Genomic DNA, 144,179 nt, shown 5'->3' on the forward strand with positions numbered 1-144,179 from the left:
TAACTTTTGGTTTTCTGTTTTTCCACAGTTCATAAGGTGTTTTCTTTATGATGGGTCTTAATAAAACTCTATTTAATATATGGCAAGAAGTATTAATGGCTTCTCCCCAAAAGTACTTAGGGAGGTTACTTTCACATAACATAGTTCTAGCCATTTCCTCTAGAGTCCTATTTTTTCTTTCCACAACTCCATTTTGTTGTGGTGTCCTAGGTGCAGAAAAATTATGGGTTATCCCCTTTTTACTACAAAATTCCTCAAATGACTGATTTTCGAATTCAGTTCCATGGTCACTTCTAATGGCTATGACTGAAGACTCTCTAGCATTTGTTACTTCCTTATGGAACTTCTTAAAAACAGAAAATGCTTGATCCTTATGTGCTAGGAACATGACCCATGTGTACCTAGAGTAATCATCTACAATAACTAGACCATATTTATTTCCACCTAGGCTTGTTGTTCTAGTTGGTCCGAATAGGTCCATGTGTAATAATTCTAGAGGCCTAGAGGTAGAGACACATTTTATGGATTTAAATGAGTTCCTAGATTGTTTGCCAAATTGACATGCTTCACATATTTTGTTCTTTTCAAATTTTAATTTTGGCAAACCTATCACGGAATCTCTTTTAACTAGTTTAGTTATTGTGTCCATGCTTGCATGACCTAACTTACGGTGCCATAACCAACTAGCATCATTATCTTTAGTTTCATTAACAACTAAACATTGGTTATGTTTTGCAAGATCTTCTAGGTCAACAACATATACATTTCCACGTCTAATCCCTTTAAAAACTAAACTATTGTCATTAGGGTTTGTTATAATGCATAGTGATGGTTTAAACATAACATCATATCCTTTATCACATAATTGACTAATGCTTAACAAGTTATGCTTAAGACCATCAACATATCTAACATTATCTATAAAAGTTGAAGGGGTGATTTGAACTTTACCAATACCAATGATGTGAGCTTGGTTGTTGTCTCCAAAAGTCACAGCACCTCCCTTCTTAGCTTCAAGGGTGAAAAATTGATCCTTATCACCCGTCATGTGCCTTGAGCAGCCACTATCCAAATACCAGCAGTTTTTGTTGACCTTGGCTGCAAGACACTCCTACACAAGCAAATCATGTCAACTTAGGTACCCAAGTTTTCTTGGGTCCTTCATGGTTAGTCAAGTTGGTTCCTTTTAGAACCCATACCCTTTTAATTTTCCTTCTTGATTTACCTTTCCTAAAATTACACACATTTGCTTTATGACTTATAGTTCCACAACAAAAGCAGGTTATTTTCTTAGTTTTAGTTTCCCCAGCTTTAACAAAGAAGTTACTAAGAAGTTTTTGTTTATTTCTTGGTTTATATCCTAAACCCGCTTTATTAAATACTGCTCGTTGACTATTGAGTATCATATTTAACTTTTCAGAACTATATGTAAATTTTCAACTAAGGATTTGTATTTGTTAAGTTCTTTAGTTAGTGTTTGATTTTCTGTTTTTAGATCATTTAGTTTGTTTGTTAGATCCTTGTTTAAGATTTGTTTATGGTTTTTAAATTCTAAAAATTCCTTAGTTAGTTTTTCATTATCTTTAGTTAAGGTATTAGTCTTTTGAGTTAAAAGTTGGTTGCTTGTCTTAAGTTCTATATTTTCTTTGGTGATTAAATCCTTATCCTTAACTAATTTATCGTATTTATGTAGGTATGATTGATTAGTTATTTTTAGTTCTTTATTCTTAAGATTTATTGCCTTATATTCTATCATTAATTCATTAAAAGCATCATAAAGTTCATCAAATGTAAAATCAAGCTGTGTTTCGGAAGTTACCTCATTTTCATTGGCCATGAAGCAGAAATTGGCCTTCTCTTCTTGTTCTTCATCCGATGATGAAGATGATGTGTCGGAGTCCGATAGGGTGGTGACAAGGGCTTTCTTCTTCTTGTACTTGCTGCCCTTCTTTAGTAAGGGACACTCAGCTCTGATGTGTCCCGGCTTTTTGCACTCATAGCACCCAATCCCCTCATTTTCCCTTTTCTTACCTTTGTCCTTGCGGTAGGAATTTGAGGGGCCTCTCCTTTGATGATAAGCCTTCTTGTGGTTGATGAATTTTTTGAACTTGCGCACAAGAAGTGCCTCACCATCATCTTCCTCATGTTCTTCTCCTTCACTGCTGCTACTGCAAGATAATTCCTTGTTAGATGAAGTAGATTTTAGAGCTATTACCTTTTTCTTGTGGGAGGACTCTTCCTCGTTGTGTTGCTTCATGGTTAGCTCGTGCGTCATTAAGGATCCAAGAAGCTCCTCGAGTGGTAATTTGTTCAAGTCCTTGGCTTCTTGGATTGCCGTCACTTTAGCTTCCCACGACCTTGGTAGACACCGAAGGATTTTCCTGACAAGCTCACTGTTAGTATTGTTCTTGCCAAGGCTTTTTAGGCCATTGACAATGTCAGTAAACCTAGTGAACATGCTAGTGATTGTCTCATTAGAATCCATTTTAAATAGTTCATACTTATGAACCAATATATTAATTTTGGATTCTTTAACTTGATTTGTGCCCTCATGGGTCACTTCAAGTCTATCCCAGATCTCTTTTGCAGAGTTGCAAGTAGAGACCCTATTGAATTCATTTCTGTCTAAGGCACAGTAAAACACATTCATAGCTTTAGAATTTAGTTGTGCCTTTCTCATGTCATGTTCATCCCAATCCTTTTCTAATTTGGGTACCGTGATACCCTCTACATATGTGGATGGGATGTATGGGCCATTTACTACAATGGTCCACATCTCATAGTCTTGGGCTTGGATGAATATTCTCATCCTAGCCTTCCAGTATGAGTAGTCGGATCCATTAAAGAAAGGGGGTCTTTGGGTGGACTGACCCTCAATGTGGGAAGATCCAAATGGGGTTATCATTTTGATCTTTTAACTCTTGAGTGGAAGAGTTTAGGCTCTGATACCACTTGTTGCCCAGATAGACAACCCAAGAGGGGGGGTGAATTGGGTTTTAAAATAATTTGGGTATTTAAAACGATGTGGATAAGTAATTAAAACTAGTGTAAGTTATTTAATTAATTACTATGTGCTGTGAGTGATATGAAAGGAAGAAGAATAGAGACACGCAATCACAAACACCAAGTTTTATAGTGGTTCGGAGCTAACCCTTGCTCCTACGTCCACTCCCCAAGTCTCACTTGGGAATTCACTATAACCCCCTTGGATTACAGCCGGTTGTTTTCCAAGCTCACAACCAAACTTGTTGTTTTACGAGCTCACAACGAACTCGGTCGGTTTTTCCAGGCTCACCAACTAGAACCACCCCGATTGTTTTCTCGGGATCACAATCGAACCCTTACACACGTTGGTTTTACACTCGGCTCACCAACCAACCTCAAACCCCTTGATTCAGTCCCCCGATTGAACCAAGCAAATACAATGTGTAAATAAAAAGAAGAAACAGAAAAATACAGCTTCTCAAAAGCAGATAAAAGACAATATGAACAATAAATGAAGTTAAGAAGCCTCAAACGCTTTTAGGTTGGAGAAGAGGAATGGCTTCTTAAACTTCTGGTCTCCTCTTGAGTGAGTAGTCGACTTGAATGCAGGAGGAGAAGGCTTTAATTGCTGGGAAGATGTAGGTGGATGCAGTAAATGCAGATCTTCCTCTTTTTCGTTGAAGAACACGTTGCAGAGCTTGAATGCTTGATTTGTTGGAGTGGAATAGTTCTTCTCTGCCTTGCTACAGTCTTCTGTGGTTATTTAAACCAACCCCCATGGAAACTAGCCGTTAGAGAGCTTTTTCTGCCCGTTCTGCACACTCTGCGCACCCTGACAATGTGTCCGTTGGTGGGTTAGAGTCGACTCGCGCGATCAGGAGTCGACTCGGCGGTAGCGGGAGTCGACTCAAGCTTTTCCGGAGTCGACTCGGCAACTGTTCCAAATTTGAATTAAAGTTGCCTTCACGACTGGGAGTCGACTCGTCTTGACCTGGAGTCGACTCGCCAACTTCTGGAGCTGACTTGGCAATTTCGGAGTCGGCTCATCCACTGAAGTCCGTGGATCCAATTTTGAATTTGATCCACTCGAGTCGACTCGACTGTCCTGGGAGTCGACTTGAATCTCAGAGCCCGAACTCCCGATCCTCTGTCTTTTGGCTCGTCCAGTCTTGGAGTCGACTCGAGCTTCCTCGGAGTCGACTCGGCTCTCAGTTTCCGAAACTTGGTCTTCTGCCTTTTTGATGTGAAGCTGTCTTGGAGTCGACTCGAGCTGTCTGGGAGTCGACTCGAATCTCAGAGGCAGTAACTTGGTCTTCTGTCTGTTGATGGTCGCGGAGTCTTGGAGTCGACTCGCGTATTGCGGGAGTCGACTCAAATCTCAGAGTCAATAAAATGCTCTCTGACTTTTTCTTTGTGTACCGCTGAGAGTCGACTCTTGCTTTCTTTGGAGTCGACCTGCCAACCATCGGAGTCGACTCGCGTTCCACTGGAGTCGACTCGAATCTCAGACCCGAAAACTGCTCTCTGACTTTTTCTTTGTGTTCCTCTTGGAGTCGACTCTTACTACCCTGGAGTCGACTCGGTGAACATCGGAGTCGACTCGCGCACTTTGGGAGTCGACTCGTTGACAGGTTCTGAGTTGAAGCTTTCTGTTCTTCTGTCTGTTCTCAGTCGGAGTCGACTCGTACTGATCTGGAGTCGACTCGAGCTCGTGCCAGTGAACTTGATACGCTTGGAGTCGACTCGTGATACTCTGGAGTCGACTCGAGTCTCAGACTTTGGTTCAGGCTGATTTCTTAACTTATCCAAAATACTATGAACCAAGTCTAGAGACACGTAGACAGGATTTTCACTGAAACACTTAATTGAATTCATTAGTAAACAAGAATTATACTCAAATGCTTTGAGCTCATCAAAATCAAATGGGGTTTTAATCAATCACTCCACACATAGTAATGTAATAATACTATATATTCGTAATCTAGTAATATAATGATAATACAAAGATATACAAATATCATAATTACTATTACAATAATATGAAAATATTTATTATAATATAGTTACTATCAGTATTAATTATTTCAGTAAAATAATATTAATATTGATATGAATTAACATATTTTCATATTATATTATATAATCAATATAATTATAACATACTATATATTATTGTATTGTTATATTTATATTATTATAATTATATAACACAATAATATAATATAATAATGTCAATGGAGGTACTCTTATCATGTTAATTACAATATTGTCTTTAAATTTTCTTTGCATGGTGGATTCTATGCACCTCTGGTGGATTTTATAGCAAATTTTGGTGGATTCTGGGATCGATGATGACACATTTGGTACATTATGGCGAGTCAACTGTCCTGTGGATTTTAGGTAATGGAGAGCGCCTTTGATATATAGCAAGGTAAGTAACTAATTATCCTTAATCTTTTAATGCTTTGTTTTATTTTTTTCCCTTTGGTTTTATAAAATTTATTGACCTCTGTACTCCTAAAATTAGCTTAATTCCTGCTTAGCTAGTACAATCTTTTTCTCTTTGTTGTTCATGCCGGGCAGTCAAGCCTATTGCAACTCTTCTAGTATCAGAGCACAAGTGTTTTTTTCCTTCAAACCTTGATTGTTTTGTGATGCAACTAAGTCCTTTTCCAAATTTTAGTTGCTTTCAAATTCTTATTTTCCTTCAAATATTAATTACATTCAAACTCTTAATTGCTTTTGAACTTCAACTTGTTTGAAAGTGCTTGCTTAAGTTTTCAAATTAGATTAGGATTGTACTGCTTGGAGTTGAACTCAGGTCCCGTCAATTGATCTAGTTCACCAATTGATCTAAGGTCCCAAAGGGTTGATCGGTTTTCACCTTCTAATGGAGATCTATTCTTGTCAAGATCACCTAGTTAAAAGCTAACTTAAATACTAAACTGATCAATGTTGGTTCTCTTTGGTGCAAAAGTAGAACTGCTCTCCCAAGTGTAGGAGAATCGCACAAGTAGTATACTCGGAAGTCCGAGGTCGAATCCTCAGGGAGCGGTCTATGAATTATTATTAGCGTAATTTTAGATGTAATTTTTTGTTGATTTTCAGAAATTAAAAGCAGAGAATAATAGGTAATTAAACAAAGTTCAAGAATATAGAGAAGGCTAGGGATCCGGAATTCTCCTTGACAATATTACTTTCAATAAATAAACTCGGCAATTCTTGATTAAGGATTAATATGATAGAGTAGTTCTAATCATGGAGTATACAATCTGAGAACATGAATTTAACATCCAAGTATTTATCGTGCCGGTTACGTCTACGACAAATCAAGCATTGAAACAATCCATGCATCAATATATATAAACCATACAAGATCTATCTAATAAATAAATATGCAAGAATCCAAAACATACCAATGGATATAAAACAATTAGAATAAAGGTTTAGAATGTACTTGATGAAAGCAACATGACAAGGGTTCATCCATCACCCTTTTGCTAAAGAAATTAGCTTTCCATTACAAAAATCACCTCTCCTTTTGTTTTTTTTTCTTTTCTTTTTGGAAATAGGGCATACCCTGTTTCTCTTTTTCCTTTTTTTTCTTTGAATGGCTGCTTCCCTGTTTTCTTCTTCTTCCCACGAATCAGCCTCTATTTTCTGATCAGAGGCCTCCTCATATAGATCCCCAGAGCCCATGGGGGACGAAAGAAGAGAAACAGGGGCTCACATGGATATGATTCACATTCTTATTAAAGAATTAAAACCATTGGATTTCTTTGTAATAATACCATCTTTGTTGGATAAAATCTTATTATATTAAATGTGACATTTGTGCAACATGGAAAGTGTGGTTGTGTTCTTTCCAATTTTAAGAATAATTCAACCGATATGCTTATTTTTATTGCGGCAAAGATTGGGGAGAGAAGAAAGATAGAATTTGATTTTCAATATGTTTATACTAATGATTATACTTATAACTGATACCTCATGTAGACTATAAGGTACTCACTAGTTGATCCTTTTAATCCTAATCTTTCAAGTAGATTTCATGAATGATAGAAGATAAAAGTAGTAAAGCAAAATCCATTTAATAGTTGGTAACACTCCAATTCAAATATGCTGCATTTATTTCAACCTTGATAAGTTTTTTTCTTTTTCAAATTTGGCTCAACATTAATTTTGAGTCTTTAATCAATTAATGTTCAGTTGCGTAACATTTAAAAGAAGCATGAAGCATATGTTTGAGTTAATCTTGAGCTTAACTTGAGCCATTCAAATTGATAGCCCTGGCCACAATCTCCCTCCGCTTTAAAAGCACCATTCCATCTATTGCATGATGTTTCTCACCACCTCTTCGCTTCTTTTTGGCTCCTCAAGCTTTAAGTGGGATGTCTTCTACTTCCTACTTGTGCATGCATTCAAGGAGAACAACAAAGAAGTAACAGAGAGCCACTAGAAAGTTGATCAATAAGCAATAAATGAACAAAAAAAAAAGAAAGGGGTGCACAACTCTAGGTAAGAGGAAGATCCTTAAATTTTCACTTTAAAAAAATGGTATAATACCTCAATCCCACAGCAAGATCCCATTTGGATAAAGTTTGATCATATGAGATGTGAACAAACCCCAATCGAACCTTAAAAGTGTTATAGTCCTATGTTGACTGATAAAAGAGTGCCATATGGATTAATTAGCTTGGGTTGGTTCTCCTTCCAACAGCTTGAACTTTTGGACTATGAGTCTAAATAGTATCAAAGCCGGATCCATTATGCGTCACAATCTTTATTAGTTATGTGGTTTCTTTACTAAGGGATACTAGGGTCAAAAAAGATCAGAAGCATGGACAGGCCTTTCTCTCTAGAGTAGAAGCTAACCACGGTAAGAATTGTGATTGAATGGAAAAGGTTATCATAGTTGCTTATTAACTAATAAAAAGATGCTACATATGGCATATTTAGCTTGGAAGAGATTAATTTATTGATCCGGTCCGTGACAAAAGGCGGCCCTAAAATTTGGGCCTGTCGAACAGACCGAAAGGAGGATCCGAAACCCATCGTTCTTGAAACCCCTCCACGGCTCGCTCCCCTCTTTTTTGTAGCCTTCGAAAGACCAAATCCACGGAGAACTCATATTAAGCGCGAGAAGGAAGAAGCCGCAGCGAACAGAGAAGAAGAGGGAGGAGGGAGCGATGTTCTTCCACATAACGCTGGAGCGGAACATGCAGCTCCACCCCCGCCACTTCGGCCCCCACCTCCGCGAGAAGCTCGTCGCCAAGCTCATGAAGGACGTCGAGGGCACCTGCAGGTCTTTCTCCTCCTCCTCTTCCTCTCTCTCTCTCTCTCTCTCTCTCTCTCGCAACCCTAACCCTAACCCTAAGGTCCCTAACCCTAACACTAACCCTAAACCTAACCGTAAGCGTAAGAGTGTCCTGTGCCACAGCGGCCGGCATGGCTTCGTGGTGGCGATCACCAACGTGGAGGACATCGGGAAAGGCCTCATCCGGGAGGGCACCGGCTTCGTCACCTTCCCTGTCAAGTACCAGTGCGTCGCCTTCCGCCCCTTCAAGGGAGAGATCCTCGAAGCCGTCGTCACCATGGTCAATAAGGTCGAGCCCCTTCCCTCAGAACTATATTTTATATTTTTCTTTTTCAGAAATTAAATATTTTTTTTGTTTGTTTGATCTTTTGGAGTGGGTTTTGCTTGCGTCCTTGCAGATGGGATTCTTCGCGGAGGCTGGGCCGGTGCAGATCTTCGTTTCGAATCATGTGAGTAAAAGTCTTGGCAATTTAATTGAATGCAAGATAGAAAGGGAATTGGACTGTATGAATATTGACATTATAAAGAAATTATGGTGTCCCATGAATCAAAATTATGCATGTGTTTGTTTGTCTCATGGCGCTTGTTGTTCGGATTATCTTTCTCTCCTTTTCTCATATTTTGTTATCTCTTTTAGTTGATCCCGGATGATATGGAGTTCCAGTCTGGGGACATGCCAAACTACACGACATCTGATGGATCGGTACGCTCTGTTCTTGGTTCTATATGGTTCGTCTGATTTCACATTTGCAAGTGAAATTAGATGTATATTTGTGCTTTCACTATGTTGATGGAATTTGTGATATTTATGTTTATAGTTGCAAAAGAAGATGTCTAATGTGTGTTCACTGTTGAAAGTTAATACTGGCTATCTTTCTCCTCCATCCATCAGATATGTTGTCTAGGTGATGGTTTTGGGGCAACCTGACCTTTGAAGTAATTTACAATTGATGAAGTATGATTTGGGGGATATATGAGTAAGGCATACATACGTATGTCCAAATAAACTAGCTCGGCATGGAATTTTGGTATTTACCAATTTCTTCGAAGGATATGAGTGGTTAATTGTTTATAGAAAGTGAAGTTTAAACCTTGGTTATATATAGTTGAGCATTACCATGAGCTTTATTCTACTTATCATATGAATGATCAGTTTGGGAACGTAGGCGAAATTCTTCATAAGACTCGTCAGCCACAAAGCTGCAAATTTTCTTCCCAAATGCAGAGGATTCTTGCAGGAATATCCTGCAGACATCGGGCCAGTTGGCCCACCCAACTGCATCTCCTAAGGGCCCACCAAAGTTTCGGCCTAAATCCTAGCTTGTAGGCCTGTTGGTCTACTGGAAGAAAAAGAAAACCACGAGGTCTTTTTTCGTTCCCACAAGATCAGAGTTGATATATGCATGCTCAAATGGGATGCCCAATTCATGAATTCAGCAGGAAATTGAGCCCAATTCTACTGAATTACCCAAATAGGCCCTGAAAGGTGGGGGAAACCCTCTAATTTCCACATGAGAGAAGCTCATGCCCCCTGTACACCTTATTGAAGTATCATCCTATACAAGTATCCTACAAATGACCACCATTCTTATAACATCATTGAAAAGAACCACCATGTATCGCTCTTTCATGGTTTTCTCCAGAAAATGTTTATCAACCCCCTTTGTCAGATGCTCATGGACTCCATATACTAATGTATTCTATAAGTACAGGTATCATGGGATGCATTGGCAAAGAAGCATATCCATATCTTTTCATTTCCTTCAAAATTTCAATTCATCTGAGTATTCCATAAAGGCTGAAATTCATTTTCAACAAGAGTACCCCATTTTCCGAATATGTATGATTGAATGATGTATCACTCATTTTACATGAAATGAGACAATTCTTTTTTATGTCATCTGGATGCTTGGGTCCATTCAAAAAATGATGAACGAACTTTTTTTCCTGGATCACAAGGTGTTGGTTCCTTGGACTCCTTGAGATTGATGTCTGAAAATTCAGAGTGAGTTTTATGTAAAAGAACAAAGATGATGAAGTTTTGAAAATGATGCATAACTGAACAAAATGATTCTTTTGTAGTAAAATCAATTTTAAACATACTTAATTTAAATAAGATATTTTCTATATGAATCAGATTTCAAGGGTTTTCTTGTCTTGGTTCTAACCAAGTTAGTACGAGTACCCAAAATGGGTTGGAAAAGCATCTGTTAGAACTTGTTCTAATATTCTAACTGAAAAAGGGAATATTTAGTATTGTTATTATTGTTGTTATTGTTATTATATTTTGTTGCGACACAAGAAAGGGCACATGTCAGACCGATCAGCCTTGTGCTTCCGGTGCTTAAATAAGTGGTGTGGGAAGTATCTGTATGTCTCTCTCCATCTGTATGCCTCTACTTCTCTCTCTCTCTCTCTCTCTCTCTCTCTCTCTCTCTCAAGGCTGTGCATTAGTTTCTTCTTAAAGTGGGTTTTCATGTGATGTTCCCTGAGCTTTTTAACATTGAAATGAAAAATGTTCCTCATTGGAATACACCTCTTCTCTTCTGCTTCCTCTGTTCTTTTTATTTAGTGATTTCTTGTGTTAATATTTGCTGCAAATGCATTACTTTTTGCTTTCTTGTATGGTTTTCTGCATGAATACCACCTAAGTTCTTCGTCTAATCTGTCCTGTACCAATTTCTTTGTAACAAAATATTAACCTAGATCTAATGATTTCTGCACCTGAATGATAAGTCTTATCCTGCAGGAATGTTTGAAGAGCACGAAGTTCTTTTTACATAATTTGATCTTTCCAAACCATGTGTAGATCCTAGTTGATGTGAACTTTGCGTTAGATCCCTTAAATTGTTCCATTCCTTTATTTCCAGCAAACCATGAGATTCATCAAGAGCAACAATTCTGTACAGCTTTCATGTCGACTCTAGTAGTGTACCTTGTTGGCAGAGGGGTGTATTGTGCTGTATCGATCTATACATGTAAGGTACTGGGATGAGGTCTGGTATTGGGATTTCAAACCCCTCTTAGGCAGGGTAAAAATGTTTGGGTCTTCAATTTTTATTTTGTTCTTACGGATGTGCTTCCCTCGCATTTTGCACTGAGCCACTGACAAATTCCATGGTTTGCCATCTATATAGTTAATGCAAAGTGAAGATATCATGCCTTCTCTAGGCAGTCATGAAAAGCTCAATCTTCATCCCCTGATAAGAGTCAGCTACTTTCAGTCAAAACTGTTTCTTGTGCTGTGATTTATGTCTCTGCAGAGGAACCTGTATTCATTTTTAGATGAAAATTGATCTTAAGCCAAATCCATGACTCCTAAAAGGCTTGCAGAGCAGAAACTAAGAGAGAACAGCCATATGATCTGAAAGATGTAAAGACATCTAGAAATTCTGTATTTTCTGAATTGAGTGTCTATACTCGTATTTAGTCGCTTCATATATTTCTTCTCTATCTCCTTTTAGCATCACCTGTTCTTGTCCTTTTAGATTGTATCATAAATTATTATTTTTTCACTAGAAATCCTTCATATGGTCAATTTTCCAATTTCTTCCTTTATTTATGCATAAACAAAACAATATTAGTTTTAGATCTATATATTCCTGGACCGAAAGCAGAAGCTTTTGCTTGCTGGAACTTCCAGAAGGCACACATGTTTTTGGCATAGAGATTTTCTTTCGAAGGGCCCTAGAAATCCTAGCTGATTAGACCTTTGCATTCGAGCTAATTCATCAAGTCTAGGAAACTGCCCGGTTATTTCTTGCTAATGTAGTTTCAGACTCATTTATCATCAACATACATGGACAGGTGAAGCATTAAAACATTTCAATAGATTTTTTGGATTCTTATTCAGCCAATGATTCAAATCGCAAGGATTGGTGCTGTATCAGCGGCTGGTTGGTCCATCATGATCCTCAATATGGGGCCAGTATACCTTGATACAATATAGCAAAAAAATGTGTTCCAAGCAGTAAGGTTGTCTTGATATGGCATGATGAGTGACACGGTGCAGTATGATGTGTACTAGGGACCCCTATATCCTAGATGGTGTCAACAGTCTTTTGATCCATGAATCTACCTGGTGTCAATTGCATTTACCTCTTTTGTCATCCTTTTGAAGTCCATATAGCACTTCCATGTCAAACCAGTGCCTTGTTGATTAAGCCAGCTGCCTTCTGCTCGGAAAAGAAAAAATTCCAGATTGCACTTAATCTCGCTAAACCTACCCATGTACTAATTTGGTTTCCAAATCAACCATTTATCGTTCATGGTTGACTGAAGGACCCTTGTGCCGGTAAAGACACTCTTGTTTCTTCTTAAACTAGTGATGAAGATGCCCCGAGTTACTTTTTGGCCACAGCGTTCATATTATGAAAGTTTTCAATGTTTCTGTTTACAATCATATTATGATGATTAGGAGAATTGAATCTGTGAGTTTGATGTTGTAGGCATTCTTCATCCTTGATTAGGAGAATTGCATTCTTTGTTTCAATTTGAGACTAGTGTGGTCTGACATCCTTGAAGGAAAAAAAAGCAGCAGATTTACTTACTTTGATTTGAGTTTAATTGGTGACTGATTATTCATAAGATAAGCATCATGTTTTTGTTCAAAACCAGATTTGGTTGAGCAGAGGAAAACACATACAAAGGGTTGAACACAACTTGGAGTGTCGCATCAGCTTTAAATTTTGAAATTCCTTGAAGAAGAAGAGCGAAGTCCACATTTCAGTCACATCAGATTGACATATGGCTGTGGGCCTGGGGCTGCCCCAATATATAAAGCCATTGGGAGATATCCTAAGTTAACTGTACTTCAAAATGACCATGGTTCAGTGGGTAAATTCATAGGTGGGGGTTAGGTGCCAATGGCCTGGCTATGAGCCCTGTCTGCATTATTATTCAATACCACTGGTGGGGGACAAAAGCCCCTTCCAATTGTCTAAATGGGGAAAAGAAAGAAAAACAAACTCTACTTCGTGCTAGTTGAGTTGCATAGTAAGGTAGCTCATCAGGGATTCTTAGTGCTTTTCACCATCCGTGTATCTTTTGAAAAAGGTCAAACTAGGTGAAACAGGTCAAACTCCTAGTCTGATTATGTTATCGAACTTCTATCCTGCTTTTGAGAACCACAGGAACGAGGCAGCTAAAACATGAAGATGTGGGGCCCAAAATTAGTCTCAACATTACTATAGGAAATATGGATTGATTTTCTATAATAATTACAGCATGCCTCTGGAAGGGTGTTGGCATGAAATGAAAATTGATTCATAGACCATTTATACCACCCGTAAAGACTTACAAGAACAGGCGTAAAAAGAAACTAAAACAATCCCATAATCCAAAAGCTGAGGATGGAGTCTAATATTCTAAAGCTGAAATACAAATATATTGTAAAGTCATCTACTCTTCCTTTTCTACTTCGTTTTTTTTTCTGCATAATCAGCCAACTTACCACATTCATCACATGTTGAGTGATTGCATTTCCATTAATAATTTTTTTTTTCATGAACAACGTATCTTAGTCCTTGCTCATTGCCAGATTAGACTTTCGATGCTTTATAGTCCGATACCTGATTCTGTCTCCATGCAAACACACTTCCGAAGTTAAAAACTGTCATAAGAGTTTTCTTTTAATGCTAGAAAGTATGCCATTGTGAGTGTGACACTCAAAACTTTTGAATTTGTCACTACCAAATGAATTGCTAAGGTTCTGCTTTCATTTTGCCAATTTTTTGCTTTTATTTTTATAGAAGTTCTTCATGTCTTTTTAATCTTGTTAGCCATGGGCGCCTTCAGTCTTGCAATATCCAATTGAGATCTTGGTATTTTTTATTATATACCATTGATTCACAGCGTTTGCTGAAAAATAATAAATGGACATAATTTTTTTTGCACATTTGAAATCCAGAAACAAGATTTGCTTCACATAAATAAGATTTCACCTATGGCATAGTTGGTTAGCAACATAGCGTGAAGCCTCATGATCAAATCAAGGCTTAATCACAAAATGAAAGTTGCCAAATTGTCCTGGTATTTCCTTTAGGTTTCTCCAAAACATCACTTCTACAAATATTTCTAATGCATGTTTTGCTATATCATAAAATTTGATAAAATAATGAGCCCCACTTCTTAAGTTTCTATAAGTTGAATGGCTTTCTGGGTCTTCTCTTGGGGAAAGAGAAGATCCATGCAAATTGAAACTTGTCTGAAATTTTTATATCTGACTATACCAATTTTTGATGTTTTGTAGGTCAAAATTCAAAAAGACAGTGAGGTGCGGCTGAAGATTATTGGGACACGGGTTGATGCAACAGAAATTGTATGTTTTCTCTGCCTCTTATTTTGCGCTGCAAAGTTTAACTGCTGAATAATGAGACTTGTTTGCAAGTAAATTTCTTTTAAGGGCATCATGAAATTAACTTATGTTTTACTGGCTGTCACCTTATTTTCTATCCTTAGTTTATTTTGTTACTTTATAATGCTTTGTTTTATTTGCTGATGCAACTACTTAGGGTGTGCTTGGTTCACTGTAAGTGGCTGAAAGTGAGAAGTTGGATCATAGAAGTGATTTTCAAATGTGTGATTCAGTGGATGCTAATTTATGCACCGAAGTACTGAAGTGACTTGGGCTGGGGTAGTCTGAAGTCACTTTCGGGTACCTTATATCCTTGGCTTCTGACCACCGATAGTGGACCAAACATGCCTTTGTCGAATTCTCTGTTACTCTTTTGAATTCACGTTTGGTGTATACATGTGTTATCCTTCATGTTATCCAGTTTGATCATTTTAAACATCAGGTTTTATGTGGACTTGCCTTCTTTATAAATACACAAATATCTTTTGTTGATTTTTCTAGAATTCAAGTGATAAGCAACATATAATGCGATTATTTACAGGCATCAACTTTTTGTACTACTCTTAATCCTTGATTTATAATTTTTTTTTTCTTCTTGACTTTCCAGTTCTGCATCGGTACCATAAAGGATGATTTCTTGGGTGTGATCAATGATCCAGGTGCAGCTTCTTAGTAACATCATTGAGAGAAACACGGTGCCAAGAAGATGGTGGGTGCATGAAAACTTTTGCCTTCAAGTGCAGTGAAAATTTGAAATTCCTGGCACTACTAAGATATTTGTGGTGGTGCATTTATATTAAAATCGATCTGTCCTGTGGCATTTAGCCAAATCGAGCCAGTTTGCCCTTAGTTTGCTTATGGTCCTGAAAAATGAAAAAAATAGAAAAATGATTAGTTATTTGTTACTGAATACAATCCTTGTTTTCATTGGCCTGCTCTCACCTGTTTTTGTTTGCCAGAAAAGTTGAATGATATCTTTTAAGTTGAGACCTTGGTCTTTCACCAGAGGAACTGACTGCGTTTTACTTAGGCTGCCGATATTTTCCAGGGCAAAGTCTTTTTTCGTTTGCGGGGGTAAGCAAAGGGCTCCAAGGAGACTTCGCTAGCATGGGGTTGAACAACATAATGCTGTCTAGAAGGGAAATTGGACCACCAAAATCTACTACCAACCATCTCAGCTCTCTCTTTTGGCAGCCAATCCTTGGCCTGTTTTTGGGGATGTTCTAAGTTTTACTAGAACAGGTTTGCAAGAAAAATTAAAAATGAATTGAGTATTACAAAAATAGCTATCTGGTTATCTTCCATAACGCTTGTTTTTTCAAATCTAACAAGTCAAAACCTGAGAATTGTACCAAAAAAAAAACCCTGAGAATGGGTTTTACAAAAAGCAAGAATTTTCCTATTTTTTTAATAAAATCTATGTTACAAAGAATTATGTTTTATAATTATCTTTTGTACGGGTAGTCAAACGTTCCTTTAAAAAAGTGTGGGCGACTTTAAAAATTATTTGACATTGTTTGGTTACCACCGATTCCAATCATATGTAATGAGAATTATGGTTGCAATTGGAATTATGGCAATGGAACTGCAATTAGAAAAGTTGCTTTGGTTGTATAATAGACTAAAGCAAATGCATTTATAGCTGTTTGGTGGTATTACATTGAAGGGGATGTGATGATCTTGCAAATAACTTGGTCAGGTTATCCTCTTGGAAATAGTGAATTATGAATTCTTAAATTACATTTGACTAATAAATGATAAGTTATTATTTTTTTAGTATTACATAATATAAAATAATTAATTCATTATTTAAATATAGTTATTACATACTATTTATTATTCATTAATATATATATTTATAGTAATTATATATTGTTATTATTATTATATTATAATAATCATGATCATTATAATAACAAATATCAGTATCATTATATTATATTGTAGTTATATATAATAGTATTTCTTAGATTATTATATTATATTATAATTTTATACAATATAATTCATGATATTGTAATGCAATATGCTCTAGTTATAATATTATTTATAAAGCATAGTACATGTCATAGCATTAAAATATAGTTAAATATTTGAATTAATATGATATATTATTGGTTTTTTGATATTTACGAAAGAGTTTATGTTAAATCTTTGATAAAAGATTTCTGATTTAAGAATCAATTATAGGTGATCCAAATGGAAGATGCATATCGGTGAAGATTATACAATTAATTATTATGGTACATAAATTAAAAATCCAGTTCATTGGATATGATCAAGATATTTTTAAATATGGGTAGGTCTGGATGATAAAATTATAGTAAAACATTGTATCATGCTATTAGAAAAGCTTATTGTTGCATTCATTCGACATTTAAATTAGAGATCATCAGAATACATGAATTTCGGATTTGATTTTCAGTTTAGATGGTTAATTATTGAATCATGTGGTAAATATTATATAATAATAATATTCTTATAAAAACTATTATAGCATTATAATGTTAACTATTATTTAATGTTGTAATCATAATTATGATATTAGTTTTGTTGTTAAAAATATATCGTATATCAATGTAATGATCATTATATGAGATATAATCATATATAATTAATATGTATTCATAATATATATTATATAAAATTAGATCATACTTATTATGTCAATACAAGAATATTAAAGTTGCAATGCAGGTTGACTAGTTGAGAGGGTTAGAGAAGACAATATGGGTAGGATAGGAATTGCAACTTAAGTTATGGTAAAAAATGACTGCAATTCCAATTACTGCAATTAGGTTTTCAACCTGTCCAGAAAATGAAAAAAAAAGATGACTCTAATATAAGCTCCATCAGTTGTTGATTGCCCTGGAAGTTTTATTTAATGGCATTCTAATCGTAAAGTTCATTGATAGCTAACTGCCTCCTGCATGGAGGAGTATTTAGGATTGCAGACAAGCCAAAACCGGTCGAGTGGACCTTTGAGCTGCTTAGGCCTGGCTTGTCATGTGAAAGGGTATTGGAGGTTGAACTTAAATAGCTTGATTAAGCTTGCTCTTTTCCTTATCGAGCAAGCCTATTAGTGAGCGAGGGTCAACTTTATTTTTATATCCCAATCCTTAAACTTGATTGTTGTATGAGACTAGGTTTAAATAAGAGGGCTTGAGCATGGCATGTTTCTTGATGGAATCAGCTCAATTGAGCCAGTTATTAACTCTAGTTGTTCATAGGCAGCATGGTTCATCTATGGCCCCCAAAATGAGTGAAAAGCACTGATTTGAACATGAACCATGCACTCAGACCCTCTTGTGATGGTTCTAACAAATTTATGCAACGCTCATATAGTTTTGATTCATGTTGTGTGCAATCATATGCACCCACATCTAAATATTGATTAGATAACAAGAAACAACTTATAGTTTACCTTTTAAAGGTTATAAACTTATAATGCATAGGGTTGAAAACGTATCGGATACGAATCAGATATTGGTATATCCACACTTATATCTATATTTTTCAACAAAATACGGATATAGATATGAGTATTAGATGGATATAGAAGTTAATATTTATATTTGTTCTGAAAGATACGAATAATACATATATATTGGGCCAGGGTGGGATGGGTTTGGGGGCTTATAAACCACTGCCCCATTGATTAACGGGTCAACAATTTGTGATCCAATCTCTTTAAGATGTGGGACAAGATTGAGTGGGCCATGGGTAGGCCTGGATATGCATGCTTCCCTAGATGTCAGTGGGCTTTCTAGACGTAAATCCTGATCCAACACATCCCTGACTTGCTTTGTACCCAAGCCCGAGGTCTCAAAACCATGAATGGGATTTTATTATTCTAAACCAAGTATGCTCAAACCATTCGGTCATATATGCATCTTGCAAGCCAAAATCAGACCCAACCTTTTGCTATCCAAATGAAACCTCTTAAAATCCACGTACAGTACCCTCTAGGAATGGGCACGGACACACCAAGAGAATGGATTGGATTCTGGTAGCACCAAATTGTGGATCACACACACAGAGAGAGAGAGAGAGAGAGAGAGAGAGAGAGAGAGAGAGGCAAGGTGAAAGGACAGCAGATCTCGGGAACCAAGTCATCCATTGTGAAGGAAAACATGTGAATCCAGGTGCTCGTGAAAGCTAAAAATGTTTGTGAGGTGGATCTTAAAATCTTTTTAAAGTTGTCATCTCAAGTACATACATACACCCATGCTCTCTCTCTCTCTCTCTCTCTCTGCATTACAAGTATCACATGCGGAAGGAATTAGTTAATTAGCTACATGGCCAAGGTAGAATAGCCTTGTTCCTTAAAAATACCCCTTGCTCACGTGCACGTAAGTTGGTCGATGAGAAGGCAGGCATTCGCATGCATGCACGAGAGTCTATCAGCCCGCTCCGGGTTAATGTAACAGTTTGTTGGTTGTCCAATGAGCAACCAACTTAGTTTTGCTCATTCGAGTCAGGTCAGGACCCAAAGGGTCGGTTAAGTGTCAGCTCGATACACTGTGGCTCGGCATGATTCGTGTGTATGGTCTGGCAAAATTCAAGCATGGTCGGTCCATCTAAGATTAACTAGCCTTCAGGTTCATGCAATTCAAAATAAGGATAGGATTAGAGTAGGTCATGGGCATGCATCAAATTTAAGGTAGGGAAGCCAGGTTGTTTCTTCTTCTTCTTCTTCTTCTTCTACATCTTTTTTTCTTTTTTCATTTAGCAAATCGAACGTTTCCTTCGAGAAAGGTGCTAATTGAAGTAACAGCAGTAGTAGATAATTTATCTTATTAGATAGGTGTATAGCTCAACAAATAAGCTAGGGTCATGAAGTAAATGTACTCATTAACAATTAATGGGTCCGGTTAAATAACTAACATAAAAGTTCCAGGAGCCAGACAAAATATCTAAATTTTTCAAGCTTATGTTATAAGAGAGCTGAACTTAATAGCCTAATTTAATGTTAAGTTTGTATAACAACAGATGTATCTAAATTTTACTAATCAAAAATATAAACTAGAGAAAAATAATAAGTTGTTTGGTCTTATCTTCTACTTGGTTATAACTTGGTAGAACTAATATCGGAGACCACTTTCAAGGAGGGCACTAGCCAAACTAACAAAAGGCGAGCAACCCTTATAGTAAATGTCCTACTCACAATCATTCTCCCTATTGTTTAGGCAATAATAAACCAAGTTTATTAACACTTTAATAATGAAGAAAGATCGATTTGTCATTTTCCTCTTTGCCATCGTAATTGGTATTTGACTTCATTACAAAAAAACAAAAAGGAGAAAATCAAGTTAGAAATTGCCTCTCATTTCCCTTATTTCACTTCAATCTGGTCATAGATTATTGAAAAAAGGGAGGGTGATGGTGTAGGGCTTCTTGTTATTTGTGACTTGGAACTTGCAGAAATCCTTATTTGCTAACAAACAAGATGTAGGTGTTTGTTCAAAATTAGATAAACCAAATACTGGCTCACTTGGTCATCATCATCCAACAAGTTGCTTATACTAACTTATCAACAACAAACTCTGTTTTCTCAAAATGGAGAAACAATTAAGAACAAATGTTAAGATAGGAATAAGATTATTTTCTTGGGATAAGTTTCATGATAATTCTTTGTTTTCTATGAGACGTACGCTCTTTCTTAATTAGAAAATTTTCGCATTATAGCACAAATAAAATTTTTCTTTGGCTAAATGCCTCTTTCATTTATAGTTGATAATTTTCAAAACCGATGCCTAAAATATTCAGATGATATTTACCTAGTGAAATAAAAATTTTAAAGATATATTCTCCCATTATTTTATAAAACTAATGATTAGATCATTTCATTAAAACATTTAGTCAATTTTCTTAAGAAAATTAGTTTTGTTGATTAATAGTATGCCTCTTTTTTCTTGAGTAGATCATATAGGATCTTGTATTGAACGTAACACATGCAATTAATGTGGCTCAGCATTTTCCTCTTAAACAGTTTTTAATCTTTCCACTCAACAGGTTTTAATCTGACCTAACCTAAAGGCCTATAAATATATTATCACACCCAGTAGTAGTAGTCCAACATGCATACAAGATAGGCTCTTCTTTAATTCAGGGTTGAACTTTATTCAAGAGGATCACTATTTCCTGAGCCCTCTAAAGAGCAAGTCCTTAAGATTGAGATGCCGACCAATTATCCCAAGAATTTTTCTTATACTTTTTATCTTTTCTAATTAGAAGAGGAATCTGACCGAAATTTAGAACCACAACCTTACCATTATAAATATAGATTTCGTGCATGAGTTTATCATTAACTAATGAAACCAAAAAAGGTTGAAAATCTTACTTCAAAAATTAATTTATCTTTATTATTTTCTACGAGAGATCTGAGAGAAGTGCTTCTTTTAATCTCCGATCAATTAGAACTGAAGAGATTCAATCTTATCATTTGATGCCTCCTATGTGTCTGTCATGTCCCATGTACAAGTCTGTGCAATCTTGCTACATGGACAGTGTGATTGTGAGACTAAACATCTAAAGTGGGTGAAAAATAATCCGAACTCTGCATGGGCATATGTATATATATATAGTCAAATGCATCATGCAAATTGATGTAACTAGAATGAAATGTGCTTATTATGCAAGTGTTTTGAAGTGTAAGAAGATCAATTACTTGTCTAAATCCAAAGTAAATGTATGTATGTATGTATGTATAAGTGTTGCCCTCCAAAGTAAAGTTTCTGCATAGAGATGCCTAACGGTCACATGCCTTCAAAGAAGAAGACCATCTCAAACCGTGACAACATTTAAACCAAACCCCTCACTCCTACTTCATCATATCCCGCGCCCTCCCTACTCCTCCCTCCTCACTCCCCTCCGCTTCTCCGTTCCACTCCACTCGCTGCGGCCCTCCTCCTCTTCTCCTTCCGAAGCCCGCGATGGACAACGCGAGAAAATTCCCCCCTCTGAGGCCATGGAAGAAAGGCCCCGCCAGAGGGAAGGGCGGCCCCCAGAACGCCTCCTGCGACTACCGGGGAGTGCGGCAGAGGACGTGGGGCAAGTGGGTGGCCGAGATCAGGGAGCCCAAGAAGCGTACCAGGCTCTGGCTTGGCTCCTTCGCCACCGCCGAGGAGGCCGCCATGGCCTACGACGAGGCCGCCCGCCGCCTCTACGGCCCAGACGCCTACCTCAACCTCCCCCACCTCCGTTCCAGCAACATCAGCTCCTCCACGACCATCGGCAAGCCCCCGCACCGCTTCAAATGGTTCCCTTCCAAGAACTTCACCTCCATGATCCCCTCCTGCGGCCTCCTTAACCTCAACGCTCAGCACAACGTCCATGTCATCCACCAAAAGCTTCAAGAGTTCCAGAACTCGAGACCTTCGTCCTCTTCTTCCTTGTCTTCCTCCTCCTCCTCCTCCTGTCCTGGTTCTTTTCGGAGTTTGGAACCGGCACCGCCGGTGGCCGCGATGGAGAAAACACACTTGGAGAGCTTCGACATGGCAGTGGAAGGAGCGAGTTCCATGCCGATGGAGATGGCACCAATCCCTGGGGACGAGAAGCCACAGATTGATCTGAAGGAGTTCCTTCAGCAACTGGGTGTGATCAAAGAAGAGGAGAGTAAACCGGAGGCCGATGAGGGTGCCGAAAGCTCGGTAATGGCGGAGCCAACTCAAGGTGGCAGTGGGGTGGCTTCAGAGATGGTTGGTTTCGGCGAGGGTGACTTCAACTGGGACACTCTGGTGGAGATGAGGGCTTTGGAGGATCACTCGGTGGTTGGGGATGGTGGGCTGCAGGTCGACGATTTGCATGAAGAGCTGAGCTTGCCAATCTCTCTATGGGATCTCTGAAACACTCGTCAACTTTGGTGATGATAAAGCTTGAGCTAGACTTGGTAGAAGCTACTTGGTTGCATGTTAGCCTGCTTCTATGTTTTCTTTCACTCCTTTAGTTAGATTCGTGGGACTAATAAGGAAACTTGTTTGGCATTTAGGAGGATAATGGTTGATCTTGTGTTAGATTTTTAGAAGGTAATATGTGTTTTTGCTTAAGCTCAAAAAAAAAAAAGAAGAAAAAGTTTTCATATATTCTCCTACTGGAGTGGTGATGGCTGAATTTCTATGGCAACACTAGTCTCGTCCAATCCCCCGTCTAATTTGAGTTTGGATCATGTTTGGGTGGAATCCGACCCGACCTAATTAGCAAATGAGGTGGTCCAGGTCTAAAAACATGACTCAATATTTTATACGAGATAGGAGTTTCACCACTTCAGTACAATAATGATGAATTATTTAAGTTTTTTTCTTTTCCTTTTTTTTGTTTGTTTATATAATGGAGGTTCAACGATATCTTCATTATACTTGGTGCTAGTATATGCATATGGTATTATTGATACAGCACATCAACAGCAATATTACTGGAAGTGATGAAACTGTATTTGGAAAAGTTGAACCAAGCGACAAAAATTTATAAACCCGATCACAGTGATTGCTTTAGTCATTGTTGGTTATGATTACGATCAGAGTTAGGCTCTTTTTAGAGTGGTGCTAATGTGGTTTCTGAAACAATTGCAGCGAAAATGATCGAATGTTTTCATTTGGCAACTACTATATCATGAGCTAATATGACAAGTTTTTTTTATTCAGGAGACATGCAATCTATTAAGGAACTACTACATATATGTGATATTATTGAAATCTGGCATTAGAATCAAAAAGAGATACTTTCTTGAATGTGAACCAAAAAGGGATATTTATTTTCAATTAGAACACTTTTGACTCCCTTGACTCTGTATATTGTGCTTTAGAGTTTTACCGCAAGGGCCAAATTCCTTTACTTGATGAACTCAATACATGTTCTCATAGAGTTCGAGTCTCGCCTATTTTATGGACATGTTGAGACAGAAAAGTTAGGGTGGGATTTTACATAACATCAACTAGTTATCGCAAATAAATCTACCTTCTTTTCCCACTTCAAACCGGAACAAGGACGAAGTTTCTGATTTTGCATAAGCAATACAAATCGAGTTACCAAGTAAAACTCACATGGTGAATGGCTTCAATTAAGCAGTGTAATAACAAGTACCTGGGGGATGGGGAGATAGGAAGTAGAGCCAGGAGATGAACCCTGTTTAATAGGCTGATTTGACGCTTAACATTGTTCACACCCAGGGATGCTATTGGGTTGGGTTGGGTTGTGTTGAGTTTTAGTAAAGCCGGATCCTGACCTGTTTGAGTTCTGGATCTAAATTTTGTTCGATACCTGGTCTATGAAAGTTTTGGGTTGGATTTTCAGGTTGGGTTTGGGGACCTTTGGGCATGTTAAGACCATCGCCTACCTGTGCATCAATCCAAGCATGAATGGGCGATGAGAAAAACCCCATCCTTTACATTTTCCTTTTAAAAAAAATCTGCAATGTTAAAAAATGTACATAATACAAATTTACGGTGTAGGAGACGATTCCACAAAAAAAAGGTTAATATTTACATAATTTATGTATATGTACATAATAACATTTTTCACTAGTCAAACAGCAAAAGGAACTTTCTAACATGTCAATTTTCATAGTGTCTAGAAATAATAGACACAACACCTCTTTACATGTTGAATTTAATGGTCACCAGTCTAACTTGGCGAGGCAAGAAATCAGTCGATTAGTCCAAAGCGCACAGATACTTCAGCTATATCAAAGCCATGATATGAATATTTATTTGCAGTTCTGCAACAAATCTGCTCTTGCAAATCTTTGCATCTTCAATTTGAACCAAATTGCTTATTCCACTCCTCAAGCTCTTCCCACTTGCTCTTCTGTAAGCTTGGTCTGATGACATCCATTGCCCTCCGAAAATCATCATATCTTAATGGCCGTACCTGAAAAAGGGGGTTCAAATTCTACCCTTTCTGGATATAATATGAGTGCAATATTAACAATATAAGTATTTAACAATTTTCCTTTCTAAAGAGCATTTAAATGGGATTATCATGCGCCGGACTTCCTCCAAAATTGCAAAGCTAATATGAGGAAAAAGAGTCATGAAATTACTCCTTTGATGCAATACAAGACATTCAAACACTGTTTTCTTTTCTTCAAAATGGAAGTGCACCATGGCATGACTCCTACAAACCATTAAGAAGACAAGTACAGCAGCAAATAAGCACTGGCCACTAGTGAATGCACATGATGCTTTGATTCTAGTTTATGAATTCTTCAGATCAGATTTTGACACTAGATTTTGACTCTCCAACAGAGAGAAAGCAAGCAAGTGCATTACAAGTCTCAATCTAAGTTACCTGATTCATTGGTTTGCTTGGCTCACGTTCGGATTCATAATTCGAAATTTGCTACCTATCAATGAATTTGATTCGCTGAAAGTACGATTATAAAATATATTGCTATTAGAAAGTCCATTAGTTTTGATTAGATATGGTGGTTGGTAAAATTATATGTTGGTAAATCCAGATGAGAATATATATATATATACCATGAACATAGATTAAAGTTTATTGATATATGTCAAGGCTTTTAATTTTGAGGCTTTAACGTTATATATCAATCAGTTCTATATATGACTTGCATGGTTAAGCTTTTAAATCATCGAGTTCTTTTAAGAGTCCAATTTTTACTCTTCCCACAATCTATAAGAATTTAACTGAACCAACCATTCCTCCTTTCCAACAACATGGGTAGCTGGACTTCTGAACCCGAAGATTTGAGATTCCATGGACTGCAAACTAGAGAGCGCTCCTTAAGTATATGGTTTATGATGAATCATGTTACAAATCAGTACTTTTCATGCTGGTTTGCAATACATATGTGTCACAGCCAAATAGGAAACTCTGGTCTTAGTTATCAGTTTTAACTACCACAAAGGAGGAGAGCAAAACTGGAACTGAAAAGAGAGTGATCCCCCGACAGTTATATAGAGTCGAATAAATGCTGAGAGACATAGTAGAAAAGAAAAACTGGAAGTGCAAAGAGAGAATGATCCCCTAACAGTTGTAGAGTCAAAGGAATGCAGAGGGAGATGTTACAGATATTGATTGCCACCTGGTTCGCATTTATTTTAAGAATGTTTTGCGGACCAAGTTCTCTGATTGGCATCATTGCAGCTTCTTCACACAAGGCTTGCAAATCACTTCCCGAATAACCTAAGCATACAAACAATTACATATGCAAGCATTAGATCAATGCTGTAAACTTCATACAGATATAGTATAGTAACATCAAAGATTTCTACCTTCAGTCTCCTTGACAAGTCTCTCCAGATCACCACCTGTGTAACAACAATTCAGTTATGATGAATCTTGTGCAACACTGCTTAAAGAAGTTTCTTAACAGAGGTCTCAAGTAAGAATTTGAATCAAGTATACAAACCCATACTTGAATTCGAAACTAACGCAACAATGTTCCATAGAATTCAAGATATATTTTACTGGCATATTTAGTAATTATAATCATAAGCTTGTGAACGGGCAGGAACTATATGTTACCACAAAAACACAGGTGGGAAATATCCATTTATTTGATGTCAGCTTTCCGAATGTTGCCCAGTGCCCACCACTTATGTACATCCATGATCATATCCATAGACTTAGTTGGATATCTAACCATTGCACTTCAGGCTTATGGTCACCTGTCTTTTCAGATCACAACCAAGCTCATTTTCTAGGAAAGCATAAATACAATTACTTGAGCAACAAAGGAAAATGGAGAAAAAAGGTTTCTGCATTGTTCCAATTTCCAGTTGTCAGTTCATGTTTCAAAATTCTGGTTCCAGTGAGGAGTCAACAGAACAAATGCATTTCCCAAATCCATTGAGCGCTACTCTACTACATCCAGTAAATGCAAGTCCATCTGTCGTTCTGCCTACTCAAAAGACATATTAATGATGCAACACTTGGAATGAATTTCTAGATGGACAATCTATAGCATCTTGTTAAACATGTCATAAATGCCTAAGATAAGCTCTTTTCCAAAAAGACGTGCTATGATTATAAAGTTAACAACCATTCTTTATTCATACCATGGTCACAAGAATCTGGATTAAGCTACTAACTGGTAAATAGCTTGAATACAAATTTGGAAAGGCTTGATCGTTATGGTCATAGTTTCTTGACCATCAAAGAACAATAACATAAGAAGCTAATCTTTGAAACAATTGCTGTAGGAAAATGAATTTTATTCTGATGGCAATGACATTTAATATAAAAGATGCAAATCAAAAACAAGTGCACTTACTGGGCAATGAAAATGCTTGACCTTTTAGCTGATTTTTCAGGAGGAGCCTCCTAATATTTTCATCCGGTAGGGGGATATAAATTCTTTTCACCTGGTTCAATGTTTCATGAAATGTAAAATATAATAAACAACATTTACTAACAAATTGATGCCAGATCTACTGATGTCTGAGAAAAGAAACAAGAGCAGTGTTCTTTCAGTTAATAAATCCCTAGACTGATGCGGTGCTTCCTATTACTCTATTTTGAAGTAACATCATACAGGAAGCAAGGCAAAAGAAAATTCGACATCTGTTGAGTAATTTGCTTGAGTGATATTTCTGAGTCAGTAAGTCAATCTGGAGGAACAATTTTATTGATAGAAAAAAAAAACAAAAAAAAATTGTATATACAATTGGATAGAGCACAAACAAAAGGCAAACCTTAATGTACCAGATCAAAGAAACAAAAGAACCCTTTAGATTTAAATACATAAGAATGTAAGATTTAGACATGCAGAATTGTTCCAAACTAAAGTTCTAAGCAGTAAAGAGATTCACAAAATTAAAGAATATCTGGTCATTACAGCAGGCAAACTCAAATCTCTTATGATTATTGCAAATTTCGGTACCCACAAATATCCTTAACATTAAATAAATTTAAGCTTTTGTTTATTGTTAGAGATAATAAAGTAGCCTTCTATACTCTATTGCATACATTTCTAGTATGGTTTTTTTTAATAAAGATTACACGATTTTGTGCATGATATTGCCGAGAATAATTCGTGAAAAGATAAAATAATCTGTAAAATTGAATTATGCTGGTTCTTCATGTACATCCGACCCGATATAGTGTCTTGCTCACCCGTCACTACTTTACTTTTTAGCTATTTATATATATTACATCCTCTTCTGAGAGCTGGTACTTCTTTTAACTGAACACTTAATTCTTAAGTTTGACAGTACTGAATCCAGGTTGATGACCTTCAAAAATTGCAAAAGCAGCAAAGCCCTATTTTAGGTGACTTAATGTAGAAGACCCCCACCATTGGACTTAAATTGCTGCAACTGACTGAATACTATTATACTTTGACTAGCGAAAGCTTATAAACTATGGTCAGCTGAACCGATACCAGGTCCCATACCAGGTCCCATACCGGTCGGTGGGTGGGTTGGTACAATACTGATTTGGTACCGTACTGATATATGGTACGCTTGGGCGTGCCGGTAAAGCCCAATTTTTTTAAAAGTTTTTCAAATTTGATTATTTGGTAATCATTTTTTTTCAACTTTTTCAATGATTTTAAGTATAATTTGATTTTTTTTCATATTTTTTGATATTTTTATGATCCTGGTATAACCTAAATGATACATTTTGTTGTTTTAAAGTGATATAAAATATAAAATAATTAGTCAGATGCTGCATGCTACAAGAAGCAACATAAAATATTCTAAAATTAATTAGTGAGATGAAAAATATAAAATAATACAATTAATTACAAATATTTAAAGTACAATATATATACCGATATCTAAAATCTCTAGCGATGCCCCTCATAGAAATCCGGATTATTAGCATAGTCAGGAGGCACATCAGCCCACTCCTCTAACTAAGCGGCGTTGTAGTCTTGTATGTTCATCCCATATGAAATACATTCTGTATTATAAGCACTCTCGGATCTCTTATTGAAGCTTTAGCTTTGATAGATATTCTCTGATTGAGATAATACGGCTATGAAGGAGCCAATCAGAATATGCCGACGGCAAAATCCAATATGTGAGATGCTCCGTTCTGCATAGGATAGTAACCACCGAAAGACGATGCCTCAGATGCATCAAATCCATATCCGTATCCGTATATGTTATAGAATACTTGTAGCTGCAGGTAATAGAATCCAGTACACGACTTAAAATATGATACATCTATGGATTCTACTCTACGTGCGAGGTCATCTGCAGTTATATCGCATCCTCCTGAATGACCTCGAGGAGCCCGTCTCTTATATACAATCGTATTCTCGTAGGCTCTACCAGATCATGCACCGTCATGTGTAGCATATGTAAACTGAAACTCACCGGTGAATTGAAAGCCACCAGCTATGGCTGTATCTCATAAACAATCGTTTTATGTTCTCCACTTCCTTCCTAGCCAGCAGATCCATAACTACCAGAACTGTCATTTAAATATTTTAAATAAATTTTAAATTAAAAAATAATATTTAAATACCATAAATTCAAAAAAATATATTTTTACCTCAAATTTTTTTTTTGAAATATATATTATGTACTAATAAATTTTCATAATTTTTATATATATTAATTATATATCTTTAATTATTTTGTAAATTAAAAAATATTTTTTAAATATAAATATTTTAAAAAAATAATTGAGGCTCAGATCCATATAGAACCCTACAATGGATGCTACATAAATTTTTTTAGGCCTATGGGCATGCATTAAAGGCTATTTATATCTCAATTCTTTTTCATATTCAGGCTTAGCCCACTATGTGCATGATCACATCAAAACTTGAATAAATGGACACAAAATTTATCTGAAGAGTAGCTTGCATGCCCCTAAATATGCTTCTGATTTTACCTTTTTTTTGAATCTTATTTTTTATTTTTTAATCTAGAAATATATTTTAAAATTTAAAATAATATATAATCTGAAAATTATAAATTTTTATGTCATCGTACAGATCATCCATTGATCTACAACATATCATAAAATTAAGCCAAAATAAAAAAAATTGGCATGATCTCCTCTTATTTTGCAAATTTTAACGTATTTTTTTGCGTCCAAAAAAAAAAGAGAAAATGAGATAGAGAAAAGGTAGCATACTCCTTCAATTGTGCTGAATCAGCATATTTTTCGCTGTAGAAAAAAGGGATTATTCAGATAGGTTGGGAATGTCGGAGAAATTTCTCGGGCCTTCCCAACCTATTTTTAAAACAAAAGAAAGCGGGGGGGGGGGGGGGGGGGGGCAGTTCGGAACCGGTCCGACTCGGTGCGAACCGGACGATTCGCATTGGTTCCGTCCCATTCCGGCTGGTTCCTATCAGCTCGGGATAGGTTCCAGCCGATTCGGAGCTGGTTCCAAAAAAAAAAGGTGAAGTGACTCGATTCCTCATTGGGTCAACTCAGGATGGGCCGAACCGGGCGGTTCAGTGAACCTTGTTATAAACTATTATCAAACTGTAAGGACATGGCCCCGAACTAGTATCAAGTTCCAAAAATACCAGACTATGAAGTTAGTTTTCACTAGGAAACTAACTTCATATCAACGTTATTTTTATATTGCTTGTTAGATTTCAACTCTTTATACTAATAAGAAATGGTAATTTTCTAAGTCTTATTGTAACTTCAGGCTTTTCAATTTCTAAACTTCAAATAAAAATGGAACAATACAAATTAACTTTCTGAAGAATCTAGTGCATATTGTGTATAAAAATCAGCCCTTGGGTGGATACAAACTTCTATATACTAGAAGTATTGGTTTTGGAGGTTTCATGCTATTACTCAAATCACTTGGGGCATGGTTGGTGTCGCGTCTACTTTAAAAGTTCTTATGGAAGAGAAAGCTAGAAGCGAGGTTTCTTAGCTTTTCCTAAAAGCACTTTTTTGCTTTTTCTTCTTGTAGAAGAACTTCTCAGATGAAAAAATCAAGAACTTTCTTTGGAAAGTACCTTTTTACTCTACAAGTTACGACAGTACTTTTCTTAAGCAACACCAAGCACATCCTTGATATAGTGCCTCAAAACAGAATATCGTACTCATGCAAAATATGATACTCACCAATCTTCGTAGAACAGCATCATCCAATTCTTGTGGCTTATTAGTTGCACCTGTATCAACATTTAATATGAAATAACATTTTACCAGTGGCAACACCAAACAAAAAAACTTATATCAAGTGCAAAAAGGTATTATCTCGACAAACTAAAGAGCAGCTCAAGAAAAAGAACCAGACTTACATAAGCACCAAATTTTCATAAGACATAATAATTATGGTGTTACACATTATGTATGCATGTACCTCTTTGGGGTTCTGCTATCAAAAGAATAAGTTGCTTTCTGAAAACATCAAAGTTTTGTAAATTTAAATGCTTAGGTATTACAGTTAGCACAATGACATTCTGATGAGATGCATCAGCAGGCTTAGAATAATTATCAATTATGCTTAGGTTATTTTAAATATTACAAAGGCTAGCAGTAATATGACATTTGACCACTCATGGAGAGAAATCTCCGTCATTAGCAAGGCATCATGCCTTAAAAGACCAAAACGTGGTGAAATTTACTTCAAAGAATTTTAAAAATACAACAATAAACTTTTATTATATATTAATTTGCTAAACTTATTATGCTTTTGACCTAAGACCCTCACCATTAATATATATCAAAGTAGGAGTTAGACAAAATACTGAAACGGAGGGGTTTTTTAAATAAGAAAGTGGGGAAACATTGAAATTTATTATTACCCTGCTTGGAGAGAATGTTGTGTATATGAAAGTAGGGATATGTGGTGGTTTAATTTTATGCCACACGCAGCGGAAATTGTATATGAGAAAGTAGGACATTCTGCAGGTTATTATACCTTCTGCAACAAATGACACATGGCAGCAAAATGTTTAAGTGTCATTGTTTACTTTATGGCACATGGCCAAGGAATTTCAACCACATGGCATTGGAGAATTTTGGCTCACATAGAGAGATGACTTTGACATGTATGAAATTTAGTTTCCTTATGGATTGTTCCCTATACTTGTAAATTGCAATTAAACCCCCTCCTCCCCCGCCCTCTCTAAGTGTGTTTACATGTTTATAGTATTCTAAACAGATTGACAGGCTTGAGTCAATGTTGAACCCCACATATAATGGAACCCATTCACAAAAACCAAAATATGTAATGAAACATATTTTATGGTTTCCTAAAAGGAGCAAAGTATATTATCAAACCCATCAATGATTACTGAACCAACCCAAACAGGACGGTTTGGGTCATATTGAACCAAACCGATGACAAGTATGAATGATTTAGTGGGTTGGTTGGTTCGGTTATAAAACCCTCCCCCACCCCCCTAGTTCACTTATTAAACCACACTGGTTTTGCTTATTAAACCCTTCCTTCCCTAACCCGCTCATGATGGCTTGAGTCTCCGCCCCCTCTCGTTCACGAGTCAGCGATGGTTCAAGAGAGCGCCCCCCACCCCGCATTCGAGAGTTTCAATGGTGTTAGATGCTGCTTGTTCTCTCTCGGCCGCCGCCAGTAAGTTCCTCCCTCCCTCCCTCCCTCTCTCTCTATCACTCTGCTAAGATTAGGATTATGGTTTCCCTCAGCATTAATATATATCAAAGTAGGAGTTAGACAAAATACTGAAACGGAGGGGTTTTTTAAATAAGAAAGTGGGGAAACATTGAAATTTATTATTACCCTGCTTGGAGAGAATGTTGTGTATATGAAAGTAGGGATATGTGGTGGTTTAATTTTATGCCACACGCAGCGGAAATTGTATATGAGAAAGTAGGACATTCTGCAGGTTATTATACCTTCTGCAACAAATGACACATGGCAGCAAAATGTTTAAGTGTCATTGTTTACTTTATGGCACATGGCCAAGGAATTTCAACCACATGGCATTGGAGAATTTTGGCTCACATAGAGAGATGACTTTGACATGTATGAAATTTAGTTTCCTTATGGATTGTTCCCTATACTTGTAAATTGCAATTAAACCCCCTCCTCCCCCGCCCTCTCTAAGTGTGTTTACATGTTTATAGTATTCTAAACAGATTGACAGGCTTGAGTCAATGTTGAACCCCACATATAATGGAACCCATTCACAAAAACCAAAATATGTAATGAAACATATTTTATGGTTTCCTAAAAGGAGCAAAGTATATTATCAAACCCATCAATGATTACTGAACCAACCCAAACAGGACGGTTTGGGTCATATTGAACCAAACCGATGACAAGTATGAATGATTTAGTGGGTTGGTTGGTTCGGTTATAAAACCCTCCCCCACCCCCCTAGTTCACTTATTAAACCACACTGGTTTTGCTTATTAAACCCTTCCTTCCCTAACCCGCTCATGATGGCTTGAGTCTCCGCCCCCTCTCGTTCACGAGTCAGCGATGGTTCAAGAGAGCGCCCCCCACCCCGCATTCGAGAGTTTCAATGGTGTTAGATGCTGCTTGTTCTCTCTCGGCCGCCGCCAGTAAGTTCCTCCCTCCCTCCCTCCCTCTCTCTCTATCACTCTGCTAAGATTAGGATTATGGTTTCCCTCAGCCCTCTCCCATCCTCCCTCCCTCTCCCTCTCCTCTCTCTCGCGTGCGCTTTGCATAGCATTAGGGTTAGGATTTAGCCCTGCACCCTCCCCCTTCCTCCCTCTCCCTCCCTCTCTCTCCCTCTCTCTTTCCTCCTCTCTACTTTTCTCCCTCTCCTCCTTCCCTCTCTCTATTTTCGGTACATTCTGGAATGGCACGGTATGCATTCATACCATATCGAACTAGTTGCTGGCCGGTACAACCTCCCATACTAGTTCGGCGAACCTTAAATCCCACACTGTCTCCCCAATAATGTGTCTTCTAGTTAATGCATCAAACTTGAACTTCCTTTAGCCTCTATCAATAACAAGTCCAAGTAGTTTAGGGATTGGTTTTAGCGCTTGATCTATATTCTTTGCAAACACAACTAGCTTCTAGAAAGATTAATTGTAGAATTCCTAAACAACACCAACTATCCATAAAATGTGTTATTTAGGTAAACTAGGATTACTTAACCATAAAATATTATCAATAGTGCACTGATGGAAATCTTACCTCAGCCAAATTTAGAGGTGCGTAGTTCAAGGGGGTAGGATCCCGAAAGGATAGGGAAGCAATGAGGGTCTAAACAGCCAGGGATTGGGCAAAAGATAAGTGCTAGGGCATGGAAAAGGGTGTGATGTAGGATATCCAAGGGAAGGGGATCTAGAAAAGTTTACGATATGATTGAAAAACATAAAGTGCTGGAATTTCAATTGCACATTTGACTTTTAAATAAATTTGAAATATAAAAGTTGAATTTTACTATGAAATTGATGATGGATGTGGAAACCAACCTAGAGATTATAAAACTAGGGTTTAACTAGCGGGTAAAAATCTAAATAAGGAAAAAATATTTAAACAGCTATGCAATGATAGATCAGAACGGTGAGGTTTATAGCTAGACTATAGGATGTTTAGGTATTAAAAGAAACAGTTAGTAATCAATACAAGGAAGAAAAGAACAGGAAAAATTGATGCAAAAGAAAGAAAAAGTAAAGCGAAACACAGATATTACTAAAAGAAAGAAAGGAAATACAAAGAACAAAACCGTACTTGCACTAGGACCTAGGAATCACACCTAGCGTGCGAAGGCCTCCCACCTCCTTTGTGGAATCACACCAAAAGAGTAACGAAAACCAAAGACTCTATTATGTCATTCATAATCTGCATAGTCTGGTTACATCAAACCCCAATAGTCCCCTTTTATAACATGTAGAAGCCCTAATTCAACTCTATTTTAAAATCCCAAAACCGTCCCTAATAAAGCATGGTTACTGTAGCAAGAACAGTGTCGTAAACACTATTGCGCAACAGCAATTAGGTTCCTAGATAAGAATTGAGAGTGACTTGAGACCTTTTCGTCTCAGTCCTAGAATCCAAAATAACCCTAAAATCGAAAACATCCAAAAAGTAAAAGAAAAATACAGAAAATTATAACTAAATTAAATTTAATAAGAACTCTAAGCTGCAGCCCCATGATGCGACATGGCACAGACGTGGACCTCCATCAGGATGGGTTGATATAGGAAGAAGATATATGTACACGTATATATGCTTGTATTATTATGCATGTATATTTATGTAGAATAAATTAAGAAAGCTATTCTGACTCCAGAAGTGAAGAAACAAACCACCTTTATTTAAGAGGATAAACATCAGTATTAGAGCATTTAGGAAGCTTACCAATAACAATTACTAAATCATTTTGATTTGACATCACCCCATCAAACTGGACTAGGAATTCTGACTTCAATCTTCTACTCGCATCATTCTCATTAGCTAACCTTGTCGACATGATGCTATCGATCTGCCAAACAACAACAAATTGGTTTCAGCATAAGTAACAATTGCACAAATACCATCCAACTAAATAAATTGAATCACTCAATTTAAACATGACATGGTTATGAATAATACTGAATATACTTACCATGGTAAGTTTTGAAGCGAAAAAATAAAATCCAGGTCTTCTTATAATTAAAGTTATAGCCTACTCTAGAGTGATTGAAGGACTATTTTCTATCTTCCACTATAGGTGAAACTTTCTGTTCTTTTACAGTAAATCTAATACTCTAAATGAGAGAGAAGTGATATAAATTGAATATTTCCCGACCAATTATCCACAAAGTCATCTTTGATGTGTTCTAGACATTCAACATCTTAACTACGAGCACAAAAATTGCCCTTTCATTTTTTAAAGATCATATGATCCAGGATCCAAATCTTATGATTTGGAACAAAATGATCTATCTAATTGGGGTGACAGAGTATCATAAATTCGAGATGCATGCCATAGATCAAATAATCCCTGGATCATAAAATGTCACTTGATCATGCTACTCACATATTAAATCATATGGAAACTCCAACATTTTTAGATTCATTTAACTTTTTGAGATTTAGAATGACTTATTATCACTAATAACTGGTAGCATATACAATTAATAACTCCCATGGTTTTTAACTTCTAACAATAAAGAGTAAAGAGATTAAAAATGTAGTGATTAATTGTGTGACTATATGTGGCTAAGAATATGACATTAGAGTTGGGCATTATCAGCAATAAGCCCATGAGAATGCCCAGCAGTTGCACCTCTCCACATGGAACGAGGTTTTAGGTTTGAATCTTGAAAGTGTTGTTTCTCAAGGTGTTCCCACAATTATTCTCAAAAAACTAAAAGAAGAAAAGAAGGAGCATGAGCTTGAGGGCAAGTGTTGAATAATTCAGCTTTAAGGGTTTAATTAATGTGTTTAAGTGGAGCTATTGTTTTGGATCCATTTCTTGAGCCAGAACCAATAGGAAGAATCTAGTTTTTCAAACTAACCAAGTTTCTTTAATGATTTTCCATATCTTTATTGCTATAAATCAGACTTCAACGACTCACCCTTTAATATCATTTACAAAGTTTTTGCCACTTTTTAGTCATCCAAAACTTGGTGGTGAAAATGCACCCTTGTTAAGCGTAGTTTCTTCAATGACTGTAGTAATAAGCTCATTCCATAAATTTTAAATCTAATTTCACCTCTTTTAAGTCTCAAGTTGCATCAAGATCATATCAACCTCACCCCCAATGAAGCCAATTCAATCAACACAGATACATGCAACATGCACAAACAACACAGGCATGCACACATAGGCATGCATGTGTGTGTTCATAAGAGAATTGAGATAGAACCTCACCTATAGAGAAGCAGTTTCAATCCTATCACCATGATTAATATAATGCACTATCCCAATGGAAAATCAATATTAACATGATTCACATCACCTAATGCCTAAAAACAAAGAATCAGATGTTTTTGAGATTTCATATGTACTGAGTGGTCACAAAGTGAACAGTTTAAAGTACTTTAAACAGCAAGATAAAGTATTTGGATAATTGGATTTGACTTGCTACTTGAAGCATCCCATTGATCTAAAGTTCAGTTAATATGTATTTAAGACATAAACTATGATCTATTGTGTGAATTTTTCTATATATGTGCACCACCGCCCATTATGTCAACCAAGCGTAACCGCTACTATCTGTTTTATAATCATTCAATGCATAGGTAACAAACTCCCAAGCACATGATTTTTGGTTTTCAAGCATTTTAGGTGATGCAAATAATCTCTAACTATGTGGATTTTCTATTGAGATGGCATATTATGTAAATTACAATAATAGGATTAAGGCTTTAATCCTCGTACTGTAAATCTATCTTGACTTTTTGTATATGTATACATCTAATCATCATTCTTGCAGTCTTTGTAATACAATGGATTTGCTTCTTACTTCTTCCTGAAGTCAGCTTACCACTAATCATCACGAGTTTTCAGCACATGCTTTGGATGTGGGTTACTCAAAAAAAAACTTCAAGAAAATAAGCATTGTCATCAGTTGTTATGCATTTTAACCAATCTGAATAGCCATTCAAGCAATGCTACAACGATGTAGAGTGAATTTAGTTTGACAAGATATAACCATAAAATCAAGAGATAATATAAACAAAAATCTTAAGAAATGGAGACTACAATAATGATCTCAAAGGCCCTTAATAATATAAGACATACAAATGACATGCTTTAATAATGGTTATGATTTGATTTATTCACTATTTACAGAATAACTATTGTCTGCTAAAACTCGCTACGCACTAGCCAGGGATTGGTGCAATACATGGGGGATAGGCAGGTGTCACATAGCGTTCAGGTGCAGTTTGATCATCCTTCAAGTGCTGCATCAACAGCTAGTTAAAAACAGTGACCTTTGGGATTTTCTTTTCTATCAGTACATGGGAAAATAATCTCAAACATAATATTACTACTATTTTTATTGTCAAATTACATTGTTTCTTTGCTATCATAATCTATAATTTCTTTATATAATGACTAGTGCACCATAATCTTCCTCCTCTTTCTCTCCTCCTTCTGCCTCCTGTTATCCAAATTCTACTGGCATCCATCCACCTTTCAACCTCTAGCCTACCCGCCATTGATACTTTGTTTCCTTATGAACGGCAACATTTAGCTTGATCGGGTCACTGATACCATTGCCACCAACCTTCATGATGGCCTCAACATCTCACATTTCAGCTTTTGCAGCTTTTGTCACAGTCAGCCCCTCCAATGATGAGCACATCCTCTGCTCCACCTCCACCCTCCATAACTGTCAGCCGCACCATCTTAACACAATGCTGGAATTTCACACACACACAAACCCATAAAAAAGAAAAAAGAAAAAAAGAAACAATGCTGGAATCTACAGGAGAGGGACAGAGAGAGGAGGGTGGATCAAGAGGAAGAGAAGTTGAGCAAAAAGGACATTACAGAAAGGGTAGATAAAGTAGTTAAGAAGACACCATCCAGACTCTGTAAGCTAGAGCAATTAAGGAGCAAAGTCGAACAGTGGAAAATACTGAATGGGCAAAGGTCCAAATCAGGAAGAGCTAGGAGAAATCTTCACACACCTTCCAATAAGTAACCACTCCCTCTTTGTATTCCTCCATGGCCCCCAATCATCTTTTTGTTTTTAAAGACTGATTAGTTGCAATTGGATTTAACATTCGCAGGGTAAAATTGGTAATTGAGAAAGATAGCAAGAAGCGCTGCCTAATTTGTGAGCAGTGGTAGATGGACCGCATAATGACATAATTATTATAAGGATTTGCATTTACCTCTCAACATTAACTTACATAGGTCAGTGCTCCTCCCCATTTCTTAGTGGATGAACCTTTAAGTACCTTTTGAAACTTAACGTGTCACCATCAACTTTCTTTACATATTTCTTATTATCCATGGATTATCTAGCAACTATTCTATATACCCTTGTAACATAATCTACCATGGATCCTTAAGTCATTTTTGGCATAATTTAGAAGTTCCAATATTTATCCTTCAGTTGTTTCTCTAAGGAATGCTACTGCTTCTTCCAATTTAATAAAATTCCCAAAAATATTACCACTTTAGTATTAGTCATCTTGTAGTATCATCATTTCTCGAGATCTTCACAATAAGCACTCATAGAAACTAGCTGCCATGCTACATTGTGTCAAAAAGTCCCTAATATTTAGAATAATACTAATCTCTCTTCTTGTTAACAATTACAACACATCTATTGCCTATTTATTCAATTTTTCAAAATTATTTTATGCTTGTTTCCTTGCAAGTGTATTTCCTATTACTAGGTCATGTAAGCAAATGCTCAAGTACTTTTGCACTCATTGCATTGCCACTAGCTACATAGTTATCAAACTTAGCTTATATCACCATATAACTTCAAAATAGTAATTCTCTTCATGTTAGAAATTCCAATACATCTGCTACAAATTTAGTTCACTTTCAAAATCAACACATGCGTGTTTCCCTATATGTGTACTTGCTATTGCCAGATCATGTTAGTATATGTAGTACTATGACTGCACTCTTCTTAAGAGTGGCAATGGTAAATGTAGGCATTGACCAGGCCAAGACTCAACTCAGTATCAAGGACCTATACCTAACTTGAGCCCAAGCTAGCCCAGCCTCAACTCTAGAGTCTTCTCCCTAAGCCCAACCCACTCATCGAAATCTAGGCTTGAACTAAACTAACCAAATTCAATCAACCAAAGCCAAGGGTTCATCCCCTTCCATAATCATGGTTTAGAGATAGAGAGGGGGAAGAGGAGATTGACGGTGAGTGCCAGCGGCAATAATCATAAGGAATGTTGATAAGGTTATGGCATAAGCAACCAAATTAGAGAGGAAGAGAGGTTAGGAGTTGTGGTGGATGCGAGAGAGGTAAAGCAACAAATACTGGGGTCGAGAAGACTTTCATCCAAAGATGAGAAAGAACAGGCCTGGAATTCAAGACCAGATTTTGTGAGAGAAGAGGGGGATTTGAGAAAAGATAGTTTATATATATATATGAATATGCACGCATCAACATCTGCGGAACCATCCCGAATCGCCCGAGCATCCCGATCTATACTGGCGGTGGACCAGAACGGTTCCGGCAAGAAACCGAGATGTGTCGCCGGAGGAGGAGGAGGAGAAGGAGAAGGAAAGAGAAGAAAAGAGAGAGCGAGTGGGAGAGGGAGGAAGGCCGGTGGAGGGTCGGCGAAGGCCGGCAAACGGAAGGAGGCAAAGGTCACGGTCGAATTCCTATTTCGTTCGAAACAGAGTTTCGATTGCTAAAATTTTTTGCGATATTTAAGTGAAGTCGGCAAGCGAGAGGGAGGAAGGCCGGTGGAGGGTCGGCGGAGGCCAGCAAACGGAGGAGGCGGAGGTCACGGCCGAATTTCTGTTTCGTTCGAAACAGAGTTTCGACCGCTAAAAATTTCGCGATTAAGTGAAGTCGGCAAATAGTTTGCCGACTTCACTTAAATATTGCGAAATTTTTTAGCGGCCAGAACCTTATTTCGAATGAAATAGTTTGCCGACTTCACTTAAATATTGCGAAATTTTTTAGCGGCCAGAACCTTATTTCGAATGAAACAGAAATTCGGCCGTGGCCTCCGCCTCCTTCCCCATTTGCCAGGCTCCGCCACCCTCCGCCGGCCTCTGTCTCTCCCCCTCCCTCTCCCCCTTCTCTCTCTCTCTTTTTCTCTCTCCCGTTCCCCTCTCCCTGCCTCCTTTGCTATGTCGATACAGGCTCGGCACAACACAGTGCAATCCTGTACCGACTCATGCTGCCAGGCAACAGGTACGATGCCCGGTACCGGCACAACAGACCCTGACATGCATCTATATATATGTATTAATAAATAAAAAAATTAATGATATACAATATCAAGGTTTATTCATTTGACTTTTGGTAAGGCTGAGCCAGGAAGATTTAGCTTAACCTGTGCTTAGCCCAAAATTCAATCAAAATTGAAGTCTTACCGGCCCGACCCAATAAGGCCAGAAAATCCTGCCATGCCTGCCGAAAATTAGACCAGGAAGGTCAAGCCAAATCTGCCTAAGTCTAGACAATGCGTTGGATCAGGTAAGGTAATCTCAATCAAATAAGAAAAGGCTGAGCTAATTCCAGCGAGCTAACCCAAACAGAAATGATTGATGTATGGCAAACCCAAAAGGTCCAAAACCAATACTCTAAAATTTAAATAGATTATTAGAAGTAAAACCTAGAAAAAAGAAAAGAAAAAAAAGGCTCACATGTCACATCCATTTCCTGAAACCTTTACATCTCTTCAAAAACCTTAAGCTTCTTAGATTCAACTTTGCAGCCTCCTCAATGTGTGAAGTGCTAGCCGTGGACCTGGTGACAGCAAAGGAAATCAAGAGACAAAGCTCCTGCTAAGGCCCATGCTGCCAAAAACACCGCTTGCTCAAGCTTCTAGGCTCGATCCTAAACCTTGCACCCAAAGTTCCCTAGAGGACCTTGTTTTGGAGATTGGAGATCATAAACCTAAACCCAGCTTAACTGTATTTAGGTCCATTCTGGGTACACAGAAACTGACACTCGAGAAAAATTTGCTTAATGAAATTTGGGCAGTTCAGAGGGAACAGATGATAATTTGCAAGCCCTAGTTTGTATCATGTACCATTATCTCCATCTAATATCATTTATACAACAATCAAGATGCCAACAAATCTCCAACTCTCTAAAGATTTTAATTAGATCGGTCCATATACCCCCAAAATTGTCGTCTTTCTTTCCTTCAGCCCTACCTGTGGTTCATATGCACCAAAAGCATTAGATATCACCTCCCTAATATCAAGCTAGTAGCCTAATTTTCAACCTATTTAAAAGCACAAGGATATTAGTCATGCCATTGTCAAAGGATGCACATTTTTTTGCTTTTCCAGATTTAAGAATGTTAGATATTGCAAAACAAATGTATGACAAACCCAGTCCATATTTGTCATACCACAAGCATATAAATTCAAGTCAAAATAATCATTACATAAGTCTATCAGCAAAAGATTAAAAACAAATATTTTCTAAGAATGCCTATAACATATAGGAGCTAAGAAGAAAAAACCCTAATAAATGACTATAGAAGATGGAGGTTGTAAGGAAAGACCTGGAGAAACTTGGAATAACATCAGAGGTGGACCTAAATAGGAATAATTGGCAAATGAGAATCCACAAAGCTGACCTCAAATAGTTGGAAAAATCTAGATGATTATGATTATAAAATAGACTATAAAAACAACAAAGAGTTTGTGCACACATCGTCCCTAAAATTTTAATCGAATAGAAAAGGAAATGAAAAAGGAAGAGCAAAGAGTGACTGACTTCATCCATGAAGATTACAGATGGTTGTCTAGCAACAGCAACCATAAAAAGAGTCCGAACGAGCTTTTCTGCCTCTCCCACCTATTGCATCAAAAGTAAAGAATGATTTATATATATCACAACTGAAAGCAGCAAGAAATGAACCACCATCCAGCAATATAAGTAGCTCTATCGTAAGAATTACCCATTTCGATGTTAAAGATGAGGCAGAAATATTAAAAAAGGTTGCCTCTGATTCTGATGCAACAGCTTTGGCAAGCATTGTTTTCCCATTACCAGGAGGTCCAAAAAGGAGCAAGCCTGAGTGAAATGACAAATTTTAAATCCAAATATTAGGATCATACAACATTGCAATTTTGAAATAAAGACAAATGCTTTTAGAAAATATACCTCTAGCTGGCTTCCTAAGGCCGGTAAATAAGTCTCTTCTCTTAGTTGGTAGGATTACCATTTCCATAAGAGCTTGCTTTGCCTTTTCAAGGCCAGCTGCACACAAGATAAGACAGGTATCATATGCTGAACAGCTTTGCATAAAAATGAATATGATCTTGTAAGTTCTTACCCACATCATCCCACTTAACAGCAGGACTTCTGTCTACTATGACCGTGTTTATCATTTCAACTAGCCGGGCATCATAGCCACTCAAAGCATCTTGAGCAGATTTTGCACCCCCATTACCATTTTTCTGATTCCCTGTTGTTAGAGTATTCTTTAAACTGGGCAAGTTCTGTGGTACAGGTTTCTTTGCACCAGTTGTTGTTGATGAGACTGTTCTCACTAGAGTATGGCTTGGGGAAGCCTACACAGAAATAAATGCACATGCAGTATGGGGGGAAATCAACCAAATTGCTACTGATCAAGTAATAGCTACTAGAAACAAAGGCACCCAAAATAAGACTAGTCTGTCAGCCTATCAGTGAAGCCAACAAATTCATCTGAATGTAACCTAAATATTTACTTAGTTTACTTTCGTACGAAGCATATCAACAAGTTATAACAATGGAACTGCCGAAGCTGTAGTAAATTGGGTGATGAAGCAGCTAAATTTGGAAGCAATTTCTGGATGTTTATTTTGACAACGTAAATTAACATTTAACAATCTGAATAGCATTAGAGCTGCCCCATTAAAAGGGTGTTAGGTTAAAAACTACTATTATGGCTTCAAGTGCCAACCATGCTGGCTGGCACTACCATGCTAGGCCAACATCACGACCATCCATGCTTGGTGGCACATACCACCAAGGTCAGCAGAACCGGTATCGGGCACTGTACCGGTTCTCCGGTGGCACGAGTTGGTACAAGCCGTATCAGGCCTGTATGAACGGAGGAGAGGGCACGCAAATCGTGGGAGAGAGGAAAAGAAAGAGAGAGGACAGAGAGAAAGAAAGGGGGTGGGAGGCTAGCGGAGGGTGGTGGACACTGGCGGAGGCCGCGGGAGGTGAAATTTTAGTACTTAAAAATCGCAAAATTTTTAAGGCCGTGTCCGAACCCCTGTTTCTTTCGAAAAAGGAGAACCGGCTGCGGCATCGCCTCCCGCGGCCTCCACCAGCCTCCGTCGGCCCTCCGCCGGCATCCCACCCTCTTCCTCCCTCCCCGTTCGCTCTCTCTCTTTTTTTCTCCTTCTCTGGCTCAGGCAAGGAATTTCATTTCTATTGCCAGAATTGTACCAGTAAGCCGCTGGTACAGCTCAGAACGGTCGGAACCGTCCGATTCGGGACGGTTCCGCCGACCCTACATACCATGTATCAAATCCACTTTCTAATAAATTAAGCACAGAATGGCATATGTGCCGGCATTGCACTTGTCATGCTGGTAGGTGATGCATAGGCACAAAAACCAATAAGCAAATCCTTGATGACCACAAACAATGATAATTGCTAAACGACCATAAGTTTCTGAACCAACTTCAAAATGCAACAACACAAATGGATGCAGCTAGGGAGATGATGCAGACTCACAAAATTAATAAATGAAGAATGTATGCAATGTCAGAAACCCAAAAGCTCATAATTCATAAAAAGATATGCTAGACATACATCTGAAACATATGGCAAAAGTTGGAAACCATTTCCTATCAACCCTTGAAATTATGTTTTGTCTCCAAACCAACTATACAAGTTATGACTAAGCAAGCATGGTTGATCAATTTTGAGGAGTGTTTTCAGTATAACAAACATCATAGAAGAAAGAAGGCAAAAAAAAAAAGCTCAAATAATAGCAGGGCTGCTAGAAAAGCTTACCCATAAAGAAGTTTCTATATATTGCTTCAAATTAAAGGTAAGGATCAATATATCACCATCAACCATGATGCAATCAACATGATGCACTATAATACCAAAAACAGTGCTATTAGAGGAGAACTTGTGATAGTTCTTGGTGAACTGCACCACAAGGATAGATGACGGGAATGCTTCAAGCATGAACAAATAGGTTGACATGCATATGGTGTGAAGAGAGTGATTGACAATTTATTTTTCTGATCTAAATATGATGTCTGCACCTACTCAGTCATGTGACATGTTGTATAAAACATTTACCTGGCAGAAAAGAAATTATTCTTTGCAAGGAAAAACATGGGGATGTTTTGAAAAAGATCGTATGAGGCAAAAAAGTTATCCTCCTCAAAAAAGATTACCAAAGACGAAAAAAAGAAAAAAAAAACCATACATTCAATCAATGTAAGGAACTTGTGACCACAAACTCTAGTAATAAAATTCCTTATTGTCATTTTTGAACCAAGAAAAAGTTCATGCACTAGTCAATGATATACTTCAGTAAGCAATTTGTCAGTGTATAGCACCTTCTGAAGTCATCAAAGTGAGTCTGAATTCTTTTAACCTCCTTATAGTTGAATAAAATCAGATTACATGGGGATAGACTATGCAATTATCCAGCGCTAACATTTAGACAAGTGAATATATGCTAACAGACAAGCAAGGGAGAGCCTTTCAAGCAACATCTACAAAATCAGTACCGGAAGTTAAATTAGTATTACTGGTTCAGTGCGATACATTGATATGCCACTGTATACTTCCCACACCAAGACATGGTCAAAAAAAATTTTTCCACTCCCAGCGATGGTATCGTCCAATCAATACCAAGTAGTACTAGGCAATTCTGCTCAGTTTGGACCCTCATAGTCTAGTTTGGCTCATATGCTAAACTAAAACCTTGGTGTTGTACCAATACCTTGTCGACATGGTACATTACGGTAGTTACAAGGCAATATGGGTTGGTATGCTCTCAAGATACAAATCATTTACTTAGGAGCTTGCTTGGGAATTGTCGCTCAAATTTGAAGAATGTGCAAAGCCCTAGTTGGCTTATGCAAAGATTTTAAAACTAGCATGAACTAGGAACCTATAAAGGGTAACATTCATGTTGGTGAGTCTATAAATACTAGGTTTAGGTCCCCCTCTTTGCAAAATTGCAAAGCTCCAAATAGATTTCCATCAATTGTACAATTGGATATAATGTAAGGGCCGGATAGTGACAGGAGGAATCGAGGTCTGCAAGTATGACCGAATTTCACAATCTTACCTCAAGCATCTTTTTGACAATCATGGCAACATGATCAACGTGTGGTGTAAGAGACATAGTTTGTTAATGATTATGGATGGGGATGAAGAAAATTATATTCCGATTGCAAGATTATGAACTGAATTAAGTAAAGTTTATTTAGTCGTTTCCCAATAAACTAAAATTTAATCTTTGTGATTGTCAAACCCTTATTCATTTGAATCCATGATTGTATGGAATAATGGGGTTTTCTCTTGATAGGGAATGAAGCAATGTTTCCATCAAATATTATTCTTCTATCACCAAAAACTGATTGCTAAATTAGTATTTCCATTAATATCGACACAAAAGGGGCCATACCCCCAGCCAATAGGTCTAAACCAGAAGCACCACTCCAACCCCCAATCTTGATCAAGATAGGAGGAAGATGATTATAGGAAATAAGAAGGTCAGGTTCCGGATTTGACAAGCCTAGACGAGACTTATAGTTGAAGAGAAAGAAGGAGCACACGGACAAGAGAGATAGGAGTGGAAGAACTACTCTACGAGATTGTTATTAATAAAATGCAAAGTAACCGTAGGTTGCCCAATACAGCAGGCCCTTACCAAAAAGATAAATCACTTTGGAAAAGAGATTAATTATCTACACAAAACAGGAATTAGTCGCCCACTACAGGTGCCTTGAACTCTTTCAACCACCCAAGTAGAAATATATCCTCATAAGCGAGCTCCTGCCAGAAGATCTTACCAAACCAATTGGATCCTCAGGCATACAAACAGACCCCGAGAGACTCAATTATACCTACAAAGCATGGTTCCTCTTGTTGGCAATCAATCATTCTTTTATTTCTGATTATGGATTCGATGGGGAGTTCGTTAGGATTTTGTAATTGTGAGAATATGGAAAATCTAACCTGATGTTCATAGACTCCTTTTGAATCCTATCCATGATGGTGTGCTTCTTTATGCTAGTCTTAAAAAAATGTACAAAACCAACAAAACTTATGGGTGTTAGTGAGACCATCTTCCTCATGTTCCTAGTCTTAATTTACCATATGACTGGGCAGTAAAACCCAGGTTTTATAGAACATGGGATGTTGCTAGACGGCATCATCAAATTGTTAATTACTCTCCAGTAGCAAGAAATCATCCAGTGAACTAACAATGTCGGTAATTTTATATTAGATTCAATATGCAAAGACAAAGAGACCCAAAATGACAAAATTAGATTAGTTTAAAAATTTTGTTACGCCGGCAAAGAATTTGGAATCAGATATGCAGAAGAAATGAAACGCAGCTCTGTAAATTGCTTGTTTAATTGATTAAAAAATTACCTAGAGCACACCTTAGAGATAATTCATCCTAAGTCTTTTTAAGTAATACCAAAAGCTGCATAGTGCATATAATGAAACAATCAACAATTGGGATATCTTATATAAAAATTTGAAAGATGGTTAAAGGAAAAAAAAATATAGATGCAATACACTTACAGTTCAATTAAATTAATCCATACCTTCTTTGTTGCCATGCCTGTCAACCACAAGAATGAAGCACACAGTTCAGGTCCTTTTTCTTCTTTTTTTTAAGAAAAAGGAAAATACAGTTACAGCACAGCAATCAAACCATATCTAAATGTTATGATAACTTTCCTAAAAAAAAGGGACAGAAAAATATACCTGTTCTCTGACCCAGAACCTGTAGTCTCTCCGCAACTTTTTCCTGCCATTTTGAGATCTTTTGCTGATAAGCCTTCACCTGATCATTCTCACTGCCAAGAAAGCCAATAAGGAACATTTGCCCCACGATTGCGCATAGTCTGCAACAAATAATAGATAAATTGCTGCAAGAAAATCACCTGGATGGGAGAGCGGCAGGGACTCTCGCAGCCTTCGCTTCGAGCATCACCCGATGCGCATTCCTATAGTGGGCGATGGCATCCTCCGCAAGACCCCACTCCTCGGCCCGCACTGCCTTGTCTATCTCCTCCTTCGCCAGCTCAAAGTAGCCCTTCAGCTTCAGCACGACCCTCTCGTTGACGACCGACGGCCCCGCGGCCGAGCCTTCCATTGTCCGATCAAAGGCAGCGGCCGGAGACGGAGAGGGATCAGAAGAATCGGAGGGGCGCACGCCGGAGAAGAACTTGGAGAAGGTATCAAAAAGGCCCTTGAGATAGCTCATTCCTGGGAGGAATTGGAGGAGAAAAAGGGAGAGATAGAGGGGGGTTAAATAGAGGCAAAGAGGAGGGTTTCTTGAAGGGAGGGTGGATTCTTTATTATAGATCGATCACCTGTGAAGAATTGGAGAGCGAGGAGATGTTATCGAAGAAATCATATTATGTATTCTACCGAATTAGAAGATTGAGAATGACGAAAAGAAGTTTGGGAATTTTAGGATTCCAAAAGAATGGAATTGCTTCTGAAACGAAAGAAGATCGTTTTCCAGCGGTTAATCGAGCAAGGAAATAAACAAGGACTCGCAGACGCGAAAGGCGCAGACAACAGGAGGAGTGCTGTTGGCGAAGGGACGGGTGGATTAGCTGGGCGACCTCGCCTACGCTACGCCGCAGCTAAATTTCGTGACCAATGTTTTTTTTTTTTTTAGCTCAACTAGCCCTTTTTTTGCCGGAGTATATTCAATATGAACAGATAAATTTTACCCATATCCTCTCCATTTATTAGGAAGCTCCACCAACATCGCAGTCTCTTTTATGTATGAATATGTCACATCAGCATCATCCAAGCACCGGTAGATCAGATGACGACTCCACCAAGCAAACCAAGCGGAGGGTATTCAGTCTTCGCATTTAATCGATGCCCACGTATTTCGAACCTGGGCCATTCCGATGGAGTCTTAATCTCGTTCTAACTATGTTACAAAAAATAATTTATTTGTTTAAAATAGGTCTATTTGCAGCAATAGTTTGTATATCTAACAAATAAGAAGATAATTCAAAATAATGTAAATTTATAATCAATGTCATTGAAGTACAAAACATGTACTATCAAATTAGACTAGGCTATCAAAAATACCACAACAGTAAAATAAACAAATTGACTTAAGTTTTCTTATATTTCAAGCAACTAACTATTGCAAAATCCTGCATCATATTTCTTGTCCTACCCATTTATTAGCCCCACAATAGCTTGCTTGCTTTGCTCATGCCGTATCTCATTTTTTGTCGATTCCATCATTGCTTGTTCTTAGGGTTGGTAGTTTGATTAGTTGCCGCTGTTGCACCACTATAGGCTCCTTGTATCATACTCTCTTTGGCTCCTGCTGCCACGCCACCTTTTGTGGCTAATACTCTAGCATTTTCCTCTCATCAACAACTTGTGATCAATTTGACTTCACTTGCTTCTGATCAGTTTCCTGAGATGCATCTGTAATCCTAGTCCTTCTCGGCTCGTGGTAATTTTATCTTTAGTAGCAATTGTTGGAAAAATTAAATGCGCACGCAGCTTTTTAGGCCGCATGCGCATTTGCCGCTTAATTACGATAGACACATCCGCAAAAAGACCAATAAGCCCTTGTAATCATCCCTATATATACCTCTCAATTTCATACTATTCGGAACACAAAAAATTAGAGAAAAAATACCAAAAAAATTCTGGAGAAAAGTTCTTCCTCTTAGCCACTTCTGATTTTTATATTTGCAATTCTATTCAGTTTATTTTATTCTTTTTATTTCGTTTTTCGTTGGATCTGTAAATCCAATCGGGCTCGATTTGGCTTCTTCCGAGACGTACTGAAGAAGAAGTTTAGGGTCGTTGTATATCTGAGAAAGATTATCGGGAGACGCATATGTAGAGGCAAATACTTCTTTGGGACAGCGTCTACGCGCTTCAACCTGCCTTCAATTAGGCTAGTTTTTTCTTACTCTTGTTTTAAATTTAATATTAGTAGATCTGTAGGATTTGCAACCTTATAATTTAAATATATTAAATAAATAGATTTATTTTGTGTCATAATAGATTTCATTTGTAGTATAACAGATTTATTTTGATGCTAAACGGAATAATATACATATATATTATTCCGTTTAAGACTTTCTATTAATTACAATTATTAGATTTAATTTATTTATTTAAGTGATATATTGCTAACAATCCAAAGAAGTGTTTGGTTTATTTTTTTTTTGTTAGTAATATATAATTCAGTAAATCATTCTAAAAAGGTAATAATTTGTTTAACCTCCAAGAGGTTTATCATACCTCCATTTGGACTCCTCAAGGAATAATTTCCAAATCCCATTCAAACGAAATATTCAGAAATTGGTTAATACATAATAATTAATTCATTGAATTGACAAATTAGATTTCAATTACAATAATTGATTTGCCAGCATAAAATTAGTAATCAATTATTCTACTAAGATAATAAATTTTATAATTCATTGAATTAATATTTTAGATCAATTATAATAATTGATTTGCTAACACAAAATTAGTAATCAATTATTCTAATAAAGTAATAAATTATATAATTCATTGAATTGGCATTTTAGATCTCAATTACAATAATTGATTTGCTAGCACAAAATTAGTAATCAATTATTTTAATAAGATAATAAATTATATAATTTATTAAATTGATATTTTAGATCTCAATTACAATAATTGATTTTCTAGTACTAAATTAATAATCAATTATTACTAATTCGACAAATTCAAACCAAAAATTCAGAAATTGATTGATACATAATTTGCACTTAGGCTTTTGTAAAAATTGAATTTGTATAATTCTAGTGATTATATCCACTAACTAATAGTATCAAAGAAAAACTTGTCAAAATGGCATACGTGCCTAAGAAAGACTGGTACTTAAGTGAGCTTAGTGCTCCACCACCGATCTAGAGCTGATCTGGCTATTATTTTTTTGGATATATCAACTAGACATTCAAAATTCAATACAAATTTTAGTGCAATCATTTGACATAGACTTTTTGCCTTTATTCAGGTTTTGTCTTTTTTCTATAACCTTAAACGTATGGCCTCTAACACTAGTGACCACCTTAGTGCTAAACCTGAAAATTTTGATAGCCATAACTTTAGGAGGTGGCAGAACCAAATGCGATTCTGCCTCACCACATTAGGGTTGATCTCAGCCATAGATGAGAGCACTTCTGAAGTTGATAATGGGTCCAACTCTACTACTTCACGACCTGCTACTCGCCAAAATCCAAACTCAAACCGGAGTTCATCCTCCTCCCACACTGAACCTTCTGCCTCCACCAGCATACCTTCTAGGACACCTAATGAGATAGACTATTATTGCATCCATAGAATCCTAGGTGCCCTCTCTATAAGGATGTATGACATTTATTACACAGCCAAGAGTGCCAAAGAACTCTGGGACACCCTAGATAGCAAATATGGTCTTCATGATGCTAGGGTAAAGAGGTTCAAGGCTTTCGACTTTAATAACTTTAGGATGGTGGACTCAAAGCCAATAAATGATCAAATCCATGATTTTGAAATCCTGATCCACCAGCTTAGGGCTAATGGAACCAATTTGGATAAATCATTCCAGGTAGCCTATCTGATAGATAAACTACCTAATTTCTATCTGATTTTGCTAAGATTCTGAGCTATGCCCAAGGAGATCTCACCCTAAACCAAGTTTTGAACTCCATTAGGATTGAAGAGCAGCACAGGCTTAGAAGTAAAACCTCTACTAAGAACAAGAATGATGCTTATAATATAAAAGCCCCACCTAGGAAAAATCAGAACCGACCCTTCAAAAATAAGCATTACAAAAAGAAACCCTACCACCATAGAAATCCTAACCACCATAATGGAAAACCAATCCAATCCTAGGAGCAGAAGAAGAAGAAAGAGCAAGATGGTATTCGTTTCTACTATGTGTGTGGTCGGACCAACCATTTGGCTCCTAGTGCTTTTATAAAAAGACTGCACCTCTTCAATTTAAGAAAAAAGGTCCACACACAACCAGTGCTCAAGTCAACATAGCGACTTCCGGTGCTGGCTCCTCTGAGACTGCTTTCAGATCTCAAGTGGAGGAGCTGTAATCATAGCAAACAGCTCGGAGGCGCGTGTGGTAGGAGTGGGACGTGTAGACTTAAAGCTTATTTCTGAAAAAGTTCTGTCCCTGTACAGCGTCCAACATGTTGCGGTCGTTAGAAGAAACCTAATTAGTGGTTTCTTACTTATTCAGCAAGAATTTCCTCTAAAAATAATGATCTAATCTCATATGAAGTTTGGAAACATAGAAAATCTAATCTTAGCTATTTGAAAATGTGGGGGTGCTTGGCAAAAATGAAAATATCTAATTTTAAGAGAAAGAAAATAGGGCCTAAAACAGTGGATGCCATATTCATAGGATATGCAGCCAATAGTAATGCCAATAGATTTCTGGTAATTAATTCACAAGAAAGTGATATTAATAACAATACTATTATAGAAGCCAGAGATGCAATATATTTTGAAGACACCTTTCTACTTAGGACTAGAGTAGATAGTGGTATAGCTAGTAGCTCTAGTAGAATAAGGACAAGAGAAATAGAAGTAGAAGCAGAACCTAGGAGGAGTAAGAGATCCAGAGTAGAGAAAACATTTGGAGATGACTTCATACCTTTTTTATAGAAGACTCTCCAACTACTTTTGAGGGCGCAATGAAATCCTTGGATTCATCCTTTCGGAGAGAAGCTGTGGACAATAAGATGCAGCCAATTATCCAAAATCATACTAGAAAACTAACTGATCTTCCTTCTAGCTGTAAAACTATAGGGTACAAATGGATGTTTAAGAAGAAACTTAGGCTTGATGGCTCTATAGATAAATTTAAGGCTAGATTAGTTACCAAGAGTTTTATACAGAGATCTGGGGTAGATTTTTTTAATGTCTATGCACATGTAGCTAGGATTACTACTATTAGGATCGTGATAGCATTAGCCTCCATCCATAAATTAGTGATTCATCAGATAGATGTGAAAACAGCTTTTCTAAATGGAGACTTAAATAAAGAAATTTATATGGACTAGCCAGAGGGATTTATAATCTCAGGCTAAGAAAATAAAGTTAGCAGACTAGTCAGATCTCTTTATGGTCATAAACAAGCACCCAAGCAATGGCACTTGAAATTTAATGAAACCATACTGATATTTGAATTTGAAATCAATAGTACAAGCGAATGTGTATACCATAAGAAAGTTGGAAATAAACTTGTGATCTTGTGCCTCTATGTAAATGATATACTGATCTTTGGGACAGATCTTGAGATAGTTGATGAAGTAAAGCAATTCTTAAGTCTTAAGTTTGATATGAAAGATTTGGGACAAGCTGACTTAATTTTAAATACCAAAATAATTAGAAGTGCAAATAGTATTAAGTTATCCCAAAGTCATTATGTTGACAAGATTCTCAATAAATTTAATTATACCGATTGTCAGTCTGTCTCTACTCCTTTTGATCCATCTACACATCTTAAGAAGAATTTAGGAATTTCTATCCTTCAAAGCCCATATGCTCAAATTATAAGCTCACTAGGATTCCTAGCAAACTACACCAGGCTAGACATAGCATATGTTGTAAATAGACTCCGCAGATATACTGTTAATGCAAATAGAGATCACTGGACAGTATTAGAGAGTCTCCTTAGGTATTTTAAGGGTATTAAGTCCTATAGTTTGCACTTTAGTAGGTTTCCTGCTGTTCTAAAAGGTTAAGTGATGCCAATTGGATCAGCAATACCTTAGATGTTAAATCCACCATAGGATATGTCTTTCTTCTAGGAGGTGCTGCTGTGTCTTAAAAATCCACCAAATAAATCTTGATATCTATGAGTACCATGGAGTCTAAACTGATAACTTTACACATTATTAGCACTAAGGCTGAGTGGCTCAGAGATCTACTAATAGATCTTCCTGTAGATGAGTCACCTTTACCATCTGTCTCCTTACATTATGATTATAAATCTGCAATAGATAAGTGCAACCAAAAAAAGCCAATATAAAAATGAACAGGCACTTAAAAGTGCATCATAAATCATTAAGATATATATTGAAAAATAATATTATTGCTTTGAATTTTGTAAAATCAGAAAATAATTTGGCTGATCAGCTTACAAAAAGTTTGTCTATAACAATAGTTCTAGAGTCGTCGAGGAGGATGGGGCTTAACCCATAAAGATAGATCACCACAGTGGGAACCCAACCTTAAAAGGTTCAATGGGTAGAAACAAACCGGAGTATGACTAAGAGGAGCACTGTATTATGTTTTCCTCATCCCTATGGTGCTAGTGCTCATAAAAGCAAGCGGTAGGATGAGTTTGTTTGTATAACTCTTAATGAGTCCGAGACCCAAGAAGCAGGAGCTTTCTTGCTAGCTTCCTTATTAGGACTCATCTATATGTACAGTCGTGAGACTGCGATTATGGAAAATGGATGATTTCCTAAAAAACACATAAGAGATACCTACGCATGGTCATATTAGCGCACTTAGAACCCAGATCGGGCTATATAATGTATGCTGTTAATTTAATCTGAGCCATGGACCGAGGTTCAAGGTTAAGACCACCTTGGCTTCACAGATGTAATCAATTGTCACTAAGTAAAGGTTCAAATCGAAAGGTACCTACACCTATTACATAATATAAGATATCTAGCATTTTGTTTTGATTTTAAAATTATTTAAAAATTAATTTTTGTAGAGGATTGTTGGAAAAATTAAATGCGCATACAGCTTTTTGGGATGCATGCACGTTTGCTGCTTAATTACCACGGAAGCATCCGCCAAAAGACCAATAAGCCCCGTAATCACCCCTATATATACCCCTTAATTTCATCCTATTCAAGACACGAAAAATTAGAGAAAAAATACCAAAAAAAAATCTGAAGAAAAATTCTTCCTCTTAGTTACTTCTAATTTTTTATTTTTGCAATTCTATTCAGTTTATTTCGTTTTTCGCTGGATCTGCAAATCCGATCAGGTTTGATTTGGCTTCTTCCAAGATGTACCGAAGAAGAAGTTTAGGATCGTCGTATCTCTGAGGAGAATTGCTAGGAGACCCGTACATGAGGGCAAACACTTCTTTGGGACAGCATCTACGCGCTTCGACCTGTCTTCAATTAGGCTATTTTCTCTTACTCTTGTTTTAAATTTACTATTAGTAAATCTGTAGGATTTGCAACTTTATGATTTAAATATATTAAATGAATAGATTTATTTTGTGCTAGAATAGATTTCATTTGTACTATAACAAATTTATTTTGATGCTGAATAATATACATACATATATATATATATATATTCCATTTAAGACTTTCTATTAATTGCAATTATTAGATTTAATTTATTTATTTAAGTGATATATTGCTAACAGCAATTGCTCCTTTATAAAGAGTAGCTCTTTCTCTTTCTCTATAGACTTTCATTGAGTTACCTATCAAATTGTTGCTCCTTCTGCTTGCATACCTACGGTCTTTCTTTCTACACTTGCCCCAACTCCTAAATTCGCATCAATTTGCTACCGCAAGCAATGATCTCTCAACCTGAAACTCACTATATACCCCTTGATTATGATCATGTCAATTTATCTGGGGTATGCAATGAAATCAGCAAAAGAAGATTAAGAAGAATCTTCAAGCTAGTGCACCTGTAAATGGCATGATCTATAAAAAAACTAGGAAGAGAAATGTACAAGCAAGAACGAGGGCCAATGGAGGACCACCCCCAATTGCCACCAAATAACATCATAATTTTGTCCATTAGCTGAAATAAATGAAGGTGGAGGCAAGCGTTTGGAAAATCATGACTAGGTGTTCCAAGTATTGACTTAAGAGAGCTTTCCGAGTGGAAATAATGTAAGAAGATGTAGAGCTAGAGACTTAAGGATGATTGGATTGATTAATCAACAAGAATGAATTGTCTTCACAAATAAGGAGCTACAGCTTGCTGACAAGACTGATTGCACCAAGCCATTGCACATAACATCCACCAAGGAAACTACAGGGTACAATCGGTGTTAGTCAATAATAGCTAATGACTAAATATTTGTCCATTGAGCATAAATATTAAGCCAGGATGCAGCCCTCTTTTAAGAAGACCTTATCATCACCATACCATTCTAGGTTCTTGACTTTGATCCTTTAGAGCCTTCTCTTAGGCCATTCTTGGATCCACTCTATAAAAGCCATACCCTCTTCCCTACAGCAATGCATAAAATTTAAAAATAATGGTAACATTGTAATTATAATAGTAGAGCAAGAAATAACTACATCCGCTGAACTAACCAAAGATCAAGTTCAAATAATAGACATCCAGTACACCTTATCGATATTCAATACCATAACTTTCAATTTGAAGAATCTAAGCTAGGAAATAACCTGTAGTGTCCTCAAATTCTGAATCAACACCGGAACTTGTAAGTCTAAGCTAGTCAAGCTTGCACAACCTATCAGTGTGCGACCTTTAGAGCTATCACAAACTACGCTTAAATGCCTCGTCCTTTCGTTAGCACCACAAGCTGAACCTTAGCACTGCACATACCCATTCACTCCAAAATGATTAACCCAAATCAAATGATTACCACTTTGAGTCAAAAAATGGAACTAAAGATCAGGGCAAGATCTTAAAGTAAGAAATTAGGGGATGAAGTACCTTATCCTCCTGAAGAGAAGAACTTAAAGTTAGGAGTTAGGTTATAGGCCATCCCTCTTTGACCTATAAATGTCGACTATAAAAGAACACTAGAGAAGCCAAGATAAGATCAATGGAAAGGCAACCTAAGGTATTTCAATCCAAGAATGCAAGAAAAAAGATACATATTGAAGATGATGTGTTAAAAAAATGATCACTAGGCTATTTGTCAGCGAAAAAGAAACTGAAACAAAGTATAATCCAAAAGAAGATGAAGAAGCTCTTGTACCACATATTGATTGAACCTCTTTGTTCATAACCTCCTGATGTATCAAACTTGCTGCCAAAGAACGATATGTCTCATAGCAAAAAAAAAAAAAAGAACGATATGTCTTCTAAGGCTAATGTTACTATGATTGAAAGTGATTACTCTATCCTTTTTGAGGATGCTCCTTAAGTTTTAATCATTGCTTCTACTAAACCTCTTTGGTAGGACATCCTCAGCCATTGGTTCCTCTTCTCTCCCTCCTATAAATCTCAACCATTCATTAGCCCTCTACTTGATCAATCCAAATAAAGAAAAGATGAGCCAATTCCAATCTTCTATCTAGCATCTCTCTCCATCAGTGGTTTAAATCCTCTCTCCTAATCCTATCCTTTTCCTCTATATGTTTATGTTATCTATATGAAGCAACATACATTATAAAACATGACCTCTTCTAATGCTAGCCATACATGTCCATGATCCTCCCTTCTCCCAGTAAGATCTTGCCACTTCAAATCAATCATGGTCACTACATCTAAAGAGCTCTTACCCTCACCTTTAAAGCCTCTTCTCCTTCTCAAAATCCTAACCATTGAATTCTAAAGAAACACAAGAGGCATGAGTTTTCTAGATCATAGCCCTTGAACCAAGCTACCGCAACAATCCTTTTTGCAATCCCAAGCCAATAAATATTACCCATTTAGCAACCCATGACAACCCTTACATATAGAGCTATCCTATCCCTTAATCAATCTCAACTCTTAAACCACTCATCTTTCTTTATGATAGAACCTTATTGTCTCCAAAATTCAAGGTAGAAATTAGGGAGAAAAAAGAAAGTATTAGGGAGACTCTACCAAAATTTTCTCCTGCAAACTCTAGTATTAATCTTTACTCCATGCTTTCTTCTACCTTCATCTAGCCTTAAAAATCTCTAATCTATATACTTCCGTAGTCTCTTGCAACCAAGAAAAAGGAACATGAGCAAGAGCTTTAGGCAGTACATCCCCTCTCTTCTTTCTCTCTCCCTTTTTTCTTTTACTCTTTTCTTTATCGCTTTATTCATGAAACCCTAGTCCTAGTCCATTAGAGATAGGAAATCCTTTTCACCTCTACAATCTTCTAAAAGAGAGAGTGGTAGGGTGTGCCTTCAAGCCTTTCCTCACCATGAACCTCAATTTGAATCTATAACTTACCTCCCATAAAATTTATAGCTTACTTAGAAGGCTAGGTGGCAACTCCCATAACCATGGGATAGTCTACACCCTATGGATATATCTCATGGTGTGATGATTTGACTCTTAATCCTCTATAGTGCATATTTTGCACTATAGAGAGTTATGTATGCTTGGATAATCACCACATCACTCATCTTGGAAATAGAGGGCTCTTGCACAATCTCTCAACCCCTTATTAATCCCATGTTTGAAACCCCAATCCGACATTCTCCATTAGACTCTCGAATGCATGGTTGAGAGATTGTGTAAGAGCCCTCTATTTTCGAAAGAGCAATATAATGATTATCTGAGCATGTATAGTTCTCTGCTGGTGCAAAAAATGGACCACTGAGTATTTAGACTCGTGATGAATGACATCTTCTCCATGTCTTCTTCCGCCATTTTGATCAAGGTGTATTTTAAGATTCTATCCACAAATAATAGCACTTTAATATATTAAATTATTAATTTTTAATCATATCTTAACTTATGGTACAATATTGATTTTTAAAAAAATATAACATAGGTTTATTTATTCAAATGTACTTTTTAGAATTTGTTTTAATATAGTTAGTACCTTTGTTATTCTTCAATATTTTTACTTAATAATAATTTTATATATCAATATTTCATATTTTATTATATTTATTCTTATATATTTTTATTTTTTATTTTTAATATGAATGCCATCTCTCTGTTTTTTTATTATCATAGGGGTATTTTACTAGGCAGCAATATTATTTAGCACAACTTTTTTTTTTTTTTACTAAAACGGATGATTTATATGATTCTAGTATGAATATATCCAAAAAATTGAAAATAGTAAATTCAGAACTTTTTCTTTCTGATTCATAAGGTATCTTGATTGATATATACAAGAATACCCAATCTGTAGCTTTGTTGGCCTATCTGCTACTAACTTGCGATGCGTTTTCATTTCAGCTTTTATGCCAAACGGGGCCAACTTCTAATGCTAAAGTCGTATTAGGAGCGTCGCACATGGTTTCCACCTGTCATGGAAGAGCTCGCGTGCGCGAAGGATGAGATGCGCGACCGCCCTCGCCCGCCTCATCCACCGATGCCAGAGCCTGCGCGAGCTTCGCCAAATCCACGCCCTCATCACCACCTCCCCCTACCTCGACCCCCGCACCGCCGCCTCCCTCCTCTCCCGCCTCCTCTTCTTCTGCGCCACCTCCCCCGCCGGCTCCCTCCCCTACGCCTCCGCCCTCTTCCGCCGCCTCCCCTCCCCGACCCTCTCCGCCTACAACGCCATGATCCGAGCGCACGCCATGCCCACCTCCTCTCTCAGCCCTCTCTCCTTTTACGTCCAAATGCTCGCCGCCGGCGTCCGTCCCGACCACCTCACCTTCCCCTTTCTGTTCAAGCACTGCTCCCTCCGCCTCGACTCTGCCGCCGGCCGGAGGCTCCACGCCCATGTCTCGAAGCTGGGCTTCCATTTGGACATCTTCGTCGAAAATGCCATGGTCTATATGTATTCGAGCTGTGGGCTCGTCGATTCCGCGCGGAGGGTGTTCGACGAAATGGCCCACAGAGATATAGTCTCTTGGAACTCGATCTTGATAGGGTATTTGAGGTGCGGGGAGCTCGACTTGGCTCTGCGTCTGTTTCTGGACATGAAGGAGAGGAATACAAGAACTTGGAACTCGATCATAACTGGCTTTGCACAGGGTGGCCGGTCAAGGGAGGCATTGGCTTTGTTCCATGAGATGGTTTTCTCGGCCAATGAATATGCTAAGCCTGACAAGGTGACGGTTGCCAGTGTAGTCTCAGCATGTGCTTCGCTGGGAGCTCTGGACCAAGGGAAATGGGTGCATGGTTACTTGAAGAGGTATGGGCTGGAGTTTGATGTCGTGATTGGAACCGCATTGATAGACATGTATGGAAAATGTGGGTGTGTGGAGAGAGCTGTGGAGGTCTTCCAGGAGATTCCCAAGAAAGATGTCTTGGCTTGGACAGCGATGATCTCAGCATTTGCCATCCATGGGCTTGGAGAAGAGGCTTTTGGTCTTCTGGAAGAGATGGAGAGGCATGGGACAAAGCCTAATTATGTGACTTTTGGTGCACTTCTAAATGCTTGCGCTCATGCGGGCCTGGTAGAAAAAGGCCGGTGGTGTTTCAATGTGATGAAACAAGTCTACTTCATTGAGCCTCAGTTGCAGCATTATGCCTGCATGGTTGATTTGCTTGGCCGAGCAGGGTTATTTGAAGAGGCTGACAGACTGATCAGAAGCATGCCTATGGAGCCGGACTCGTATGTTTGGGGGGCATTGCTTGGTGCATGTAGGATGCATGGAAATGTGGAGGTCGGAGAAAGGGTGGCTGGTTATTTGATTGGCTTAGATCCTCTGAACCATGTATTCTATATAATTCTATCGGATATATATGCCAAGGCTAATAGGTTTGAGGATGTAAAGAAAGTTAGATCTGTCATGAAAGAGCACCGGATAAAGAAAACTGCACCTGGTTGCAGTATGACTGAAGTTGATGGCCAGGTGCTTGAGTTTTCAGCAAAAGGAACACCTGATAACTTGATGATGGAAATGGGGTGGGTGTTGAATGGGATCAATGATGAGTTGAAGTCCACAGGTTACTTACCCACTAACGATGAGGAATTGTTAGAAATCCCTTGGACTTGTTGACATGTAGCAGCTTGTTTGAGTATCTGATGAAGATTCCAGGTTTGTTCCTTTTTTTGGGTAAATTCACAGTATCATGAGATTTAAAGCAAGTCTCATCTACGTTCTTTATGGCAAATGAGGAAAGGGACTTACTTGGATCAGAACCTTGGCACAAAAAATTCTCTATATATGAAGTGCGGCCTTTCAACCAATTTTCAGGAAGGAATGATGATAAATAATCTAGAGATGCAAGGAGACAGTACCGAATGTAGAAAATCCTTTGAACAGTGAATGAATGAGCAAGTATGCTGCATCAAAATCAGGGCTGACAGCAACTTGTTCAAAGTGCACCTGTTCCTATACAGATAACAAAAAGAAAGGTGGGCATGTAAAGTATTCAAATTGCAGAAGTATCATAACCTTATTCTTTCATTCTTTTAACTAAATCAGATTACCATTGTTTTTTAAATTTGAGAGCTTATTATAAGGTTCAACAGTTGTTGAATATGCCAGAAAATTTTGAGGCTTATGCAACCAAGTGGATATGCTAAGTGCTTTTTGGAAGAAATAAGAGGCCAGGGAATATTTCAGACATTTCATGGCCAACATCGAGGAAATCAAGACTTTCATGCTCACGAATTGTAACTTGTGTCTTAACATGCTAATTGTGCTGTTCCACTCTTCAACTGCTGAGTATGATGGTACATAGAACAATAACTTTGACCCTAGAGGCCAGATAAGTTGTCCTGCAACCTATCGTTTTATATATGGAACTCGTGTTGTTATGATCTAAGATGCAATCAGATGCTACATTGCAATCATGGGCAAAGAACATGTCCGATAATGTATATGCTCTTCACCTATACATCTGAAAATTATTCTTGGCATTTGTAATTCATACAGTAGTAAAGGTTCTCTTTGAATTAATGAACCAACTTCAGAAAATATGAAAACTGTTGCAGTTATTAGGCTCCAAGCAAATAGGCCTGGCTGTCAATGTCATGGCATGAGGATGGCATGGCACTGTCTTCTTGTTCTTTCTGCACAGACTAATGGATATATAAACCAGCAAAAGCCTTTTTGCCAATGGCAAATCATTCACCACATCCCCTTTCATGGCTTCCCAACTCTCAGGATTGGTAGAGCCTTTGAAGTGAGACTTCTCTATGCTATTGGCTCAGTTATCTCCTTTTGCATCTTCTGAATCAAGGGGTCAATCCAAAAGGCTGATAGATTCCTCATTGCGGGCACCATGTTCCATCAGAGCATCTACTTATAATTCGCTCTTTGATTTCCAAACCAATATTGCATGCAGGCACCAAACCTTTTTGGCTGATCAAGCCTTCAGATAGCCCGATCTTTATTGCTCACCCTGCCAAAATCAAGCACATTCTCGAGTTCAGCTTCTCCAAATACAGTGAGGTGCTTGATTTTACCGTTACCTTTTATTCTGTTCCTCTTTCTTGATTATCTTAAATTCTGTTAATATAATTTATGGTATGTTAACAGGGTCAGTACAGTTATCACATAGTGAAGGATCTCTGTGGTAGATAGTAAGAAGTGGCGCCACCAAATAAAGCTTGCAAGCTTCGAGTTCTAAACCAAGGTTCTTTGAGACTTTAGTAGTGTCATGTTTCAGAAAAGAAAATCTCAGATGCTGCAAATACTGAAACTTTAACAGATACGCAGATATGATTAAAGTCATTTGGATAATAGAAAGGTGGCCATGCATGTCGGAAGAATTGGTCTTGTTGTTTGTCTTCTTGGCAGGATCTTCTGAGGAGATCGACTTGGGGCTCAATCTTCAAAGTCGGGTTCGGTGTCAAGCTAGGCACTCTCTCAGGATCGAATGAGTTTGTGGCTTGGTTCAGAAGGGCTCTTAATGACTCTAACTCCATTGTTTTCTGGTGTCATGCTGATGCATTCTGGAACATCAAGAGGCTTCTGACCATTTGGTTTGAAGCACAGCTCAAGAGGAACCTCAAATTGTGATTGATGATAGTGTTCCAGTTGATTCACCACAAGACGAAGTAGATGAAACTCGGGCAAGAAGATGGTAGCATATTTCAATTGTTTTCTTTGGAAGCCGATACACCAATTTCATCTTTACAGTGAATGCGGGATTATGCATTCTATTCTTTTGCCTTCTTGGAAGATATGTTACCAAGATTTATAATAATAGCAAGCAAGCATGAACAAAAGAACCTAAAAGTCCCTATTTAAATTTATTGAACATGTTCGATGTTGACTGGTACATATTGTTTCCAGATTTATCTTCGGTAGAGAGAAAAATCTGTAGACATAATCATTTGTATAGGTATATATATATATATATATATATATATATATATATATATATATATATATATATATATATATATATATATAATGTGGGTGTGTGCATGCGAGTGGGTGTGCCAGCACGTGTGTGTATGCATCTATGTGCGTGCTTGTGCATGTGCGTGCGCGCATATGCTTGTTTGTGCACGTGTTTGCACATGCGTGCACGTGTTTTTTTTTTTTTTTTTTATGCATCAATGAGTTTGGTTTTGCACGGAACGTTATATCTACTCATCGCATGATTACTTGTTAAGGTTGTATGTTTCCTTTTGTACATATGTATTCTATATTGCTGATTTTGGTTTACATAGAACTTGATGCTCATGTGCATCAAAATTTGCAAGAAATATGGTATTGAATTGTATTTACTTAGAAAACATGATCAATTTATATAATTGGACAATCAGGTGCGATACTTGGAACTATCCATGTTGTTGGTAGCCATTATAAGCTAGAAATATGACATCATTGATGCTCCACTATAAGTTAGAAATATGGTATTATTGATATCTCATCGTAGGCTGGAAATGTGTATTATTCATATCCTATCACAAGTTGAAAATGTGATTTTTTTTTTTTCTCTCGCTATAAGAAGATTTAGAAAAGAAAAGAAAAAGTGGAAACAACCTCTATTCCTTTCTTTGGTGGTACTTCTCCATATCTTATCTAAAATACATCCAATGGAGTCAAAAATGTCCCTAAGTTCATGGAAGATTGCAAATGAATTTGAGAATAAGAGCGTGGGGAAAAAAAAATTCTTCATGGTGCACTGAAGATTATAGAGGCAAAGTATTGCAAGTGACCATGGCTATACGAGATCAATCCCAAATTGAAGCACCTAACAATCGACCAACACGGCCCGAACCACTGAGTTAGATCCATAACCTCGCCATCGGACCATCTTGGAGGATCACTAGAGATCCTAATTTCATTGAAAAGGAGGGAGCTTTTGAGGAGAGAAAAATCTCAACTTGTTCTTCTATTCGTTGTTTTTTTTTAAAAAAAAAAATTTAACTGCTTCAATTAGAGGAAAAGAAAGGAGGAGTGTAGATGGAGATGAAGGAGGACAAGGAGGAAAAGTGGGCATGTGGACGATGAGGAGGCGGTCTGGCTGGCTGAAGGAGGAACAGTTAAAGTTGGCAAGCATATCGAGGACCTCCTAGCTCTCGCTCCTCCGCCTCTTCTTCCCCTAAGTCCCCCTTCATCATTGAATTCCAGCAAGATTGTGCATATCTCGTGGACTCGGGAGCACTGATGGATTCTCTGATGGTTGTGCCGGTATGGTCTCATGTGGAGGTTGGGGCTATTAACATATTTTTTAAATAAATTTCTTTCACCGAGTTGAAGAAGATTGAGAGAAGCCTTCACTAGTCTTCTTCCCATGATGGAAGGTTGGGATGTAATGAGAAATTATATTCTACACCCAGTGCACTAGCTTAGCAGTACACCGAACCATTGATATGCCACCATATGGACATTCTGGCCATCTCAATGTAAGGACAAAATGCACTAGTCTGCCTCCTCATCTTTGCCGCCATAGCCGTCGGCGATGCCATCTCCACTGTCTCCATCACCATCATGCCCTTCTCTCCTGCTTGCGCACATCCAAAGGCCTTCTCCCATGTTTTAAAAGCTACAAGAAGGGAAAAAAATGCTATGTGCCTGCTCATCTCCATTGCCACAGCTATCGACGACCCCATCTCCACTGTTTCCATTACCATCTTGCCCTCCTTTGGCATCCATGGGATGGGGGGATCGAGAGCCCTAGCCTTGGATGAAGAAGGATTAGGTCTCGATTTGCGATTAGGAATCGAAAGGATTAGAGAAGAGAAAGGGGAGGGTTCTTTCTTGCCTTTTATCTTGTTGATTCTTCGATAATTGCTTGCGAGAGGGGAAAGAGATTGGGGAGAGAGAAGCTGAGAAAGAGAAAATGGTGGATGCCTTCACCTACCCAAATCAAGCAAAGAAAAGAACACTTTCCTAACTTCTCCCGACTTCAAATGGTAGAAAAAGACAAATGCCCACATTGCGGCATATCATTGGCCTTGTGTACCACTGAGCTGGTACATCAGGTGTAGGATATAATTCTTTGAAATGTAATAGGAGGAGATATTGTTCTCTAGGCTCAGTCTAATAGCTCAGTTATTGACCAGGCCTATAGCAGCCTGCCACATGGATAGATGGAACCACCTCAACACAAAAAAATAAAAGAAAAGAAAAGAGAAGAAAACAAACCGAGCCCTAGCCCTCTCTTAAGCGCTCCACCCTCTCCCGAACAAAAACCCTAGCAACTCCTCTGCGCATCGTCGGCATCCCACATCCTCTGCTTCTCGAATGCTGCTATATTATGCCCTCCCCGAATGAGTTCGAAACCCTATGTACAGACATTGCATGCTTTCTCTTTAGATTAGGATGAAAGCAAAAGTGGAGAGAAATTTTTTTCTTCTATTAAAAAATTCACTATAAATCATAAGATAATGTATAACATAGCATTAAATAAAATAATTGTCATAGAAAAGAGATTATTTATCTTCAACTATAGATATTTCTCTATGATTCACAACTGGGTATAGATGGGGAGAGAAGAAAAGAAGAAGTAGATTGAATCAGGGAAAGAGGAGGAGAAGAAAAAAAAATCGAACATTTTGTCTTAAAACAATGATTTTTTTAATTAATTCGAGCCAAAATTTGGCCATTTTAAATGCAACCATTACAACCAAGGTGGAAGAGGCCATCGTTCTTGGGGTAGTCCTTAATGCGCTTATGGACCATGAAGTACATGAAGCAAGCTTTGCAGCCAACGACAACTAGGATCTGACATGAGATGTAGGTAGAGCTCAGGAAAAGTAGATAGGTTTCCAGTTAGGGAGAGGACAAAATGTTCAAGAAAGGGATATGGCTCCGTTTGTTTCCATTATTCTTTTTTTTCATTCAGAGAGATAGGGATATGTTTCAAGCCGGTTTTGGATTGAGTTAGTAAGGCACTGGCTTTTGTTGACACCTCTAATTAATGCCAAGATTTATGAAACAATCAACTAACAATTGTTATTATCCTTAGAAAAAAAATTTTAAAAAAATATTTTTCAAATGAATGCTCATAAAAATATACAATCTACTATAAGTTTAAATAAATTATTGAATTAAATATATTTTATGCTATAATTAGTATAAGCAAGTTATTGGCTAGTCAATTTTGTGCTTATTTCAAAATTTGACTAGAATTTAGGTCTCCTAATTAATATATGAGCCGAGATAAAATTAGATTTAGTGAGCCCGGTTCGATAAAACTCAAAATAGAAGTATACAAATGTACTATATGTTTTTAATTATCATTTTTATAAATTATATTAGGTAAATTACATATTAAGATTTTAATTAGAAAAATACATATGATCAGAATAATTATTTCAAAATATATATGCATCACAATATCACCTACACAGGCTTTTAAGATTTGCTATTTAATATTCTCAATTTAATTAATTTGTTTTTGGATATGTAAATTATTTATATTAACTATTATATGGCGGGACTGCACACAGTTTTTAGCTCCCATGGACAAGAAGACTGATGTTTTTTATTTTCTAGATAAAAAGTTGATGAAGCTAGTGAAGAAACAGAAAAGCTAAAGCAACATAGAAAAATTTATGAAAGAAAAAAAGAAATCGCAGTGCCTTCTTGGGAGAGACTTTTTCATTTTTTTTGTGTGAGAGATTTCTTACTGTGGTAGTCTTCCAGGGAAAAAGAAATATATATGTTACATCAACAGCCAATCACCTAACCAAAAACGATTAATTATGAAAAGAAGAAGCTTTCTTGTCCAACCTGCCAACCTCTCCTTAGATATCTCAGTGGAAAAGTGGCTGGAGACATCGCCAATCATTCTCTCATCAACTCACCATGTTCTTTCTTTCAGACCCCCATCCCCTTGGTTTCGCAGCCATGGCAGCAGCTCTGATCCTGCTTGCTGTTGCCTTTGCCTTCGGAGTCCTGATTGTCTGGAGATCACTTGGAAAGGCCACTAGGAAGAAGAAAAGGTATCCCCCAGTCGCTGGAACCATCTTCCATCACTTCCTTAACTTTGGTCGGCTCCATGACTACTCCACAAGCCTCGCTCGCAAGCACAAGACCTACAGGCTGCTCTCCCCTTTCTGTAGTGAGGTCTACACTGCTGATCCGGCTAATGTGGAGTTCATCCTCAAAACCAACTTCTCTAACTATGGGAAGGTATACTTGATCCACCCAGTCATCTTTTCTTCTTTTTTTCCACCCTCTTGAAAGGTGTAAGGGGTAAAAATCCATCGATATAATGCAAAATTCAGGCTATAGATCTAGTTTAGATTTGCTTCATTCTATCCTTTCTAAGAATAGTATTAGTATATACGGTATAGGTCATGTGCCATGGAGGTTAATGAAAGGCATTGAAGCCTTTCTTCTTTCTTCTTCTTCTTCTTCTTCTTCTTCTTTTATTTGCGTACAAATCACTCCAAAGTCTTTCAGAAATGATTTAGTCTTTTACAAAAAATGCACATTACATCTTATGCTGCATCTTGTAATTGGAGCCTTGAATTACATGTTGAAGGTGAACCTATCAATTTGAACGAATTGATACAGTGATGCTGATCTGTTATTGCAGAAATCCATGCCATCACTTTTTGGTGCTAATACCTTTTTATATAGGATTTTAGAGTAAAATTTCAGTTTTTTAATGTATGGAAATGGCCAGCCTTCCATAAATTTGTATTGGACAGTCAAGTCATGATTAATTTTTTGTATCCGGCTTTGACTTATAAATTTTCTCTCCATTAACTTATAATCCTTCAAGTGTAAATACAGTCCATTAGATTTTAAATTATCGTTACATGTACAAATGTGTAATATAACAGGTTCATCCCTGACTTCAAGCCTCATGAAAAAAAAAATGTAATTCGAGTTATTTTTTGGAGTCAATAACAAGTCGTCATAAAGTTATTATGTGACAGGAGTTCTAAGCACAACATGAACCATGGAGTTCAGATTGCAGCAGGATCTTTTGTCATTGTCAGAAAGTCAATCAAAATCTGATTTTAAAATTTCCTTAACTTTGTTTGAGATTATCTCCTTGTGGATTCAAGAGTTTTGTATTAAAGGAAGAAAATGTTAGTCTTTGCAAATGATAGTGCTTCCAAATGCAGTACTTGCAGATGGTTCTCCGAGGCATTTATGATGCTAAACTGTTTATCGACTCTGTATTTCCTTTTTTTATGGGAAGAAAATTGAGCAGAACCTGGTCAAATTCATTAAGATAATGAAGTTAGAGAGAGAGAGAGAGAGAGAGAGAGAGAGAGAGAGAGAGAGAGAGAAGTAGAATATCTTACTTATAGGAGGAGCTCAACTTAGAGCAAAACAGAAAATGAAAGGAATTTCATCTGAATGCTACCACAACTCCACAGAGGGAGGATCATAACTCTACACCTACCAGATACTGGTCTAAACCAGTCCTTGACCAAGGAAATAGCATTAGTAATAAGCTCTTGTATCTGGCTGTCAATGTTGGAGAAAACTCTTCCTGTTTTTCTCCAACCACAGGCACTGGCAAATGATAATAGGTAAGTAATCCCACCTGTCTCCATCTAGCTTGAACTTCAGATTTTGTCCATGCAGACCACCAAGAAAAAGTGGTTAAAAAATGTTTCAAATTCAAGAGAGATCCAAAGATAACAGAAAGAAAGATCGAAGGACTAATACATCCTTTCTTCCTCAGGTTCTCGGTGATCTGAATTTTGTTGAAAATGGCATGCCAAGAGCTAATCAGAGATTTAACTGGGAGAGGGAGTTTTGAACAACAATTTGGAAAAGCAGAGATAAGACCCACTTCATTCAAGAACTTGTAGAAAGACAGAACAGAGAAGAGTTCATTTGAACCCCATCTCCACCTTCGCTGCAGCAGGGTCGTTAGTGATGCATCGTGTAAGAGTCATAAGCTCTTAGAGTTTAATATGTTGTTCTAATGTTTGGGGTTGGAAAAGGTTAATCTGCCTATTTTGAAGATAACCATTGTCAAAGCCTGTGTCAGAGATTCTCTTCCAAAAAACAAAAAAACTGCATCAGAGACTCAGTTTAACTGATTAAGAGCTGCTGGGAATAATTAACATAGGGAGTGCAGAAGCCAATCTACTCTGAATTTCTTAAACACTGTATTAGTTTGTTAAAACGGACTCTTTCAGTCTAAAAAGCCAATATTCTCAAAACCTTGCAATTATCTGAGAATTCTGAGTTAAATCCAAAAATAAGCAGTGCAGATAATCTTTCAATAATTGTATTAAGTGAAGAAAACATTACTGATCAGATATGCACTCTTCTTTTAGACAAGGCCTATTAATCTCATATTTCTTGTTAAAAGGCAAAATGAAAGGGGTTTTTATCACAATGCATTCCATATACATATTCTTCTTCCAACTGGGGTTTGATTTTCTGAGAGAGATTAGGATGTTCCCTTAACACAGGTCACTGTAAGATGCTTCTTTATTTATTTATTGATATTTTTTTTTGTGAACTAGGATCAGAAAAATTCTGGCTGAAGTTGGGATGAGGAAAGGACTTGAACCTAGGTCCTTGGAACGAACCTCCAAAGATACCAACTGCACTAGTTGGCACGCTCCACTGTAACATGCAAAAATTAGAATGCCAAAATTGAAATGTTTCCATCTTTTCTCCTTTGAAAATCTGGGAGTCACAAGGCCCATAAGTAGGAGAAGAATGAAAAAATATGGCGAAAGGAAGTGCTATCTATCTTTACTATAGCAGGTAGGCATTCTCTAATTATTTGAACATCCACCTCTGAAAACAAATGTAACTTATAATGCAGCTATGAAAGTAGAGGGAGGAATGCAGCAGTGGTATTCCAGATTATGGTATTAGAAGGATGGTGATAATGACTGTACATCAAATATAGTGAGTATATTTGATGTATAGTCAAATATACTCACTATATTTGAAGAAGACGAAGACGAAGAAGACGAAGAAGAAGAAGAAGAAGAAGAAGAGGAAGAGGAAGAGGAAGAGGAAGAAGAAGACGAAGACAAAGACGAAGAAGAAGAGGAAGAGGAAGAAGAGGAAGAGGAAGAGGAAGAGGAAGAAGAAGACGAAGACAAAGAAGAAGAAGAAGACGAAGACAAAGAAGAAGAAGACGAAGAAGAAGAGGAAGATGAAGAAGAAGAAGAGGAAGAAGAGGAAGACGAAGAAGGAGGAGAAGGAGAAGAAGGAGGAGGAGGAGGAGAAGAAGAAGAAGAAGAAGCAGAAGAAGAAGAAGAAGAAGAAGAAGGAGGAGGAGGAGGAGAAGGAGGAGGAGGAGAAGAAGAAGAAGCAGGAGGAGGAGGAGGAGGAGGAGGAGGCGGCCTCTAAGTGGTCTTTTTGGTGAACCAAGCAATGTTTGAACTGAATTTCATTTTTATGGTTTCATCAGGCTTTGGTTTGTCACGCCCCGGATCCGGATCCGTGACACGGCCGTGCTATTGCCGACTATCGCCCACAGTAGCACGCAGCCTCATACAGGGGTAACAGGTAGCCAAAAAGGATTCATCCTTATATATATATTAACAGTTTGCAGTACAACCTTCAAGTTTGAAACCAAAAATACAGAACTTCTATGCTATTCAAATGTACAGAAGTATATAAGCTTCTCCAAAAATACGAAGCTCTGTAACAAAATAAAAACATATCTGATGGCGATCACTGGTGAGGATCTGAAAGAAAAAGTAAATGAACGGATATGAGCTACACGGCTCAGTAAGTAATCCTGCATAATCCTACCGGATCAACCAGTAGGCTAAACATGTAAATCAGGGTTTTGAGAAGCTGACATGCATGTTTATCTAATAATCATCCTGGCATAATAAGTATGCAATTTAAACAAAGCAGTAGTGCAAATCACAAAATTTTCATATTATATGCATATGAAACCGTGCCCCCCGGCATGCCGTGGTCCTTTTACTCTCGGATGCTACTGCGAAGTCAGACTCGGCCACTGGCGGGGCCAGCTCAGTTACTATTCAGCCACTGGCGGGGCAAGCTCAGTTACTATTCAGCCACTGGCGGGGCAGGCCCAATTCCAATTCAGCCACTGGCGGGGCAGGCTCAGTTACTATTCAGCCACTGGCGGGGCAGCTCAGTTACTATTCAGCCACTGGCGGCTCAGTCATTCTCAGTAGCATCTTTGAGCCCATTATAGTGCCTCTGGGCTAGCTAAGACTTTATAAACTTACATGCATGATTATAATATCAGTATCATCATGTTGCATACATAGCCATAGCTTCTGGGATCATTAAAGTTACTTATGCATTGTAACATATCATGTATGAAACATATATACTTAAAATAAATGCTTAGGAAACATTAATAACATAACATGATCCACAACAGGATTAGGACAGGTTACTTACAGTGATTCGTTTTCTCCCAAGTTTCTTACGTCCTGGTGACGGATCCTGAGTCACCTAAAATCACATTATAATGAGCATATTATTTTCTTTTACTTGTTTGGATTCTACCCGAAATTTAGCCCAAGTCTAATGTGTTCATATTGGAGCCTTGATTGGGTCCATATGGTTTAATTGGCCTTCTAATTGGTCATTAGGCTTAATCCCAAGTTTAATTTGGGTTTAATTTTGGTTAAATTTATAGTCTGGCTTGTCCAGACTTAGCCCAAATTTGATTGGGCTCGGGTTTAGTCAAATTTGGCTAAACCCTTTCCCCCTTTTTTTTTTCTTTTTCTTTTTCTTTTTCTTTTTCTTTTTCTTTTTCTTTGGGCTTAACGGGTTGCGGGTTCGGATTCGGATCCGACCCGCGAACCCGTTATCGGGTTCTTTCTCCCCCCTTCCAGAGGCTTCCGCCTCTTCACCTTCTTTGTCTCTACCGAAGCCCATGCTTCCGGCCCTCTTCTCCGGCTCCCCTTCTTCTCCTCCGGCCAGATCTGTGGCCTTCTTCTTCTCCGCCGGCCGGATCTACCGCCTCCTCCTCCTTCCGACCTTCACCGAACCCTCCCCGGCCAGATCTACCAGCCCGGAGTGGTGTTTCCCCTTCGGGGCGGCGACGGTGGGAGGCCGGCCCTTTCCCTCTCCTTCGAAGTGGTGCCGGAGGAGAGGAGAAGAGCCGGGAGGTGGGATCGAGGCCGATCTCCTTCGGGAGAACTTCTCCGGCTCCGACCACGGCGAGGTAAGGCCGTGGTCCGCGGTAAGTATCCCCCTCTTCTTCTTTTTTTTTTTTTTTTTTTTCTTTTTTTTTTTTTCTTCTTCCTCTTCCGTTTTCTTCTCTTTTTTTTTTTTTCTTTTTTTTTGTGGGAGTCTCGCCACCACCTCTCGGCCGGCGGAGAGGTGGGGCTCGGCTGAGGCTGGCGGCCTTGAGGCCGCGTTGGTCGCCGGCACGGCAGACCCGGCGGCCCTTGGCTGCCCCTCAGCCCTAGGGCAGCCACGGCCGGGGCCTGTCACCCGCAGGCCGAGTCCGGCTGGGCTCGGCCCGGGTGGCGTGGGCTCGGCTTGGGCCGTTCTCAGGCCGGCCCGCGGCCTGTTGGTCCGGCCCGCAGCCTGTGGGTCCGGCCCACGGCCCTCCTCCTGTTCTTCTCTCCCGTGCCGGTCTCCTTCCTCTCTGTGCCAGTCTCCTCCCCTCTGTTTCATCAGTGAAACAGAGGGGAGAATACCCTACAGAGGGGTATCTCCACTCCCTAAAACTTTATTATTTAACCTAAGGGCCACTTACCTGGATTTTTGCTGGTTACCGTTGGGCCGTTCCTCCCCCTCGTAGTCCCTCCTTCCTCTTGGAGCTTCAGGGCTCTTCCGCCTTAGGCTCCAGGGCTTCGGCTCTCTCTCTTTCAGTGTTCTTGGGGGCCTCCGACTTAGGGTTGCCGGCAGGGACTTAAATAGTGGTTTAGAAGATGAGACCCCCCTCTCTGAGAGGTCCCATCCGCTCCATGCCTCCCCTCTCCGGGAATGGCCGCCGCCCCCTCTGTCTCCGGTGCGCCGGCATCGACTGCCAGCAGGGGTGGGGGTCACCCTTCCCTGTCGGTCTTATCCCTTCGTTTTTTTTTTTTTTTTATAATAATCATTATACTGGCTACAGTAAAATTTGGGCCCAACCCTTAACTGGGCCTATTTTTCTATTGGGCCTAGTAGGTTGTGGGCCCGGACATTACATTCTTCCCCCCTTAAATAAATTTCGTCCTCGAAATTAAACATACCTTGGTTCTCGAAGAGCTGAGGGTAGCGTTGTCGCATCTCTTCCTCCAATTCCCAGGTAGCTTCCCTTTCAGTGTGGTTGGTCCACTGGACTTTAACGTAGGGAATGGTGCGCCTTCGGAGGATTTGCTCTTTTCTGTCTATGATGCACAGGGGAGCCTCCTCATAGGTTAAATCTTTATTTAATTGCAGAGGTTCATGTGGTACCACATGGCTGGGATCCGGGACGTACCTCCGTAACAAGGAGACGTGAAAGACGTTGTGTACGCCTGATAGCTCTGAAGGTAGGGCCAATTTGTAGGCAACTTTGCCTATTCTAGCAAGAACCTCAAATGGGCCAATGTAGCGAGGACTTAATTTGCCGTGTCTTCCGAATCGGGTAATACCCTTTGATGGTGAAATTTTTTAGGAAGACAAAGTTCCCCTCCAAAAATTCCGAGGCCCTTCTTCCTCTGTCAGCCCATCTTTTCTGTCTATCCTGGGCAGCCTGAAGCCTTTGCTTAATTAGTAGTACCTTGTCTCTGGTGTGCTGGACCAGTTCGGGTCCTAGCATTTTCCGCTCCCCGACGTCATCCCAGTGTAAGGGGGATCGGCATCTTCTCCCATAGAGAGCTTCGTATGGGGCCATCTGGATACTGGAATGGTAGCTATTGTTATAAGCAAATTCCACCAGTGGTATGTGACTATCCCAGTTTCCACCTAGGTCCACAGTGCAAGCCCTCAGCATGTCTTCCAGAGTTTGGATTGTCCGCTCTGACTGGTCGTCAGTCTGGGGGTGGTATGCTGTACTGAGCCTCAGTCCGGTACCCATGGCCTTCTGAAAGCTTTCCCAGAATCTGGACACGAATCGGGGGTCACGATCAGAAATGATGCTCACTGGTACTCCGTGCAGGCGTACAATCTCATCGATGTATAATTGGGCCAGCTTGTCTAAAGGAGTACCAATTCTGAATGGCAGAAAATGAGCTGATTTTGTAAGGCGATCAACAATCACCCACACTGCATCATTCTTTCTCACCGTTTTGGGGAGTCCTGTAACAAAGTCCATCGTGATGTGCTCCCACTTCCATTCAGGAATTTCTATTGGTTCCAGCAACCCTGCTGGCCTCTGGTGCTCTGCTTTTACTAGCTGACAGGTCAAGCATCGGGCCACAAACTCAGCTATTTCTCTCTTCATCCCCTTCCACCAGTAATGTTCCCGAAGGTCCCGGTACATTTTAGTACTGCCTGGATGAATAGAGAAACGGGATTGGTGGGCTTCTTCCATGATTTCCCTTTTTAGGTCAACATTTGCCGGTACACACAGTCGGTGGCCAAACCTTAGAGTGCCATCTGGGTGCATTTGGAGTTCGGGTCGCAACCCTTTCTCCACTTCATCCTTGAGCTGACAAATGTGCTCATCAGACTGCTGGGCAACCTTTATTCTATCAATCAAGATTGGTTGTATACTCAAGGCGGCCAGCAAAATTTTTGTAGTTTGGGTAACCACCTCAACCTGCATTTCATCGAGATCCTTCTGAATCTGTGGTTGAGTGGTGAGTAAAGCGGCGGAGCTTATAACTGACTTTCTGCTTAGGGCATCCGCCACCACGTTGGCCTTTCCTGGGTGGTATTTAATACTCAGGTCATAATCCTTCAAGAGTTCCAACCACCTTCTTTGCCTCATATTCAATTCCTTCTGGGTGAATATATACTTCAGGCTCTTGTGGTCGGTGTACACATCACAGTGTTCGCCATACAAATAATGTCTCCAAAGTTTCAAGGCGAACACTACTGCGGCCAACTCTAGGTCATGTGTCGGGTAATTCTGTTCATAGGGTTTCAGCTGTCTCGAGGCATAGGCTACCACCTTGCCATCTTGCATCAGCACACAGCCTAGCCCGTTCTTGGAAGCATCACTGTAGATGGTAAATTCTCCAGTTAAGGACGGTAATGTCAAAATTGGGGCAGAAACTAACCTTTGTTTAAGCTCCTGGAAGCTCCTCTCACACTTGCCGTCCCAGATAAACTTGGCCCGTTTCTTAGTCAACTGGGTCAAAGGGGTAGCTATTTTGGAGAACCCTTCCACAAATCGCCGGTAATACCCGGCTAATCCCAAAAAGCTTCTTATTTCCTTGGCGTTGGTGGGACGAGGCCAATCCACCACCGCTTCTATCTTCTTGGGGTCCACTGACACTCCTTCCTTGGAGATTATATGGCCGAGGAACGCCACACTGTCCAGCCAGAACTCACATTTGTTCAGCTTGGCGTACAGTCTCTTCTCTCGAAGGATTTGTAGCACTACCCCCAGATGGTCTTCATGTTCCTTCCGACTCTTTGAGTATATCAAAATGTCATCGATAAAAACTATCACGAACTGATCCAAATATTGTTTAAAGACTCTGTTCATCAAGTCCATAAATGCAGCCGGGGCATTGGTCAGTCCAAAAGGCATAACCAAAAATTCATAATGCCCATACCTGGTTCGAAATGCAGTTTTTGGCACATCCTCAGATTTGATCTTCAGCTGATGGTAGCCTGACCTCAAATCTATCTTGGAGAAGACCTGGGCGCCTTGCAGCTGATCAAACAGGTCATCGATCCGTGGTAGGGGATATTTGTTCTTTATGGTTATCTTGTTCAATTCCCGGTAATCGATGCATAGTCGCATACTCCCGTCTTTCTTTTTCACAAATAGGACAGGAGCTCCCCATGGCGACGCACTGGGCTGGATGAACTTTTGTTCCAGGAGTTCTTGTAGTTGTACCTTCAATTCCCTTAACTCAGCAGGGGCCATCCGGTAAGGAGCCTTGGAGACTGGCCCCTCTCCTGGTGCGAGGTCGATTGTGAATTCGATCTCTCGGTCTGGGGGTAATCCTGGTAATTCCTCCGGGAAGACATCCGGATATTCTCTGACTACTGGAATATCTTCCAGTTTGGTCTCTTTCTGGGTATCCATTACACAGGCCAGATAGGCCATACACCCTTTTCTCACAGCCTTTCCAGCTTTCAAGGCAGAAATAAAGTGTAGTGTAGGAGCATCTTGAAGGGGTATATCGCCCTGAAAGAAAAATTCTTGCTCCCCAGGTATCCGAAATACCACCCTCTTGTGGTAACAATCAATGTGGGCGTGATACTGTGACATCCAGTCCATGCCCAAGATAATATCAAAGTCTTGCATGTCAAGCTGTAAAAGATTTGTCTCTAATTCTTTTTCCCCTATCTGAATTATGCAATCTTTATATTTAATGTCAACAATTGCGGTTTTCTGAAGGGGTGTAGCAACATGCCATGGTTCCACTAATTTCTCAGATGTGCTATGTAATTGTCTGGAAAAGCTAACCGACACGAAAGAATGCGTAGAACCAGAATCAAATAGAATGAGGGCAGGAATCAAGTTGACCAGAAGTGTACCTGTCACCACTTGATCGCTAGCACTGGCATCCTGTCGAGTCAGTGCGAAAACCCGAGGGTTACCCCTCGATCTCTGGTCCTCTGGTGCAGTATGTCGGGGCTCGTCCTTCTTTCGGCTAGGGCAGTTGCGGGCGATGTGTCCTGTCTGCCCGCAAGAATAACAAGCTCCGGTCTTCTTCATGCAGGTACCCCTGTGGTTTCCGCCACAGGTGGGGCAGCCTCTGCTCTGTCTCTTCTTGGGCACAGCCCCCTTGCTGCCTCCAGCCCCACTACTCGGTGCTCCTGATGACCGGGTCCTCTTCAGGTCCTCCCTCTCTCTCCCGGACCGTATCAGGTCAGCCTCAACCTTCAAGGCTCGGTCCAGTACATCTTTGTAGCTTGAGAATAAATGGGAGGATATTCGGGACCGAATCCCGTACCTCAATCCCTGCTCAAACCGGTTCACCTTACTTCTCTCATCCTCCATGAACTGGGGGCAAAATCGTCCCAGTTCGTTAAATTTATTGGCGTACTCCAGAACGGACATCTGGTCAGTCTGGGTTAGTGTCAAAAACTCATTCTGCTTCGCCAGGTGCACTGAGTCCGGAAAGTATTGATTGTAAAACATCCCCTTAAAGTCCCTCCAGGTGAGTCTGTCAACGGCATAAGCCGTCTCCATGGCCGTCCACCAGTATTCGGCGTTTCCTGTCAGCATAGAGGTCGCTAGCCGGACTGTCACCTCATCAGGAAAGTGGAGGGCTCGGAACATCTTTTCTATCTCCCGGATCCATGTTTCAGCCGCCATAGGGTCAGACCCACCCTCAAAGGTCGGGGGGTTCAGTCGGCGGAACCTCTCATAGCAGGAGTCTGCTGATGGCATAGCGGCCAACTGCATCATCTGCTGCTGTTGCAGCACTTGCGCCATAAGCTGATACACTCCGGCTAGGCCTGCCTGACCTGCTGCAGACCGTGGAGTATCCGGGAAAACTGACCGCTCGCTGGGCTCCGGGGAGGGTGGTCTCCGGTCGTCATCCATATCTTCCTAATGATCACCTAGCAGTCAAAATTTTTTTAAAGTGAGGTTATGATAATTAGCATATTATAACATTTTCTATAACGGTGACATTCTTAACTACCCTTTTCCTTAGGCATTTTATGGTTATTCTATTGTTTAACCTAAGGCTCTGATACCACTAGATGTCACGCCCCGGATCCGGATCCGTGACACGGCCGTGCTATTGCCGACTATCGCCCACAGTAGCACGCAGCCTCATACAGGGGTAACAGGTAGCCAAAAAGGATTCATCCTTATATATATATTAACAGTTTGCAGTACAACCTTCAAGTTTGAAACCAAAAATACAGAACTTCTATGCTATTCAAATGTACAGAAGTATATAAGCTTCTCCAAAAATACGAAGCTCTGTAACAAAATAAAAACATATCTGATGGCGATCACTGGTGAGGATCTGAAAGAAAAAGTAAATGAACGGATATGAGCTACACGGCTCAGTAAGTAATCCTGCATAATCCTACCGGATCAACCAGTAGACTAAACATGTAAATCAGGGTTTTGAGAAGCTGACATGCATGTTTATCTAATAATCATCCTGGCATAATAAGTATGCAATTTAAACAAAGCAGTAGTGCAAATCACAAAATTTTCATATTATATGCATATGAAACCGTGCCCCCCGGCATGCCGTGGTCCTTTTACTCTCGGATGCTACTGCGAAGTCAGACTCGGCCACTGGCGGGGCCAGCTCAGTTACTATTCAGCCACTGGCGGGGCAAGCTCAGTTACTATTCAGCCACTGGCGGGGCAGGCCCAATTCCAATTCAGCCACTGGCGGGGCAGGCTCAGTTACTATTCAGCCACTGGCGGGGCAGCTCAGTTACTATTCAGCCACTGGCGGGGCAGCTCAGTTACTATTCAGCCACTGGCGGCTCAGTCATTCTCAGTAGCATCTTTGAGCCCATTATAGTGCCTCTGGGCTAGCTAAGACTTTATAAACTTACATGCATGATTATAATATCAGTATCATCATGTTGCATACATAGCCATAGCTTCTGGGATCATTAAAGTTACTTATGCATTGTAACATATCATGTATGAAACATATATACTTAAAATAAATGCTTAGGAAACATTAATAACATAACATGATCCACAACAGGATTAGGACAGGTTACTTACAGTGATTCGTTTTCTCCCAAGTTTCTTACGTCCTGGTGACGGATCCTGAGTCACCTAAAATCACATTATAATGAGCATATTATTTCCTTTTACTTGTTTGGATTCTACCCGAAATTTAGCCCAAGTCTAATGTGTTCATATTGGAGCCTTGATTGGGTCCATATGGTTTAATTGGCCTTCTAATTGGTCATTAGGCTTAATCCCAAGTTTAATTTGGGTTTAATTTTGGTTAAATTTATAGTCTGGCTTGTCCAGACTTAGCCCAAATTTGATTGGGCTCGGGTTTAGTCAAATTTGGCTAAACCCTTTCCCCCTTTTTTTTTTCTTTTTCTTTTTCTTTTTCTTTTTCTTTTTCTTTTTCTTTGGGCTTAACGGGTTGCGGGTTCGGATTCGGATCCGACCCGCGAACCCGTTATCGGGTTCTTTCTCCCCCCTTCCAGAGGCTTCCGCCTCTTCACCTTCTTTGTCTCTACCGAAGCCCATGCTTCCGGCCCTCTTCTCCGGCTCCCCTTCTTCTCCTCCGGCCAGATCTGTGGCCTTCTTCTTCTCCGCCGGCCGGATCTACCGCCTCCTCCTCCTTCCGACCTTCACCGAACCCTCCCCGGCCAGATCTACCAGCCCGGAGTGGTGTTTCCCCTTCGGGGCGGCGACGGTGGGAGGCCGGCCCTTTCCCTCTCCTTCGAAGTGGTGCCGGAGGAGAGGAGAAGAGCCGGGAGGTGGGATCGAGGCCGATCTCCTTCGGGAGAACTTCTCCGGCTCCGACCACGGCGAGGTAAGGCCGTGGTCCGCGGTAAGTATCCCCCTCTTCTTCTTTTTTTTTTTTTTTTTTTTTTTTTTTCCTCTTCCGTTTTCTTCTCTTTTTTTTTTTTTCTTTTTTTTTGTGGGAGTCTCGCCACCACCTCTCGGCCGGCGGAGAGGTGGGGCTCGGCTGAGGCTGGCGGCCTTGAGGCCGCGTTGGTCGCCGGCACGGCAGACCCGGCGGCCCTTGGCTGCCCCTCAGCCCTAGGGCAGCCACGGCCGGGGCCTGTCACCCGCAGGCCGAGTCCGGCTGGGCTCGGCCTGGGTGGCGTGGGCTCGGCTTGGGCCGTTCTCAGGCCGGCCCGCGGCCTGTTGGTCCGGCCCGCAGCCTGTGGGTCCGGCCCACGGCCCTCCTCCTGTTCTTCTCTCCCGTGCCGGTCTCCTTCCTCTCTGTGCCAGTCTCCTCCCCTCTGTTTCATCAGTGAAACAGAGGGGAGAATACCCTACAGAGGGGTATCTCCACTCCCTAAAACTTTATTATTTAACCTAAGGGCCACTTACCTGGATTTTTGCTGGTTACCGTTGGGCCGTTCCTCCCCCTCGTAGTCCCTCCTTCCTCTTGGAGCTTCAGGGCTCTTCCGCCTTAGGCTCCAGGGCTTCGGCTCTCTCTCTTTCAGTGTTCTTGGGGGCCTCCGACTTAGGGTTGCCGGCAGGGACTTAAATAGTGGTTTAGAAGATGAGACCCCCCTCTCTGAGAGGTCCCATCCGCTCCATGCCTCCCCTCTCCGGGAATGGCCGCCGCCCCCTCTGTCTCCGGTGCGCCGGCATCGACTGCCAGCAGGGGTGGGGGTCACCCTTCCCTGTCGGTCTTATCCCTTCGTTTTTTTTTTTTTTTTATAATAATCATTATACTGGCTACAGTAAAATTTGGGCCCAACCCTTAACTGGGCCTATTTTTCTATTGGGCCTAGTAGGTTGTGGGCCCGGACATTACATGGTTTGTTAACATTAGTTTTCTAAACAATTAGCATTTTCAAGATAGTTTAAATTTGCAAATATTAAAGAACCCTGTAAAGAGGTTTTATTGAATAACTAGTGATAACCTCAGAGATCGTTCTCTGCAACATGCACAGCCTCTCTAATATATCTGGCAAGTTCAGGAGAAGCCAATAATCTTGTTTTTGTTACAAGATATCAAAATTAGTTTATGTTGCAGGGACAATATAACTACAACAATATGAAGGATCTCCTTGGTGATGGAATATTTGCAGTCGATGGTGAGAAATGGTACCACCAAAGAAAAGTAGCCAGTGTTGAATTCTCCAAGTCGGTGTTGAGAGATTACAGTAATGCGGTCTTTATCTCCAATGCAACTAAGCTTGCTTCAGTCATTTCAGAGGCTGTAAGATCAAGCAAGATAGTGGATATTCAAGTGAGTGATAGAATCATCGTGTTAGGTCTTTGTTTTATTACCTTATACTGGTCTTTGTTTTATTATATATACTAACTTTATAAGCCACTAGAAGGATAAGTGATTGAAATCCTTCACTTAAAGTAGTCACATAAATGTGGTTGACCTACTTGCAGGACCTATTCATGAAGTCAACAATGGATTCAATCTTCCAGGTGGCCTTTGGAGTGGAAATAGACAGCTTGTGTGGATCTAATGAAGAAGGGAGCAAATTTGCTGAGGCATTTGATGACTCAAGTGCCTTAACCACATGGCGTTATGTTGATATCTCTTGGAAAATTAAGAAGCTCTTAAACATTGGGTCTGAAGCAGTGCTAAACAAAAGAATTCAAGTGGTTGATGACTTTGTGTACAAAGTGATAGACAACAAGATAAAGCAACATGATTTGGTAAGACTGGTACATATCCCTCTCTCCTTTCCTTTTCTGTTATCCTTTATTTTTATTTTTGGCCATAATTAATGGTCAAAATGGTACATAATAGAAAAATAAAGAGATATACAAACATCCTCATAATAATAAATAGACAGGAGCAGGCCTTAGAGTGTTGTGATTTCTAATTGAATGCCTGATTCTTTTGCATGAGTGGCATTGCAGTCGAAGAAGGAAGACTTCCTCTCTAGATTTCTAGTTGAGAGTCAGCAGGATCCAGAAAAAATCACACACAAGTACTTGAGAGACATCATCCTGAACTTCATGGTTGCAGGAAAAGATACAACAGCAGTCACTCTTTCATGGCTCTTCTATATGCTCTGCAAGCATCCTTCTGTCGAAGAAAAGATAGTTGAAGAATTGATCCTTGCGACTAAAGAGATTGGAAATGATGCATCCATAGGAGAATTTGCAGCAAGTTTAACTGAAGAAACCATTGACAAGATGCAGTATCTCCATGCAACACTGTCAGAGACTTTAAGGCTGTATCCTGCAGTTCCCCTGGTAAATTTTTACTGCAGAAGTCATTCATGAATGTAATAACATGCAAAATCCAAGATCATGTATTAATCTCATCATAAGTTATCTGACTGACATGCCATCCAGAATCCCAAGATTTGTTTCGCGGATGATACTTTGCCAGATGGGCATGATGTGAAGAAGGGGGATATGGTGGTTTATATGCCTTATGTTATGGGCCGAATGAAATTCATATGGGGCGATGATGCAGAAGACTTTCGGCCAGAGAGGTGGCTTAACAGTGATGGAGTATTCTCTCCTGAAAGCCCATTTAAGTTTACCGCGTTCCAGGTAATTTTTGTTATATAATTGTAGAATTCTTAATTGTACACTTTGTTGAGGGGGTCGCAACATAGAGATGGTTCACTTGAGCATCTAATGTCTTTTGGAAAAAAAAATGTTGAACATACATTAATTTTTCTTCATCATGGTATTAAGTTAAACTTTCAGCAAGACAATGACATGGACTTCTTATGGTGGGCATGCAGGCTGGTCCACGTATATGCTTGGGAAAGGAATTAGCTTACCGGCAAATGAAGATCTTCGCCGCATTGCTTTTGAGTTTTTTCAGATTTAAGCTGAGTAATGAGAGACAACCTGTTAACTACAGGACCATGCTAACACTTCAAATTGACAAGGGTCTTCATCTCTATGCATTCCACAGATGAGACTAGAATTCTGAGTTTTCAGTGCTACATTTACCTGAGCTGGCTTGGTAACTTCATGCCACAAATGTAAAGAACCAGCAATCTGATTCTCCAGTTAACACCATTTCATAATGAATACTAAAAAGAACTCTGTATTCATCAAGAAGGGCATGCTTCTTCTTTTTTTTTAATTCTAAAAAGAAAATCTTTATTTTATGCTCTGAAGAAAGCCGTTCAAGATTTGTCATGTTAACAGTCAGTCGTAAAATTTTGTTTTCAGACATGCAGTGTACATGGCTAATTTTGAATGAAGAGCATTTGGTGGGTAGTTACAATAAGATGCTTAAATGAAATTTGATCTGATATCTGAGTGTGATCAGGAAAACAGAAAAAGAATTATTTGATCACGCAAACATGATGGACAAACATGTTCATGTTCCTCTAAGGAAACAAACTCAGACTTGATTATTAGTCTTTTCTTAGTAGAGTGCCTAGGTGGAAAAGACTTTGCCATTGACCTGTACATGATTTCTTCTGGAGTGGAGCTGGGGCTTATTGGAGGGTCATCTGTCCTCACTGCTTGGGGGCAAATCTGTAGGAGTAAAGATCGGAGGGCCAAAGAATCTTCATGCAGCAGTCGTGTTGATTGGAGGGAGCCTGCAGGAAATCTGCAGAGTTGCTCCTCTCCTGGTTGAGCTTGGGAAATAGAAAAATTCTCAGAAGTTTATCTTTGAATCAAACCATTTACAGGAAAGTGATGCTTGTTGTTTTGTCTCCTTTCTTTCAGCAAACTGTATCTGAACATCAATTATAGGAGGTGGCACAGCTGCTGCAAGGGCTTTGCAGGTGCTTTGATGTCATTTGACATACCAGGAGAATATGGCATTGGTGCTCTGGTGGCATATTCTACATTCAGTCCTACCATTTCCTCATCGACAACGTAGCGTCATGCCCTATCACCAAACACCTTTGGCAAGTAGCTGAAAGTAAAAAGAGCATCTTGGTGCGCAGGATTCCTGCTGCTGGTAGGTCTAGGGAGAATCATTTGTATGCAGCCTTATTCTCTCACATGTAAAACGACTGTTTAGAGGTTATTTTCACGTTTCAAACTTATAACCTAGGTCACAATGGAGCAACCTTATCTTTACACTAAAACCTGCAATGGTGATGATTTTTTGTTGAGTTCATTATAAAAAAATAAGATTCTTATGAATCAAAATATGCCATCCAGCCTGGATTGAAAGAAAGTCGTATGCCATCTTGTTGGCGTGTGGATTGGGATTTTTTCAGCAGCCAACGTTTGTTGCCAATATGGATGGAAAGAAATAGCTGTATCTTTATTGGCGAGGAGAGTTTGATCACTAGTAATTGGCCTAGAGAATGGGTGGAGCCAACTCTTGATAGAAAGAAGGAAGCCTGCGCTGCTTAGAGGTTATGTTTGTGCTCTTAAAGGGGCCTCTTGGAGCTGATTCTTGCATTTGAGATCCTACCTCACGCAGCTTTTGTGACATGGGTTTGGTGCAGTTTGGTCGGATTGCATAGGCCAGTATTGAGGTCTTCCTTGCCTCGTCATTGTTGAAAATATTTTGCTTAAAAACTGCTATATCTTTATTTTATAGAAGTATTATAAGTAAATAATCTACTAGAATAAAATTAAAACATTGAAAAGAGCTTGTTTGGGTCGAGGCGTGTGATATACACTGCCCTAAGAGCATAATTTGCCCCCTACATGTAGGCCTACGATGATCTCATCCCCAATGTACAACAACCTGGCTCAGCCCGATCCTCCTCTAACGAGCACGATCGCTGTAAAAGCTTGACCCGATTGGCTCCTTCAGATGCCTAGAAAAAATAAAAAGATAGAAAGTAGAAAGTTGAAGAATGAAAAAACTCTCTATCTATAAAAGAAACCCTCGGGAGACAGAGTACCAGTGAGAAAGAGAGAAATTGGATTATTTTTGAATTAATCTCAGAGGAGTCTATTTTTAGACTCTATCCGGAAGACCGAAGAGATGCGATGGTTCTAAAGATACGTCTTGTTTCAGAAATATTGTATCTTTTCGGAAACCAACGTTTTCTTTCGAAGAGTCACAACTCATCTGAAAGAGACATCTTACAAAACGATATTTTAAAACATTTAAAACAATTAAAGTTTAGAGAATAAAAAAATTATTTTTTTATTAAAACTCCAACAATCTCTTCCAAAAGATTTAATTTTTTTGAAAATTATAAAGTAGAATATCTGAACAACTTATATTATGCAATAGGTTAGGTGTTCTAAGGACTTGAACCTCACTTCGTATTGATAGTATCTATCTGAATGGATTAGACCTTGAATTAGGTCCTTTGACTCAGACTTCTACTTATCACATACATAATATGAATCAATTGGGTCTTTATGTGGTCAGCGATATTTAAAGGCATTGCGCTTAGTACCTTGATTTTTCATGAGAATTTTATTAGGGTAAGCCCAAACCCCTAGTCGTGACCTATACGACACTTCTCATATAGGTAAGTCCTCCAAGGGTATTTGTGACCTAATACCTTACAGATTTTCTATCTTAGATTCGTTAAGAGTATAACTCAACCTTTTCAATATATATTTTTATCACTAATAAGAGCACTCATCATAGAGATGGGAGAAGATATACTCTGAAAAATATGCTTTAAAACAATTACTCAATCAACTTTATTTCTACCACTCACTAAGCAGAAGGGCGCGGAATTCAATAAATCACATTGGAAAGAAAACCAGCGAACAGAACAATACCTGTCGAAAATAATTCTTTTTTAACCATCAGCACCTCCCCAATAGCCTGTGGTAAGACAAGGAGAAGAGGTAGAGAAACTTGAAGAAGTTGGATTTTTAGCAACTCGAGAAGTGATATGTAGATTAACCCTCACATCATACATCTTGTCATATCTATATCGAGCTTGTTTTCCCATCATTTATAAAGAGATTATATGAACCATTGGAGGTACTTGCCCCAACCATGGCTCTTCTCCTAGTTCAAGGAGAGAGGATTGGTGTTGTATCTCCCAAAGATACGTAGGCATCTAATATTGTTTAGCCTCTTAGACTCCAAGGGGTTTCTATTGAAGATAGAAAAAAACTGGTGGTTTATATCGTCTAGTTGGAAAAACAATGATTAAGAACCTAGATGAGTGACTGGGAATAAAGCTTTTACAAGATAGTGGGTACCACAAAGATTCGCCGTCTTGGTACCAGGCTCCATACTGGTGCCACACTAGCATAGTGTCGGAACAGTACGATACAGAGATTTTTTTCTCGTACCAACACTCGGTACACTATCCATATCGGATACCGGTACTGAACTAGTATAGTACAATACGCTCCGTACCGTCCAGTTTGGGTCGGTACGGCATACCATGGGTACCACAATAAGTCTCTCCTACTATTGAAGCAAAGACAATGGTAATGCAATTCTCGGATTTAGAGGAATGTGAGTGGAAAATTTCTACTGAGGGAGAGAGGATAGATCAAGGTCTCTCCCTAAAATAAACTAGGAAAGTTGACTTAGAGCAACCTCTATATTGGCTGTATTTTGAATTCAGATGGTGTCAGGACCATTTGCTAATTTGGGTTATGTGTTGCTGGTAGACTAGAAGGTTAATGGTTCTTATTTTCTATTTATCGTATTTTCTCTCCGTGGAAGTAGGTAGGGTTTTACCAAATCACATTAATCTCGTATTACTTTCATCTTTGTTTATTTTTCTATTAAACTGCAGCATGCACGGTGTCTTTTTATTGAATCACAAGAGAGTATACCGTTTTTTCTACTATCTTAACATTAATATCATTCCTCCCTCCATCTTTCTTCTTGAAGTAATTCATTTTGGAGACTAGAAGCAATGACCTTTGATCGGCCCGGCCAACACTTACATTATTAAAGATCAGGTCGAATAATTTATGGATGAGTTTTCTAATAGACCATGATCTTCATTACACCTCGATCACCATGTCGAACAACAAACACAGTATCAAGTCTTATTTTCCCTCAACAATTTGCTTGACAATTTCGCCTAGGTGAAGATAACTTTTCTTTGATCAATCCCTGTGCCAACATCAACCCACCCAAAAATCAAAAAAGGACATAGCAAAAATCAGGGACATTATTGATAATTATCTGAGGAATAGGACTCAATTTCACTTTGTTCCTGGTGGAGTACTTTTTGATCAATCAAGTGATGTTTGGTCACTTTTGAGCAAAGTTTTGAGCAAGGAATATTGTTTCTAAGTTGGTGACTGGAGGTTCCCCACCATCTTCAAAGCCGAGGTGGACATCTTTTTTCCTTACCTCTTTCAACTTTTGCTGAAGTAATAACTTGTTTAATACAGCTTCTTCTCAGCCAACCACTGACATTTCTTCCATGAGCAAAAGCTAACACCTCCCAAAGTGGAATTCAGCAAGAAAGGAGGTCAAAGAAGAGACTTGGTAAGTATTTTTCGACCTTTGATTTATTTTTAGGACAATTCTTGATTCAACTTTAGTTTGCAAAGGTTACTACTGCTTTGCCTGGGTTGCTGTCAAATGATCTATCAACCATCCTTTGTAGCTCGACCATTGGCACCCTCATTCGATCCCAAGCAAAGGGAAAGGGAAAGGTTTCCGCTTTAGATAAGGATGAAATGATGATGAGGACGGCATTCCCTTAATCAAACACAAGCACCACTCGACACAACCTCCAAATATCTTTCCACCTCCTCCAATGGAGATAAATAAACTCTGCTAAACAGCAGAACCTCAAATTAACGATGAAGTTTAGGTATATTTTACTTGAAATTATTGTAATGAATAATTTGAATTTATTCATGCTCGATCTGATCCTTCTGTGTCCATGCCAGAAGCTCAATCGAGTAAGCAAATTTTCTGAGCCAGTGATCTATAAGATTATCAAGAATGAGTCTAAGAGGCAAAGACTTTGCGCAGCAAAGCCTCCGAAGCCAACTCCGATTCCAATAGATGATGATAGTTTAGCTTCCATGGCTTCTAAGCTTGGAAAAACTATCAACTCCCCATCCTAGGTATACTTCCTTTTTGTTTATGAGAGAAACAAGAGCATCAACAACAAATTGTAGGGTGCAGCAACATATATCATCAAACATCAAGTTAAATCAATCATGAACCCCATTATCAAGCCATATATCCTACTTCTCATTTGCATTGTGCTACTTCATTCTGCCATGGATGTGCTCAGCATTATCTCGTTTCAGCATACGTTACATGAGATGAATCTTAATAAAAACAATACCAATGTACCAAAGGAAAAGCATTGTAGGAAAGAAAAATATTATAGAAAACTTTTCCTGCCTCAATCTTATGGAGGGGTAATCATGTATATTTATAGTTGAGAATGTACAAGAGATTACAACTAGGATGATACAATGATAGAAAGAAATGATAAATAAATTTCTAGAATCAATCCTAAATTTATGCTATTCAAAATTCAAAATACAAAATTCAAAATTTCAAACTCCTTAAATCATGGATCCTTGATATGTGGCTTGATATGGAGCTGAAATGAAGATATTGCCAATACCCTCTGCAAGTTAAGATAGGTACCGTTGAGAGCTTGGAATGCAACTATTGAAAGCATCAGAAGGCGAGTCCTTTGGTAAATATATCAACGAGTTGGTTGTTGGGGGACATGAATCGGACATGAAGCTAATGACGAGCCACTCGCTCTCGAACATAATAAAAATCAATTTCAACATGCTTGGCTCGTGCATCAAATACGAAATTGGTAGTGAGATATATGATAGATTATTACACCAAAGTATAAAGCTTAAAAAATGGGAGATATCTAATATCTATAGTAAAGACTGAATCCAAATTAGTTCAATAATAGCATTGACGAGCCATTTGTATTCAGATTCGGTACTTGAACGCGTCACAATGCATTGCTTTTTAACACTCCAAGATATGAAATTAGGACCAAGAAAAATATTGAAGCTACTTATAGAATGCCAATCATCAGGATCACCGGCCCAATTGGCATTAGAATAGGCATGAGGAGAAGAGAAGGAGCCTTTGGTTAGATAAAGACCATAGTCAATAATATGCATCAACTATTCATAAATCGACGGCGCGTGAAAGTGAGCCTATTCATGAATCGACATACTTGGTTGACTGCAAAAGCAATGTCATAACACGTAAGAGTAAGATATTAAAGCACACCCACCACACTTCGATATTGAGCCAGATCAGAAAGTGGCAAACCATCAGAATGAGAAAGTTGGGATCCAACAGATATAGGTATTGAGACAGGCTTAGAACCATCCATATTGATTTTGAGAAGAAATCAGAAATATACTTTAATTAGTCAGATAAAGTTCAGAAGTAGTAGACTTAGCCTCAATGCCCAAAATGTAGTAAAGAGAGCCTAGATTCTTTATAGCGAATTTAGTTAGTAAGAAAGTAATAAAAACATCCAATGAAGCAGTAAGAGTGTCAGTAGAAATAATATCAACATAAACTATGAGTGCACATATTCTTTAGTGCACTTGATAAAAAATGAGCCATAAGCCTTAGCCCATTAAAGCCTAGAGTATGTAAGTGAGAGTCAGCCATTGAAACCAAGTATGTAGCACCTGTTTAAGACCATAAGGAGAATGCTGTAGCTTACAAACATAAGTAGGATGGTCTGGATTAGTAAAACTAGGAGGTTATTTTATATAATCATCCTCAGCAAATTGTCCATGAAGAAATGCATTTTTAATGTCCAATTGCCCAATAGACCAATATTTGAAAACTGCAAAAGAAAGAACAATGCGAACTGTGATAGGCTTGATAAATGGGTTGAACATCTCATCAATCAACACCCTCTTGTTGATTGAAGCCCTTAGCAACCAAGGAAACTTTATAGTGCTCGATGGAGCCATCAAATTGCCTTTTGATTTTGAGCATTCATTTGCAGAAAATAATATATTGTGAAGGAGAGGGTGGAACTAAAATCAAGTACCATTAGAAAGCAATAGAAAGCACGATAGTGTACTCATCTGCCATCACTTCATGCCATTGAGGGTCATGTTGAGTTTGAGTGAAGCAAGTAGACTTGGCAGGGATAGTGGGAGTCACAAATGCCCAAAAATATTTCATGCTAAAGTGACATGGCATGAGCTTGTCATCCTTGGAGCATGTGACCATATGACAATCACCAATATAAGAAGAAGTCACTAATTTGAGAGCAATAGGTTCAGCAGTGGCTATAGAATGTTGGTCACATGTCATGGTTGGGCCATTATTATATGTTTGTAAAGAACCAGGTTGAGTTTGAGGATTTGGGGTTGGAGATACGAGTGGATTATTTTGACTAATCATTGGACTCGAATGCAAGCCATGTAAAGAAGAGACAATAGGAAAGCTATCGGTTGGCCTGGAAGCATCACTAAAAGAGTTCATGCATAAGAAAATACTGTCTCATCAAAGATAACATCATGAGATATGAAAATGTGCCTAGAAAAAGGATGATAGCATCAATACCTATAAAAACATGTAGGATAACCACGAAAGACACATAGAAGGAAAGACACATAGAAGGAAAGACACATAGAAGAGAACAAAATTCTAATTTATTTTTATTACAGGAACAAAGATAAGAAAACATAAGAATCCAAAAACATGAAGAAAATTATAATCTAGCTTTTTAAACATTTTTTCTCAAGGTGAAGAAAAATGGAAAGCATGTGTGGATAAACGATTAATGAAAAAATTAGTCATTTCAAAAGCCAAATCTCAAAATTGAGAAGGAAGATTAGATTGGGCAAGGAGAACAAAGTCTACTTCTACAATATTACGATGTTTGCACTCCGTAGCTCCATTTTGTTAGGAGGCATGAGGGCATGAGAAATGATGACCAATTCTATGACCATACAATTTTTGTTGAAACGACTGCTATTAAAACTCATGAGGATAATCAGTTCGGAAAAATTTAATTTTGCATTGTAAGCAACGTGCAACCGAAAACTAGAAAGATATGATAAATATCAGAATAATTTTTCAATGGATAATACCAGGAGAAACAACTACAATCATCTAAAAAATATATTTAGTACCGAAACTCAAAATATGATATAACAGAAGAGTACCCCCAAATATCAGTATACACAAGTTCATGAGGAGAAGAAGAGCTAGAATAAGAGTGTGAAAAGAATAAAGAGTGACTCTTACTTAATTGACATGCAGAGCAAATTGAAACTTTATTATTGTTATAAAAATTCAGACATAAATTATTAAGAATTCTAGAATAAGAGGTATAAAAGCATGGCCAAGATATTGATGCCAAATAAATTGAGAAATACTAACCGAAACAGCATATGCAACAGAGCCTTCTTGGTGATACTCCCAAGTGAGAAACAATAAACTTTGTTCTTAAGCATGCCCTTGAGGAGGGTTTGAGCAAAGGTGAGGTCCTTCACACAAAAATAGTTAGGATGAAACTCAAAATAACAAAATTGTCATGTGTGAATTAAGATATAGATAAAAGATTTTTAGCGATTTGAGGAACATGTAAAATATTACTAAGTTAGAAAGAATGAGTAGAAGTGTATAAAAGAGAGTGACCGATGATTTTAATAGCCGAACCTGAACCATCTCCTATGTTAACCTAGTCATAACCATTGTAGTTGGAGCTAAAATAAAGATTGGACAAATTTGGAGTCATGTGATAAGTGGCACATATATCTGTGTACCATGTTGGATCATTCACGACAGCAACATTTGTTTGAGCAGAACAGCTTTTGCTTAATAGGACTGATCGAAACGATGATAACACTTCAAGATCGTGTGCCTATATTTGTAGTGGACTTGACAACGTATCTTATTTTGAATTCAACCATTAGTAGCATTTGGAGATCTTAAGACACGATCCTTTTGATGGTAAGGTCCCTATGGAGAAAATGTAGATGCTCCATCATTAGATAAATTATACGCTGGCTACTGGAGACATTGTGGTTGATCTCATTAGCTGTCTTGTTGCATATAATTTGCAGTGGGTAGAATCCCACCTATAACCATATAGAGTTCTAAAAATTTGGAGTCTCAGTCGGGTATCATATTGGAGAAAAAATAGCATGTACTTCTTCAAAACTAGGGACAATCCTCGTGGCAAGAACTGTAAAGACAAGATATTAGTACGCTGGACGAAGGCCAAGCAAGATTTGATGGCGTAAATCGGCGGGCAATAACGGTCTATTAATGGCAGCCAAGTTGTCTAATATCTTCTTTGCCCCTTACAGATAATCCTTCATAAAGAGCAAGGCCTTGTTAAGAGTATGGAAATCCTTTTAAAGAGTACTATAACATGCTTCATTCTGGATGGCATAAAGCTATTTGAGAACAAGCCAAACATCTCATGCATGTGGCAACCCGACGACATGAACCATCATTGCATGGAATATATTATTGAAAAGCCATGCCAAAGTGTTCTGATCATGGAGAAGCCATGACTTATAAGCCGGATTAGAGATTGGCTTCTTTATTCTTCCATCATCTGAAATTGTGATTATCGTTGGAGGTGAAAGCAAGGTCGTGCCACCTACAATATTTCATAGTTGGTTGGTTATTAAGAGAGGTTGAATATGTACCTTCCAGATAATAAATTATCCCAATTAAGTTGAAAAGTAATTGAACATGGACCGGTAGGTGTAGGCATGGAGTTGAAAAAAGATGCCATTGTGATAGGTAAGGTTAAAGACTTTGATACCATATAGAAAAGAAGAATATTATGAAAAACTTTTTCTACCTCAATCTTATGAGGTGGCAATCATATATATATATATATATATATATATAGTTGAGAATGTACAAAAGAACACAACTAGAATGATATTAAAAAAATAATAAATAAATTTCTAAAATCGATCCTAAATTTATGCTATTCAAAATTTAAAATTTAAAATTCAAAATTTAGAATTTAAAATTCAAAATTCCAAACTCCTCAAATCATAGATTATTGATCTGTGGCTTGATATAGGTACGAGATAAATATACTGCCAACAGTCATAATACACTCTTTAGAGCCTCAACTTCAGATATTTTTATTTGCAAATCTTCCTATTACAAAGAAATACCTTTACAAATCTCCAAATTCATGCACTAATAAACAAAAATTCTGTCCCAAATATGGAGTTGCGAGGGTACCAGGTAGGTGACAATCCATCTAAATTTAAAGATGGTGGATTCTTAAGCAATTAACTAATGGGATTGCACTGCAATATCCATTACGTTTTGTAAGACCAGTTCATCAGGATTTAAAAAATGTGAATTGCAAGGATGACATTGTTAAGTGGTTTCCAGAGGAGATTGTGCTGCAATAATCCACAATGTTTTGGATGGACCTAAATGGTTTTATTACATTATAGTCCTTATCTGCTTTAAAAAAACTTTACACCTTCCAAGCTTTTTAGATGTGTCCAAACCTAGTAGGTCATGAAATTTTTAATAAAGTAACTCATTTCCTCGCACAAACAAGAGAAGACTGCCGTTACCTATATTCCTGCCACCTGAAGATACCATTATAGCCCAGCTAAAAAAAAAATAAAACATATTATTTGAGAGAATTAATCATCACATTAATCCCAAGAGTCAAAAAAGTTCGCCATGTCCATGGCCGAGCTCATCCGGTTCCTGGAGTTCCCAGGGGCAGGACCCGGGGTGCAGGAGAGAGGGTCTCGTGTTGCATATCTGGCCTACCACTCCTGGTTAGACAGGAATGTACGAGTCTTTGAGGGTCGCAGCTCGTCCCCGGGGGCGGTGGTGGCCAGGGCCTTTCTGCATGCAGAGGAGTTTTTGAGCACTGCTGTTAGGTCACCTTCCAGGTTGGCCAGGGACATCTGGGGTACCCCGACCGCTCTTGGAGCGCCCATCTGTTTCGTATCCTGGGTACCCCCACCCCCTGGTTTCCTGAAGGTGAATTTTGATGGTAGTTTGGCAGCTGATGGACGTGGTGGAGGTGCAGGCTTCGTCATCCGTGATCATGATGCCAGGTTAGTGGCACTGGGGGGGCAGCGGATCTTCGATGCATCGGTGGTGTGTGCGGAGCTCCGAGCCGCATGGAAGGGCATATCTTATGCGAGACGGATACTGCATGCCGACCAGGTCATTCTAGAGGGCGACTCAGCCACTGTGATTGATTGGATTAGGGGTCGTGGTCGTGCAGGTGAGGGCAGACCGTTACTCATGGATATTCGCGGACTTTTGCAGGCGTGTGGAACCTATCAGGCTACACATGTCTACAGGGAAGCGAATTGTGCAGCTGATTGGGTCGCTGCCTATGCGGCTCACCATTCTGGTGGTTTTACTGTGAGGGAGCCCGACACTGTGCCGGAGTCTCTGTTAGATTTACTTGCTTCTGATTTTGTAGGCCGTCTTCATACCCGTAGGGTATGAGCCGCCGTTGCACCAAAAAAAAAAAAAAAAAAAAAAAAAAAAAAAAAGTTCGCCATTTTAAGGTCAAAATAATATGCACCATCCCAGCCGGAATCCACCAAGCGGAGATTCGGCGTGCCCACGCCTACCGGACTCCACGTGTCGCCTCTCAGGAGAGTCGGTTACTCGGTTCCCACCAAGACACGTCTAATTATTAGATGGACGAAGTTCAGTGGACCAGCCAATAGTCACCCGCCACGTTACTCCTTATATTTAACCAATTCAGGATCAAATGGGAGGGGCCGGTTATCAGCCGTACATCTGGATCCCCTGGACCTGGTCCATGCCCTAATTTCTCCGCCGCCCCACGCTTCCAGCTACCACCGGACGCGTATACCCTCCGGGGTGGGGCCCGCCGCCAGGCTCCCGCCCGCCCTTTCGTTCGGTTCCGCTTCCAACCCAATCACGTGATGGACAGGTGGTGGCTCCCGCCAGTGGGGACCACCGTCCCTAAACCCAATCAGGAGCTCTCGAAAGGGTGCAAAAAGTTAATATGTACTCACGTGCGCTGGTGCGTCCCACTCTGACCAAAAGCTTAGGATAATAAGTGGGGCAAAAGGAAAAATTTCGTCCATGGGCCATGGCCGCTCTACTGAACTAAATACAACTGCGTTTTTTTTCTTCCTAAATTAGAAACAAAGAACAAGGGAAGAGAAAAACCTAGTCTTCTGGGCTGGATTCCGATAGCGGCTCGTCGTCCTCTTCTTCTTCCTCCGGCTCCTGCCGTTGTTGTTCTTCCGCTTCTTGGCCGTGCCGGCTCTCCACCGACTCTCCCATGAGCTGTAACTCCTGCGTCTTCCCCGCCTCCCCGGCGGCGGAGGCCCCGTCCTCGCCCTTCTTGCCATCGACGGCCGCCGAGCCGTCCGCCGCCGGCAGCGGCTGTGCGTCCACCGTCGTTGCAAGATTCAACCCAGGCATGCTGCCGGGGAACACCGCTGGAACTGGCCTGGCACCTGCGAGGTTGATGATCTGCGGCGATGGGAACGTCCATATCTGCGGCTGCTGGCTCGACGGCCCTGCCGGGATTGCCGACGAGGGCGGCAGCATCCAGAGAGCTCCAGGAGGTATTACGCTCGCGCCGACGGTGTTCCCCATCGCCCACATCGGTACCAGCCCAGACGGCGCCGCCCCCACCGCCGCGATGGGGGCCATCCCCGTCGACATGGAAATGGCGCCGCTGCCCTGGAGCAGCGGGTCTGCAGCTGAGATAGGGTAGTACGGAACTGCTGCGACGCCGCCGCCGCCGCCGCTGTTGGCGGCCGCCCGCGTGGGTTGTAGCTTTTTCCTCCGCTTCGCGCCGGACTCTTCCCCTCCAGCGCCGTCCGCGGTGGAGGTAGAGCACCTGGAGGCGGAGGCGGCCTCGGTGGGGATTTTGAGGGTACCGTCGACGGTGGTGGCGATGGCGGGGACGGTGCCGGTCCCGGTGGCGGCGATGATGGCGGGCTCGGCGTGCTGGAGGAGCCACCGGATGGTCTCCCCATCCGACTTGTGCCCGAGCTCCCGGGTTAGTTGAAAGATCCTCGCAGCGCAAGCGGCCGGCATGCGGATCCTCCGCCCGCGGCCCTCCACCTTGGTGTGCCGGTCCTTGCTCCGCCCGCCCGGCCGCCTGAGGAACGGTAGCGCCCCCATGAACTCCATCGGCTCCGGCTTGGGGACGATCAAACGGTGGTGAGTCGGCCTCGCCGCGCCTCCGCCGCCATCTCCGCCCATTCGAAGACCAGTCCTCTGGCTGTCCTCGTCCTCCTCCTCCTCTTGCTTCTGCGAATCCATCCCCTTTCCCCAAGATCTAAAGCTAGGCAGCTCTCCGCGCGTCCTTCGCTTGCCGTCCCTTCCAATAACCAAAAAAGGCGCAGCCTATTTGCTTTCCCTCCTCGTCTCCAGCTCCAGAACACGCAATTAGAAAGCAAAACCCTGATACTCCAACCCAGGGCTTCCTTATATTTATCCTCTTATCTCTCTCCTCATCTGACCCACCGCCCCCAACTTATTCTCGCTCGCCAAACCGCCCGATCCGGCCGGGCCCCACGGGATCCAACGGTCCAAATAATTTCTCGTATCAGGATATGGGCGGCCTCGATGTTGCAATTTAATTTAATTTAATTATTCATAAACATCGAGCTTATCTCGTCCGTCCGTTGGGTCCTCCCCTCTCTGTGACTCACCATCACCGTCCCTACCGGGCCCGTACCTCTTCTAGCCGTCCGTCAGGTGCGGTTCACATCACTCCATCCTTTCTCCGATTTCATCGGCTCCAACTCCGCGTGGGCCCGTTATATTACGTGCCTCGTGTCGAGTTCTCTGTGGATAGTTTCTTTTTGCGGCGGAGCTTGGGCAACAGAGGATCCAGTTCCCTTTTTTTTGTATGTTGATCGGATGGCCGATGCGTGCGGAGGCGACAGGCTGGAGCCAACCGAAGGTGGGACCACGGAGTTACCCAGATCTACAGATTCTACACGTATCTCTTGTTTTTTTGGTGGGCCGAGTGATGACGTGTCACGTTGGCCGTGGATCAAACTTTGTTTAGCTGACATGACGCGGTCCATACACCCCGTTTAAACTTTTAGACGTACACGCCGTTTTCCTGAACAGCTGCACCCCCTCGAGCCGGTCACTTTTTGGAGAAGTTTTCACTATGCACATCAGCACGGTTTTTCTCATATGAGAGTCCTATCTTCAAGCTTTCTTATGGTCAACTCCGATAAATCTATTTTGAACAAAGACATGAGAAGAGGCACGAATTTTGTTATATAGGACACATACACTAGGATAGTGGATGCATGTAGCTGTCAGTTATTTGACATCTCGGTTCCCAATGCGGAGTTGAGAGCTACTTAGACGGATCTTCATCATGCCCGACGCAATTTACAAGCTAGCTCTATTATTCTGAAGGATGACTCGACCACGGTAATCAGTTGGATCCATAAAGGCCCAGGGTAACGGCCACGACCACTCATTGCTCCGAAATATCTGGATAATGATGAGGGACAAAGAGGCCTTTCAGGCCAAGCATGTTTTCCAAGAAGTCAATGGAGTTACGGATTGAGTAGCTGCTTATGTGGTCAGTCATTTTGGTAGTACCTTGTGGATTGGAGATGAAGAGTTGTTCTGGGTATTCTTAAGCATTTTATTTTTTGATTTTTTTGGGACCTACCCGCTTAAAAAAAAAAGAAAAAAAAAAGAAAAGAAAAAAAAGAGGAAGAAGAAGAAGCACGAACGGGAGGGTAATAACGGTGGTGGTGGTGCGTGCCACCGCTTTGGACTGTCTACCGAGTAGCTTCTTCGCATCTGGGCCGTACGATCGACTGTACGATCTGCGATGTGGGGGAAGATGGTGGTGGAGATCCATTGATTGGATGGTGGGGATTGGTGCAACTCTTGTCGGGGAGGGGATTCAATCAGCTTTGCTTGTGGACGAAATTAGATAACAACAAATAGGACGGGTCTCTCGAGATGCAGCTGGAAAACGACCCGATAAGAATTTATTGTACCCAGCCCACATGACATCATAGGTAGAGATGGGTCTTAGTATTCATATAAATTTATGTTTTTTTTTGGTAGAATATAAATTTATGTTTTGAAATGGGGAATAAATTATAAAGTGCGGCTAAGTTGACCCAAACCAAACCTAGAGTATGCCTCAAGCACGCATGAGCTCACACATGCTTAGCTGTAGGGATGGCACATAGTTTGAATTTGATTTGGCTTAGTGGCTAACTAACATATAACTTACGCAATGCGTGGGAATCGGTTTGCTTAATTCTACAGTTCTGATCATTTGATCAGGTATCCCATATGGATATACCATTTCATTCTTAATCTCTTGTCTAATCAAGACGAAAAATTAGCTGGGCATCGCATTTAATTCTTAATCCCTTATTTAATCTAGGCAAAAATTTATTCAGGGCTTACTAACCGATATTTCGTGTACAAGTTCTCTTGAAGTGAAACATGAACACTAGAAATTGCTTTCTTATGATGCAATCACTGTGTAATATGTTGGGTTCTTCACTAGAGAATGGAAATGCTTATATCTTTCTCTTCACTTAACCACCTAGGAATTGCTTCGACACTAAGAATTGCTCTTTTCTCACTCCCAACTCCTATAAAAATTCCTAAGCTAATGTATGATCCACCATTAGATCACATTCTAGTTAACCCCAAAAAACCTGACATCTATTTTTACTCATCCACATAAAAAAAAAGTAATACAGATATTAAGAACAAAAGAGACAATAGTATTATTTTTTTTAAAATTTTTTGGAGGATATACCACAATAGTATTTTATCCATCATTATGATATTCATATGGTGAATAAAAAATTTTGTACAAGTTGAGCCTCCATTTTAGATAGAAGGATTTGAATTTCATATGCACATAAAATGCAAGAATAATATACTTCTTGCCATTAATGATCATTTGGATTTGAATACTTACATGCCACTTTCGGTTACGTTGTTCCATTACCAATACATGCATCCACATATGGATAGGGTAGTTGGGCTTCCATTACCAATACATGCATCCACATATGGATAGGGTAGTTGGGCTTCCACATATGGTCCACATATGGTAGGATGCTTTCGTATTACAAATTCGATTTGAGTTGACAACCACCATCCTTGCTCGAATTAATGACTTCAAGTCAAAAGGTGGACCATCTTTTGCTATTGCAAATCCAATTTGTGGTCCTCTTTTTTCTCAGCCTGTAGGTAAAGCAGCTTCAACATTCTCCAAGGACAAAGGTATTCTTTGAGACTTATGTGATGCTATTAAGAAATATAAAAAGTTTTATAAGATTAAATATGTTGTATATCTAGGGCATGTTAATGAGGTTTGGAGACGAAAAGTCAAGCTTCATTTGAGGGCAGACATTGAGGCAAAATATGTGGCTAGGAAGAAATAGTTAGGGCAACTTATAGATTGGTTGGCTTGTGGCAAGCTATTCCATGCATGGTTGGCTATATGCCAACCTCTAAGGCCAATGACTATATTTGGGATTGTGGATCTGGTAGCTCTCATCGAATCCACTATAAATGGTTCATTCATCTTGATTGGGTATTATTGCTTGTATTGAAATTGTGAATTTTTCAGAGGGCAATATCTTTGTAACTTTTGGCTATAAGGGTGAGTTCTTGATAATTCGATTAATATCATTTCTTCACTAACTTAACCCTTTTATTTTATTTTAAAGATCTTGTGGAGGCCATCCTAGTTTATTCTGCTTAGTCTAAGGCTAAGCCATCAACCTTCAAATGGAAGAAGGCCATGGTTATCAAACCTAGGCCAACTACACCATTGGACCCTTGTAGCAAATGGAGATGAACCTATAGCTCAAGTGAGAAAGCACCCTCTGACCCTCTAGTAATCTAGGAGGACAGTGAGGGGTTAGATAAAGGGTTCTCTTATCTAGAGTCAATAACTTGACCAACATTACCACCTCTCTATCGGCCAAACTTCACTAAAAACTCTCTTGACTCCAAGAGCGAGCTATAGAGCCTCCCGAAGATTTAGTCCATTCTCCCAACCAGACAATGCAAGTTGGGTCACCATAGCAGTTCTACTCAGAGCCTCAATCACCTTTGTAAGGCCTGAAAGCTATCATCGAAGCTGGCTAGGCCAATGTAGAACCCTCACCAATTTTCATTCCTCCCCGATCCTATTATAGAGTCCACCTCTAAGTTTTTGTTCTCAAGCTTTTCAACCAATAGCCAAGAAGTTAAAGTAAATAATCAATTATACCTCCTTTTTACTTATGGTCTTAATTTCTAATAGGTCAATTCATGCTTGCAGATAAGCAGAGGCCACGATCGCTCCATCCTAAGCTCGTCGATCCTTATGAAGGCTTGGTTAGCTATACATTCAGCCAGGGCCATCCTCGGTCAGCATTCTTGTTTTACTTAGTACTTCAGCCAAAGTTTTGAAAGCCAGGAGGGCAATTCAAAGGCTCTTTAATCTCGATCTCAATGACCTAGTTATCCCTCGAAGAATGACCATATCTAGAGTGCCACAAACACTCTATTGCATGCCATTGATCTCCTAGTTGGTCAAGCAACAAATTTGACTAACAAGAGGGATAGAATTTCTTACTTCATCCGAACCCATCACCACTATCTTCATTGGCCGATGAAGTTGAGCAAGAGACCTCACAAATGGAGGAGTTTAAGATCAAAGTAGTTGTTCTTGAAGACGAGCTCAAATCAATTATGAATACCTACAATAACCTCTAGGATAACATTCGATCAATAAAGCGTCCAATTAGTACTTTAGAAGCCTAGCTGATTAAAGATCGTGATAAGTTGAAGGCTCTAGAGATGATTCGAGCCGAGCAGAAAATGAACGATGTGGAGAAGTTCAAGGCTCCGGATGAAGCACGTGCTTGGCTTCGCAACTCTGTTTTCCTGCTTCCCAAACTTCCTTTTAGAATGGACAAGATTGATGAGAAGGCCAAGCAATTATAATGTGAATGCCGCAAATCAAGAATATAGAATATAGCTAGGAATCTATAAGCTCCCTCATCCTATAACTCTAGCTTTTATGACAAATTATTGTTATTGTATCCTTTGTTTGTAATCCCATTTCTAGACTAAACCGATAGCTCTCCATTCTAGTCCTCCGATGGACATTTGCATGGTATATTTCATCTATAGGTGGTATGAGGATTCTTGATGAATAGCTGACTTCAAAACAAATAAAGTTTTTTCCAAACGATACCAATACCATGCTGCCTCTTGGCATATGAGTTTAACACGCATGATGGTTGGAGAAACAATGGCGGTATCCAATAACATGGATTTCCTCTAGCCCTCATAATGGCGGTAAACTATATTGTAGGGCAATAGAAGTGCTATCACTCATTCATTACCAATAAAGGATTAACAACTCTAATCGTAGAGATTTATGTCGGTGTGATTACATCGATATTTCTCCATGTAGCCATCTACAAATCAAGATGGCCAAACCTTTTCTTAGGTTCGATTGTCAACCTAATATCAATTAAACTATTGGTGACACTGATTCAGTCTATCTTGATCTTGCATTCACTTGTAGGATACCTTCCTCCTCGCCTCGGTCTGTAAACCTTATGGGTTCTCTAGGATAGTCTTTAGTCATATTCATCTTGTAGACCATAAATTGGAAGTTAGGTTTCTCTAGAATTCTGAAACTCTTATACTGAAAAATTGAGAGGCCAATTTGCCCACCGCAAATATGATTAGTCGGGTTCACCACAATATACATCAGAGCATATTGTGGCATGTCATATTAGCTCTCGATAACTGACACAATCCTTTCGACCAACTTTGTCATCAAAGCTAAGGACATCTTGTGTTGTTTTACAAGTGACCTCGACACATCGGCCACTTGATTAGTAATTACTTCTAGTATATTGCGTTGGCTCTCGTCCTTATTGAACTTGAACTATATAACCATATCTTGTAAAGGACCAGCTAGTGGATGGATTAATTTTGCCTGAGGAATATGGCTTTTGACGTCGGGCTCTCAAAGAATAGTCTGATCACCAAGAGCTTTAATTCCCTATGTGGCTGGAGAAGCTTGCATAGTTGGCATAGCCTGTGAACTCTAAAATTTTCGACATGGTAAAGTGGATACCCTATTAGTCTTGATGACTAAGTATCATTTCTCTTTCAGGTGGCATCTTAATAACTCCTCGTACACCCCACTAGGCATGTCAGAAAAGATGTGTTGGTGTTGGATTCTCTATAGGGTGGAATGCCGCATGAGTCCCTAGCTAGATTATGCAAGTCCATGGGCATGCCACCATGTCAAAATCTAAAAAGAAAAGAGGATAAAAGGGTTGATGGCATGGCTACAGATCTACACTAATAGCTATGGATAAACTAGGATAAAGCAAGATAAATAAAGCAAGGTACTTAAAGTGTAATTGTAAAAACAAGAATAAAGATAAAAATAAAGGCAAACGATAGGTGTTTGATTGATCGAGGGTTGTCTTTCAAAGTTACATCCTATTATATATACATCATGTCATAAATGATCTTGTAACCATTTATTCCAGATGGTGACACCTGCTCATACCTGACCTCCACTCCTCTAATAGTTTTAATGACTGACGCTAGATATTTTTTACTCTCCACATTTCGATAACTATCATGCCTTGTATTATATCACGATTTCTTTTGTTAGGATAATGAGAATGATCTCCAATAGGTCACTGTATCTAATCGACTTCAAGCTCTATATCAATTGTCTTCGCTCGATTTGTCTTCAATAGCTATTCGGCCTACCAGATGAGGATCTTTGAACATTTGAATAATTAGCCTTCATATCTCGTAGGATCTCCATGCATAACTAGGATGATAATGTCCCTTAGTACAAAATTTCAATGTGCATGATATTCGAGTGGAGCATAGCTTCTCCTGTAAACATGGTTGCCCCCTAGCCTTTGTTATCACAAGGCCACCACATTGTCGCCTATCTACAAAGGGATGGTTGATGTCCTTAACTGAAGTTTGCACCCTCAGTCCGACATTATCTTTTGTACATGATTTTGTTATCTCAATTAAAACATTGTGAGAACATCATACAATTTCCAATCATATTTTCTCGAATAGTCGAGACTAAGCTGTTAGTTGTAAAGATATCAACATTCGACTCCATAGACTGATAGGCAAATTCACCTTTAGTTTTTCTATCGGTTGGGATGACTATAGTCTGCATCACAACATGCTATGATCGAGAATTAATCTTTAACAACAAAATTAAGCTTCTTCACTTGTTCTGTTATTATATTTAGAGCTACCTTATTTTGCTCTACCAATGACTTTAACATGGCAACTGCTTGGCATGAGAACATCTTCAATAAGCTGTGCCTATGTTCCTCCGGATAAGACTGAAGTTGTATGACTATTTCTTGAAGAAGATCTATTATTAGATGAGTCAACATCATCTAGGTAGCATTTATAACCTCCTAAGCAGTATTGCAGTAACTATACCATGTCCCACTAGACACCATAAAACTTGTTTGCCCTTTCTTTGTCTTGTCCAACTATGCCTAAGGACTCGTTTGTGAGCAAAAAGGGTGATAAGACAAATGGTAAGAGGTAGATAGATGTGTGGGTGTGCCATCCACGTTAGAGCAGTTAGAAAGATGGTGATTAGAGGGAAGATGTGAGAATAGCATGGGTCTAAATATCTTGATTTTCAAGAACTTTTGCTACTTCATACCACCGTTCGAGAAAGAACGTGGGGAGAAACTTTTATTCACTTCATTGAAATCCTAATCATGATAAAAGTCCCCTATATATAGGGCCCAAACAAGAATAATTAACATAAACCCCTTACACAAAAATAATTCCCAATAAAGCCCTAAAATAACACAAATAAAGCCCTACCCAAAAATTAAAATGCAAACAAGCCCATAAATAAAATAAAATGTTAATAAAAATAGTGGACTAGACGGACGAATGATTAGCTCTGATGTCCCCATCAACTCCTTCCGGATGGAAAAAGCTCAACCTCGTTGAGTGTAGGTATGTCCGGCTGTCGTACTGCTCTAGAAGGTCAGGATCAAGACTCTGCAACTCGGCTCACAAAATCTACGTCACATCCGATTCGGGTCGACCTTTCTACTGGACAAGGTAACGCCGGTAACTTTCTCTCTTGGTAAATATAACATGCTCATCTAATATATATTCTATGTGTTCTCTGCATGCATAAAATTTTAGAGTGGAGGATCAATAGCAGGTGATGGATCAAGGTGATCAATAAAGGTGGGTGTATCAACAAAAAGGTCAGAAGGAATGAATGTTGTCTTTTGTATGGAACTCAATCTTCAATATTAAATGTCGCACTGATTTCATAGTCTTCAGGAAGATCTACGACATAAGCATTCGAATGGATTTTCTTTAGGACTTTGAACAATCCCGCACTACGAGCTTGCAACTTTTTGAACGTTCTCGAAGAAAATCGTTCAAGTCTAATTCTCACCATGACGAAATCTCCTACATTCAACTCTTTGTAACGTCTATGCAAATCAGCAAGGGATTTATATTTTAAGTTATTAGAGTGAATACGTTTGCTGATTTCCTGATGCAATGAATGCAGGTGTGATGTAAATGATTGTGCAGACTTACAGACTCTATGTTGACGAGACATGAAAATTAGGTCTACGGGCTGCCTAGGTTTATAACCATTCACCATTTTAAAGGGACTCATACCTAAGGACCTATTGACCGAACTATTATATATAAACTCGGCTGTCAGTAATACTAAATTTCAGATTCTAGCACGTTTATCTTTCAGATATTTTAACAGGTTTCTAAGGCTACGATTGACAACTTCAGTTTGGCTGTCGGTTTGAGGATGATAGGCAGAAAAAAATTTTAGTTTGGTGCCCATCATGTGCCAAAGAATTGTTCTAAAATAGCTCACAAATCTAACATCCCTATCAGATATAATAGATTTTAGAAGGTCAAGAGGTCTAACGACTTCATTGAAATAAAGTTTGGCAACTCCAGAAGCGTCAGAAGTTTTAGAATAGAGGAGAAAGTGGGCCATATTTGAGAAACAGTCCACAATCACAAAAATAGAATCGTGTTCGATAGAGGTACGAGAAAGTCCTAACACGAAGTCCATACTAACATCTTGCCATAGACATTCGAGACAAATCCGAATTTGGTGGTACCTTCTCTTCAGATCAATCTTAGAAAACATCGTGGCACCAGACATAAAATCTAAAAGGTTGTCTAGCCTAAGAATGGAAAAATAATACTTAATCGTGATTTTATTAATGGCACGACTATCAACGCACATCCTCCAAGAACCATCTTTCTTGGGAGTGAGGAGTGTGGGTACAACACAGGGGCTCAGATCTCATGAACATACCCTCGTGTGAGGAGTTCGTCAACTTAACGTTTCAGTTCAGAATGTTCGATGGGTTAAGCCCATGATGGGAAAGATTAGGTAAGGATGCTCTGGAAACGAGATCAATTGCGTGCTAGATATCACGCATCAGAAGAAGTATGTCAAAAAGATCCTTAGGAAAAACAGAATGAAACTCCTCCAACAGGAAAACTATTGCTGGTGGATGCTCAGGGTTCGACTCCACATTGATGACTCTAGCCACAAGGGCAAACACAGGTGATTAGCTTTCAATATCTTTCATTACCTCTTTCGGAGTAATGTTGTGAAGTGATTCATCTTTTCGTAGAGTCGCACTCTTCTTTTCAGGGGCGGGCTCTCTACGAGGTAATGAATTCAGTATAATTTTCGGACTTTGGAACATAAAGCTACACTAATTCGAATGTTCCTGAAGTGTGATGTCCATATTGTACAGCCAAGGTCTTCCTAGAATGACTTGACCTACGTATATCAGAATGCAGCCACACCAGATTTCGTCTTTATAAGATAGGAATTGAATTAGAATGAGGCATCTTTTCGATACCGAAATGGATGTCTTATCTACCCAAGCTACCTTATATGGGTTGGGATGAGGGGTAGATTTCAGGCCGAGGCGGGTGACAACTCCAGAAGCAATGACGTTGATGCAACTCCCGCTATCAAATAGGATTTTGCACATTTTACCATTGATCTTAACGAGAGTGTAAAATAGGGAGGTCCTACGCCAATCTTGTTCGATCTTATTCTGAGCTAGAGTACACCTAACTACATGAAGCCTAGAATTTTGGTTATTTAGATCAGTGAGCTCCTTTTGGGGTTCAGTCTCGATAAACTCTAACTCGGTCTGTTCGTTTCCAAAGTCTTCTACAAAATTCTTAATGTTTGCTTCGTAGACTTCTTCGACACATTCATTCTCTTATGTTCCAACTTTTAGTTCAGTCATTAGATAGGTCTTGGCATTACATTGGGATGCTATATGGCAGAATTTTTGGCACCTAAAATATTGAGTTTGGCGTCTAGAAGGAGGGTTGGGACCTAATATGCCTTTTTCTTTATCATTTTAAGGATTCTAGACGGGCATCGGGGACGTCCTAGTCGGTGCTTGACTAGGGCTGGGCTGGTTAGAAGGATCGCGGCAGATAATTTTGATTAGATCGGGCTCCTGGAGCCATGGGTCGAGGGTCGGTACACCTCACATGGGGCTCGTAAGAAACTATCCACATCTTGAGCCAACTGGTATGCTTGGCTAAGGGTGGTAATCTCTCGGAGGATTAGTTCTTTATGGATCTCCTCACGGAGTCCGGCCTGAAATCTAGAGAGAGTAACAGTCTCCTCTTCGATTACACTACACCTCATATAAAACTCCTCAAATTGTGCAATATAATCAGCAATGGTTGATGTTCTTTGAGTTAGTTTCTGCCACCTATCCATAAGACGTTGTCGGTAAGAGAATGATAGATATTTCTCATTCAGCTTTTTCTTCATATCCTCCTATGTGGTGATACGAGGAAGCCTTTGGGTCTCACGCATATGTTTAACATTATACCAGTACTAGTGAGCTTGTCCAATAAGCTTCATTTTGACAAATCGTACTTTTCTATTGTCAGTCATTTCGTACCACTCAAAATAATTATTCATGGCTGCTCTCCTATCAAGATACACGCTTGGCTCTAGTTGACCAGTAAAAGTAGGGGCATCTACTCTTACGGTATGCAGTAGCCATTCATCAAGATCGCGCTGGTACTCAGGAGGATGTTGGTTCCTAGGAGGATAGGGAAGATCTACAGGTGGTGCAGCCAAACCAAACTCAGGATGGGTTGTGATTGGGGCTGGCAGTTCGGGGGGTCCTAATGTGTTGCACTAGTGCACGGATCTCTTGCTTGAATTTTTCATGGTCAGCTTACAAGGTAGCGAACCGTTCAATGAGATTTTATAGAGCCTCGGAATCCATAGTAGCTAAAGGAGTTTTAGGTTGAGCGAGATGGTACTCCCTACTGCTACGAGTTGGCATGCAATGATAATACTAGTTGATGATGTGAATGCAATGTTACTAATAAACCCTAACTGACCAAATGTGATGTAAAACAACCTATTAATGCAATCTACTATGAATTCGGAAATCAGCAAATTTTTACAAAAGTAACTTAAAATTAAATGTTACCAATTTGCACTTCAATTACTTTAGAATTAAAGTATGAAATTAATCGCTATAAGAAGTTAGGTTGCAAGAACGTATTACAATCGTTCTAATCCTAAAGTAACCTGATCGACGGATGTGGAGAAATATCCTGTCGCTAGGGTGTGCTAATTTAATATCTAGATTTAAATGGTGAATGGGATGGGTTTGGTAATAGATGTTCTAGGTTTTGGAGTTTGATAATAATGTGAGTTTTCAAAATGTGGCTATCATGCAAGAGAACTAGAACATAATTAGATAAACAAGCCCAAAAGAAGGAAGAACCTATTATCTATGTTGGATGCAATCAACTATAAGCATCCGCTGTAGAGTCTCAAACACAGAGAGAATGACGGTTACTGGAACTGTGGACTTGACCCACGAGAAGTAGAGGTCTGCAGGCCCGAAGTAGAGGCTGGGGCTCTGGTGTGTTGTTCGGACCTGGCCCGAAGGCTAATGAGGAGAGAGGGGTGTTCTGGTGTGCTGTGGTAGGGGAGGAAGGGTGCCTCGGGTGAGTTACGACCGAGAGGAGGAGGGAAATAATAGGGAGCTTGAGGCCGGCGGCGACGAAGAAAGAGGAGGCGGTGCGGTAGAGCAACAATGACGGTAGTGATGGTGGCCGCAAGAGCGGTGGCGATGGCTCGAACTCCAGCAGGGAGGAGCTCGAAGCAGGTCGGCAGTGGGCTTCGGGTGTCTGTCAGAGCGGCAAAGATCCGGGTGGCAGGGACGGTCGACGACGGCTCGGATGCGGTAGCTGGGAAGAAGGTGGCAGCGGCTCGGTGCGGCAACTTCGAAGATGAGGAGGCCGAGTGACGCGGAGGTGGTGACAAGGCACGGGAGGCGCGGTGCTGTGATCGGCCGCGAGGAAGGAGGCGCACGGCTTGGCGGCACTGCGGCGACGGTGGGGTTGTGCTACACGGGCGATGGCAACAGCGAAGGCAAGGCAGAGCGCGGCGGAAGGGGCAGTGGCGGGCAGCGGCAAGGAAGAGGAGGCGACGATGATAGGTAAGGGTTTTTTTCCTTTTTTTCTTTTTTTAATAACTCAGACCCGTTAGAATTCGGATTAACGAGTTTGACCCAATCCGATACCCTTTATGGACCCGTCACATGCGGGGCAGGTGACACTTTTTTTTTTTGAAGCGGAGCCGGGCTAACGGGTTATGGGTTAACAGGCTCGATACTTACTCGTTAGGGCTTTCTTCAACCTCCCTATGGCTACGGGAAGGTGTGCCGATAATCGTGGTGGCGGCTATGGGCGGGCGGAGGGCGCGGCAGCGGCTACGGGCTTGCAGTAACCGACGGCGACCGACCGCGAGGCTCCACGGCGGCGGTCTCCTCTGCGGACACGACGCAGGCGGCCGATCTCAGGCTTCCGCGAGCGGCAACAGAGCGTCCGATGGTGGCGGAGCTCTTGGGGCACGCGGCGACACTTCGGAGGAGCGGCGCTCGGCTTGGCGGTGGCACGATGCAGTGGCAGTGGAGCGTGGGAGTGGTGGCCGCGGGCTTGGCGGTCGGCAGGACGGGCCCAACAAACAGGGTTTTCCTCTCTTTTATTTTTTCGAAAGGCCTGATGGAGGAGGTGTGTGGTGTGGGCCGGATGAGGGAAGAAGAGATCAGGAGGGGCTCTGTTTGGAGACTTCGGCATGGAAGAAGAAGCAGGGAAAGGCAAAGGTGTTGGGAATTGTATCCTAAATGTCAATCGTCAGCATATTGATGATTGAATATTGTAAATAAATTGACAAATTAATAAAGTATTATTTGGCATTATTCATCATTTCATCTTCAAATGAACTCTTATATGATGAAGTCCTTAGGACTTATGTTATGATAAAGGAGGATTTATCTTTGAGTCCTTAAACTTGTTCGCGACCAAATGATATGTTGTTACTAGGACGACAACATTATCGAGATTAGGTCGTTGTGTGACATATACGTTGGTTGTCCTCTTAACCAAGGAGTGTGGAGACACTGGTATGCCATACAGGTGAAGTGTAGGAGTACATTTCACTGAACGTGACCAATTCCGGAACGCTCTACTGTCGAGAGATGTTCCGAGTGGATATGGGTATAAGTTTGGCCCTCTGACCTGAGACCGCAACCTGTGACTAGCAAGCAACTCACTGTACTTTGGTACCGGACTACCTGAATTTCTAATTCAGTGACGGAAGGTCACTGGGTGCAGTCAAGTACTTGCGTAGTCAGTTGTGAGTCAAGATGGAATTGACCCCTCCTGCAAACAGGAGATAATGTCTTGTGACTAATTTAGCAAAACCTTGGCCAGGGTAATCTCAGTGAGGAGTCACGGGATATCTAAAGTTAATCACATAATGGATGTACTAATTATAGGGTTGACAGTGAGCTCTAAGTCATCCTGGCATTAAGAGTCAAAGGGATTGAATTATACAGTAACCATAGTTCAGGGTTCCAGAATATTTGCTTCGCATATATTCGGCCTATTCGGACGTCGGGTACCATTGCTAGATGGTCACATCGATTAGTGTAGGAAGTCGTTCCTATACTACCGGCTTAGGTTCGAACCTATGAGGTCACACGCATAGAAGATTCCTGATTGATCAAGAAGGCTGATGAATGATTAAGAATCATTCAGGGGTAATTTGTTCAATTCGATTGGCAAATTATCTTATAAAATAATTAAAGTAATTATCGGAGGATTAATTAGTAATTAGATTGCTAATGAACTCAATTGGATTGAGTAATTAGACTAAGGATGAGCCAAATTGAATTAGATTCAATTCTGGGCTCAATCAGGGTTTTTGACCTGATTGGATTAGGTCTGAATCAAGAGGACTTAGGTTGACCAAATTAAATTAGATTAAATTTGTGCTTAATTAGGGATTGACCTAATTGGATTAGGTTCAACCCATGGTAATTGAATCATTCTAATTGTTAGGATTTAATTAAATTAAATGGGTTTGATCTGAAACTATTCGGATCTTGAAATCCACTTGTCACATATCCATGCATGGCGCCATAAATTGATTTTTAATATGATTAAAAATTAATTTAATTTATTTAATGGTGCCATGGGACACTTGGCAACATCAGGGACCTCTTTCATCATTAGATGGGTCGAAATGGAGAGATAAATTCATGAAAAGAATTGGATAAGATCAAATTCTCTCTCTTCATGACATATGCCATCCTTATCTTTATCTCACTTCTAATTAAGGTTGAATTTCGAATTTAATCACCACAAAATCACCACGTGACCCTCTAATCTGATTAGGGGCATGGGAATTTCGAAATTGAAAGAGGGAAGTGGCAACATGATGAATGGTTTAGATTAGATCAAGCTTCATCATGTAATGGCACATGAACTTGAATTTTGAATTCAAAATTCAAAACCCCACAAAATCCTCCACAAATATGGGATGGTTGGCATGAAGTTAGGTAGGAGAGCAACATTAAAAGGACCTCCATCATCTGGTGGTCGAATTCAAGGAAAAAAGAGAGAAAAAGAAGAAAAAAAAAAGGGAAAAGAAAAGAGAGGAACCCTAGTTCATGCATGGAAAAATTCTGCATTCAATCTAGCTGACTTCTTCCTCCTCTAAGTCCATCGCGCCATTAGTGTTAGGGGTCCCTGATAAGAGTCTTTAGATCAGATCTAAGTCCTCTTCAATCCCTTTAAACCTTTCCTCCAAGTTCTTCCAAGAAGGCGGATCAAAAGTTGATAGTGTTTGGAAGATCAAATTTCAGCCTCAAGAAATTCTGCGCAAGCTAGCACTTCCGCAGGATTGGATCTCTTCAGGAACTTCGCGTGGACTTCTTGTAGAGGCCATTCGTGTGCGTGGCTGCGAAGTCGAGGATCAGATCCACAAGTTTCGTCCATCATAAAAGGTATTAATCCTACATTAATCTTTTATTATGGTGTCAAGATCTAGGTCTGATTCCCCGAGGTTTTACCCTCTTTTGGGGCTCCTCACGGAGATATCTCCAGAATTCATTCAATGGATATTCGGAGATTAATCGAAATAGAGTTCTTAAGTTTCAGATCTGATAGTTAATCATGCATGAAAGTTTTAGCATAATTGTTTAAACGATTCCGGCATAATCCTATGTGTTCTTAAGGTGCTGATTTCTAGATTTGATCTTGTAAGCATGCATGAATTAAATTGTTTGATTCGATTTTTCCGCTGCGTTTTAAAACTTAAAAAGAACTACGTATGGCTTGATCCCCCTTATGAAGGGGTACGTAGGCAACCCGATCAGGTTCAGCCATGGTTTTAAAAAAAAAAAAAAAAAATCCGCATGCTTAACACCGAAGAACCTAGGATTCACTTTCAGTGGTATCAGAGCAAAGGTCCAAGAGTTGTGACCGATCTCCGGAAACTCTCACGCGTGATCGTGTGACGAAGCGTGGCTCTCCGTCCGGAGGCGTATAGAGATGCGTGCTCTGATAGGTATACATGGGTGTCACCCTATTTTTAATAGGACCGAACCCATGTAGGAGTGGAGACTCCCCTAACAGTGGTATCAGAGCCAGGTTCATGTTTAAACTTTTATGTTTTAATTCTTGTAATTAAATCTGAAATCATGAGCATGATTAGATTAGATCTAAAGTATTTTTTATGATTGATTTAATTGCTGATTATGCATGATTAACTAGATCTGAAATTTTGAATGCATATGATGCATGTTTGTGTTAAGATTTGTAACATAAATAAATCTGAAATCATAATATTGTTTAGATTAGATCTAAATAAAATTTATGATTCATATGATCTCTGATTTTAATGAACAAATCAGATCTGAAAATAAAAGTGAAAAAACAAATACATAAGATGTATGTTGTTTGTATTAATTCATGTTGTTATGTATATGTGATGCATGAACATTAAATATAATGACTTAAACATGAATTTAATCTGATTACATGTGATTAATTACAAAAACTCAGATCTGAAAATATGTTTTAAGAACTGAAAGATTGTAATTAATATGTAATTAAAAAGAAATATGCAATGATCAAAACTTTCATAAGTCTAAACTTAATTGAGAATTAAGTGTTATGAAATAGAATTGTAACTCAATTAATTGACATTGCATAATTCTTTGGGCATATGGGTTAGCTTGAATCAAGTTCCTAGGATTGGGTTAGACCTAAGGTTAGAATCATACATGGACAAATAGAATTAATTGATCAAATCTAATTAAGTAGTAACTAGATTAGGTCAAGAAAATTCTAGATCAATTTACAATAGTTGTAGATGGATCAAGTCCATGTCTTTGATTAGACCAAGATGGAACTTGATTTAGGCTCAGAGGTGTAGCCCGAGTCATTTGAGTAATCAAATCGAAATTGATTAACCAGTCGGTGTCTAAGGTAAGTTTGGCAGTTTTGACCGGTGGTTTTTAATTGGGAGCTACTCGCACTGATTCGTCTTTGCCGAGTTAATGGCATATCCCTTCCACCGATCTCACTTACCTGGCCGACATGGTCAATCACATTTTGATTGGATCACTTAATGATTCGAGTTAGCCCATGCCTATAAGGAAAATCAGTTTGACTGATTTAGGTGTCTCCTTAACCGGTTTGAGTCTAATCTGATTTGGTGAAGTCAGTGGGAGAAATTAGACTAACCGGATCTTCTCATCTATCCTAATTATGAAATCCTCTAAAATTATTAGGTCCTTAAAATGAAATGGTTATGGGGATAACTAGGTCATAGCCTCCCATTAAGTTGGGTGATAATGGTTCCAATGTTTTGATAATTATTGGAGGCGCGACACGCCTGGTACTTATCAAGCATTGGAATTGTCATTCAATATATGATGAGTTAAGTGTACCTTCAATAGGCGGTCAGGTGAGCCGAGCCACACTCGGGCTTGGTCGTCTATTAGTTGATTAGACTTAACCCTATCATTTAATGGTTGGACTTGACTAGGGTATTCGGTGGAGGCGCCACACGCCTGCCGAAGAACCTAGGGCAAAATTATCACTAGAAGTTGCTTGGTGAAGCAACTGGTTTAGAACCTACCAATAGGTGCATATGGGTTAGCCGAGCCACACTCGGGCCTATATGCGATCTATTGGGTTCTAGTGCCCACTAAAGAATTAGGAGTAATTTTTCGAATTGGAGGTAGAGGCTACCAATTTGTATAAAATAGTGGGAGTATCTTTAGACTAAAGTCCAAGTCTACTGTGTTTAGTCAATTCATATACTAATAGCCAATTTTTTTTTTATGTAGAAATGGCCACAAGTTTGTCACTTCGCTCATTATTGGATAATGATAAGTTGACTAGTCCCAACTTCAATAATTGGTATAGAAAGCTGAAAACTCAGCATAGTCAGACCAAAAGGATTAAGGATGACCAAAGTCAGGCAGAATGCTTCTATTGTAAGAAGCAGGGGCATTGGAAGAGGAATTGTCCTCAGTACCTTACCTCACTTGACCCGAACAGGCTAAGCAAGAGAAAAGGGCAATCAGTTGCTGATCAAGGTATTTATATGATAACACCTTGTAATTTCTCTATATATGATAATTCAACCTGGGTATTAGATACTGGAAGTCCGTTTAATATATGCAATTCATTGCAAGGACTTCAGGTCAATGAGAGATTTGAAAACAGCGAGAGATTCCTGAATGTTGGAGATGGAAGATCTGTTCCAGTTCTAGCTTTAGGAAATCTCAAACTTGTTTTCGATTCTCATGTAGTTGTCTTGAGTGATTGTCACTATTGTCCTGCATTCTTATTGAATGTAATTTCCGTAGGCCTTTTGGCCATGAACGGTTATGAAATTTCAATAAAGAAATATTCTTGTGATATCATTATGAATGGTGTTACTGTAATGAATGGACAATTGAGCAATGGCATCTACTTGTTATCACAACCTGTTAATGTAATGTACACGTCAAGTAAGCGTCCTAGAATAGATAATGTCACGGATGTCTACCTTTGGCATCATAGGCTAGGTCATATTAACAAGAACAGGATGAACAGGTTAAGTAAAGAGGGAATCCTCAATGTTAATGATTGTGAATCATTGACAACCTGTGAGTCATGTCTTCTTGGTAAGATGACCAAATCACCTTTTACCGGAAAAGGTGAACGAGCCAGTGATTTATTGACCCTTGTACATTCTGATGTATGTGGGCCAATAAGCACAGATGCTAGAGGTGGGTATTCATATTTCATTACGTTTACAGACGACCTTTCTAGGTATGGTTATGTCTATTTAATGAGACATAAATCTGAAGCATTTGAAATGTTCAAATTGTATCGTAATGAAGTAGAAAAACAAACTGGAAAGAGTATTAAAACTCTTCGATCAGATCGAGGAGGCGAATACCTTTCCAATGAGTTTTTGACATATTTAGGAGAGAATGGGATTCTCTCCCAATGGACTCCTCCTGGCACACCACAGTATAACGGTGTATCAGAAAGAAGAAATCGAACTCTGTTAGACATGGTTCGATCCATGATGGGGTTTGCAAGTCTGCCCATATCCTTTTGGGGATATGCACTTGAGTCAGCCTGCTACATTCTAAATAAGGTTCCAAGTAAGTCTGTAAATAAAACACCACATGAGATGTGGACTGGACGTAAGCCAATGCTGTCTCACCTTAGGGTTTGGGGGTGTCCAGCATATGTCAAACGTTTGAAGACAGACAAACTTGAACCCAAGTCTGACAAATGTTTCTTTGTTGGTTATCCTAAAGAAACTAAAGGATATTACTTCTACTTTGCTGAAGAACAAAAGTTATTCGTAAGCAATAGAGCTGTTTTCTTAGAGAAAGAATTCCTTAGTGAAGGAACTAAAAGATCTAATGTTGAGCTTAGGGAAGTTCAACATGTAGAAGATCCGACACCATCTACTGAACTAGTTGAGTCAGATTTGATTAGATCAGATCCAGAACCCATCTTAGATGCACCATTAAGGCGATCAGGTAGAGTACCACGTCAGCCGGACAGATACTACGGTTTCTTGGTCCAGGACGGGGATCCTGTCGAACTTGATGAAAACAATGAGGATCCGATCACCTATATGGATGCTATGCAGAGGCATGACTCTGATGCATGGCTTGGAGCCATGCAATCCGAAATGGAATCCATGAAGGTCAATGATGTATGGACATTAGTTGACCCACCCGAAGGGATTAAACCCATAGGGTGTAAGTGGATTTTCAAAAGAAAACGGGGCGCAGACGGAAAAGTAGAGACCTATAAAGCCCGTCTGGTTGCCAAGGGATATCGTCAACGTTATGGTATTGACTATGACGAGACGTTTTCTCCTGTGGCAATGCTCAAATCCATTCGGATTATGCTTGCGATAGCAGCACACTTAGATTATGAAATCTGGCAGATGGATGTTAAAACCGCTTTTCTAAATGGAGATTTAGAAGAAGAGGTGTATATGATGCAACCTGAAGGTTTTATATCTGCAGATGAGTCTAAGGTGTGCAAGCTTCAAAAATCCATTTATGGATTAAAGCAAGCTTCACGGAGTTGGAACATACGATTTGATAAGGTGATCAAATCATATGGCTTCATTAAGAATGAAGAGGAACCTTGCATTTATAAATGGGCAAATGGTTCAGTTATTATATTTCTTGTTTTGTATGTGGATGACATTCTTTTAATCGGGAATGACATTCCTGCATTACAAGGAATAAAGGTTTGGCTATCATCTCAATTTGCCATGAAGGATTTGGGAGAAGCATCTTACATCCTAGGGATGAAGATCTATAGAGATAGATCTAGAAGATTGCTTGGATTATCCCAATCCACATACATTGATACTATACTGAAAAGGTTCAGTATGATTAATTCCAAGAAAGGCTATCTTCCAATGGGCCATGGAATTAACCTCTCTAAAAGGGATTGTCCGACAACCTCTCAAGAAAGAGAGACTATGGATAGAATTCTATATGCTTCGGCAGTGGGATCTATAATGTATGCCATGACATGTACTAGACCAGACGTGGCATACTCACTAGGAGTAGTGAGTAGATACCAGTCTGATCCAGGTAGCAACCACTGGAAGGTTGTCAAAACCATCCTTAAGTATTTGAGAAATACTAAAGATCAGTGGCTTGTCTACGGTGATTCTGACTTAAAACTTGAGGGATATACCGATTCAAGTTTTCAGTCAGATCAAGATGATAGCAAGAGCGTGTCGGGATATATCTTCACTCTTAAGGGTGGGGCCATCTGCTGGAAGAGTTCCAAGCAGCATACAGTGGCAGATTCTACATGTGAAGCAGAATACATTGCAGCATCTGATGCAGCCAAGGAAGCCGTATGGTTGCGCAAGTTCATCACCGAGCTGGGAGTGGCACCTTCCATTGATGGTCCAGTTCCTATATTTTGTGATAACACTGGAGCCATAGCTCAGGCAAAGGAACCTAAAGCACATCAGCGGACCAAGCATATTCTGCGACGTTATCACCTGGTTCGAGAGATTATAGAACGAGGTGATATTGATCTTCAGAAGATTGACACAAAAGAAAATCTGGCTGACCCATTTACCAAAGTCCTCGGCATCAAAGAGTTCAACGAACACAAGTCGAAGATGGGTATTAGATACTGTGCCGATTGGCTTTAGGCTAAGTGGGAGTTGTTGGGAATTGTATCCTAAATGTCAATCGTCAGCATATTGATGATTGAATATTGTAAATAAATTGACAAATTAATAAAGTATTATTTGGCATTATTCATCATTTCATCTTCAAATGAACTCTTATATGATGAAGTCCTTAGGACTTATGTTATGATAAAGGAGGATTTATCTTTGAGTCCTTAAACTTGTTCGCGACCAAATGATATGTTGTTACTAGGACGACAACATTATCGAGATTAGGTCGTTGTGTGACATATACGTTGGTTGTCCTCTTAACCAAGGAGTGTGGAGACACTGGTATGCCATACAGGTGAAGTGTAGGAGTACATTTCACTGAACGTGACCAATTCCGGAACGCTCTACTGTCGAGAGATGTTCCGAGTGGATATGGGTATAAGTTTGGCCCTCTGACCTGAGACCGCAACCTGTGACTAGCAAGCAACTCACTGTACTTTGGTACCGGACTACCTGAATTTCTAATTCAGTGACGGAAGGTCACTGGGTGCAGTCAAGTACTTGCGTAGTCAGTTGTGAGTCAAGATGGAATTGACCCCTCCTGCAAACAGGAGATAATGTCTTGTGACTAATTTAGCAAAACCTTGGCCAGGGTAATCTCAGTGAGGAGTCACGGGATATCTAAAGTTAATCACATAATGGATGTACTAATTATAGGGTTGACAGTGAGCTCTAAGTCATCCTGGCATTAAGAGTCAAAGGGATTGAATTATACAGTAACCATAGTTCAGGGTTCCAGAATATTTGCTTCGCATATATTCGGCCTATTCGGACGTCGGGTACCATTGCTAGATGGTCACATCGATTAGTGTAGGAAGTCGTTCCTATACTACCGGCTTAGGTTCGAACCTATGAGGTCACACGCATAGAAGATTCCTGATTGATCAAGAAGGTTGATGAATGATTAAGAATCATTCAGGGGTAATTTGTTCAATTCGATTGGCAAATTATCTTATAAAATAATTAAAGTAATTATCGGAGGATTAATTAGTAATTAGATTGCTAATGAACTCAATTGGATTGAGTAATTAGACTAAGGATGAGCCAAATTGAATTAGATTCAATTCTGGGCTCAATCAGGGTTTTTGACCTGATTGGATTAGGTCTGAATCAAGAGGACTTAGGTTGACCAAATTAAATTAGATTAAATTTGTGCTTAATTAGGGATTGACCTAATTGGATTAGGTTCAACCCATGGTAATTGAATCATTCTAATTGTTAGGATTTAATTAAATTAAATGGGTTTGATCTGAAACTATTCGGATCTTGAAATCCACTTGTCACATATCCATGCATGGCGCCATAAATTGATTTTTAATATGATTAAAAATTAATTTAATTTATTTAATGGTGCCATGGGACACTTGGCAACATCAGGGACCTCTTTCATCATTAGATGGGTCGAAATGGAGAGATAAATTCATGAAAAGAATTGGATAAGATCAAATTCTCTCTCTTCATGACATATGCCATCCTTATCTTTATCTCACTTCTAATTAAGGTTGAATTTCGAATTTAATCACCACAAAATCACCACGTGACCCTCTAATCTGATTAGGGGCATGGGAATTTCGAAATTGAAAGAGGGAAGTGGCAACATGATGAATGGTTTAGATTAGATCAAGCTTCATCATGTAATGGCACATGAACTTGAATTTTGAATTCAAAATTCAAAACCCCACAAAATCCTCCACAAATATGGGATGGTTGGCATGAAGTTAGGTAGGAGAGCAACATTAAAAGGACCTCCATCATCTGGTGGTCGAATTCAAGGAAAAAAGAGAGAAAAAGAAGAAAAAAAAAGGGAAAAGAAAAGAGAGGAACCCTAGTTCATGCATGGAAAAATTCTGCATTCAATCTAGCTGACTTCTTCCTCCTCTAAGTCCATCGCGCCATTAGTGTTAGGGGTCCCTGATAAGAGTCTTTAGATCAGATCTAAGTCCTCTTCAATCCCTTTAAACCTTTCCTCCAAGTTCTTCCAAGAAGGCGGATCAAAAGTTGATAGTGTTTGGAAGATCAAATTTCAGCCTCAAGAAATTCTGCGCAAGCTAGCACTTCCGCAGGATTGGATCTCTTCAGGAACTTCGCGTGGACTTCTCGTAGAGGCCATTCGTGTGCGTGGCTGCGAAGTCGAGGATCAGATCCACAAGTTTCGTCCATCATAAAAGGTATTAATCCTACATTAATCTTTTATTATGGTGTCAAGATCTAGGTCTGATTCCCCGAGGTTTTACCCTCTTTTGGGGCTCCTCACGGAGATATCTCCAGAATTCATTCAATGGATATTCGGAGATTAATCGGAATAGAGTTCTTAAGTTTCAGATCTGATAGTTAATCATGCATGAAAGTTTTAGCATAATTGTTTAAACGATTCCGGCATAATCCTATGTGTTCTTAAGGTGCTGATTTCTAGATTTGATCTTGTAAGCATGCATGAATTAAATTGTTTGATTCGATTTTTCCGCTGCGTTTTAAAACTTAAAAAGAACTACGTATGGCTTGATCCCCCTTATGAAGGGGTACGTAGGCAACCCGATCAGGTTCAGCCATGGTTTTAAAAAAAAAAAAAAAAATCCGCATGCTTAACACCGAAGAACCTAGGATTCACTTTCAGTGGTATCAGAGCAAAGGTCCAAGAGTTATGACCGATCTCCGGAAACTCTCACGCGTGATCGTGTGACGAAGCGTGGCTCTCCGTCCGGAGGCGTATAGAGATGCGTGCTCTGATAGGTATACATGGGTGTCACCCTATTTTTAATAGGACCGAACTCATGTAGGAGTTGAGACTCCCCCCTATCAAAAGGCCGACGGCAGTGGCGGGAGGAAGACAGCAAGGGAGAAAGATGCTGTTTAGGGACCTGGGGCTTTGGCACAGAGGCAAAGCCGAGGCTTTGATACCAAGTTGATGCAGCACCGATCATGAGAGAAAGCTGTTGCGGTGACTGAACAGGGCACTAGTTGATGATGATTCAATCACGGGGAAGGCTACTGTTGCGGCAGAACAAGGAGACAGAGAAAGAGGGAGGAAGAAGAGGAGGAGAGGAAGAGAGGAGGAGAGGTAGAGAGGAGGAGAAGAGGGTGAAGATGGGAGGAGGAAGAGAGAGAAGGAGGGGGAGGAAGAGAGAGAAGGAGGGGGAGGAAGAGAGAAACTTTTATTCACTTCATTGAAATCCTAATCATGATAAAAGTCCCCTATATATAGGGCCTAAACAAGAATAATTAACATAAACCCATTGCACAAAAATAATTTCCAATAAAGCCCTAAAATAACACAAATAAAGCCCTACACAAAATAAAATGCAAACAAGCCTAGAAATAAAATAAAATGATAATGAAAATGGTGGACTAGACGGGTGGATGATCAGCTCTGATATCCCCATCATCTTTGCTGGAGATTTTTTTGGTTTTTCTCTCCGAACATCAGTCGCTACCGATGTCGTTGTCACTGCCATTCGCCATCGAGAACCATGTAAGGTCCCAACTAGCCTTGATCTATCTTCTCCTCCTTCTTTCGGACTCCTTAGAGCCCTGTCCGGCTGACTATCACCGGATCTTTGTCGAAAAAGATGCTATATTTTATCCTATTTTTGATCAGTTTTGGGGCTACCAACCGCCAGTCGTCGCCAGCCACCTATTGCATGGTCGTCGGTCCTCCGGCCAGCAGGCATCACCACAACCACCATAACTTAGTTCTACTTCTAATATGGGAGAAGAAGTTCCCCTATTTCACCAAAGAAGCAAGAGAAAAAAACATAGAATAGAGAGAGAAAGAAAGAGTTCAGTCTCTCTGTCTTATTTTCTACTCTCTTTTCTCTCTCTTTCCAATCTTTCTCTCTTTTGTTTCTCTCTGCAAAGTTTCTATTGCTTGATTTATGGCTAAATATGTTGTTTGATATAGGTTACTTGTGTCATAAACAACCAAACCCAGACTCCTGATTGAACTCGAACTGAGATTCTCTTTCTGAATTTTCTCTCTCCAGTGGACTTTCTCTCTCTAGACTTTTTCTCTCTACTCTCTTTAGGATAGTTGGATCTAATAGAAACTCTTCACAGTGATTTTTGAATTGACCCTAGTTGAGGATCTTGATCTAAGGTCATCGGGCAGAATGTCAGCCCCCACATGGCCTCTGCCAAATACTGTTATATTTGATCGTCCCAATCTTTGTTAAATCGCTCTGGAGTGTCGAGCACTTCCGTTTGGTCAACCCTATGAGGGTTAGAATTTAAGTTTTTATATATTATGATGAAATTCTAAGAAAAATATAATTTTTTCTAGATTTATCGATAAATTATAAATATTTTTTGAATCAAATTATTTTTTGATTTATGAATTTGATGCATTGTGTTATATGTCTTTTTTAAAAATATTGTATGATTCTTGATCGAATGTATTGGTTTTGATATGGATTATGTTTGATCAATTTCGATATCATGTCTTTTGATTTGGAATACTAAATATATTTGGAGAATTGAGTTTTGAATCGAAATAAATTTAGACTTGCAACCAAGCAATGTTAAGGAACCCGCTAATGGGGTCTAATGTTGGCATATGATTTGTTTTGAAGGTTGTGTCCAAGATGATTAGTGACATACTGCCAGCAGACCACCAGTCCTGAAAGACTTTGCTGCAAGTTGATGTGCAACTCATCGCAAGAAGATTAGTCGGTGTTATGACTCTTCTATAGAAAAGATGTGGTCATAGTTCTTGACCGTTGAGTTGAATTTGATGTTTTGAAAGAAATTAATTTATGAATGATATTTGAATTTCGAGAAAAATTGAATTTAGCGTAAGCAATATTTTTTTAAAAAAAATTCAGCAATCATTAAATTATTATATTTATGATTTTTGAGTGGTATTATTCACGATGCATAAATTTGTTGGATAGTATATTATTACAAAAAATATTATTTTAGAATATCATGATGATATATGATCTTATTATGGATATGATTGATTGATTTTGCTACTGCATGATTCTAGAACTGAAATATGAAACCTAAAACTATTTAATTTTTGATTTGATTATGTTGAGGACCCCGCCAATGGAGACTAATACGCTGGCATATGATTTGTCTTGAAGGTCGTGCCCAAGATGATTAGTGACATACTGTCAGCAGACTAGTGATCCTGAATAACTTTACTACAGGATGATGCACAGCTCACCGCAAGAAGATTAATTGGTGTTATGACCCTACTACAAAAAATATGTGGTCATAGCTTAGGATCGATAAGATGAAATAAATATTTAAAAGAATTTGAATCCATAAATAGAATCTAATATTTTAAGAAAGATTTGATTCGTATAATAGTATTGCATATATGTTTATTTTCTGCATATTATTATCTATTTGATGGCCTGATTTATCTAGCTAAAGTATTCGTTGCTTACTTGGCTGTCTAGCTCATTATACGATTTCTTACTGTTTTATATTGTTATTTAGATTAGATTTTTTTTGGAGTTGATGCAAGATTTTGAAGTATTATTGATTTTGTAAGACTTTTAGCTGTCATTTAATTAGAGTTTGAACATTATTATTTAAATTATTTTCGTTATCTAATTATGATATCATGTTGAAATATCTCACATGTCCGTGGAAAAAGTTCTCTATGAGTATACTGCGGTTGATGCGATCTTTGGCTCGAAATTTTAGGTCGGAGGTGTGACAATCAATCACAAAAGAAGAGAGGGTTATATATTTTTGTTACATTTCAAATTTAAAACCGGTTTCTATAGCTTGTCTAGTGATTGTTATATCATCATTAAGTTGGATGTGATACAAACAAATCCTAAATATTTTAGATTGGTGTGGAATAAAAGAGAACAGGATTATGGATTTTTGTTCCATTACAAATTTAAATCTAGTTTCCATAGCTTTTTATTTAGTGATTGGCATTTAAAGATATTTGATAGGGAAGCGTTTATTAGCCAAATATTTATTAACGGAAAGAAAAATTTTCTATTTGACCCCCATCAATTAAAAAACTGGAAATTGAATACGAGGGAGCATGGTGGGTAAGGCCTAAAGTGATCCAACTGTTGATATAATTTCTCCCATCAGATGGACACTATGTGGTCGTACCCTCCATTCTTTGGGTGGACCCCACGCCCCCAGAACCATAACCATGGGTCGATGGATGTTCCATCACCCACCTAACCCCCGGGGAGCACGTGGCCAAGACAACGTAACTAGACAGCTGTCCGCGTCAGTTCGAGCCCATTGTAATACACCCAACCCACACAGAAGACAACATCTCTACCATCCGATCCGAATCCGTCGGCCAGATAAGCTAGTCTCATCTCTTGGTCAGTTTTCCGCATTCGAATTGCCGGGTGCGCAGAAATATCACCAAATGACGTCGCTTCGATGGCATGAAATGAAGACGAAAGGAAATGGGGAGATCACCTGTCATTCAACCATCCAATCCCAATCCAATGGCCAGAGAAGTCTCGTTTCATGACCGCGACACTGCTCACGTGACGTGTCATGTATGTAACGCTTTGGGTGAGATTTTCGCGTGACGATTATGGATTCAATGGCAGGGGATGTAAATAGAATGAAAGAGGAGGGAGAGGTGGAGGAGGGCATGGAGAAGGGGGCCTATATAAAGGGGGAAGCGTGTTCCCTGGGACGTCGCTTTGCTGAGGGCGGGCGCACGAGGGGAACACCTACCTGTCTTCGTATCTCGGGGCCGTTCTCATCGAAAAGGAAAAGGAAGGAGCGGGAGAGAGAGAGAGAGAGAGGAAAACGATAGAGGGTTTTGGATTTGGAGGGGAAGAGATGGAGGGGAGGAAGGATGTGGGAATTCTCGCCATGGATATCTACTTCCCTCCCACTTTCGTTCAACAGGTGGGATTGGAGAGCTTTTTTCTTTTTTCATATTGTGGGTTTTGTTCAATTCGTTTGGGTTTTGGTTGGGAGTGAAATCTGTTTCGTTTCTTGTTTCGTGGATGACTAGTTTAACCTCTGTAGGCAGATCCCGTTTTTGTTTTTATTTTATGTTGGTTTTGGATTTCTTCGGATTCTGTGAAATTGACATGTAAATTGTAACGAGATTTTTGTTTTTCGGTAAAATGAAATGTGAGTGAGTGTTCTTGCAGTGGAAGAGATGAACCGGGATGGAACATAGAAAAAAAAGGTGTTCTTCGGAAAGAAGTGTTCTGGGTTTTCACTGTTCTGTTTGGAATTAACCATGGAAGTTTCGCTCAAATTGATGATCGGGATTGGATTTTTTTTTTTTAGTTCTTTTAAATTTTTTAGTACTTTAATTGTAATGTAAGAGGCAATTCTTGAAGTAGAAGAGAGAAGGCAAATAAGGAGGTTTTTTCTCATATATCGTGGAGTTTGTATTGGCGATATGTGTTCTAGTGCCATTGAAAGTAGCTTTGCTGTGGTGAGGTTACAATAGAATTGCAGGAAATGCTTTAGGTTAGGTTGCCCACTGTTCTTCCTGGAATTAACCGGCGAAATTTGTAATATAAAAGGCAGTTCTTGGAGTAGAAGAAATTAACATAGATGAACTGGATGGCAGTGCCTTCTTTCCTCTTTTTTGGGTCATGGAGTTTGTATTAGGGATATGTGGTCTAGCGACATAAAAAGTGGCTTTGCATAGAGTATAGATTGGGTTTTTCTTCAATAACTCTTTTGCCATCTTGTGTTTTGATGCACATGTGTAATAGCTACCTTTGTTAACTACAGGAAGCCCTTGAGGCTTATGATGGGGCGAGTAAGGGAAAGTACACCATTGGACTTGGGCAAGATTGCATGGCCTTTTGCACAGAACTGGAAGATGTGATATCCATGAGGTAATTAGCTCCTAGTCAAAATCTGTTCAACTGATCAAGATGTAATGTTTCATATATCAGTGGGAGTTTTATGTTTTCATTGTGAAACCTGGGTGCATATGTTCCTCGTTATCCATAGTCGTATCTGTTCCACATCCAAGAATGGGGTATTCATATTCATGTTGCCTTTGAGAAGATAGATTCATTTTGCAGTTGTTCAGCTGCTTCATAAAAATCTAGAAACTAAGGTGACTAGCTTTTTTTTTCCTTTTAAGTTCCAAATTTTCCCCTATTATCTTTGATTCACATAACATGTAGAAATCAGTAAAGTCTTATATCTTTTCTATGAAATTTTGAACATACCATAACATGATTTTCATCCATAATTTTGCAAATAAAATTCTTTAAAAAAAAAATTCTCCTCACTATGTTTCTTCTTCAATCTTCCATATTTTGGCTTTTTTTATCCATTCGGTGAAACAAAAGGAATGATAAATTTTAATTCTCGTATACATTATTTCTTCCAAATAGATCCATTCCCCTGTTATTTGTAATCAGGGACAATGGTTATTTGTTAATAACATTAAATATAGTTAACAAATATTTAGTGTTAAATCAAACATTTAATTAAATGTAATTGATAGACCTATGTCAATCTTGTCATATTTATGTCAATGATTGAATACTTGGTACATAATCAGTTAAAGGAAATTTTCATTGCATGAGTTAACGTGAGTGCTAATTAAACCGATCACAACAGAAATTTCATATTTTTGTAGAATCTATTGTCCTAAATGCATTTATTGGCACTCCAAGGGGATTCCTTGTTCTGCCTTTTGTTATATTTTAGTTCCAGTTATATCATTTTAATTTATGCCTGTGCATATTAACTTTTAGCCATTGATGTATCTTGGAATGCGGTTTTGCAGTTGTACAGAAGGACCATAAACAGTACCTCATGTTTGGATACTCCAGTTGAAACAATTTTGCTTTTGATAATTTTAGTGCTTGTTGACGTCTTTATTTATCATGATCAACCATAGGATTTGCCTCCAGCTTGCCAATATCTACTGAGAATTTTTTAAGCTGGTTTCCATTCATGGTCTTGAATTTTCTTTTATGATCTTATGCTTATTTTATAAACTTGTTTGGTGGGAGAAAAACACGTCTTTCACTTGTTGTTTTAAACATGCTTAGTATCCATGTATCAAGATGGTGCTTTAAGATTTTCTTACTTAATAGGCATTTTATTCAGCTTGACAGTTGTTACATCCCTCCTGGAGAAGTATCAGATTGATCCAAAACAAATTGGTCGCCTAGAAGTTGGTAGTGAGTCAGTGATAGACAAGAGTAAGTCTGTCAAGACCTGGCTGATGCAAATATTTGAGGTTTGTTCCATAACCTTTTACAAAACATGTTTTGTTATTTTTCATATAACTTGTGATACATTCCAGTTTATTATTGAAGGTGCCAGCTTAGCCTGCTGGTAAATTGTCTTGGTGGTTTTATCAGAGACTTGAGCCCAAATCCTGCCCTCATCATGATTGGGGAGTTCAGGGTTATTAAGGGAATGCCAACTCCTTTTGTAGCTCATTGCCTATGGGCATCTTTCAACCCAAATGGAAAAATGTCAGTTGACACTTTGATATAAATCACATTCATAATATTTTTCTGGAGCAAAGACATCCATAATAAATTTAATCCATCGCATATAGCATATTGCCAACCACACAACTTTTTTTGTGTCACAGTCGGTTTATATCACATATTCGCATTCATCTCCAAACAAGTTACTATCGGCCACTAAAATTACATGACCAATTTTCATGAAAAAATACAGGAATTTGGTAACACTGATGTTGAAGGAGTTGACTCGACAAATGCATGTTATGGGGGAACGGCTGCTCTATTTAACTGTGTCAATTGGGTGGAGAGTAGCTCTTGGGATGGGCGATATGGACTAGTTGTTTGCACAGACAGTGCGGTATGATCATCCAGATGTTTCTTGCCTTTCTAGTGACCTGAAACAAATCTAGTGATTATTAGTTGTGTGATGCAGATGTTGTAAAAATGGACTTTACTATTTATAATAAACTACTGGCAGACATCCATGTAGGACAAAATAAGCTTATATACCATGGATTTCTTACCATGCCTTTCAGTAACAGTATGTTTTTCATTAGGTTTACGCAAAAGGGCCTGCTCGGCCTACTGGGGGCGCAGGTGCTATTGCAATGCTGATTGGACCAAATGCACCCATTCCTTTCGAAAGTAAATACAGGGGAACTCACATGATTCATGTTTATGACTTTTACAAGCCCAACCTTGCAAGTGAATATCCGGTTTGTTCTTTACTATCCTGTTAGTATGGTGGATTTAGTCTTGTACATAGATTATGCAGCTGAACATTCATTTTTTTCCCATTTTAATTCTCACCTTAGAATTCATTTTTGATATTCTCTTCCATAACTTTTGTAATTTTCTATTTTTTGCTCTATAATATTTGGGCTGCAGTTTTGCTATTATTTTAGACCTTGAGAAATGTTATACTAATGACAAATATTTTGTTCTCTAATTTAAATCCTGAGCTTGTGGAAGCTAATCTGTTTTCTGCTTTATTCTTATGCACATCTATTTTCTAACTTTTACTTTGAGAAATGTTTAAAGTTGACAACCTGACCTAATTCATTGGGACCCTTTCTTCAGTGGAGAGGTCCTGAGTTCAACTCCTGAATTTCTCAGAAATGAGATAATAATGGATTTCAGCTAAGCATCACATTAGCTGTTTAGTGGAGAATGCATGTGCTATGCCACATTATGTCATGTAACAATATACTATGCCGCATTACATTGTATAATATACGATACTTCCTAACATGGACCCCAAACCTTCAGGCATGGATTGTCCTTGCTCATCTTTCTCCTAGCATTCTATTGCATGGACAAGATGCACAAAGGTCACATGATGATGCAGACAATAGTGTCTAGCAAAATAAATTCCCAAAACCAAAGTATAGGAGGGTTCGTATATAATACATGATTATGTGTCCATTTATTTGTTCAATCTAAGTAGAACCATGAAAGTGTCCTTTTGTTGCTATATGGCATTTAAACATGCTAAACATGTGTACATTGATAGGGGCATGCATGTCCACCAAATCGTAGCTGACATTGAACTAATTTTCAGTTAAACCGTCAGCTCTTTTTGGACCTAACATTTGCTTAATCTTATATTAATAATTTTATTAAAATAGTCTAGTGAGTTTCTATTTTTTTTTCCTTTTCTGATCATTACTTGTTTATAGTTCTGCCTCATGGCTAGTTTCAGGGAATATGGCTAGTCAAGATGGCTAGAAAATGGCCTATTTGACTTCCATAGGTTTCCCTTTTCTGATCACTACTGGTTTAGTAAGGTTTATGCATTTGTCTTCTGGCTTGTTTGAGGGACCATGTTTGGTCTTGAATGCTCCCTTGTTCATATGTGATACTTCATCCAGTCGAGTCATGTTGGCTGGCTGTTTTAGGATTCTTTATGATTATTCTATCCAGCCCTTGTGTTCGTTATCTTCTTCTTGAGACAAAAAAAAAAAAAAAATCTTTAAAATTTTTGCTTCTTTCTCGGTCTTTTTTCTTTTCAGTGTCAGATTGTGTCATGCTTTAACGTCTTACTACTTTATTTTACAGTAGCTTTGTTATACATAACTTATCTCCTTATGGAAAAGGAATAAGGAGAAGCTTAACTAATGACTTTCAGCTTAAAATTTTATATGCATGAGTGGTTGTTGAAATGAGCTTCCACATATGGTTTATTCTGGATGAGAAGGTAATATGAAGTATACAATACCGGAAATTTTGGGTCCTGCCCTTTATACGATGGAGACACCATAGGTATCTATGACTTATGCACTAAAATGTAATTGTAATTTGAGGTGACATTAGCTTCCTGATGCTAAAGGTGCACAGAGGGTTCATTGGGATCAATAAATGCTGAACCGGGCCGTACCGCCCGGTTCAGGCCGAATCGTTTTGACTCGGTCGTTGACCAGGTTGGTACGGGCACACAAAACGGTTTCGGCCCTATAGGGGCCGGTACAAGAGCAAACCGGATGGAATCGGACCGGTTCCATCCGATTCGGCCAAGACTCGGTGCGAACCGGCATCGAGTCCAGTTCAATCTGCCACAGCGCGCACTGTGGCGTGGCATTAAATGCCACAGCACGCTGTGGTTGTGGCATTAAATGCCACAACATGCCGTGTGTGCTACGCGCGCTATGGCCTTTTTGGCCGGTTCGGTACCGGTCTGAGCTGGTCCGGGCGCTGAGGTACCGGTTCAATGATCCTTGCTTGGGATAGTTATTTTCATGAAATTCATTTACAAGCATGGAATAGGACTGTACCCATGGCTGTAGCATCACTTCAGATATTTGGATCCGGCTACTCTAATCTGTTTATATTGCTGCTTGCCCAAAACCTCTTGTCTGTCATACACATGTTCTAGACTACCATTGAATTTTAACTGTCCTCCTCTTGAGACCCAGCTGTTTGTGCTTAGCTCCGAGATGAGAAATGCCATTCCTAGATATGCAAATGGTCCAATGATTCCACCTGTAAACATTTCAAACTTGTATGGTATCAGGTAGTCCACATCTTATGACAAATTTGCGAGGTTTTGGAGATGTGGCTTTTAGATTCTATTATGAATGATGTTGTTCATAATACTTTTTGTAGCAAAGTTCTACAGATGCAGTGCTCTGAAAGTGGAAAAAATAGCTCTCGTCATCATCACATTTATTGTGCTTAATTGTTATGAAATGTTTATTCATATTGATGTTTACTTATTGAAAATTCTGAATTGTCAGGCATCATACTTTTAGTCTTTGAATTCTCTTCTTTGTCATGTGCTAGAGCTTCTACTTATACTTGATGTAACATCTCCTTAGGTTGTTGATGGAAAACTATCACAAACATGCTATCTCATGGCACTCGATTCATGTTACAAACGTTTTTGTAGCAAGTAAGTTGTACTAGATTTTGAAACTTGGTGTGCTTTATTACCTTGACTCTTCACCCACAGCTGACATCAGAACATCTTTGTGTCTTTAGGTATGAAAAGTTTGAGGGAAAGCAATTTTCAATTTCTGATGCAGACTATTTTGTTTTCCATTCTCCATATAACAAGGTGCAGGAATTATATTGCATTTTCCTTCAGATTTTATATCTATTTCCTGCAGTGCGAAGAAGCTCTTCAGGATAATGTTTGTTAACCTCTACTTGAACTGTTATTGCAGCTTGTACAGAAAAGTTTTGCTCGGCTCTACTTTAATGACTTCTTACGCAGTCCAAGGTTTTACCTTCTTATCACTAGTGATCATTATAATTTTAAGTTAAATGCTAAATGGGAAACTAATAGCTGTCTGCCATAATGACAACAGTTTTTTTATCTTGAAAGATATTGCCTCTGATCATTTATTTAATCTGCCGTATGGTTTTTGATAGACCAAAATGTCTGAAGCTTCACAATCCATGTGCCAGCCATGTATCCTTAATATTTCAAATTGCTGTGCTTATATTCATGACTTGAATTGTTATAAATGATTTCTTGTGTGTTAAAACATCCCAGTATGAAAAATAAAATTGACAATGTAGGTGAAAAAAGGAAATAACTGGCATGTAAACTATTGTTCGATCTTGATCCTATGACACTGCTAATGCAGCATACAAAATGGTCTTTCATGATACTTAGATGAACCATCTGCCAAGTCATTTATGGATTGTCAGAAATAAGTGGATTGAATATGTTTTAACATGGTAAAGTCACTGCATCATCATCAAATTTTCCTTAGTTGTTGTCCGTTTTGACCACCCTCTGAAAAATTAATCATAATATTGCTTAAAGTTTTCAAATCTTCATCTTCTGTTGATGTTTTTTGATATCTAATAGTCATTGTAAATATCCAACTTGGGTCAGATGGTGTGTAACATTTGTGGATAACATAGCCTTTGGAACCATCTTCATATGCCAAGGACAAAGTTTGGACCATCAATCCCATGAGACTTGGGGGTGAAGTTTGGTGGTTTACAAAAGCTGTTCAAAACGAATAGATGCAATAATCCTTATATATAGTCCGGCTGTGCTATTTATCATCTCATAAAGTAGGAGTACTGAAGTTGTTTAAAAATATATAACCAAATTTTTGTAAAGGTACGAGTGTCCATATCCGATTGTTTTGTGTTGTTTTTGAAGTAATCAAAACTGAGATATCTTGTGCGTAATGTTTAGTTAGGTCATTGTTCTTAATCATGTTGAATATGAGTTTAGATCTATCAAACTTCAGTTGAAAGAGATGCTAGGGCTGTCAAATGAACTGAGCAGCTCAAGCTTGACTTGAGAAAAACTTGAATCAAACTTGATCCAAAGCTAAATAAATCAATCTTGAACCAGAAAAACAAGCTGGAAATTAATTTCAAGCTGAGCTAAAAATTGACCCAGCTCAATCAGCTTGGCTTTATGGGGCTTGAATAGACATTGATAAATTGTAATATACACTGCATTATATAGATAATGTACAGTTGATTAGTGTATTTTATTTATTCTTCGAATCAATTAAATGTTAATTAGGGCTTGAACTGAGCTTGATTTAAGTTTGGACTAATGGATTTGTCAAGCTGATAAATTAATCTCATGTTTGGCTAGCTTCGTAACTAAACTCAAATTGAGCTGGAAATAATGGGAAACAAATCAAGCTTGATCCCAGTGTTCAAGTTGAAAATTAGTTTCAAACCAAGATTGATCAGACCCAAGCTTGGCTCAGTTACACACCTAAACTGTAGCTGACTATGGATTTAGTATCATATGAATCAATTATAGTGAAAGAATAGGATAGACAAGATTATATGTTTATTATAGGGGAACGAGATAAAAAAGTGTTTTGGCCCATTTAAAAGGTCATGTCATCAGGACTGACTCACCATTGTGTTCTGCACAGCCCTTAATCCTTATGGTCAAGAAGAGGTTCAGTTATGCAGATAACATCAGGGTAATCATATCTTCATTTTTTTTGAATCTGAATTACATGTTGAATTCTTAAATATTTCAGATTCTGCTAAGAAAGTCTCAAGGAAACAATCCAAATCCAGGCTCAATTGGATCCTCATTCTGGAGGCAAGTCCTCAAGTTGTAATACTGTAATATTGAGAAAGAGAGCAAAATGAGGACCGAGGGTTTAGAAGAAGAGAGATCCAGAACTTTCATTCATTGGCCATAATAACTTAAATCAACAAAAGTAAATCTTTTTAATCAATTAATTCAATTAAAACAAATTTCACCCTTAGACTCAAATTATGACAAAATAAAGCAAAAGATTTTTTAATTTATACCCCTAATCCCTTCACCACACCATTGGGCCAAGAAAACTTTGTCAAAATGAGTCTGCTTGGTCTGCTTAATACATCCAAAAGATGTGTCTAATCATAGAGCCCTAAAATGTTTGGTACTTGAAAGTTTTGGTCTGCAGTTATACTAAAATAGAGAAATTTTCCAATTAGATTTGAAAATAGACTCATGCAGTCCGATGTAACAACTGCTAACTGCTTAATACATTCAAAAGGAGCGCTTAATCATAGAGCCCTAAAATTGTATACAAGATTTGTACTTGAAAGTTTAGGTCTGCAATTATACTAAAGTAGGAAAATTTTTTGAATTAGATTTGAATAAAGACTCACGCAGTTCCATTTAACAAACTGATGCTTCACTGCATCAAGAGGTTAAAATTGTAGTGAAGCTATAGGCCTACTTCTTGGCCCATTCTTTTTGTTATTTCATGGTCTGGTGGCAAAATTCTTGGATGAGGTTGGGAGAGGACGGATATTATCGCTTGAAAACATTCGGACCCATGAAAATGATGAAGGCTACAAAAGGAAATAATTAGATCTAGCAGCACGCATAACCAAGCATCTTCAAGTTCAACCATAACACAACATTTAGAGAAGGTCTTGCTTGGATTTTCTTGGCCCTTGAGTACCATATTGAATTTTTAAAGCATTGTACTGAAGGACCATTATGAATCTATTCACGAAGAATATGCTCTTTCTTTTCACCTCAAAGACATGATGATGAATGATATAAAGGTGGAAATAGATTCAGTTGTTGACCATGATGTTGCTTAGAAAGTTATCTAGGTTGTTCTTTCAAAACATGATTTTATGTTTGCATCTTTGGTTAGCAAAAGGATAACAATATAATTGTCATCAATATGAATATTGAAACATGATAATATGGCTGCATTCATTTATTGTGCCTATGAATTTGATATATCTGTAGCCACAAACCCATAAAGCATGGACAGAGGATATTGATATGACGAGATACAGATATGTTGATATGGCAAATCTTGCAAAAGAAGGATATCATAGGGCTAGGATATGACAATGAATGCATTCACATATTTTTATGTATATTTGACAAAAAAGCATCAATGAGGCAGATCGGATTATCAAACTAACATAGTTCATGCTTTACACAATAGCCTTAGCGTCCACAATCTCCACCATTTAGTTATCATTCAAATCTATAAAACACGTATTATACTTTGTATAATAACATCGATATCACAAAGGCTAAAACTAAACATTCATCATAAAAGGGTCAACATTCATTAATAAAGGGGAGAAATAATTCCTTCAAATTATCTTGGGTGTATCCGAGAAGTATCCAAAGTCTATTTCTTGAAATATTAAAATATGGGATATTTAAAGTTAGTATCTGACATATATCCAGATTTATCCAGAAAATATCAATATCTGATATGTACTCATACGGATATGACATGCAATTTGAAGTATCCGTTCATAGAATCTACAAGCATATATTCTTTCATTGGATTTAGGGTTGTTAATTAGCCTGCTTTTTCAACTAATTTAGATTTTCAATTTATTGTGAGCCCAGTTGTGCTCAATCTTTGGGTTCTCTAGCTTATCTCTTGTCCTGAATTTTAACTATACTGGCAAAGTGAGCCTGAATTGAGCTAGAGTCGGTTTGGTGTAGTTAATGCATGCTTAATCTCTTTTTGCTACATGTTGAACCAGTAGAATCAATATTGGAATGCATTCTTATGAATCATTCTTTATCAAATTGTTTTTGTTTCATATTTTATGACGAAATGTGGAACTTTAGTTTTTATCTTTTAGTTTTTCTCGATAACAAGCCATGATATTTATAAACACAGGTTTTATCTACTTTTGGTCCAATATAGGTCCTGCATTTTTTTGAAAGCTGAGATTTACTGAACCTGAGCCGAAAGAGAAATTGCAGGGTTGAGCAGACACAGCTTTAGGCTATGTTTGGTTGGGGACTGAGATATCCTAAGGCCCCTTTAACCTGCCCGTTCCAGCTATTTTTGTCAAACACCCTTAAAAAAGCCACTTGGTAGAGTTGGCATTTTAAAATGTTTATGGCACCAGCTTTTCCTTTGAACCCATTTATTCTGGGCTAACTTTACCTGCAATCAATGGACCATTAAGGTATGCTCTCATGAGTTGGGGGAGGATAAGTCCATATTATCTCATTGGCACCCTTAGAGGGTTATGCTCTAACCATTTTGTTCCACAGAACTAATTGATTTTTTCTTGAATTGCCTTATCCATCAGAACGGAAAAGTTGTTCACCCTTTCAACAATTTTATGACCCCTGTAAGTGATACTGTAATTACACAAGCTACAAAATTTATATAAAAGGATGAAATTGTTCTCCATTTTTTGCAGAAAACTTGAGTGCTAAAACTCTTCAATGAGTGCTGTTTCTTTTGTACTTGCTCGGGATTTCTTTGGTTAATTTTAGCAACCATGTCTGATCTAGATGCTGCATTTTGACCTTCTGTTTTCCTGACAGAAGGTGAACCTTGTTCAAAATATTAAATTTTTACATTATCTTCCTCTTTCTAGAGTCTTGTTGCACCTTTCTAGTAATGTTTTTTTTGAATTCCTAATCAGATTTCATCTGTTATTATCTTTCTTAGTTCTGTTGAGAAGGGTGCAAGGGAAAAGCTGGAGCCTTTTTCAACCTTGACTGGTGATGAAAGCTATCAGAGTCGTGAGCTTGAAAAGGTCGCTTGTCATGTTACTATAGTTTTAGTCCATATGTAATAATTGATTTCTAATTGCTGATTGTTTACTCATCGATGGTCAGACTTCTCAGCAAGTTGCAAAGCACTTATATGATGAAAAGGTTCAACCGTCTACTTTGCTGCCAAAACAGATTGGGAACATGTACACAGCATCTATTTATGCTGCATTTGCATCTCTTCTTCATAACAAGCATAGCACTCTGGTGATTTTTCTTTCTTTAGTAGCTGTGGTTCATTTATTCATCGTGAGCTACTGGCCTTCCCTAATTAATGTTACTTGTTCTATTCAGGGGAACCAACGGGTTGTGATGTTCTCATATGGTAGTGGCCTTTCTTCTACAATGTTCTCACTCAAACTTCAGGAGGGTCAACATCCCTTCAGCCTATCCAACATTAATGCTGTGCTGAATGTTTCAGAGAAGCTGAAGGCAAGACATGAGGTATGTCCTTATTCCATAATGTTGTATAGTCTGTTTTGTGCTAGCTTATCAAGTTCTATTGAATTTTGTTTTCGTCTGTGCTTCTGTGTTTTGTCCCATTATATATCCTTTCATCTCAATTTTTAATGTATAAGCTTTGTGAACATCTTGACTGACAAATGTCTTCTGGAGGTCAATATCATGCTGTTTATCTGAACTTGCATCTATCTTTGTAATCCCTAAATCTACGAACATAATGAGAAAGGCTGTTGTGCTGGTCTTATATGGTTTGCTCCGAAGCATGCGGCCGTGCCTCCGCTTAAAAAACTGTAAATATCCCAAAGCCTGCCTGGCCCGACCAGATTGCAAGGGACGCAAAAATACACACACACACATAACCCCCCTGCCTCCTCCCTTGGCTCTACCACACACCCATAAAAAAAAAAAAAATCCCTTGCATTAACATGCATATGGACCCAGGTACTTGTATACATGCTAGACATCTACGATCATAGCTATATTCACCAAAGACCTCAGACCTCTGACATGGATTCTGTTGCTTTTACAATGAACTAATCTATGATTCTTTTTGGTATCTTGACTAGAAATGTATGAGGAAAAATTAATTGTCTTTTATGAAAATTTGTGTTGTGGGTGAGTCTTAGCACATTGGTGAGGTTACTCCATTGTGACGTAAGAGTCATGGGATCAAAACACAGAAACAACCTCTCCACACGCATGGGTAAGGCTGTGCGCATTTAACCCTTCCTAAACCCCGTAGTGGCGGGAGCCTTGTGCACTTGGTCACCTTTTATAAAAATTTGTCTTTGTGGTTATATATGCCTTGCCATGAGGAATATTGCATGTTTCTAATTATGTTCTAAATACATATATAAGAAAAGTTACTAAAAGAAAAGCTCAGGAATGCTAGTCTACAGAATAACTGAAAATGGATGAAATTGAGAATTGATCCAGATGAATCATCTAACATTTGGCAAGATCTGAATATACATATGACAGATATTTGCCACGTAATGCCACAGTCATTTTGATGCATTTAAATGTGCTCATTTGAAGCAGGCTTAAACCATGAACCATAAATGGGGGAGAAACCATCCTATTAATATAGAGAAACATGGCTAAGAACCAGGTAAAAGGCTGGGTTGGAGGCCAAAGTATATGTAGGCCCAATATCTCCCCCCCCCCCCCCCCCCCCCCCCCCCCCCTTCTCTCTCTCTCTCTCTCCGCAAAGATTTCTTGTAGCTCTTTTTCCAAAGCAAGATGATGTTTTGATAAAATTCTGGAAAAATTCAAGGTTACTCTTTTTGGATACTATCTTCTAGAGAAATTATTTTCTGACAAATATAACTATTATTACTCTTGAATATAGTTTTAGCACTTCCCCTTTGACAATTCTGTCAAAACTCCCTGTGCACTCTCTTAACTACCACCACCCAAAAGAAACCAACTTAAGTTTCTTTTAATGGAAGACCATATAAGAATTGCTTGACAGAGGCTGTTTTGGCTCATCATGAGTTATTTCAGTTCCGCTTGCTTCCAATATGAAAGTAGTAGTAGTAGTTTGGTTAGTTGAGCATGCTTGTTTCTTGCCCAGTATTATTCCTTTCTTTTCTTTCCCCTCTTTTTTAACATCAATAAATGCAGCCATTACACACTTGAGCATTCATACATAATTAGTTATAGATTAACCAAATCTTTCATCTGATTGACAATGATTATATTCTTATAGCTGTCCCCAAGCTGTTGTGGGATCCTTAATCATTCCCCATAAGCTGGTTTTTTCTCTAGTCTGATTCTTCGTAGTACCTTGTGATAAATGGATCCAATGTTTGTGTTGTACTGAGCTACTATTTTGTCCTCAAATGAGATTGATGTCCATGTTAGGCACTTTTCTTTTTTATAAGCAATGATGGGTCAGAAGTCTCTATCTATATATTCTCAGTATGAACACTGCAGGTTAGTTTCTAATAAGATCTGATTACTTAGTAATCCGTACAAGCTTGCTTTTCGAAGGACATATCCTTTATTTGAATCAGATGGCAATAATTTGTAAAGCTAGTTGCTAGGAGTTTCTCTGAGATTTGACAGATTGAATTAATGGTACCATCCTGTCATGCATAACAGGATTAGTTGCTCCATGTTGACGACCCTGAAGATTGATTTTGTGCCTCCTCTTCATAAGATCTTTTGTATACTCTTCTCTTATTCCACCTATTAAAAATTCTCTTCCTAAAACTAGTATAAAGAACTTGAGTCTGATTGCGAAATCAAAAGAGAGAGATAGGAACTTTGACCCCTAGATTAACTAAAACTCCTGCATGTTCAAGTAATATTGCTTAAAAAATAGAATTTGTGTCTGTGCGTGGAGAAATGTCAGCCATATTCATCTTCCTGCAAATCTGATGCCTAATCTGTATTAAGTGATTGACAAAATTCTAGAGGTTTTTGTATATTGAGAAAACTTTCGTATTTTTGTAGTGGCATTGCTCCCTCTCTCTCACTCACTCACTCACTCTGTATGTGAGAAAGTGGTACTGATTGTTTTGCTGATAATGCATTTTGATCTTTGGTCAGCCCGTCCGCTCAACCATTTCTTTTGCTGTTTGCTGTTACTTGTGAACAGAACAAAAACCTTTTTTCATTTGGGTAGATAATTTTCACCTATTTATATAACTGGTCAGCATTCATGTGTTTTTGACATTAAGCTTTTTCTTTTTTGTTTCTTGTTCAGTTTACACCTGAGAAGTTTGTCGAAACTTTGAAGTTGATGGAGCACCGATATGGAGCCAAGGATTTTGTGACAAGCAAAGACACAAGCTTACTGTCCCCTGGAACATTCTACCTCACAAATGTTGATTATATGTATCGGAGGTATTATACCAAGAAGGGTGCCGAGGGCCTGTTAAATAATAGATGATGTTATTACTGTCCCCGTTCTTTCTAAATGCCAAGCCGACGAGCTTAGCGCGCTTAGCATGCCTTATTAGAAGCAGGTGCTTATTTTCTTGGTGCCCATGAATCTAGTATTTAATCTCATCTATAATTTCTTTGAGATTTCTTGGTCTTTCTGGTACTCTGTCGATCTTACCGCCTTGGGGGTTTGAACTGCAATGCAGTTATGTTTAAGATTTTCATAAAATAGACTTTTCAGTCTATATGCCCTACTGAAAATAAGATTTTTCAGTTTCATATTTTCATAAAATGGATTTTTCAGATTGGAGGTTCTGCATGGTTAACTAACTACTCTCAGTGCTTTATGTCTCAGTTCTCTGTGGTATCTTTTTGGGCAGGTGAATAGAAAGTCCTCAACAGTGCGAGGGAAAGCTACCAGACTCAGCCTGGTTGTCCAATGGCCTCATGCCCAATGGGTGGCTATTCAGGCTATGAATCCTGGTTCTCCAGTGATGGCAATGGGTGGTGGTTAGCATTTTCCTCTTAGGAATTCCCCCAACCAGCTCACAGGGGGAATCCTGGCTCCAGGTTTTCTTGGGCTCTCCCTATAGTATATGCTAGGATTGAGGCTAATTTTCGATTAGTCTACCAATACTAACACAATTTCAATAATTTCTTTGTTGCGGAGCTTCCTAGAACTGTGACTGGATGATAGGTGAGGAAAATTCCCCTGCACTTCAATAAAAAAAACTAATCAATCATCGACCAACTATGGTAACATTACATTGATTGAGTTTAATTAATCATTTATGTCTTAACGCTGGAAAGGGCCATGGTGGGCCATTTGTAACACATATGAGAGGCCATATGTGAGTAGTTTCTTGCTGGAATTAACTACTCAAGTCAAAGCTATCTGAACAAGAAACGTTATCAATGCAAGAAAATGTCAGACAACCAGTGAAAGAAAGTTATCGAGGTAAGAAACCATCCAAAAGATGATAGTTATTGCTGAAAATAGCTGTCAATCTGCATCATTAATGTAAAAGAGGATTCATTTTGCTCTCATCGCACTCCCAAAGTCTTATGGGCAATTGATGTCAAATCCAACATGAACAAGACTTCTATGCCTCTTCAATGTATTTTTTCTTGTCTTCTCTCTCTTTGGAGCGGAGGGTCATCGACATACTCCAGAGTTTATCTAGCCATTATCAACCGCTTTGTCTCGATGGTTTTTAATCTTCGATATCCTTTTGTTCTATCGTGACGGATGAATCCCATTATATATCACTTCGTTATTATGATTGATTATTTGACATTGATGATGATCATTATTGTGCAAATAAAGTATTTGATAATTTTCAAAAGCTCGTGGATGAGCTATCCCAGCACATCTCTAATGCTATAGCACAATGTGTGGATCTCACATCAGATGATAAATCCTCGTTGACTAGGCATGGAAAAAACTAGATACTTTCTCATCGATGATAAGATGCTCGACATTGTAAATTAGTGCCCTAACAAAGTCATACTTATAAATGAAATTCAAACAATATGTATATTATTTTTTTTAAAAAAAAAACAAATGTTTTAAGATGGTGGGAGAAGTTCTTTAAGCAAACAATCATCAATCTACATTTAAGCATAAATCTAGAAACTAATGCATTTTAAAATCTAATAGAATTGTTCATATCGCCACTATGTGATCACAAAGTTCTATTGTGGCTCAATTAAAATATTGGATTCATGCTGGTGCTTCCACTAATTCAAATTCACATGAATGATGAACTTGCTAACTTCACCAACTCAAACACACTTTCTAAACCCAAGCGTGGTAAATCATAATAAAACAATACAACTAATAAACATTTGCGGCACACCCCAATTATTAGAATTTCTAAGAACCAGGGTTGAAGAGTCTTTCTACTCATACCAGACCTAGTTTCCATACGTATAGTGACACATGATTTATGTTAGATTTACATCGAAACAATGGTTGCCAGTTCAAGTATGATGATGAACATGATACTCTTATCCACATGATAATTGATCAAATCCCAATGGGTTAAATGTTTTTTCTATTCAGGGCCCACCTTGACGAGCAATGTGGGGCCTCACGTGAGATTCCTAAAATCAAGTCACCAAACCTTGATTAAAATATATGGTCATGCAATATGTCAATTTATTTTAGTTTAGGTCGTGGCATACGTTATATAACAAAAATATATTACTGAACAAAGATAAGCATCAAACTGGAATCATGAAAGAAACTTCTAAAATAAGTATTCAAAATTTATAAATATATGTAAAGGATGATAAAAGTAATGGTAAATATTCTATAGATTAAAATTGATAGGAACATGGACTAGTTTTGAACTAACAAGTTGCTGATTTTTAACTTTAGGGCTATAAAGTCCTTACAACCAAGGGACAAATATCAAGAAGAGCTTTTTAAGAAATTGGCTGAAGTTGTTCCATCCAATTGAATGTATGTATGTATGTGTGTGTGTGTGTGTGTGTGTGTGTGTGTGTGTGTGTGTGTGTGTGTATATATTAAAAGAGAGATATGTAGGTTAAATAAGTTAAACAAATTAGGTTAAACTGGATAGAAATGGATTAAGCAAATTTTAAATGGGTTAAACAAGTCTAACACGGGTTAAGTAGACCAGATTATGACCCTATCTACTTATTAAATAGGTCAAAATGGGTTAAATAGGCTAAAGGCCTAAATCTGGATCTGATCCATTTAATAAACAAGTCTAGATTGGTTGACTCATTTATGACTCAAACCCAGTTATATCAAATCTGAACCTATCTAAAGTGGGTCATTTGCAGGTTAGATTGATGAGTCAGATTAGAAATTGCGACTCCTATGTGGAGATGTATGAATACAAAGTTGTAATTCTAAGATAGAATTCCTTTTGTCAATCGAATGACCATTTCTTTGTCTTCCAATTATTTTCTTTATTTGTAGTTATCTTTCCCGTAGTTACCACTTCCTTCTTTGGAAAAGTGGCATCCTAGTAGGTTCTTAAAGATCAAAGCAGCGGAACCACTGCCATCTATCTTTTCCGGTTTGGATACTCATAGCATTTAGCGTAGATTCTAGCATGCCCCTGCATGAATGCAGTCGTATTCTCCTTGCCATCCAATCCCGAGAGAGAAAAAGAGGGGCAACAAATATATAACAGGAACAACAAGAAACTAAAATGCAAGACTTTTATCTAGTTTCTGAATTCAAAGTTGGGTAGAAAAAGGCGAAAGGATTATGCTTTTTTTCATTTCTTTTCCCTGGTGAAGCATGAGGGAATTTAGTTTGATGGTACGTCCAACTTGTCTTCTTCTTCCCTTCTAATCTTTTTCTCAACAAATAGCTTTTGGATATGGGGTGGATGATGGTAAAGATGTCCATGACAACAGTTTTTGGCACGGAAGAGATTCGGGAATGAAAGAAAGGGTAGGTGCAAGCAAAGGAAGAAAAAGAAAATGGACCAAAAACAGACCAGAAACGACACCTTCTTCCACTCTTTCCCTCCTCTCTCTAAACCTCTGTTTCTCCTTACTGATTTCTTCTTCTCTATTCTCTTGCCTTTTTCCTCCACCCTGTCCCTTGCTTTCTATCGATGTGACCGTGGACCCATGGGTTGATGGCCTTCTCCTACGCCTTTGGCCAACTACAGTTAGTGTCGAGGCTGGGGAGGGTTTACATGTCCGTGATCTCATATCCCTCGGGGAGGCCGGCTGGGACGAGATTCGATTGGCCCACTTCTTCGGGGAGCATCTGGCGGAGAGGGTCTGTTCTCTCTCCCTACCTCAGAGTGGTGGACCAGACGTACGAGCGTGGAGTTCCTCGACCAGTCCTAGAGTCCGGATGGGCGATCTTTCCCGCATTCTTAGGCGGGAGTATGAGCCTGGTCTTGATTGTGCCTGGATTTGGCGATTGGGCCTCCTCCTGAGGGTCGCGTTGTTCCTCTGGAAGGTGGTCTGGGACCGGCTTCCTACGAGAGCTGTACTTGGAGGACCAGGAGTGAGGATCCCATTGGAGTGTGGGGTGTGCGGTGCGGTCGAGACGGTGGACCATGTCCTGTTTCGGTGCACATGGGCGAGGGATACTTGGCGCCTGGCAGGGGTCCCACAGTTGGTTTGGAGCTGTAGGGACCAGTTCTTACAGTCTATGCGTCAGGGCTCGGAGTCCCCGACGCTTTGTCAGGTGGTGGTTCGAGTGAGCTGTACCGCCTATCAGATCTGGTTGGCCAGGAATGCTCGTACATTCGTCGAATGATATATGTCGCCAAGATTTGTGATCGAGAGTGCCCGCTGTCAGGCGGCAGAGCCGTGTCACATCACCCCCGCTGGAGCGACCTTGATAGCTCGGGACATCTGGAGCTCCCACTCTGCTTCGGCAGCATCCCGCACGGTGTTTTTCACCTAGGAGCCCCCACCCCCGAGCTTCTTCAAGGTCAACTTTGATTGGTCAGTCCTGGATGGTGGCACTAGAGGAGGCGCGGGTTTCGTTATTCGGGACCCGTCTGCCAGGGTTGTGGCTGCTGGGGGTAGTCAACTATTTGACACCTCGGTGCCGAGTGCGGAGCTGAGAGCTGCCTGGGCGGGCCTTTGCCACGCCCGGTATGTGTTACAGGCCAGGTCTATCATCCTGGAGGGTGATTCCGCTACCGTTATCAGTTGGATCCAAGGGGGTCCTAGGGGTGACGGTAGAGACCATTCCTTGCTCCGGGACATTTGGGCTATGGTGAGGGATGGATGGGCCTTTTAAGCCAAGCATATTTACCGTGAAGCCAATGGTGCGGCGGATTGGGTGGCTGCGTATGTAGCTAGTCATTCCAAAAGTACCTTGTAAACTGGAGATGGGGAGCTGCCTTTGGCACTCCGAGGTATCCTATTTTTTAACTTTATTGGGTGTATCTGTACCCGTCAGGTATGATCCACCCGCACTAGTAATTAAAAAAAAAAAAAAAAAAGTAGTGGAAAGGTTTTTAGCACCTGGATCCGGTGCAGAGGATAAAAGGTCACGTGGAGGAGGAAAGTAAGGAGAATTGTCCCCCCGCCGCCCCAAAAAAAAAAGAGCAGAGGGTGCAGAGGCAGCATGGAGGAGGAAGGCAAGGAGAAATAAAAATCAAGCTTACGCCACTTATCTTTCCCACCGATCTTTTTTGTTGGATGGAATTCCATCCTTAATCATAAGAACTCTAAATCAATCATGTGTGAGTCTTTTTTAAGTTTCTAGTGCATAGGATTCAAGGAGTTTCTGTGAGGACCCGTGCGGGCATGTATTTAGTCCCACATTGGTTATTCGCTGGTAGATATTAGGTACTTATACAGGATCAAGGAACCCAAATAATAACTTCTGGCTAGCCATTTTGGGTGAGGTCCTGGGTTGTTACAAATGGTATCAGAGCGGACCCGGCCCATAACCTATGTGAACTAGGGAACACTGCAGCACGGATCCATTGGGGCTGACCACAGGCCAATCGTGGTGTTTGTGATTAGATTTGAATAGATATGAATCCTTAGCCTGACGAGGACATCAGGGCTTGAACGGGGGGAGTATGTGAGGACCCGTGCGGGCGTGTGTTTAGTCCCACATCGGTTATTCGCTGGGTAGATTTTGGGTACTTATACAGGATCAAGGAATCCAAATAATAACTTCCGGCTAGCCATTTTGGGTGAGATCTTGGGTTGTTACAGTTTCCCGGAGTAGAAGTGGGAAAGAGTTATGTGATTACTGATTCATTTTTCTTTTGTTTTTTTTTTTTAAGGCATATGAAGATTTGACCATATAGGAAATAAATACCAAGCCATGCGGAATAAATAGAAAAATGACTAAAACTTTTTAATAACGACTATAAATTGTAAATCAACCCCAAGCATTAGTAATCCATAATGATTACTAATTATGACTTTATCATTTCGAAGAAAACATGATATGCAAGAGAAATGTTATTAAAAATCATAATATATTATTTCTGAAATTTTATTGGTGTAAGATATTTTAGTGGTAAGACCTAAATCGTCTCTACTTCCTTCTTTCAGGAGTAACATAGATTTATACAACCATATGATGGATGACCGAAAATTAGACTAAGGTTCACCAATCAAGAAGGTTCCTTTTTATTATTTTGAGAAATTAAATAGCTTAGATACAAACTTTCATTAGCATCGGTATACAAAAGATCAACTTGGTACCTTCTGCTTGAAATAATTCTAAAATTATTGGCAGCGCTGTGGTATTTCACATAATGGTTGAAATATATGCGGCAATATATATTTATGAAAAGCCACGTATAGATATTTTAAAGAAAAATATTAAAGTGCTAAACCATGTTATTAAATACTTTTTCTCTTTGCACTTAGCATGGTGCTAGCATGAATCCTAAACAGTAAACCTTTTAATACAAGCTGAAGCATAGCAAATCTGAAATGTGTAATTTAGTATGTTTTTAGAGAGACTAACGCGTGGCTTTCTATATGGTTGAGCATAGTGGATCTATTATGGGATATTTTATTGGGTTTATTTATTTATTTTTGGGATATATTGATGGCAAATTTAAGTGGATGTATTTATACAAAGTTTTTGTAAAGTAGCTGGATTCCGAGGGACCAAAAAAACGAAAAGCAAAAATTGTACCCGGATACCAGCTATCAAGCTCCTAACAAAATGCATCCGGTAGAACGGGAATAGTGCCCGAAATCTCCATGAGAATAAGTTATCCTACCATCGAGGCGGTAGATAGTTGGAACGGGACTAAAATTCCACCGAAATAGCCCATATTCG

The 144,179-nt window shown here is 39.1% G+C and overlaps 6 protein-coding genes and 1 pseudogene across 19 annotated transcripts; 5 read left to right on the forward strand and 2 right to left on the reverse strand.

Annotated features, from left to right (window-relative positions):
• Positions 1 to 8,030: 8,030 nt before the first annotated feature.
• NRPB7 (DNA-directed RNA polymerase II) lies at positions 8,031 to 15,598 on the forward strand. The gene is made up of 6 exons (XM_008811578.6): positions 8,031 to 8,290; positions 8,426 to 8,591; positions 8,701 to 8,751; positions 8,940 to 9,005; positions 14,553 to 14,621; positions 15,265 to 15,598. Exons 1-6 carry the CDS (start codon positions 8,175 to 8,177, stop codon positions 15,328 to 15,330), a joined length of 534 nt encoding a protein of 177 aa, XP_008809800.1. The 5' UTR covers positions 8,031 to 8,174; the 3' UTR covers positions 15,331 to 15,598.
• Positions 15,599 to 21,455: 5,857 nt separating this feature from the next.
• Positions 21,456 to 22,636, forward strand: LOC120104452 (dehydration-responsive element-binding protein 2F-like). Its single transcript, XM_039115645.3, has one exon. It carries the CDS (start codon positions 21,593 to 21,595, stop codon positions 22,502 to 22,504), a length of 912 nt encoding a protein of 303 aa, XP_038971573.1. The 5' UTR covers positions 21,456 to 21,592; the 3' UTR covers positions 22,505 to 22,636.
• Positions 22,637 to 24,094: 1,458 nt separating this feature from the next.
• On the reverse strand, positions 24,095 to 47,975 carry LOC103721384 (uncharacterized). Of its 3 annotated transcripts, none has more exons than XM_008811577.5 (14): positions 47,699 to 47,975; positions 47,267 to 47,591; positions 47,088 to 47,179; positions 46,925 to 46,941; positions 42,454 to 42,691; positions 42,282 to 42,377; positions 42,076 to 42,191; positions 41,892 to 41,972; positions 34,870 to 34,993; positions 30,669 to 30,718; positions 26,893 to 26,983; positions 25,892 to 25,927; positions 25,702 to 25,802; positions 24,095 to 24,524 (listed from the first exon to the last, which is right to left on the reverse strand). In XM_008811577.5, exons 2-14 carry the CDS (start codon positions 47,587 to 47,589, stop codon positions 24,408 to 24,410), a joined length of 1,482 nt encoding a protein of 493 aa, XP_008809799.1. In that variant the 5' UTR covers positions 47,590 to 47,591; positions 47,699 to 47,975; the 3' UTR covers positions 24,095 to 24,407. The 3 variants fall into 3 exon arrangements, with proteins under 3 accessions (XP_008809799.1, XP_008809798.1, XP_008809796.1); XM_008811576.5 differs by having other exon boundaries at positions 46,925 to 46,983; positions 47,699 to 47,928; XM_008811574.5 differs by having other exon boundaries at positions 46,925 to 46,986; positions 47,699 to 47,928.
• Positions 47,976 to 58,405: 10,430 nt separating this feature from the next.
• On the forward strand, positions 58,406 to 62,355 carry LOC120104436 (pentatricopeptide repeat-containing protein At2g22410, mitochondrial pseudogene; annotated as a pseudogene). 3 transcript variants are annotated; one of them, XR_015969324.2, is made up of 3 exons: positions 58,406 to 60,507; positions 60,641 to 61,549; positions 61,637 to 62,355. The product of XR_015969324.2 is annotated as a pentatricopeptide repeat-containing protein At2g22410, mitochondrial pseudogene, transcript variant X2 (transcript). The 3 variants fall into 3 exon arrangements; XR_015969325.2 differs by having other exon boundaries at positions 61,443 to 61,549; XR_015969323.2 differs by having other exon boundaries at positions 58,406 to 61,549.
• A 3,912-nt stretch (positions 62,356 to 66,267) lies between these two features.
• LOC120108100 (cytochrome P450 704C1) lies at positions 66,268 to 82,267 on the forward strand. Of its 6 annotated transcripts, none has more exons than XM_039121648.3 (6): positions 66,269 to 66,694; positions 80,200 to 80,415; positions 80,571 to 80,852; positions 81,051 to 81,389; positions 81,492 to 81,695; positions 81,893 to 82,214. In XM_039121648.3, the coding sequence occupies exons 1-6, from the start codon at positions 66,368 to 66,370 to the stop codon at positions 82,070 to 82,072; spliced, it is 1,548 nt and encodes a 515-aa protein (XP_038977576.3). In that variant the 5' UTR covers positions 66,269 to 66,367; the 3' UTR covers positions 82,073 to 82,214. The 6 variants fall into 6 exon arrangements, with proteins under 6 accessions (XP_038977578.3, XP_038977576.3, XP_038977577.3 ...); XM_039121649.3 differs by having other exon boundaries at positions 66,270 to 66,694; positions 80,571 to 80,843; positions 81,893 to 82,267; XM_088705578.2 differs by lacking the exon at positions 66,269 to 66,694 and adding an exon at positions 68,273 to 68,416.
• Positions 82,268 to 87,346: 5,079 nt separating this feature from the next.
• Positions 87,347 to 95,427, reverse strand: LOC103721381 (transcription factor PCF2-like). Of its 3 annotated transcripts, XR_003388357.4 has the most exons (3): positions 94,162 to 95,417; positions 90,379 to 90,485; positions 87,347 to 87,616 (listed from the first exon to the last, which is right to left on the reverse strand). XR_003388357.4 is itself a non-coding variant. In XM_008811563.6 (2 exons), exon 1 carries the CDS (start codon positions 95,269 to 95,271, stop codon positions 94,162 to 94,164), a length of 1,110 nt encoding a protein of 369 aa, XP_008809785.4. In that variant the 5' UTR covers positions 95,272 to 95,427; the 3' UTR covers positions 91,130 to 91,609. The 3 variants fall into 3 exon arrangements, 2 of the variants coding, with proteins under 2 accessions (XP_008809785.4, XP_008809784.4); XM_008811563.6 differs by lacking the exons at positions 87,347 to 87,616; positions 90,379 to 90,485 and adding an exon at positions 91,130 to 91,609 and having other exon boundaries at positions 94,162 to 95,427; XM_008811562.6 differs by lacking the exons at positions 87,347 to 87,616; positions 90,379 to 90,485 and adding an exon at positions 93,504 to 94,024.
• A 27,357-nt stretch (positions 95,428 to 122,784) lies between these two features.
• Positions 122,785 to 138,158, forward strand: LOC103721380 (hydroxymethylglutaryl-CoA synthase-like). Of its 2 annotated transcripts, XR_005506865.3 has the most exons (13): positions 122,785 to 123,001; positions 123,851 to 123,957; positions 125,192 to 125,324; positions 125,777 to 125,920; positions 126,120 to 126,278; positions 128,877 to 128,950; positions 129,040 to 129,115; positions 129,225 to 129,280; positions 133,950 to 134,037; positions 134,120 to 134,260; positions 134,348 to 134,497; positions 137,229 to 137,490; positions 137,788 to 138,158. XR_005506865.3 is itself a non-coding variant. In XM_039115608.3 (12 exons), the coding sequence occupies exons 1-12, from the start codon at positions 122,933 to 122,935 to the stop codon at positions 137,412 to 137,414; spliced, it is 1,383 nt and encodes a 460-aa protein (XP_038971536.1). In that variant the 5' UTR covers positions 122,785 to 122,932; the 3' UTR covers positions 137,415 to 137,699. The 2 variants fall into 2 exon arrangements, 1 of the variants encoding a protein (XP_038971536.1); XM_039115608.3 differs by lacking the exon at positions 137,788 to 138,158 and having other exon boundaries at positions 137,229 to 137,699.
• The last annotated feature ends 6,021 nt before the right edge of the window (positions 138,159 to 144,179 follow it).

The sequence above is a fragment of the Phoenix dactylifera genome, chromosome 10 (assembly GCF_051530095.1).
Source record: "Phoenix dactylifera cultivar Ajwa chromosome 10, Ajwa_hap1_PhDact_Kaust_v1.1, whole genome shotgun sequence".
NCBI lineage: Eukaryota > Viridiplantae > Streptophyta > Magnoliopsida > Arecales > Arecaceae > Phoenix > Phoenix dactylifera.

Excerpts from the sequence above, each read along its gene's own strand:
- LOC120108100 (XM_039121648.3), top strand. The coding sequence starts at position 66,368 with ATGTTCTTTCTTTCAGACCCCCATCCCCTTGGTTTCGCAGCCATGGCA. Across the intron at positions 66,695-80,199 it reads ACTTCTCTAACTATGGGAAG|GGACAATATAACTACAACAA; the intron begins GTATACTTGATC and ends TTTATGTTGCAG. Across the intron at positions 80,853-81,050 it reads AACATGATTTGGTAAGACTG|TCGAAGAAGGAAGACTTCCT; the intron begins GTACATATCCCT and ends GTGGCATTGCAG.
- NRPB7 (XM_008811578.6), top strand. The coding sequence starts at position 8,175 with ATGTTCTTCCACATAACGCTGGAGCGGAACATGCAGCTCCACCCCCGC. Across the intron at positions 8,592-8,700 it reads TCGTCACCATGGTCAATAAG|ATGGGATTCTTCGCGGAGGC; the intron begins GTCGAGCCCCTT and ends GCGTCCTTGCAG. Across the intron at positions 14,622-15,264 it reads GGGTTGATGCAACAGAAATT|TTCTGCATCGGTACCATAAA; the intron begins GTATGTTTTCTC and ends TTGACTTTCCAG.
- LOC120104452 (XM_039115645.3), top strand. The coding sequence starts at position 21,593 with ATGGACAACGCGAGAAAATTCCCCCCTCTGAGGCCATGGAAGAAAGGC.
- LOC103721384 (XM_008811574.5), bottom strand. The coding sequence starts at position 47,589 with ATGAGCTATCTCAAGGGCCTTTTTGATACCTTCTCCAAGTTCTTCTCC. Across the intron at positions 47,180-47,266 it reads CCTGCCGCTCTCCCATCCAG|TGAGAATGATCAGGTGAAGG; the intron begins GTGATTTTCTTG and ends CTTTCTTGGCAG. Across the intron at positions 26,984-30,668 it reads ATGCTGTTCTACGAAGATTG|GTGAAAAGAATTTATATCCC; the intron begins GTGAGTATCATA and ends ACATTGAACCAG.
- LOC103721380 (XM_039115608.3), top strand. The coding sequence starts at position 122,933 with ATGGAGGGGAGGAAGGATGTGGGAATTCTCGCCATGGATATCTACTTC. Across the intron at positions 129,116-129,224 it reads TCCATTCTCCATATAACAAG|CTTGTACAGAAAAGTTTTGC; the intron begins GTGCAGGAATTA and ends CTGTTATTGCAG. Across the intron at positions 134,498-137,228 it reads AGCTGAAGGCAAGACATGAG|TTTACACCTGAGAAGTTTGT; the intron begins GTATGTCCTTAT and ends TTTCTTGTTCAG.
- LOC103721381 (XM_008811563.6), bottom strand. The coding sequence starts at position 95,271 with ATGGATTCGCAGAAGCAAGAGGAGGAGGAGGACGAGGACAGCCAGAGG.